The following is a 138,546-nucleotide window of genomic DNA, read 5'->3' as shown; positions in this document are numbered from 1 at the left end:
TCTTATGTCTGATTTTTCTTCATTTGGGAACTTCTTGTTGTATAAAGTTCTTACCTTTTTCCCAAACTAAAACTCTCCAAACCCACTCTAATCTCTTTGACTTGAAAACACCAAACTTTATATGAATTTTCCAGTTTTGTCTCATGTCTTTCTTACTAATATATCTTTTTTGCAGGTTTTTAATTAGATGGTACTCATCTTCCACTAATTTAAAGGTAGATCTATTATTTTTAGATATGTATTTTTGTGTGTTCTGTAAAGGTAGATTTATCTAATCTTTCACTCATTTTTTCTGTTTTTAAGCCATTTGAACGTTTTTGGATATGCAGGTTTTTCAGATCTGGATTTAATATGCAGGTTTTTCAGATCTGGAAGACTTCTGGGACGACTTACCTGTTAGTCGTCTGGAAGTCGTCTGGAAGTCGTCTGGACTTCTTCGAAGTCTTCTGACAAAGTCGTCTGGACTTCCTGTAAAGTCGTCTGGACTTCCTGTAAAGTCGTCTGGACTTCCTGTAAAGTCGTCTGGAAGTCGTCTGAACTTCCTAAAAGTCTTCTGACAAAGTCGTCTGAACTTCTTGGAAGTCGTCTGGACTTCTTAGAAGTCGTCTGGACTTCTTAAAAGTCGTGTGGTCTTGTCTACTCAAGTGGAATCCAAGCTTGTCTTTGTAGAGGAATGATCTATAATAGTTTTGTTTGTGATCTGTTTTGTGAATTGCATGTCTACTCTTTTAGTTGTGAATTTTTGGTAAAACCAGTAATAATGTTTTCCAAGATGTATTAAATGTGCTAACAATGTGTTTACACATTTACAAATCAATGAAATAATAGACTTCAGTAGCCTTTTTCTTATCTTTGGATCTCTCATATGCAATAATAAACTCCAATGGCCTTTTTCTCATCTTAATAAACAAGAATGTTGGTAGCTTTATATTGATACAACATTTTAAGAAGTATTTTAACCCTTCTTCCAACTCATAACAATAGTCATCATTATTGTCTATAACAATAATACTTAAGAGATGGAAACAAACAATAGTAACTAGTCAAAGCATATCATATTTTATTATAAGTTTGCGTTGAAAAACTTAGTCAAATTTAGTAAAACTAAGGGAGAGAACATATTTTGTAAATATGAGTTTTACATATCTTGAAGTTACTTATCACTCTTAAAAATACAAGTTATTCAAAAACTAACGTAGAAGACTTAAAAACTAGCGGAGAAGACGCGGACGACTTCAATCTAAGTTGTCCAGACGACTAAACTATACGTTGTCTGGTCAACACAGAGGTTATTTTTGCAATTGACTTTGAAATCTGTTATTTCGGACGACTGAAAAATAAGTCGTCTACTATTGTTTGGCTAAAAAAAACTCCAAAAAAGCTAGACGACTTACATTTCAGTCGTCATAGGTTAGTTTTGCATTTGACTGGATAATTTCAGAAGTTTGACTTTTCTGGACGACTTACATTTCAGTCGTCTAGTGAAAATTAAAATAATAATATTTTTTAAAAAGTAGACGACTTACAGTTAAGTCGTCATAGGTTAGTTTTGCAATTGAAAAAAAAAACTTCAAGATTTAATTATACACAGACGACTTATAATTCAGTCGTCCACGAGACGACTGAAATGTAAGTCGTCCAGGATTTACGAGGTTTGACCAGAATCTCAGAAAAAAATCCTGGACGACTTACAAGTAAGTCGTCTCATGGACGACTGAAGTATAAGTCGTCTGTGTATAATTAAATTTTGAAGTTTTTTTTTCAATTGCAAAACTAACCTATGACGACTTAACTGTAAGTCGTCTACTTTAAAAAAAAAATATTATTATTTTAATTTTCGCCAAACGACTGAAATGTAAGTCGTCTGGGGAAGTCAAACTTCTGAAATTATCCAGTCAAATGCAAAACTAACCTAAGACGACTGAAATGTAAGTCGTCTAGGTTCTTTGGAAATTTTTTTGAAACCAAACAAAAACAGACGACTTAACTTTCAGTCGTCTCAGGTTACAAATTTCAAAGTCAATTGCAAAAATAACCTCTGCGTTGACCAGACGACTTCCAGGTAAGTTGTCTACAGCCAGACGACTTCCCAAGTAAGTCGTCTGACGAACAGATCTGGAAAAAAACTCGATGTCATACCTTAAATTGGTGAGATAAGTTCCTTAGCATACATAAGGCTTCTCCAAGCACACAGAATCACAAACGAAAGTGACCCACCCAGAATCGTTAGCTTCTATGACTCTATGAACCATAAAAATATTAGAATCAAAATCTTGGGTTTTTTTAGCTCATTGTGGAGAGAAAGTGAAAGATATGTTGTGTTTAGTTCACAAGAATGGAAAAAGAAGAAGGGTAAATCGATTTTGGGAGCATTAAGAGCTTCAAATTGGTTGTTCATGGTGGTTGTGGTATTGATGACAATGACAATCTTGTAATTACTTGAAGATGATGAGGGTGAAAGAGTAAAAATGTCATTTTCAAAAAAAAAAAGGAAAAAAAAATTGATGGCATTTTCGTAAATTATATGAATTTGTGGGGTGAATAGGGCAAAACCAATTTTCAAAAAAAAAGGAGGTTAGTTTTGTGTTTGACTTTAAGTTATAGGTCAATTCTGCAAAAAGTCCTGTTTTTTTTGTTTAAATTTAGTTTTGATTATATATTATCAATGTTTATTTAGTATATAAATATCATAATATGTATAAAATATAAGTAGTTAGACAGTTATAAAATTAGATATTTCCTCTGTTTTGAATGTCCTACATCATTTTGGTGTAAGAATGTGTTATATTTCTCACATGTTCTTGGTCATACATGTCATTGTTGAGCATCAAGCTATGACTCCTTGTTTTTGGAAATAATGCCAACACTAACCGGATGCTCAACGACAGATATACCATCTGTGATTCCATTTATATACCTGGACCTTTTCATCTGAAATCTGAGTTTTATTATGTCAACTATTGTTGTGTTTGTGTAGGTCAGGAACTAAACTCAAATGTTGCTCTTTTAAAGGAGTACGTCATGCCATTTGCTCTTTTTATTGCTGTCCAAGATGTGTATACAATTGTTGGAAGTGTTGATTGATGATAATAAAAGGATGATTTTTTTACAGACATTGGTTCTTATAACATTCTTTTTCTTTTACATGGAAGAAAATGTCTTAAAAGCTTCTAGTAAGGCTTTTTATCTCGTCTTTGAAACAAACCAACAATGACACGCTGTTTATTCTCTTATTATATGAATACACTTACTTACCCAGAGTACTTACTGGGTCCTTATCACTTTCAGCCATTTCCAATCAAAAGCTTATTTATAAAGAAAACTCCATGGTGGATGACTTGTATTAAACACTTGAGAGGGGAAGAATGTCACTACTATACATGGAGTTATGCCAGCTGATAACTTCCGTCAACAGTATATTGACATCGCCACCTACTTATGGATATATTTCGAGAAATAGGGAGGAGAGATGGGCGAACCCGAGCACTTGTACCATCACCACCTGCTACCTATCATCATCATCATTGCTACAAACTCAACAAATTCAATTCACATTGGTAATGTTAAAGATGTATAAATATTACACACCATGATCTGCATCTTTTGTCTGCATTCTCTTGCGCAATCATCCCCTTTCGCTGCAAAGGTCCCAAAAACGCCAAACCTTAACATACAAAATCATGGTGTTTCACATCTGTAAGATCAAAAACCTGTAAATGTATAACTACTATGAGCTCACAAGGCATATACAATTAACATAAAAGCAAGCAACAACAATGCAAGTTATAAACAACAATGCAAGTTATAAATTTTATGTCTTTTCATGGTAAGAAAAGTTGTAATCTTGTCAAGTACCATGAAAATTTGACACAGGAATCTGAATTTTTAGAGCCAAAATAATGTTTTCCACCGCTTAGAATCAGAGAAAGATAGAACACTAAGAATCTCATAGCTCTCAAACCCAGATAGATTTTACTTGTACCATAAACTTTAGAACAGAGTGATTCCATTCACTATATAAACCCAAATCTAGTGAAGCAGACTAAAGACCCTGTTCATATAAGAAAAAAAGTAGCGACCCATAACTATAATTAAGTTCATTTGAACCAACATCAAATCTAACTGAATAGTTAAAAAAATGGTGAGCTCGAAAGTTTCGCTCTTTGATATATATCTGATACAAAAAAAATCAAAATCAAAACAAAAGACACTTGGAAATGAAGAAACTTTCTGAGAGAAAATAAGGATACATAGATTGTAGGCTCATTTGGAAGTCATGGAGGAAATGAAACTACGCTGAGATGAATCTGTCTCACAAGGCTCGGTTTTACGTTTTCCAGATTAGAGTTGGCGTTAGAAGGTACCAATCTCGTAGTTGTAGTCTCACCGGAGACGTTTCCGCCTTACTTCTTCTGCTCATCAACAATCACAGAAGCAAGCTGCTCGCTCCGAGAGGGCTGAATTAGAAGGAAGAGTCAATGCCCCCTAAGATTGAACCGGCGGTGGAGAGATATCTAGACCGACTCCGGTAACGGCCAGTGCTTGAAAATACGACGACAACAAATCAGTGAAATGGAGAAGGGAGAAATCTCACACATATTTATACTGTAAAATCACCGCATTTCAGATCGAATCAGAGCATTGAAGACGACGTAGTGGAGGAGCGAATTGATGGGATTAAACACGAGCTCTTAACTCGGACCTTTTTGGTGAGGTAAAGCGGAAACGACATCGACTCGCCGTCGAAGGATGGGGAGATGCGACCTTCGTTTCTTGTCTGAAGATGATTAAGGTTACAGAGGTGACTTCTGTGCTTTCGGGCCGGATATGGATAAGCCCAGACACAGAACACCCGAACGAAGCCCACTACGCCGAAGACTTAATGAAACAGAGCGTTTAGCGTGAGTGGACACGTGGCGGCTCCAGGACGTGCGACTTTCCTATGTGGACGATAACGTGGAAGCCTGTGAGAGAAGCAAACAGTTTTTTATATATATAGATTACACTAATGATACATCACATCATTCATTATATTACCATAATAATAATAATAATAATACAGATTTTTATTTATTAGTTAATCAATATTAACTTTGTACCAATTATAACAATCAAAATATAAAATAATTGGGTTTTGCATATGGTTACAAGTTCGGTTTAGTCTAATTTACTATTTATTATCTTAGTTTCAATCGGCGAAAAACTACGTAACCAATCCACATAATTCAAAGACATAGTTTATGTGAACAAAATAAAAACCTAAATCAAAATAATGAAAATGTATTACATATATTATCACTTAATTTTTCACACCATATAACTATTTTACTAGATAAAAACTATTTTTATTTCTCTTAATTTAGCCAAACACATATAAAGAGTTTTTTTATTTATTTACAAAATCAGTTAAGCATGGACATTTGGATACCCATTCAGGTATGAATTGTTTCTTTTGTGTATCAGATTTTTTTTAGGTTTTGAAATTAGGCATCGTTTGGATATTATAAATTTATGTGGATTTTAAATTGGGTCTTCCTGGGTTTAGATGGTTTGGTGCTGGTGTATATGAACCTAAAATATGCAAATAACAAATGTATCTGAAACGGGTTCGAAATATTTGTACCATAAATAACTATATTACATGATTCAATCCGTATCTTTTGAATACAAATAGTTATATGGCGACACATCTAAAATATATAACACTAATCATTAAAAATAAATATCAATTTATAAAACGTAAGAACCAATATTCTCGCGGATGCGCGGTTCAAACTCTAGTTAAAAATTAATTGTAAAACACAAATTCAACCAATCAATAATCTACAAATATCACATGGAGTTCGAGTAAAATTCTAAAAAGTCTTAGAACTCTTCTCTATTCTCTCTCTTATCTTTTGACTATTTTTGTTTTTTATTCTAAGAATTTCATTTTAGAACTTTTTGTTGGAAGTGCTCTAATAAATCTATTCTTCTCTATTCTTTTTTTTTTTTGAAACACATCTATTCTTCTCTATTCACGCATGAAAAACTCCATGTGGTATTAGACTACTACTATATTTGAGAATTAGCTCAGTCAGCTTTTTTTAGTGTCTCATTAAAGGACCAATTAACTGATACTCTCGCCAAGCTGGTCACTCGCTCCTTACTGAACATACATTCTTTCAAGATAGGACTTTTTTCTGTTCGTTCATCTCGAGGGGGCATATAGAGATACACTTGTATCTCTCATGATATCAATAAGATATTCTCTTATATTATGTAAATATTTTGTTAGGGCTTTCCTATTGTAATCACTACAAGAAAACATCGTAATTCTGACGGACATTCTGACGGAAAATGAGATCCTCGGAATATTCCGACGAATTTCCGAGGAAATTCCGAAAAAACCCAAAATTTGGGTTTCCTCAGAATTTCCTCGGAATATACCGATGAAATACCGAGGAAGTAATATTCCTCGGAAAACACCGACAAATATCCGAGGATATATTATAGCCGTAAGAGAGCCGTTGAGGATTTTAAAAATTCCGAGGAAATCCCGAGGAAAGAGCCGTTGCCGTCGGTCGGAATTTCCTCGGTACTGTCGGCAGCATTTCATCTATAAATACCCGCACCCCCCCCCCCTACCTCTTCATTCACTCCATTTCTTCATCCTCTCACATACTATATTTACACACGAATTTGATTGAAAAAAAGCATGTCTTCTTCAAATTATTATCGTTCTTGGATCGATCGACCTCATTTGGATCCGAACACGAGATTTCTTACGGAAGAATACCAACGAGGTATAACCGAATTCATGGGGTTAGTTCAACGACAACCGGAAGCAGAAACGAGTATGTTAAGATGTCCTTGTTCTAATTGTAAAAATAGAAAGGTTATTAAAGAGTGGGATGTTTGGACTCATCTATATTTGAATGGGTTTACACGAAGTTACAAAATTTGGTATCATCATGGAGAAACTGATTATGAATATGGTAGTACTAGCGAATCTCAGCCTGCGGTTAGTTTAGAAGAACCAATTAGAATGGATGTAGATTATGGTGTAGGTACTGAGCAGATGGTAAATGATCATTTTAGAGGGGAAGATTTACCCAATGCAGAAGCTATGAGATTTTATGATATGTTGGATGCTGGAAAGCAACCCTTGTACGAAGGTTGCAGAGATGGTCATTCAGCTTTATCATCTGCAACAAGACTGATGGGCATTAAAACATATTATAATTTGGCTGAAGACTGTGTGGATGCGATTGCTGATTTTGTAAAAGGTATTCTACCTGAGGATAATGTAGCCCCTGGTTCATACTACGAGGTTCAGAAACTGGTAGCTGGTCTTGGTTTATCGTATCAGGTAATAGATGTATGCAGCGATAACTGCATGATTTATTGGAGGGCGGATGAAGAGCGGGTTATATGCAAATTTTGTGGAAATGCTCGTTATAAAGATACGAGTGGAAGAGTTCCAGTGCCATTTAAAAGGATGTGGTATTTGCCTTTAACGGAAAGGTTGCAGAGGTTGTATCAGTCTGAACGCACAGCGCAACCAATGAGATGGCATGCGGAGTATTCAACAAATGGTGAGATTAGACATCCTTCAGATGCAAAAGCGTGGAAGCATTTAAAATATCCCGACTTTGCGTATGAGAGAAGAAATGTCTACCTTGGATTATGTACTGATGGTTTCAGCCCGTTTGGCAAGAGTGTAAGACAGTATTCTCTATGGCTAGTCATTCTTACACCATACAACTTACCGCCAAACTTGTGCTTGCGACGAGAGTTTTTGTTTCTCTCCATTCTCGTTCCCGGACCAGAGCATCCTAAGAGATCACTTGATGTGTTTCTTCAGCCACCAATATATGAGTTGCAACAACTATGGGCTCAAGGTGCTGAAACATGCGATGTTTCATGTAAAGAAAACTTTCAAATGCGGGCAGTACTTATGTGGACAGTAAGTGATTTTCCAGCATATGGTATGTTATCTGGATGGACAACGCATGGAAGGCTATCATGTCCATATTGTCAAGATAACACTGATGCTTTCCAACTAAAACACGGAAGGAAAACGTGTTGGTTTGACTGTCACAGGAGATTCCTACCACCTGATCATCCATATCGTAGGAGTAGGAATTAATTTACGAAGAACAAGAGGGTGTTTGACAGTCCACCTCCGGAAATTTGTGGGGTAGATTTGTCGACACAACTAAGAGATTTTGGTGCAGAAAGGACGCAATACCAAGGTGGACATGTGCATTATCCGGTAGATCCTGTTGGAAAACTACATAACTGGCACAAAAAAGAGTATTTTCTGGGATATGCCATACTGGAAGGATCATCTGCTGAGGCATAATTTAGATGTCATGCATATTGAGAAGACCTTTTTTGACAATCTCGTGAACACGATCCTTAAAGTTCAAGGTAAAACAAAGGATAATTTGAAGTCAAGACTGGATTTAGTCGATATATGTGCTCGTTCAGAACTTCATGTTGATGAGAATGGTAGGGCTCCTTTTCCCATATACTGACTTGATGCAGAGGAAAAAGATGCGTTCTTTGATTGGATTTTAAACGATGTGGAATTTTCAGACGGTTACGCATCTAATTTACGTAACTGTGTCAAAAGAAAGGAAGGAAAGTTTATCGGCTTGAAGAGTCACGATTGCCATGTAATGATGCAGCGCCTTCTTCCGTTTGCCTTCAAGGAACTATTACCACGGAATGTTCATGAAGCAATTGCAGGGATTAGTGCTTTCTTCCGCGATTTATGCACGAGATCAGTGACTCTTGAAGGTATTGAAAATTTGAAGACTAACATAGTCGTGATTCAGTGCAACCTTGAGAAGATATTTCCTCCATCATTTTTTGATATTATGGAGCATCTTGTTATTCACCTGGCAAGAGAATTGGAACTTGGTGGTCTTGTGCAGTATAGATGGATGTATTTGTATGAGCGGTATATGTACCATTTGAAGAAGATTGTGAAAAATTATAGTAGGGTGGAAAGTTCTATAATCGCACAAATGATAAATTCAGAAAATTCAAACTTTGCCGAGTTCTACTTTCTAGCAGAAGTGCAGACCAAAAACAAAAGACCTGCTCGGCATGATGATAGAGGCGAATGGGCAACATATCATGTTACGGTTCCAGACATCTTCACAGATGTTGGACGACTTAGCGGAAAACCAAAGGACCGTCGACTTACTGAGCAGGAGCGCAGTCATTTGCAAACATATTTGCTCACCAACTGCGAAGATGTTCTTCAATATGAGAGGTAAATAAATTAGCTTACAAATTTTTATTTTAACAAGTTGAAATTTAAATCTTAATTAATTATATTATTGTCAACATATGTACATGATTTTCATGGCAGAAAAGCGGTTCGAATATAGATACGCCACAGAGGAGGAACTTGAAGAACTGAAGCAGAGAGAATTTTCTGGATGGATGTTTACTTATGTGAGTGCTTTAAACAAATTAAAATATTATTTATCACATATTTATACAAATTCACATATATTGATATAACATATATATATGTGCTATTAATAGGTGTCTGCTGGTATGACCAGAGGTGAAACATTTGACGATTGGATACGCGAGATGGTGCGTGGAGCAGAGTATGTTGTGAAGTCATATCCGAGATTTTGTACTCGAGGATATGCATTCACAACTCAAAAGAGGAGACGTTCGAGTACGACTTATGATGTTGGCGTTTGTTCTGCATCTGGAGATGATGTATACTACGGAAACATACGGGAGATTATGGAAATCAATTATCCGGGCATGGTTTGATTTCGCTGTACTTTTTTTTTATTGTGATTGGTACGACAACACTCCAGATCGAGGTGTGAGAACAGATGCATTTGGTGTTACATCAGTACATTCGAGGCGAAAGTTGCAATATTATGATCCTTTCATTCTTGCTTCTCAGGCCGAGGTCGTAGTGGTACGGGGAGCCACTCTCAGGGTTCGTCTAGCCACTCTCGGGGTTCGTCCAGCCACTCTCGGGGGTCGAGCAGCCACTGTCGGGATTCTTCATTTCCCGCTCCGGTTTTTGCTCCCGCTGCTGCACCCCCTCCCGTTGCTGCACCCCCTCCTACTGCTGCACCCCCTCCTGCTCCTCCAGTCGTTCCGGGAGTGATGACTGTTGCCCAGTTGGTTCAACAGCCCAGTCGTGAGCATCTTCCCTATCTCACTCCGTGTCCAAAGGGACGACGTCAAACATGGTAATTAAAAGTCTTTTTTTTCTTTCATTAAAATTTGATTCATTATTAATAAATTGTTTCTTATATTAGGTTCAACCGATCCGGGAACGGGATCAGCGCATGGATCAACAATATGATGTACTCGAACCTCAGCAAGGGATATCCGACTTTCACTCACTTCCCTGCCGAGGACCAGGAGATGTGGTTTCGTCAGTTTGCGGTAAGTATTCTAATTTTTTAACTTATATTTTTAATCTTTAATATAAAATTTCTACAAATTGTGTTTTTTTTTTCAGCAAGAGTTCACCTGGAATCCCGATCACACGAACTTTATCCGTGATGCCTTCGTCCATAAAGTTATGTACAACTATGGAAAGTAGATCTACGAGTGGAAGCAGAAGTAGCTCATCAACCAGGTTTTTTTTAATTTATTAAACAATTTTTTGAATTTATTAAACTATTTTTGGATTTATTAAACTATTTTTTATTTTTTTTATTAAAAGGTCCCGAAGTCGATCAACAGCACGGTCTGGAAGGAGTTGCCACTCTGGGGGATCGCTTGGTAAGTTCAATCTTTTTTTTTTTAATTATTTAAGTATTTTTATTTTATTTTTTATGCATTTCTTCTAATTTCTAATGTTTGTTTAACTTTTGTTTTTTTCAAGGCGGATGAAAATGATGGCGAGCCGGTTGATGATTTCATCCTAATGAAGACGTCGCATACAAACAAGCACACCGGGGAGATTGATGATGGTGTTGTGAGGGATGTGCTCAGCGTGATCGAAACTCAGAAGGAAGACGAAGAGACCCGTCTATCTCAGCTTCAAACCGACCTGGACGCCACTTCGACGGCTTCGACCAACTTATCCCGGATTCGAATCAACGAAATCGTTGAATCGGTATTTTTTTTATAAAAAAGTTCAATTCATTTATTTCTTTATTTTCATTTTATCATCTTTTCTATTATTTAAATTTGTTTATTTTCTATTTCAGTCGGTTCCAAAGAAGAAGGGACGTTTGGTCGGTTTGGGTCGTAGAGCCCGGTCGGTTCCTCCTTCTGCACCACAGCCCTATGTTGATCCAGAAGTGCTTATGGACCTGTTGAAGGACAAAGATGACCGCATAGCTGCGTTGGAGCAAAAGATGGCGGATCAAGAGGCGGGATGGGAGGCAACGAGGAAGCAGAACGAGCAAATGATGGAGATGATGAAGAGGATGTACCCGAACGAGCAGTTCCCGTAGTTTCTTTCTTTTTTTTTTCAAAAACTCTGAATGTTTTATTTTGGTATGTACAACTTTGAATATTATCTAATATGTTTTCTATTTCAATTTTAATTTTATATTTTCGAATTTCAATTAAAAAAAATAAATTTTTAATTTTTTTTAAAAAATTATTTTTAATTTTTAAAAAAAAATTATTTTTAATTTTAAAAAAAAAATTATTTTTGGGAATATTCCGAGGAAGTGTATCCCTCGGGATATTCCGACGACAACTTCCTCGGAATATTCCGAGGGCATATCTCCTCGGAATATTCCGAGGAAGAATATCCCGACGGATACACTTCCTCGGAATATTCCGACGGCAAAGATTTCTCGGAATATTCCGATGGCCGAAGTTCGTCGGAATATTCCGATACCTCTTTTCTCTCAGAATGTTTCCGAGGACCGTTCCATCGGAAATATCCGAGGAGATACCGACGAACAGTCCTAGGAAATGTTTCTTCGGAATGTCCTCGGAATCTTTAATTCTCGGTATTCCCTCAGAATTTTCCGAGGAAATTTTACTGTTCGACGAGAAATTTCCAACGACCATTCTCGTCGGTATGTCGGTATTCCGAGTACATACCAACGATATTTGTCGTCGGAATACCGGTGTTTTCTTGTAGTGAATATATAAGTCTTAGTATGTTGTAACCCTCATTTTGTTTAAAATACAAGAATATATTTTACCTTAAACATATATCATCATCAGTTACGCTGGAGAACCTTCGTTGTCCATTGCATAATGATGCATTGTTTATCTATCAAATGAAGGTACGTGCTTATACGGTAGCGAAGATACTTCCCATTTGAGATTATGGGTTATAAATAGTGAAGAGATGTATGAAAGTGGAAGGTTATATATGGAACAACCACTGGGTTTGCAAGAAAATATTGATACTAGTTTCTCTCTTATGTCGTCTTTACCAAATCATGTTAAAGGGTCATTGCCACTACCAGCGGATTTTGGCACTAATTATCCGTTGACTAATTGTTGTGTGGTGTTTCTAGTCTCTGGACACAACCATGGAAGAGAAATCAAATAAGAATAATTAATTAGTGAATCGCTTTACAATATTGGTGTAATGAAAGCGGTTACCATATCAACTAATGGCAAACAAGATCATTTTTGCAATCAGGAAAGCTGAAGTCAATGCAAAATTCTGTTGGAAGGGTCTTATTATGAATTCTTGTATCTAAAAGTTGCTAGTAAAACACACACTTTGCATCAAGGAAATGTTAATACATGGAAAAAAATAACGGATTGAATATTCTATTAGCGAGTAAAGTTATTCTTCCGAAAGCATCGTTAAATTCATCTTTTATATTGTAATTTTTTTAATATATGATGCATATATATGATTTTCTATTAGCGAGTAAAGCTACTCTCCCTAAAGCATCGTTAAATTCATTTTTATATCATACTTTTTAATATATGGTGCATATATCTGTTTATTTAATAACTTTTCGGAATTCTGAATATTGACTTTGTAATCTTGTATTTACTAATAAAATTGAGAAAAAGACAAAAATAGCACTAAATCAAGTTTATGTTCCCAAACTAGCATTCAAGGTCAAAAGTTACAAAAATAGCACTTAATATTTTATCAAAAGTCACAAACTTAGGGTTTAGAGTTAAAGGGTGGGGTTTAGGATTTAGAGTTTAGGGTTTAGGGTTTAGGGTTTAGAGTTTAGGGTTTAAGGTTTAGATTTTAGGGTTTAGGGTTTAGAGTTTAGGGTTTAGGGTTTAGAGTTTAGGGTTTAGAGTTTAGGGTTTAGGGTTTAGAGTTGAGAAATGAGGTTTTGGGGATAAGATTTCAAATTTTGAAAAATAAAAAAAATTAAAATTTTCAAAGGATAAACTTAGAAAGGTGCTATTTTGGTCATTTTAGTTTTTGAGTGCTATTTTTGTGATATAAACTTAGAAATGTGCTATTTTAGAGATTTGCCCAATAAAATTTGTTCGTTTGTCGAATTTGTGTATTCTTTAGTAATAGGAGTAATTCAATACTAATGACTTTAGTTGGATGTGGAAATTCTACATAATATATGTATGTTATCTATATAACTAAAATGTTGACGAAGAAAAGCTAACGATAAAAACTAATGATTTGTAACTGTATAAAAATGATTTCAAAATAATGTAAACAGCGGAATTCTGGGGGAAAGCCCTGCTTCAGTTATTAGTATAGGATATAAACTACTTACAAACGACGCACAAAAAAAATAACAAGAGTGACTAACTAAGAATTAACGTTTTCAGATGGCAAAATCTGCTCGGGAGAGTTTCGACACACGGGACAAGTCCCATTTAGTTTCAGCCACTCATCGATGCAGTCGGCGTGAAAACAGTGTTGGCACAATGGTATTGTCCTAAGCGTCTCCTTGGGCTCATACTCTGAGAGACAAATGGCACATGTGACATCGTCTATTTTGGGTAACCTTTTGCTTTCACCTAACACTATTTTTGGATATGAATCTATAGTAGACCCATCTAAACCCTTTATGATGATACTGGACTGAGAAGAGTGGGCTTGAGTGTTGTTGATCTCTGGATGCGAGATAAGATGGCGTCGTTTGATGAAGGCGTTAATTTTGCTGTAAACGAAACAGAAAACACCGAAGAGGATTAAAGTTCCTGGGATCCCTGCACCGATGGCTATTGCATAACCGAGTTTTCTCGGAATAGCTGAAAAATTATAAAAAATGATTAAAGAAAGTAATCAAAGACAAAAAAAAAAATTGTGTTCTTTAAAATAAGTAGAATTGAAGATTATCCGAATTTTTAGTAGTGTTCGGCTGGCCCAGTGCTAAAGTTTATGTAAGTAGTAAGAAAATGTTTCTGGTGGAAACCAAAGACACGAAAATAGTAACTACATCATTTTTACACATCTTTTATTACTAGATGGATCTGAATCCTCTAGCTTTCGAAGGTTTCCCTATAATTATTCAATAAATCGTTAGATTCTAGAGAGAATCATGTTAATTCCTTCATTTGATTGAAATGTAGAACACAAGTGTGCTTAAATGCAAGTGAGATCATAAACCAAAGTAAACCAAGTACTAAACCAACATAGATCAGCTGAATAAACAAACTATATATTCTCTAATATGAATTGTTATAAGATTGCCATTGGCACTGGGTTAATTTGTTTGTTCTCCGATCGGCGGTTCTCTCTCAAAGTGAAACTACGTGTTATTTGCTACTAGATAAAAATGATTATGCATGCATGATCCTATTTATTCAGACCTAAGCAAAATGACTCATTTTCATTTGATGTTATGATATAAGGTTTTCAAAATTTTAGTCAAAAAAAAAAAGGTTTTCAAAATTTAGTTTTGAATATTTGTAACTGTTTTTTTTTTTAGAATACTATACATATATAGGGTTTGAAAAAAAACTCTAGCGCTGAGTACTACAAATTATCTCATAATTGAAAACAATTAAATGAGTTGACTAAAAAGAAAAGAAGGCCAAATAAAGGTGAAGATGTTATAAACCAAATGATGATCGACCATGGACCAGCCCGTACTGTAGGTCCAATCCGGGACATGATAAAGACAATCAGAGACTATGTGTTTATCTAGTATATATTCCATGTATATCTGTAACATAGTGTTTATCCTTATCTTTATCTTGTTAGGATAAACATGACCTTATGACGGTCTAATACCTTGTATATATATGGACCTTCTGGTCGACAGTAATGATAACAGAAGTATTTCCCCAACACTTCATTTACAACACGTTATCAGCACGACGTTGCTCTCATAAACCCTAACCCTAAAAACCAGAAATAAATCCGAGCAGTAAAAACCCTAATTCCCGACAAAGTTCAAACAGCTCTATCCCTCAACTCCGGTGGATCCAGACGACAAGCCAGATACCAAATTAAAGCTCTTGACGAGACGAAGCCAACGCCGCTAACCCCGCATCAATCGGAGTTCGGATGCGCCCCCACGCTCAGCTACTATACAGGCAGAAAATTTGTTCCAGAAACCAAAATCTCTCTCAACCATATACCAGTCTCCTATTCCAACAAGTAGCAACAAAAACAATAATTCCGAGCAATCCATCAGCTAACCAGGAAGATCTCTAACTGATAGACCGATCAACCCATCAAAAGTTTTCAGGTATCATCGAAAACTCATCTAAAACCCATAAAGTATTAAATACCCCCATCCGCAGCCATGTAGCTATATTTAGCAACATGTCTCTGCAAATAAAATAAAACCAGAAACCATAAACTCTTTAAAATCTTGAACCTGAACTTGTTTTGAACTTGTTCTTAATCTGAAACTGATTTTAAAATTGTTTAAAACTTTTCCTGATGATAGTTTCACATTAAAACTGTTTAGGATTGAAAGTTAAACAATTTTTTTTTTAAATCTGACTGCTATATGTTGAAAGAAACCGACTGTTACTTGCTTAAACTTATCATTATTGTCCTGTTTAATGTTCTTATCTGATCTGAATCAACTAGAACTGTTAACGACTGCATGTTACATAATTTTTTTTGAAAATCTGATCATGGTTTCATAAATTAATCCGAGGTTTTACCTCCTGTTCTTGTCTGAGAAATTTGTTTTCCTGATGATTGATAACGACTAGAACTTGAGTAGGAATGAAAAAAATATTTTTTTAATATTTAAAATCGAAATATCAGAGATATATCTGAGAAAATATATTTATTTTTAAATCGAAAAGTATATAATAAATTGCTTGAATAAATCAAATCTTCCTGATTTATTTTTTTTAAGTCACAATAATTTCTGATTTGATTATTTTTCGAAAAAAATAATAATAAATATATGGTATATTTTTCGAAAACCCTAACCTGATTTCATGATTGAATTGGTTTGCTTGATTGCATATTGTTTGCATACTAATATTGCATACTGAACATGAAATCTCGACTGTTAGGGATATAAATCATTCATAGTTTTCAAGCAATCTGATATGAACTGAAAAAAAAAATCATTATACTAAATGATCCGATCCAATGGGATGAAGAAAATATGGAACATTTTCCTGATCATCTAAGATAGAATCCCTAAAGGCCTTGAAACCTTGTGTTTGAAATAAGAGGACCTTAAATCTGAAAAATACATTGATCCACACTTTAAACCGTATGGTTTTAAGAAAATGTATCATTTAGAAAAAAAATTTCTTTTGGTCCGTGTGTGGCATTGATATGAAGCATGAAAAATTTCAAAAAGATTATTTGATTAAGACCTGTTTTGAATAATGATTTCAGATGTCGAGTTTCATACCCTCAGATTACAAAGCCCTTGATCTCTCTGGAGATAATTATCTTGATTGGGCTATAAACACTTCAGCCGTCTTGAAGTCTAGAGGACTTGGGAAGTGCATCAAGTATGGCAATGACACCCTTGCGTGTGAAAGACACAGAGCCATAATGATTATGCGACACCATCTCTGTGAGGACCTAAGAGACGAGTTTGGATATGTTAATGATCCTCATAATCTCTGGTCATTTTTGAATTCTAGATTCTGTGAGCCATTGTTGCACGAATCCAAGAAAAAATGGGAAGCTCTAAGGTTCCAGGATTATGAATCCGTGGACAATTATCGACAATTATCACTCTGATCTTATGAGAATCACCTATATTCTTAGACTATGTGGTGAATTGGTAACAAACGAGGATTTGTTAAACAAAACTCGTGACACATTCCATTCAGAGGAAGTGTTGTTATCACATCAGGCCAAAGGTTTCACCACCTATTATGACATGTTCTCATATTTATTAGACATTGAGCAAAAGAAGCAGAAAAGGATGGATAACATCAGACGGTTTAATGACATCATGGAGATATATTATGAAGTACTAGACAGTGAGATGAAAATCCCTGAAGCTAATAAAACCACATTTGATAAGAAGAGATCTGAGGAGGATTCCGAGTGGACACTCATGGACCATGAGGTCGGATTATACATTGAATAATTTTCCGACATTCTGATTTTATGTTTTCATATCTGATTTGATTTATTTGTTATTCATTTATGTTATTGAAATAATAAAAACGATTTTGTTTTTATATATTATCTTGCTTGGTCTTGCTTGATGATTCTTGATTAAATAACAAATAAAACCTTAATAAAAGGATAATCAGTCCACTGATAGTTGATTTCATGCATGGTTTAACTTTACCTTGATTGTATAGGTTTAACTTTACCTTCCTGCAATCACATAAAATCAATTGTTGGGTGTAGACTAATGAGTCAGTTCACTGATAGATTGATTTCTCGCATAGATTTAACTTCATCTTGATTGTATAGGTTCAACTTTACCTTCCTACAATCACTTGAAATCAATTAATTGGTACTGACAATGGCAAAAGACACGACATTATTCAGACCCATTGAGTTATAAAGATTTATAACATTCTACATTGAACCAGTGAGCAAAGAAAATACGATTCCTTTCAGATTTTTGAAAAATCGCCTAAAAGCATTATGAATGCCTATACTCATATTTTCTACAGATTTATTCTATGCTAAGGATCAGTATGAAAGAGGCATAAAGCCATGGTAACCAGTATGGTTCAACACGAAATAAACACTTATGGCATGACCAGATTAGCCATCTTGATCCAAAACATGATGAAAAATTAATTAAGGCACAAAAGTGATCCCATAAAATCTCACAATGCGTTATAAGTACACAAAAGGGAAAATCACTAAAATAATTAAGGCTCCACTGTCCTAAGCACTACGAAATTATGAGTATGTTCATGAGGGGGAGAGAGGACTAAAACCCACAGTCCATGATCATATCATAAATTCGGATTCCATGGTTTACAACCATAATATACATGGCTGGAAAGCTTTAAAGCCCTCACTAATGGTACATCACCCACGTCCAGCCTAAAGCTTAAGGCTTGATTTACATCAGGCCATACATGTAAGCATAGACATTCCCAACTCTGAATGATTAAGAGTCATAAACCAGACATATACACAAACCATCTTAAGAAAATACGAATATTCCACCACATATATGTGTGCCATTTAAGATGGAACCTCAGATAAGGATTGGGAATATATATTAGATAAATAAGACTTCCTCCACAAAACTATAATGTATCTTGTGCCAAACATGGATGATTTAATCAAGTGGCCAAGAACACAGATTACAAAAGATAGTAATCTGATTATCCAACTTTGAAAGGAGAAAGTTATCAGGCTGATAAAGAGTAAAGAGTAAAAGAGAAATATAATGGTATCAACCATAGTTGTCTTGGCAAGATCCTCAGACCAAAGATTATGATCTAGACGTTCTAAAAGAATATGATCAAAAGATATAAAAGCTAGCAGAAATATATGCCAGACACACTGACCCGAAAAGAAAAAATGACTATGTCATACCAGCTTAAGCACCACGAATTAGATGTCTAAGAGACACAATCAAGTTGCTACAATGTCTATTAGAGATAGACAAATAAGTTCCAAATAATAAGGAACCTCGGAAAGTAATGAAAGGTGCTCAGAATCGTACAAATCCGAGTTCATAAGAGAAACCAGTTCAGACAGAGAAATAAGGTTGCGCAACCACACATCTAAGGTACCAGACCATGTAGTTTGGGACGCCAAACTGCAAGGTATAAAGGTCTTGGATAATAAGATCTCAAAATCTAATTAGATCATGTCTGGAACAGTATGAAACTAAAGATAAAGAGTGTTAACACCAAAGATGTATTTACATACATAAGAGCTCATAAAAGATTGTAGTACTTGGGATTTGAAGGATATAACCTGAGGATCATGAACCCACGTAGAGTACTCATAAAACCTATATAGGGACGTGGGGTGTTCAAAGAATTCAAAGTAATTATAAGACAGATGGGCGTAGTAACCATGTACATACAGAAAAGCCATCTAAGAAAGAAACCAGTGAATGGATCTTGTGAGATAAGAAATTCCGTGAGATTAAAGGACATGACCACATGGTATAGTGTGTCCATGTTCCTTCTAAATAACGTTCAAGTATAGCTTGATTACACAAGGATACTCACAAGGACCAAGGAACAATTTATAAAGAGATATGCTCCTATATGGTGGATGCTACTACAGAAAATCAAGTTTGATTTTGTCTGGATATTTACTAAAGAAATAATGGTGTAGTAAGCAGCAAATGGATCACTGGATAAAGGTATCAACGTACCATAGAAATATGAGAAAGAAATTCTCATAGAACAAGCTTTGTTCCTAAGTTGTTTATGGATTGTAATATACAGCAGCTGTAAGTAATATGAAAGACTAAGTATTTACTTAGTGCAGTCAGTCCATACAGAAAATATTATAATTCCTTGTGATCATAATAAAGACCAACTGAGAGAAAAAGGTTTAATGGTTCAAAGGTTCAATAATACAAGTTATCGATTGATTAAACAGGCTATGTTTTACATATGGAAAGTCTGTAGAAAAATCATAGCCGTGTGTGTGTGTATGATTAAGTCAGCACGTCTAAGTGAGAACCATAAACCAGGATAGTGACCAGAAGGATGTCTGGTCGTGGCTTAATGATTATAAGCATTGCTAAAGCAAGAAAAGATCGATAACCATGTACAAAGGACATGAGTGTATGACTGCGAATTCATTGTGTGATGAGTTTCATTGCAGCAAATAATTATTGATGGTATGACCTTAGACACTCATGATTATGAACGAATATAGACAAGGTCTATAGCTCAACATGGATCGACAAAAGAAAATAAAGAATGATTGGTTACAATGGATAAAGCCATTGGCACATACGAAGAGATATAAGTCCGAATGAACGAAAGATATGAAGTAAAGTTGTTCGTATGTGTTCTGGGTCTATGACTCAATATATATTGAATGTCCACGTTTTGGGAAAGCCATATAACCAAAGAGAATCCGTGGGACATGAAAAAGGACCTGCAAGTAAAGTTTTATTGCAGATTATAAAGTCCATCCGAGCACCGTTTGAAGCACCATCAGTTCAACCAAGACATGGAGTGATCAGCAGCAAAGATGTACATCTTGACCACATCTTAATGGAGTTCCAAAAGACATACCAACGTCCAAGACTTACAAGTTCATTCAAGGAGAATCCAGCTGATCATCTTCACCAAGTCATAGGCAACTTCAACGTTCAAGAAGACTCGGATACCAGATGGGAATGTGTCTACTACAGTGATGCATTCATCTGGGGGAGTTCATGTGTTGTACTCTTTTTCCTGTCTTTGGTTTCCCATTTTGCCACATTGGTTTTGGGGTTTTTCAGGAGAGGTTTTAATGAGGCAACATTAAGCATGCAACGAACATGTACCGGATGTGTCGATCAAGGGGGAGTGTTATAAACCAAATGATGATCGACCATGGACCAGCCCGTACTGCAGGCCCAATCCGGGACATGATAAAGACAACCAGAGACTATGTGTTTATCTAGTATATATTCCATGTATATCTGTAACGTAGTGTTTATCCTTATCCTTATCTTGTAAGGATAAACATGACCTTATGACGGTCTAATACCTTGTATATATATAGACCTTATGGTCGACAGTAATGATAACAGATATATTTCCCCAACACTTCATTTACAACAGAAGAGAAGTCGAACTCATAAGAGCACTTCCAACCGGGTATTTTTCTCGTTAGAGTTCTTAAAATATATATTATGTATATAGGTATAAGTATTTGTGGGGTCCACAATTTTGTGGATCCCCATAGATAAAGGTTCTTAAAATGGGATTTTAAGAGTCTTTGCCTATGGGGTTCCACAAAAATTGTGGACCCTACAAATACTTATACCTATATAATATATACATATATATACATATATATATATACATATATATTTTAAGAATGAGAAGAACTTCCGTTGGAGTTGGTCTAAGAGCATCTTTATCCCATGAAATCCATTTGGGGTTCTTATTTTTTATTTTTTATTTTTTTTGTCTGATTAAAAAAAATTGAAAAATGAACTAATTACGGGCCACTACGTGTCAGTGGAACCCGCAAACAGTGCAAGAAATCCACTTAAATCGGTGCTTATTTGGAGGCTTTAAACAACGGTTTTTCTACTTTTTTTGTGGAGTCTACACTAAAAACTCCTCCTCAACCCCTGCGATGAAGATGCCCTAAGACCATGTCTATCGCAAGTCCTTAGCAAAGTTCTTAAAGCAATAAACTGATTTAATTAAATCTAAACAAAATAAAAACATATTATCGATCCTTAACTAAGGAATTTGGCAACCGGTTTTTAGATGAGTTTTATACTAAGTGTCGGCACAAGAATATCTCTGTTTTATTTTTTTTATGTGGTCAGTTCGTGTCTCGTTTTCTCTGAACGACTCTCGGCGTCTCTTCCTTCTTCGCTCTTCTTTGCCGTCAGAGGGACGATGGAGACTCACCACGGAGGACGATGCTCCCGGTCCTCACGGCGGCGACTGGGAGATTGACGACTCACATCATCCTTCAGAGCAAGGTCCTTCAATTGACGACTCATATCATCCTGATTTTGGTTTGTATAGATTTCGGATTACTTCATTGTCTTATTCATTGATAAACCCCAATTTATATGCGAGAATCTTACCCAAATTTGTGGGATACCCGATTTTTATTTTGATTGTGTGGATTTTGGTTAGGTAGAGATCAGAATGGGTTTTCCTAATAAGTTAGGGAAGTGGATAGCCGAGAAGGCCCAGAAGAATAAGATCAAAGTTCTTCAAGATGTAATAGACAAGCTAAACAAGCAGGGCCGGCCCTGAGAGTTTGGAGGCCCAAGACCATTTAGTAAAGACTTCAAAAATTTGGGGGCCTAAAAAATTTTTTTTTACAAATTGGGGGCCTATTTACATATAAAAATTTTCAATAATTTTGGGGCCCAAAGCGAATGTTTCATTGAGCTTGGCCCAGGGCCGGCCGTGTAAACAAGGTAAGTGTGTTGTTCATTTGAAAGTTAGAAATACTTTTTAATGTGGTTTGTGAAACTTATTTTTGTACAGGCGCTTGATTGCATTGCAGAGAACGCATTTCAAGAGAATTCGGGGGGAAGATTTGAATCGAGTAAGACCAATCTATTTTTTTTTAGCAAATTATGACCCGTAATGTTTGATTTTTTTTTTAAGTAACTCCACTAATTGTACATGCTTCAGCACATTTGGAAAGAAAGAAGATATACGAAGGACATGCTAAGGGCGTGGATATGCGGCCGCCTCTTGTTGCAGAAGTAAGAGGTTTTATATTCAATTTGGATTATTACATTGAAGGTTTTGACTTACCACCATTTGTTTTTGTGAAACAGTTGGTTTTGTTCCAAAAACTAAAGGTTTTGACTTACGGAGGCAAAACTGATGATCACACAGTAATAGCTCTGTTTTCAAATCTAAAGAACAGGGGACATGGCAGCAGACACGATCCCGAAGGACGTGAAGAATCTTTGGGAAGAATGGAACATTCGTGTTCTCATAATCTTCAGTCTCTCACTCCAAGTGATCCTTGTCGTCTTTTCACCCAGCAGAAAACGCACATCCGGGAAGCTCTTCGTCTTCCTCATATGGTTCGCTTACCTTCTCGCCGACTGGTCAGCAAACTACACCATCGGTCAAATCTCAGACACTCAAGACGAAGAAGACGGTGATCAAGGATGGACACTGTGTGCATTGCTCGCGCCGATGAATGATGTGAGGAGCAAAAGATCAGAATGAACAAAGTAGTGAGAACTTGAGGAGCCAAAGACATATTCCAGAACTTGAGACTCTCGGTTAAGTAATTTCACTTTCCTTGATATCATTTTCTTGCTTTTTTCTTAATTGCATTGTAGTTAGGTTAATAAATACTAGTTAGAGTTAGGTTATGGTTACTGAATAGGCTTGTACAAGTTAGGTTGCGGTTGTGATGAATGCTTCTGATCAATGCTTGTATTAGTGAATGTGCTTGTGATGAATGCGTGTTAGGACTGTGTGCTAGGTAATAAATTTTGTTAGATACAACTCAACTCAAAAAGTAATTTTTTTTTTTTTAAAAAACCCAAATTAAGAAACTACCATTGTACCTTAAAAAATTAAGTAATTCTTAACTAAGGTTCTTATCTACAATTTATTAATTTAATAGTTATTAAAGTGTACTAAGGTTTCTAGGGATAAACATGCTCTAAGAGCATCATTATCCTAACAACTCATAATGGGTTGCTTAATTATATTATAATAATATTTAATGAGATAATTTGGGTAAGAGACTTAGCTAAGCAACTTGATATTTTTTCTTCTCCATTGCAAGGGTGCTTATATTAGGGCGCTTAAAAATTTTAAACATTTTTTATTAAAATTAAAAAAATTTATTACATAAAAGATAACATTTTAAACAAACATTTTTAAACCAAAACAAAGAATCAAGAGACAGAACAAAACATAAAACAACAAACTTGCAACAAACATATCAAACTTGAACTATAAACTTGCAACAAACATATCGCAATTGAACCATAACTTATATTTATTACCTAACACAACCCTTATCTACCACTAACCACATCATTTATTACCGAGATTCAACCATAACCTCAATCAAGATACTTTAATCAATTGAACAGAACAAACAACAAATTTATTACCTGTATTAAGAGAGAAAGACAAGATTTTTGCAGATGACGAACTTTGCTCCTCGCTCCTGCGCCATCGTAATTAAGAGAAAAAAGACAGAAACATGTCAAATAGAATCACATGATTTATATTTTAAATTGATCAAATTCCCGAACCGTTTTCTCAAGAATCTAAATAATGACAACAACCTAACGAGAATCTACTAAACCAATAAGAACACAAAGTAATTGACAAGTTGATCAAACCTTCAGTTTGGAAAGAAGCTCGATTCTCTCTCAAGAGAATTTATGATTGTATCTTCTATGGAGTTCCATCTGCAATTGAACAACTCAGAATTAGCCAAAGCTTTTTGTCAAACTTTCAATTTAAAAAAACACATCAACGATATACGATTTACCTTTCGATTCGGTGGAGTGATTCTTCCTCGGGATGAGCCGTCGAGAGAGAGCTAGAGGTTTTTTACCCTCGACGAGGGCCAGAGAGAGAGACGCCGCATGGTTCATCGTCGAGGAGAGATCGAGAAACGCATGTGGAGTCGTCGAGGAGAGCTACAGAGTCGCGGAGTCGTCAAGGACAGCGAGAAAGACGACGAATCAACCGACAGAGACGACGAGACCACAGAGATGCCAACTGATTCATCTCGGCTGATTCATCCGATCGTTGAGAGATGAACAAAGGGAAGCGGAGTCCTCGAGGAGAAGAGAGAAAGAGAAGCGGTGTGGTCGACGAAAGGGAGAGAGAGAGACACGGAGTGGGAAGAGGGAAAGAGATGTAGCCCTTTTGTCCAACACGTGTCTCAAACTACGGTCTCTTCTTGCGCCTAATTAAGCAACGTTCCCTCTCATTTAACTTAATTTCCATTTTTTTTAATTGCTATTAAGACTAAGCTACCTAGCTTAGCAACTGGGATAATGATGCTCTAAGAGCTTTCATAATATTATGGCAGCGAACTTAATATTATCGCTCAACCTGTCAGTGTCATTCTTCTCAACTATAATGTCTACTTTATAGTGTTTATTTACGACAAACATGAAAGTAATGTTATAAAAATCATAATTACCATATTTAGTTCCTTTTTGTACGAATCGTGTTTTAGCTATCTAATAATTTTATTCATTGTTGTTTGTTTCAGATGTTAAAGAATCAAATCGTGTTTTAGCTATCTAATAATTTTATTCATTGTTGTTTGTTTCAGATGTTAAAGAATCAAATTTTATTTCTGCTAAAACTGATAATTTAAAACCAAATATAAATTTTGAATTAATTTCAGCATTATAAAGTGAAGATAGTAAGTATTGTTATATGATCTATATTTTTTTCTCTCAGTAGCATATATATACATCTATGATAATCAGTTAAAAAAAGTCTTATAACTTTTACTATACGTGTAACGTGAGGAACAAGGTTTGATGTGCCTTTAACGTTCATATATAAGCTGTTCTAAAAGAAACGTTCATATATAAGCTTGCCACTATGGGAATAAGACTCGTTAGTATATGTTTCGTGTGTGACTTTTAAAAATTTTCACGTCAACTTTTAAGTTTATGTCACAAAAACTAAAATGACCAAAATAGCATTTTATCTTTTGAAAAATTTAATTTTATTTTATTTTTCAAAATTTAAAATTTTATCCCAAAACCCCACTCCCCAACTCTAAACCTTAAAACCTAAACTCTAAACCCTAAGCCCTAAACTCTAAACTCTAAACCCTAAACCCTAAATCCTAAATTCTAAACCCCACCCCTTAACTCTAAACCCTAAACCCTAGACCCTAGATCCTAAACCCTAAAGCCTAAATCCTAAACTTCATCCCTTAACTTTAAACCCTAATGTCTAAATTAATTTACCATTGGAGTATAAGTGTATATTTATCTATTTTGATAAAACATTAAATGCTATTTTGGTCATTTTTATTCTTAAAAACTATATTTATGACAAAAAAAATTTTATTGTTATCCTAGTCATTTTCTCTTTTTTATACGGTAGGTAGGTTTACTATTTCTACTAGATTTGTTTCGTCCGTAGAAGAATTTGCATATGTGTACAATACGCATATCTACAATATTATATCGTCTTGAGCCGTCTCATGACGTTTTCATAGTTAGACAATTAAAACCGACAAACTATTTGGTTGTTAAACTTGCCATTTTTCCAAATTTGTTTATATTCATCATTCTATATATATAAACACTAACACGCAAATACGCATGACTCATTCAACACGAAATTTCGTCATGGTCTACGTCAACTTTAACTAATATACTCTAATCGTCGTATTAGTTGCATTTTTGACTTGATATATATTAAATTGTACTCTTGCCATCAAAATTTAAGATCAAAGACAATTTTAATCATTCTGTAATACTATTAAAAATGGAAGATAACGGTGATTATAAAATTAGTTACCTGGCTTAGGAGCATCAGAGCATATGATTTCACGAGAAGAATTACTCTTAATCCCACACTTACCACCTCTACTCTCACACCGGCGGCATCTCGGGACCCTCCAAGTGAGCCATAGGTTATCACTGAGTCCCCAATACGAAACGGCATGCTCATAAGCCGGCCAACGAACCGGAACGTTAACGGTTTTCATTAACCGGCACGACTGAGCGGACAGGTAGTTCACCGCTCTAGGAAAAGCAGTGGCAAACACGGTGCTGTTTTCATCGCTCAAACACGTTATCGGATTGAACCTCCCAAAACGAAGATATCCCGACGTCGGGAAGCTAAAAAACGTGAACCGACGTGTGTAAACGCCATCAAACGGCGTCGAAGTGAGGTTTAGCGTTAAGAGGCGTTTAGGAAGACAGTTATTTGGGTCGGCGAGTAAAATCTCTTGAGCTGCGTAATCGATCATCTCGATGGTGAAGTTACCAGAGAATGGTAGTCTTATGGTGGTTCTGTTAACGCCGTTATTATTACCGCAGGTTAGGTCGAACCCTTTGTCATAACCGCAAGATTGGGGTTGGTGGGATTTTAAACGGAAAGGGAAACGGATAATTGGATCGCCATTGCGACAAACGGCGGTACTGCATGTGGCAGTGGTCAAGGTCGGGTTTATGAGAGAGAGAAATAAGAGAGAGAATGATGTTATTTTTGTAGTAAACTCCATATTCCTTTTTGGTTTGGTGTCGGAAAACTAAAGCAGTGACCCAATCCTATTTGTAATTGAAAATGGACCCATAATGCACGTAATCATTTGTATTTTATTTTACGGCACTGACGTAATCATATGATATACTGTATAAGTTATTATGTCTTTTTTTGTCTGCACCTGTAGTATTCTGTCTATTTCGTTTATTTATTATATAAAATATGCATGGAATGGGTCAGAAAAGAGATTTCGAGTATATTCATGTACACGAAAGGAGAAAATTAATTGAGTTTTAAATTAAAGAAGGAAAACCATAAAATTAAAATCACCACTTTGTTGATTATCGGTTAAAATATATATTGAAGTGAGAAGATATACTCATATACTGTTACTTTTGTTCAATCCTTTCAAAATTCAACTCTTTCCATACAACTAAGAGCGTATGACTATGACCAAAATTCCAAATACTTTCTAATGGCCAGAGCATAATAGTTAGATAATGCTAAAACACGTTTCAGTAAGCCATAAAGAATGTTTCAACATTAATTAACGAAAAGTCTAATCACAGATTTATTTTTAATTAATCCAATAACGACGTTGGACCTCTTCACCTTCTATAAGCCTTTCCAGTGCATCAAGAAGAAGTGTCTTTTCCCAAATTTTGTTCAATGTTTTGAGCTTCTTCAGAAGAGTGTTTGAGTTGACAACTTTGAGATATGAATGCTCACACAGGTTTGTTATCGGTTTTAATTTAACTCTTCTCAATATATTGGAATTTGAGAACCTGTGTCGCTGTGAAAATACTTGTTAAAGCTAGCTTGGTCTACCAAGAAGAAAAATACCCTGGCACTCCCATCAATCTTGGGCCAGCTATGGCAAGCATATTCTAATTAATTTCTATAACTTTTCGTGGTTATTTTCCATTAAGAAAATCAACCTCGACATTCAAATGCCTTTGACAAAACGAAAACTATTTTGGATGGCCATTTGGGAATACCCTACCTTAGTGGCAGTATGCAGAAAAACATGGCAATATAAATGCCATTTGATTACGAAATTTTGTTTTTGAAAAATAAATTGGCATACATTCTTCCAAGTTCCAACTACACAATAAAATAATTTTGACTATAAAATCGCTCTATCCACTTCTACAATATTTTAAAAAAAAACTCAAAACGACATAATTTTGATAATTTATACAGAAGTATATACGGATCACGAAATTTATACAGTGGTGAGAACTATATTATGGACTATTTGGTAAATGATTGAGATGCATCTCAAACTGAAGGGTTAAACATATCTAAACCTGGGAACAGGTTAAATTGCAAAAAAAAAATTCTTTTAAAATAGTTTTCAAATATACATGACTTATCTGAAGATGATATCTTTAGTGGTAAAGCCTTTGATCATAAGGGTAGATATGTCAGGTTCAATACTCAGAAGCTACATAGAAGAGATTTAACAGCCGACTATTGTTCATGACCCAAAGAGATTACAAGCTTCGGCTCATGATTTCTTGAATTAAAAAAATAGAACTGCATTTTATTTTCGGTTTGGTTGTTTTTGTTTATAAATTAGATTTGGATCGGTCTGGTTCTATTTTGTTTTAATTAAGACTCTATTTTCAATATCTCTTCCCAAGTTTTGCAACCCATTCCATTCCCCTTTTCTAAACGGCTAGGCTAAACTATTAGAAAACCTCTTAAACAGTTATTTTAAATTAATAATACCTTGATTACCTATCTCGAAATAGTTTTACGTTTAAAATTTAATATGGGAAATCCAGTTCAATTATTTGATATCACATTTAGTAACCATGAATACCTAACTCGATTGCAGAGCCAGGTATATGGGGAGTGGACTGAAACATTTGAATGGGATCCCAACTTTTTTTTTAAACTGCTAGATGTGTTTATATATACTTTATATTTATGATTATACAAATGTTGAATGTAAAAATATGTATAGTTGATGAAAAATATTTTTGTTTATAGAAATACTATAAAAGATGAATTTTCTATCATAATATTTTAATAAAATTTAAATTATAAAAGAAATAACTATGAAAATAAAATTTTAGTTTATAAAATTTATAAAATACGAATTTAATTGTAAATATTTTTGTTTTGAATAGTATCCCTGATATCTCAAGGCCTGCCCGACTGTATGCTAAATTTGAAAAATTGCATAGATAAATTCAAAATATTGTTTCTATGAAATTTCTCCATGGAAAATTAAGTCCATGTGCAGTCCCTGGTTTACTCATCCACAAGAAATAAGACTTTTAGGACATGTATGTCGATAGAAGAATTATCAACAAACTCGCGAGTCACTATCGTTCTTCAACCCCACGAGTGGATGTCTTGTTAGACCAAGCCCATGGGACATCCCCTGTATATTAATTACGGAGAATTATTTTCGTAACCACGTGTCATCACGAAAATGATTCTTAGAATTGTTAGAAAAATAAGTTGGTCCATATAAACATATACTATGTTTTTTTATTTAACTAACTATCAAATTAATTAATAGTGTACAAAAGAAGATTTTTTCTTTCCTTAAATAAAAGTTACGGAATTACCTAATATGGTTAACATATATATGAATAATACATATTTGATAAAAAAAATTCTGACATCTCTCTTTTTTGTTTAATTTTATACTATTAAAAAAAATTAAACAATCACATTAAACATATAATAAAAACAATTATATTTTTTTTATATGTTATATTTTGAATTTTTAAAAACGACTATAAATTACTAAAAATAGTAAAAGTCCCACATTAAAAATTTTGTGACCAATGGTTTAACTTTTTTTGTTCAAGCAAGATACAAATGATCATATATTATAGGGGTGGGCGTTTGGATACATGTTCGGATCTGTATTGGATATTTCAGTATAAAGGTATAGAACCCGTTCGGGTATTTCTACACTTCGAGTTGGGTTCGGGTATTTTATGTTCGGGTTCGGATATTTTGGGTCGGGTTAGAATATTTAAATTTTGAAAAATAATAAATTATTCATTGTTTAAGTTTTTTGTAATTAAAATATATTTTAATTTAACTGTTTTTTTTAATTTTTAAAAGATTAAACTATTAATAGGTTTGGAGATAAAATTTTAAAAGTAGAAAGACACTAATTTAGTGGTTGTTTTGAAATTTTAGACGCAACTTTTGTTAATGCAAGAAACAAGAACTTGATATGTATTTTAAGTGAGTAGCAAATGATTTTGTACATAATTATATGTATATTATCTAATTTTGAGCAATAAGAATCATTAATATAAATATTTTGAATAAAATGAGAGAAATAAACTAGAAATATAGAGTTAAGTATACTTATGTTTGGTTATCTTCGGATATCCATTCGGGTTCGGATATTACACGTTCGGATTCAGATATTACCCGAACTGGTGAAATAAGTAATTTGTTTTGTTGTTCTAATTAGATGATTTTTAGACCGAGCTGCTGAATATATACTAGACAAACATTTATATTTCGAGTTTGCACTTATATTCTATAATAGCTTGATATAGTAGATTTAAACACTAACCTGTTAATATAGTTTGCCGGTGATTTTTTTTCAAAATTTTGATTCTTAGATATGTATATGGAGTGAAAGTAATTTTTACAGATATCCATTTTTTTTAATTGACACTTATGTAATTCACTGAATTCATAAAAGAAGTTAAAAAAGAAACTTAACTCATATCAATGAAACAAATACGAGAACGAAAGCAAAATTCTATAGAGCTAGAAAATGAAATCACTTATGGAGAGTTAATAGTAAACAAATCGAGAGCAGAAAACCTAATCCCCTTTCGTCGTTATACAATCGATGTTGCCTATTTGGTTTTGGTGATTTGTGTCAGCCGCAAAACTTAATTTCCTTTTGTGCATATGAAGTCTTAAAAATAATTAAAATGAGATGTAATATCTTAACTCTTCAACAACGATGATATATTTAAGATACCAATATGTGTATTCATCATTTTATAATCGGTAAAGATTGTTGTTGCAAAATGTTAAAATCATTTCATAAACAAACATTATTATAAATATGTAGTATATATATTATTAAGCAAAACAAAGGGGCATTACTAAAGTGTTTAAAGGTTTACATGAGATTTTGAAAAACTATTCGGGCATATTTGCCCCCCTCTTGGACAATGTAGACTGAGACCAACACACCTTGAAATTGGAGGTGAAAATTGTAATACGAGACATTGGACGTGACAATGTGAAAATTGTAAGGGACGACTTCCATCTGTTTCAAATTGGATATCATAGATTCTTATTAGTCCTTGAGATGAATGTAAGTCTATTTTTGTAATACGAGAGACTATTTGAATATATGGTTATTCCATTTGACATCTCTAATGTACGTTTCATTAGTGTAATAAATCAAACAGTATATAAATCTGTAACATTCTGATTTTGGTATATAATAATGTACGTAAATATGGTTAAAATAATTCATTTTGCATCACACATCGAAAAAGAAAGATGAAATTGTACGAATCTTGGAAAATATGGTGACCTATCTAGAAGCATAATAATATATATGAACCCTGAAAATTAAAAGGCTAATTTTTCACAAAAAAGAAAGTTCAACTTCAAAGCCAAGGCAGAGATAGAACGAATAGATTCGTAATGGATTTGTAGTGATACAGAAGCAAAAAGTTCCCTATCGGTTCAATAAATGATGTACTCACGGGAAAGAGCAGAGTGGCTAAAGGGAGAAGAGAAAGAGAGAGCACCCTTGTAGAAAGAGCAAGAGAAGGAGTGTGAAGCTATTCGTTTAAAGATTGTAAGTCGTAGATACGGCTCGTCTGAGTAGGCGAGTAGAAAAGTCGTTTATCTATCTCAATAATCCTAAGATGGCCCAAAATAATAGAATCTTACAAAATAGGCCAAAAGTTTTCTAAACAATGCTAAATAGTCACATTCGCAATCGCATCTGTGGACGTCCAATTAATTTCACAAAACCTAACTTATTAATGTCCCTTCAAATCATGGTTTAAACTGTAAACCGGATTATACCCGGTTTACATAACTACAAGTAAAAAGACAAGGGAATGAAAGAAAATGCAACTGATCTGGTGCCATCGAACTACAATGCTTTTCTCCAATTTCATGAAGCAGACGGAAGTAGAAAAATTATCAGAGAAGAGTTTCTAAAGGCAGAAGAAGATTTTCAATGGCCACGGACTTTGAGTTTGAGAATCCACTGAACAGTTCCTGGTGGCAAAGGAATAGTCTTTGGGAATTTCAAAGGAACCTCATACTCGCCAAAAGTTGTCAATGGCTCCGTAAGAACCACATTGTCCGGATCAATCTTCACACAGAGCTGCCTCGCCACCTTTAAAAATGATGATAAGAACGACTTACAAAAGTCTACATGTCACACAGTTTAAAAATGTAAGAAGGAAGGAAGGAAGAGTTTACCTCAGAGACTATCTCTTCCTTTGTCACAGGTGTTTGTACATCCGGTTTATCCTCCTTTGAGGAACGGTTTTTGAACTTTTCCTTGTCAATTAACTTCCTCAGTACCTGTAAATCAAAACAAATGGATCTCACACAAGAGAAAAGTTGAAGACTGAGAGTCTGTTAAGGTAAAAAATTACCAAGTTGGCATTGGCGAGGCGCTTAGCGGCCTTTTCAAACTCTTTGGTCTGAACTTCAGAAGTTTTATGAACCACTTTAACCTCTTCCTTTTCTTCAAAATTACGCATCTGAACAAGATTGACATCAAGAAATCAAATAACCAAAGGGGAAGCATCTAACACTTACACCGAGATAATCTTAGTACCATAACACTATCAAAGCATCAAAGAAACATAAAACATTCAGTAACAAATCAGATAACAACTAGCATCAGACACCATATCAAGCTTGCAAAGTTAAGAGAGGCAAAGCTGAGGTAAAAGTGTATACCTTGCGCTGCTCTCGGATGAGATGAGCATACTTGTCAATGTTGGGGACAGCAAGGAGCTTAGGCATAAGGTGATTCCTGAAGTAACCAGGAGCTACCTTCACCGTCTCACCCCCTTTCCCAAGCTTCTCTATGCCCTATCAAATCAAAAACAAACCCTCAGCATCTGATTCGATTCAAATCCGACGAAGAGAAGAGAAATGCATTCAAGAGTCAGCGAACCGAACCCACCGTGGTGAGAATCACTTCCAATTTTCTGTAACGAACTCCTTGACAGGCGAAAAGGAGAGGGTGATGGATCGCGTTTTCGGATTTATGGAAAGCTTTTCCTCTCGATACTACATGCCGGATCACGTTTCGGCTTTGCGCGACATGTGCCATTTTGGGATTCTCTGCGACGGGGTACGAGAGATTTAACAGTATAAACAAACATGAGAGAGAGAGAGAGAGAGAGATGGGGGAGTTAGTTACGGGAGAATCACCAGTGAGGCGGCGGCGACGGCGACGGCGGTTCGATACGATTCAACGTCTCCTTTTCACGAACTAGAAGGAAGGGGGAACCGCAGGCGAGGTTTTAGCTTAGGGATCTTTTTGTAAATTAAAACTTTACAAGTAATTGTTTTTGCTACCCAAAAAGATTATGGATTTGCAACTCTAGCCCCTATCCCTATGACAAGCGTTTACGTTTGTTTTAAACGACAAGCCGTGCAAGTTCCAGGGGTTTCAATAAAACTCCTTGCTGGTTTAATATAACCAAACCAAATAAACACCTCGCCGTAATTCCTAACAATCATTCTGTTGCCGAGACGTCACTTTTGTTTTATATGGAAAGTTTTTTTTCTATGTTTACCAACAAATAAAAACAGAATAAATTTCATTGATAATTTGTCTCCAAATAACACATAGCTGAAAAAAATACAAAATAAATTTCATTTAATAATAAAATATAAATTAATCTTCAGAAATAATAAAATTAAATAAATGGCAAATCTCCAAAATAGCACATTTCTAAGTTTATCTCACAAAAATAGCCTTCAAAAACTAAAATGACCAAAATATCATTTTATCTTTTGAAAAATTTAAATTTTTTTTATTTTTTTAAATTTGAAATCTTATCCCAAAACTCCACTCTCCAGCTCTAAACCCTAAACCCTAAATCATAAACCCTAAACCCTAAATCCTAAATCCCACCCCTTAACTCTAAACCCTAAACCCCACCCCTAAACCCTAAACTCTAAACCCTAAATCCTAAACCCCAACCATTAACTCTAAATCTAATGTCTAAATTAATTTACCATTGGGGTATAAGTGTATATTTATCTCTTTTGATAAAACATTAAGTGCTATTTTGGTCATTTTAATTTTTAGAGACTATATTTGTGACAAAAACTATTTTAGTGCTATCCTAGTCATTTTCTCTTAAATAAATCATTTTAAAAATTAACAAAAATCATAAATCTTAAATCAAAATTCTAAACTCTAAATATTGAATTCAAAGACGAGTCTTAACAGATTTAGAAATAATATTTGAATAATAAAAACTAAGACTAGAGAAAGAACAAAATGATTGGCATATGAATATCATTTTGTTTTAGTCTCTTATTTTGTACTCCCTCCGTTTTTTAAAAAAATAGATGTTTTAGAAAAAAATTGTTTCACAGAGATAGATATTTTGTGTTTTCTATGAAAAAATTGTAAACTTCAAAAAAATTAATTGATTATTTAATTACTATTGGTTAAAGGATATTGAAAATTGAAAATTACAGAAAATAATACATTATTATACTGAATTAATGTGTTATTTTAATATGTGTTAAAACGGTAGAAAGCATGTGAAACGGCTGGAGTATCTTCAAATGATGCACTTAAAAATAACACAAAAGATTCTGAAGAGAAATTAGGAATTTAATGTTGACTAAATTTATATTTAATTTGGCATGGTTAATATAAGTATATGCTTTGGATTATTGAAGTGTTTGTGTTTTTTGGTAAAAATGTATAAGTTTAGTATTTTATTGACCATTATATTTGTGTGTTTTTTTTCATATACTTTTAAAATCATGTTGTTAAGTTTCCGTCGAAATAAACAGTTGTTTAGCAAAGATTAATGTTTATACTCCTATGTTTTTAACTTTTATTAATTAAATATTGTTTTTTTTAGCTAACTGTTTCATGAGACTAGACGTTCTCCTTATGGAATGTTTATTGAGGATTGCTGAATGATATAGGACTAGGAGGTACTATTCGAGCTTTGTTTTTGCAGCTAGCATGTCGTTCAGATATTTAAGAAATTCAGTTTGGTTTCTCTGTTCCGGTAAATGTTTCCCAGGCCTAATGGATGCTATGGATAAATTTTGTTTATGTGACGGTTAACTCTTATTCTATCACTGCACAAGTATGCGTGAACACGTAGAGAAAAGGTCTTTTGAGATTTTAAGAGTACTTTGGAGGGATTAAACTATATGACTTTTATAGGTTATAGAAAGGGCAAGGAAACGACTAATAGACAACATAAAAACCAAAGCGTCAACTTCAAAATGTTCCTCTAAACCTCTACCCGTTACTTAAATCCTAATACTCAACAATTCATACAAACTCCATTTCGCAGTTTCTTGATTGAATCCTTCCCTCCGTTAACCCAATGCACATGTCTAAAGTTCACGGTCCATCGTCTTGTACTGAAACAAAGAAAAAGGAAAGATCAGTCCTATATGATACTTGGCAGTATTCAGTTTGAAAAGAGACGGACAAACTTACTGCTCAAGACGAAGCCTTGAAGCAAGCTCTGTGCTCTCTCTGCCTGCTCTGGCGTACCCGAAATACGAATGACATTCTGTGTTTCTTCCGGTCGGTCTTCAACTAATGTTACAGTAGCTCCAGACCACTGTGATCAAATGGGAAAGAGTGAAAGAAGATTAGATTTTCAAGACATGATTTGCAATGCAACCAATCTAGTTCCAGTTAATAGAGAGAGTTTCACCTCACTGACTTGTGCAAGCTTGTTTCTTGATTTCGTAACAAGCTTAGGAATAACCTCGTCTGGTAAGACAATTTCAAGAGTGCTCCTAGTAACAAGTGCCACCGGCATTCTAAATAACAACAGAAAGGAGATGTGTGAAACAAATAGTTCTAATATATTTTTTTTGTATATGGTTTCACAGATAGGAAATAATAATTCTAAGTTTGGGAGTCTCTCTACCTGCTAGCCGTGACAGGAACCTCATCCCGGTGTTCACTTTCACCCGCCTTTGCAACTGATCCACCACCTTCCTAGAAAAACTCAGGACAAAAAGTATATTTAAATACAAGAACATTAAACCATTTAGCTACCTTCAGATTGTGCATCGGTAGTGTTACGTTTAGCTAGCTGTCAATACGTGGGACCCTAACTGATTATGAACGCATTTGTACTGAAAAGATTGTTGATGAGACCAAAACCTTATATTGCGGCGCGATTGCGAGTCCTTCACGGGATTGAGTTGTGTTATTCGATGAAGCTACCTCCATTACTCCTGCAACACCTTCAAGAGGGCCAGTTGTGGAAGTGGAACCCGGTGGTGTCTCCTTCTGAGAGAGCTCCTTGCACATATGACTCCTCAATCGTAAGGTTAATTCAACAAGTGCATCCCGAGCTGCTTTGATCTCGCCAGCAATCTACATACGCATGAAAATTCTCTTCTAAGACCAAAAGTACTTTATAATAATATATGCACAAGTCCTCGAAATTAGACAAACAAACCTGTACAACAACATCATTGATGGAAACACATTGGGGCATTTCGTCCCTAGCGAGAATCTGTACGCTTGCTCCAGTTAATCGTGATATCTCAGATACTGATCCTGCTTTCCCTTCCAAACATCCTGAGTCTCTAGATGAGACGAGCAATTTCGTCGTTATAAGGTTATCTTTATCCGGAATCAGGTCTACGATCTGAGTTTGAATGTGCAACAAAGCTTCTTGAGCAGGGAAAAGCGGATCATCAGGTGCCTAGGCAAAGTAAAGAACCCAGAAATTCAAGTTCATAGTTGATATGTAACAGATACTGCTGCAGAAGATGTAAGGATGTTAAAGAGTACCTCTTCTGAAGAAATGGTAATTATCTGTTCATCAGATCCAGCAACAGGGTCAGATACACTCATGTCCACGCCCACATCGTTCTGAAGCAAATCTACTATTCCTTGTGATTCTCCAACAACCTTAACAATCTTATCAACAGGGCATAGAATCTTGAACACGAGGTCTTCAGTGTAGAAAGGCTGCTGCACATTCTCACCACCTGAAGCTGCTGGAGCTTCATCTGCGTAGTTAGATTGGCGTGAGCTGAAACTGTTATTCCTGTAATTGCCATGGTTAAACCTATCTGATGATTGTCTTCTCTGCTGTGGGATGTAGTCATCAGCTGGTAGCCGTTCTGGTGAATGTACACGCCCCTGGAAATGAGTGCGATCACGATGCTGACTCTCTCTTAGACGCGACGCTACAATACCTAAAGCGTTTCTCACTGCAGCAGGTTCACCTACAATCTGAAAGAAGCAACACACATTCATATGAAGTCTTAAAAAAAACAATATTCACCATTTCATATTTCATATATGTTTTGAAGCAATATTCAGACCTGGACAATCTCATCAGACTGAGAGACACAACGAGGTAAGTTAGTCTCTCGAGGAAGAATCCTAATATGAGTCTTGGTTTCAATCCTCATCTGCTCGATAATCTTGCCACCTCTACCAAGCAAGCAACCAACATTAACCTTGGAAACCACAAGCCTCGTCACCACTTTCCCTCCTCCAGGCCTCACACCACCGTAATCCTCCTCATCCTCCGGCGGCGGAGCTACGCCGTACCCGTACTGAGCTTCGCTCTCCAAAATCCGGTCGTGGACACTGAACAAAGCCTCCTGAGCGGGAGAGAACGCCGGCATTCTCCCGTCGGGGTCACGCCGACGGTTATCGGAAATCTCGATGATACGCTCGACGTCTCCGGGAACTAGCTCGTGGACGTTGATCCACGCGCCGGTGTGCTGTCGAATGGACTTGATGATGGATCCGGATTTGCCGATAACGCCTCCCGCTTTGGCGTCGTGGCAGAGGACACGGTAAGTGGTCGTCGCCATCGTGTCCGAGTGAGACTTCGACGGCCGTCCGTTTCCGCCGCCGCGGTATCTGTTATTTCCGCCGCCAAAGTTGTGGCTGTAGCGAGGTTTAGACCTTCCGATGGAATCTCCGTCATAGTCTTGGTCATAGTGATAGTTCCTCTTCGATCTAGATCTCTCCATTACACACACAGTCGCTAATCGCAAAAAAAAAAATCAAAAAGTCCAATCAACTAGTCATTACATCGATCTCGCCCCCAAATTTCAAGTCAAGATAACCTACAAGTTCGGCAGTTAATTACTTTTCTTTCCTTTTTCTCGGGAAAATGGAGTGAAACTTTCCGTCAATTTGTCTGGGTAATAATCGGAGACGGAGCAATGCAAATAGGTTTTCAGATTATCGTGAGGGTTCTTGAGAATCGCGAAGGGAGTTGTTAAAGTTGGGAGAGTGGAAGGACGCCGTGCGAAGTTAGTGGTGTGCGCTCATTACGGTCTTCGCTTTTTGGCTTATAGGCTAAACGTACTCGTTTGAGACTTTGGGAATGCTTCATAATTTATTTATTTTTTCTTAACTTTTTTGGTAAAATGTTAGAACTAATTTGGGAAAACGGTATATTTCAACTTGAAACTTTATACTAGTGCGTTGTTCATACTAAACTAACCAAAAATTCAAAAATACCAGATGAAAATCGTATATATATATATATATATTTATATTTATATTAACCGTAAAAAATGTTAGTCAACCGTTAATTTATTAAAACTACGTCATTTGGGATAAATTCTGTAAAATAATTTTTTTTAAATACTAGAAGAACTTTCATAGTTATGCTTATTTATATATATATATATATATATATTGATCGTCAAAGGTGTAAGTCATCTGTTAATTTATCAAAACAACTTCATTTTGGATAAATTTCTGTAAAACTAAAAATTAACTTTTGAGAGGTTCTAACTCTCACACTGGTGGACAAATAAGGACATATTAATTGCTAGACCAAATAACTTTCTTGTATACATTGTGTAAACATTAGCTTAAATATCAGTTTTAACTTAATCAAATAAATGTTATAAATTTTTTTATTGTTTTAGTTTTATCAAATAAATCTATAATTATTATTTTTTAATTTAACTTTAAAGATCATTATTATACAAGTTTAAATTATTTATTATCAATTCAAATATTTAGTTTATACTTGTCCACTAGTGTGAGAGTTCGAATCTCCCAAAAATTAATTTTTCATCTTATAGAATTTATCCCAAAATGATACATTTTGATAAACTAACGGATGACTAACATCTTTGACAATCAATATATATAAGCACGATTTTTAGAGTTCATGTAGTATTTTTGAATTTTTTATTTTGCAAAATTTATCTAAAATGATGTCGTTTGATAAATTAACGGATGACTAGTACCTTTGACGGTCAATATATATAAGCACGATTTTGAGAGTTCAAGTAGTATTTTTAAATTTTTGCTTAGTTCAATATGGAATATTCACTACTATAAAGTTCAGGAATGAAAAGGTACGACGTGTAAAGTTCATGTAGTATTTTTGGATATTTGGTTAGTTCAATATGAAATACGCATTAATACAAAATTCAGAAAGGAATAGGCACGATCGGAAACTGAGTATGCCGAACGGAACTATATGAAAGAATAGAAGTAATATTTTTTTAAAAACAATATGAAGCATATACATCTTGGAATCATATATCCACATATATATAAGAAAATTTGATAAAATTTATGGCTAAAAAATATTATTCAAATTGAAAGAAAAAAATTATTCATTTATTATAATTTTAAATGATTTCAGATTATAACTGTGAAAATATAAATAAATTAAATCTATAAAAAATATTAAAAATTAATTATTTTAAATATTTCATAAATAATTGACACAATATATTTTAAATATATATGCTATATCTCTAATAAAAATTAAGGGCATAAAGATAATTTATAGTTTTAGTTTTATATTTTCATATTTCTGTTCTCTATATTTTAATTTTATTAAATTTTAAATTTTATTCAAAAAGATAAAAACATGATTTTATATTTATTTATTTATGACAATGTGTTTTTTAAATGGAATTATGATTCAAAATGGAATCGTAAGTTTCCAACATGTTTTTAAACAAGATATTTTGAAGCATTTTGGAAGCGAATTTCCATAAGCTTCCAAAATTTTCTGATTCCAATTCCAGTTCCATATGGAAGCCTTGGCGAGGTAATACGGTGTGGAAAAGCACCATACATTATTTTACTGTGGCTACTAACTTTTAGGCAGTAAGATTTTTGATGGAGATTAAACTTAGTTATATGAAGTTGAATCGACGTGGACTCAAAAGAATTGGTAGGAGCAGTTACAAGAACTTAAGCTTGGCCATCCTATAAATGGATTTCTTCTTCCATTAGGCCCTTTCTTCAATTATATTCTTGAGTGAAAATTGGAGAAGGCTAGTTGTCATTGAATTTTTGGAGTTTTTTGCATTTTGCAAAGCATGATATTGTCGGATTTTGCTCAACCACGGATCCCCTTTTTGGTTGTCTGATCTTTTTGTGTAAGGGCATGTGGGTTTATCTCCTGGTGTTGCCCTTGATTGAGCTCGATCTTAGGTTGATGATTAGTTGGATTAGTAGATGTTTAGCATCGTACCATGCTACTTTGTATAGTTGTTCCTTTGAAATAAAATGGTATTATTCAATGAAGAAAAATGGAGTTGAATTGCTCAGTTTTAATGTGAGACGCTTTTGTGGAGATTGGTCAAAATGATATGTATGCTGGCTTAAGTATTGATGTAATTGTAATTTGTCTTGTGATTCGCACAGAATTTTTATTTATTTATTTAGTTTTAAAAATAATTTGTTTACGTTTTACATGTTTTATGTTAGTTTTAATACTAATTATTTAACTTATTTTAATAAAATAATTTGATATATGATTTAGTTGTTACGATATAATTTAAATCAATTCTATAAATGTAACACTAATTCTTTCATGGCATATAAGGAAAAATATTCATCAATTATTTTGGGAAAATTCTATAAAAAATCTTCAACTAAATTTTGTTAAACTTTTTAATACAATGTTGTTTTTTGAACATGCTCATTATATTCAAACTATGTTTATTTTAATCAAAAATATTGATAAGTTTCAAATATTTTAAAAAAAATTCTCAAATTCAAAAACAATATTTAAATATAATAATTTAGTTTTAAATTTTATAAATAAAATAAATAAATTTTGAATTGAATTTTAAATTATAGAAAAACGTAAAACGTAATATTGAATGAAAAATTAAATAAATTATTATTAAGTTTAAGAAAATAAAATAAAATTGATTGTGAAAAAATAAAATTAAAATTAAAAGGTTTAACTTTATCCACAATTTAATTTATTTTATTCCTAGAACTTCAAATAAAATTAGAAAAGTTTAATATTTATTTTTGAATTTGAGAGGTTTTTAATTTATTTTGAAACTTATCAATGTTTATTGATTAAAATAAATATAGTTGGAGTATTAAAATGAGCATAATTTTAGTGTTCAAATGAACAAAATAACTAATTGAGATATTAAACTTGGTAACAAAAAAATGGATATTAAAGAACTTAACAAAACTTAATCGGGGTATTTCTATGGAATTTTCTCAAATTATGATTGTCCTATCCTCAAAGCCATCAAGAATTGTACTACAATGCCATGGGAAGATACAGAGTGAGTCTGTGGTCAAATGTTTTGGTTTTGTTTGCAGTAAATTATTGAGCCATAGAATCATCGGTTCTCAATGCATTGGTGGGAGTGAAAGATAATATACATTCCATTGACAGACATAATGGTTTCTTTGATTACATGCTTAGAGTGATTGTGTGATAACCTATTTAGTAATGGATACCAACAATATTTTTTTTTTGGATAACTTTGGTATGATCCCAAAGGCTTTCTAGGTCCAAGGACTAATCACCAAGAAGCCCATAGAAATCCGGGTTTTCTTGCCACTTAAGGTGTCTATGAGTGGTCAAGGAGAATCGAATCCAGGGCAAAAGCTCCAGCTAGAGCTCCTTTACCACTAGGGCAAGACCACTTGGTAATGGATACCAACAATACCAAACTGAAGTTTAATCATTTGAAGATCAAGGATTTTATGATAATAATCATTTGAAGATCAAGGATTTTATGACAATAATTTCTTTTCAATTCCCAATTTATGATTTTTTTTAGTTTTCTTCATGTTAATTGGGTATTGAGTTTACGCAGCAAGTATTAAATATCTAAGATGTGTCTTTTGTTTTTTTACAATCTTTAAAACTATCGTAACAGTAAGCAACTGCAATTTACTCTATATAAAGCTTTGGTTAGTGGTGTTATGGTTTTTCTTTTGTGTTTATATCTGAAACTAAAATGAATAAACGATAGATATCAATAGACCCCTGAATCATGTTTGACTTTGGAAAGAAAGACCGCAATCAGTAAGCATGTGTTTTTTCACAGGTGCAAAAGTGTTTAACCGAAACAACTCTTAAAATACAAACCTTTCCATTTACGAAAATCAGATCAACACTCAGCAGCTCTCCTCTTTTTTTAACATTTCGAGTTTACCAGAGAAATTTTTTTATAAGAAAGTGTATAAAATATGTTACATCTCACACATTTTCTTCTCATACGTGTGGGAGTGACAGCTTGTTTCTCAATGACCAAGACCATGCTCCACAACCTGAAATAAAGACCGATATAAGAAGAATGAGTATATCCAACATGCTGAGCTGCTATGGCGACCCAAACAAGGTATTTTAAAGATTAACTTAAGAATGTTAATTGGTGGTCGCATATATCTCAAACCCGTAGTCCACTAAACATGTGGATCTCTAACTCGATACATAGTGTACGTAAATAGTGAAGTAGTGAGGGAAGTAGGAAGGATGAATAAGTCGTGGAGTGCTAAGATAAAGTTCCATTATTAACCTCTAACAATACAAAGGCATATATACATATGGCCGGGGGACCGAACATACTGAAGTCTTAACTACCAAAAAGAAAGTACTCAAAATAGAATAACCTCTGATTACTAAATTATTATGCTATAATATTATATCAAATTATTTACTGATTCAGCTATACACCAAGTTTGTTGCCAACACTACATCAATTTGCAATGACTTTTAAATGAATTCATTTCATATCATGTTAAAGAGTTTTGAGTAAAGGTGAAATGAAGAAGATGAAGCTTTGTTTTACTGAAAATTCATAACACTCATTCTTAGGTTTCAGCAATCACAAAGAGATGAAATTTATAGAACACAATCGAAACCTAGTGTTCTAGACTGATGGAGAGATCCTAGTTCTTCAATGAATCAAGGGCTGAGAGCTTGTTGTACAGCTTCACTCCATTAACAACTCTCCATCCTTGCTTTATCAGTCCTTTGCTTTTGTCTTTGACCTCAGCTTTTGAATATGACCGTTGTGCGGATGAAACACAAGCGAGTGGGCTCTCTTCTCGTTTGGAGTTCGGTTCCTCTTGGCCGCTTTCCCTTTCCGGTCCAATGCCAAAACTGCATCGTTTTGATCACTCTGTTTAATACATGTGTTACTAAGCACATAAATTACCGTTTCTAATATATTAATCTACAGATTATAACCTAGAACCTATGTTCAAGTTAAAACATGGTGCTCATTTATAGATGAGATAGAAGTGTATTATAGGTGTATTGTAAGCCATTTCTAGACCTGAAAGTAGTTCAATGGCTTGAATTTTGATTGAACATCTTTTGTTTGGTTATATACATATAACTTACTTATGGTTTTCTTTTTTTAACATTTTTTTATTGAAACTTATTTGGAAAAATTTAACATCATAGAAGAATATGACAAATAATGAGAAACTAATGGACTTTCCACACCAGAAAATAAAAACATGGTTGATGACACATTAGCAATACCAAACTAGTCTTGTTTCGAAAGTAAGGTGAATTAGGTGTTCTCGTTCCAGAAATAGCAGATCGACTTCTGATACTTTCAACGAAATCACGACAATAATTCTCATAGTTTAGATACATCTCATTCTTCAGTTACCTTGATCAATTTTGTCTGGAGATAACTTAAGTTAAGCTATCGTTGAACAAGCTTGAACTACAAAGTACAAATCAGGTATATAGTCGGGATTGACGATTCACGTCCCAAAACCAACACGAAAAAAACATATACCACACAAAAGGGACAATAGAACCATAAGCAGATCCAAAACGAAGCAAGATCTCGAAGAAGGTTCACCTTAATATCGAGAGAAACTAATATCTCTCACCTCAAAAGCACCGCAAAAAGATGGAAAATTAATAGAAACATAGGTATCCAACCATGGCAATAGAACTTAGAGAAGAGACACCAAAACAAAGTTCTCAGTGTTCCTACAGGCATCCGCTCCGTTGGACCTCTCACCACCAAGAAGATTATATCCGTGACGAAGACCGGTACCAGTGCTAGAAAAAACATCGACCGGCCTCAGATCTAGAAAAAACACCGACCGGCCTCAGATCTAGATTTGTCAAAAGACGGCTGCTACTTACTTATGGTTTTCTGTTCACTGTTTGCTACAACATTGATTTGTGATAATCCTATATACAATAATAATTTATGGACACTTCTACCAATAATTTATCGTTGGATACCTATGTTTCTCTTATTTCTGCATCTTTTTGCGGTGCTTTTGTGGTGAGAGATATCAATTTATCTTGATATTGAGGTGGAACCTTTTTCTAGAAACGGATCTTGCTTCGTTTTGGATCTAATTATGGTTTTATTGTCCATTTTGTGTGGTTTGTGTTTTTGTCGTGTTGGTTTTGGGACGTGAATCGTCAATCCCGACTATCTACATGATTTGTACTTTGTAGTTCAAGCTTGTTCAACGGTATCTAAACTGAAGCTAACTCGGGACAAAATTGATCAAAGCAACTGAAGAAGAAGAAGAAGACATATCTAAACTATGAGAATTATTGTCGTCATTTGTTGAAGGTATTAGAAGTATGTCTGCTATTTGTTAGAACGGAAACATCTAATTCACCTTGCTTTCAAAACAAGACTAGTTTGGTATTGCTAATATGTCATCAATCATGTTTATCTTTTATATTTTCCGGTGTGGAAAGACCATTAGTTTCTCATTATTTGTCATATTCTTCGATGTAATATGTTCCAAATCAGTTTTAATAAAACAGTGTCAAAAAAAAGATTAACCAGTTCGAGTTAAATCACTTGAGAATAAATAAGCATTTTCAAATTATTTATATGCACCTAATCCATATGGGACTATGTCAAAAAAATAATTCCTAGCGCAACCTTTCAAAAAGTTAGAAAGAAGTTCCTTATTAATACCACAAAAGCAATGTTTCTGAATAAATCTCAAGTGTTCCATGTCAAATTTGACCATTGACTTTTTTACCGTTGACTTTTTTAGATATTAGTATTACTCGCCATCCAACCGACCAGTCCCACGTGGCAGTCTTTTCCTCCACCCACAACCAAACCGAACCAAACCACCAAACCAATCGCCATCCAATCTCTCTCTCCCTTTATAGAGAGAAAAGAAAAAGTCATTTATGTTCTTCATTTTGTTTTAGTCATATACATATAAATTTACTTATGGTTTGCTACAAGATTGATTTGAGATAATTCTATATACACTAATAATTTATGGACACTTTGAACAATATTAACCAGTTTGGGTTAAATCACATGAGAATAAATAAGCATATTCAAATCTTTTATATGCACCTAATCCATATGGGATTATGTCGACAAAATAATTCCTAAACCTTTCAAAATGTTAGAAAGAAAGAAGTTCCTGTTGTATAATAAGAGGTGAGACTTATATATATGTATTAATAATTACAATATTATATTCTTTTGTGTTTTGGGTGGAATCACGTGAGAAAGAGAGAGATGAGTTGAGAGTGATGTTGACTCAAGAGAGAGGGAATAAATTTTGTACTCAGATATACATTTGTTACAAAGGGAGAGTACATGTATTTATAGTGAAACAAAGTTGGTGTATCAACCGACTATGAGCAACAAGACAAAATTACAAATGGACATCTGTAGTGGTGATGATGCAAGGACCACTTGGGGAGAAGAGGAGAAGTGTCCTTTTGGATAATCATCTTTTTATAATTATTTCTATAACACCCCCCCCCTGATTATCCAAACTTGTGTTACGTAGTGTCTCGTTAAAAACCTAGTCATGGAAAAGCTCATTGGGACAAAAACCATGACAAGGAAAAAAGAGTACACTGCCGTAATCTCCCCCTGATAATAGTAGACATAACTTTCTTGTCACATGTCACGCAAATGCCGCATTCCGATACCGTAGACGTGTTTTCGGAATGTTGTAGTCGGAAAAGCTTTTGTAAACAAATCAGCTGGATTGTCGCATGACCGTACATATTCGATGTCCACTTCTTTATTTTTCTCGAACTCCCTTATGTACGAGAAAAATCTTGGAGGAATGTGCTTTGTTCTGTCACTCTTAATGTAGCCTTCTTTAAGTTGAGCGACACACGCCGAATTGTCTTCAAATATTTTCGTCGGCTCTTTCTCGTTGACTATTCCACTTGATTCTTGTATGTGGTGACTCATTGACCGAAGCCACACACATTCTCGACATGCTTCTTGAAGTGCAATAGTTTATGCATGATTCGAAGATGTCGCAACCATAGTTTGTTTCTGGGGCCGCCAAGAGATCGCGGTTCCACCAATCGTAAAAACATAGCCGGTTTGCGATCGAGCCTTATGAGGATCTGATAAGTATCCTGCATCTGCAAAACCAACCATATCAAACTCGGGTTTTCTAAAATATATCAACCCTAAATCAACTGTACCTTGGAGGCAACGTAATACATGCTTTATTCCGTCCCAATGCCTGCGAGTAGGAGCAGAGCTATATCTTGCTAGTAGATTAGTAGCAAAAGCAATATCAGGCCTAGTACAGTTTGCAAGATACAAAAGCCCACCGATAGCACTCATATAAGGTACTTCAGGACCTAATATCTTCTCGCTATCTTCACAGGGCCTAAAAGGGTCTCTTTCAACATCGAGAGTTCTACCAACCGTTGGAGTACTCAAAGGAGTCGCTTTATCCATATAAAAGCGTTTCAATAACATTTTCGTATAGTTTGATTGATGCACAAATATTCTTTCTCGGAGATGCTCTATCTGGAGCCCAAGACAAAACTTTGTCTTCCCGAGATCTTTCATTTCGAACTCCTCTTTCAAATGAGTTCGAGCATCATCAACCTCCTTTTGAGTTTCAATTATGTTCGGGTCATCTACATATACAGCTATGATCACAAAGCCAGATGACGATTTCTTTATAAAAACACATGGACATATCGCATTATTCACATATCCTTTACTCAAAAGATATTCACTTAATCGATTGTACCACATGCGACCGGATTGCTTTAATCCGTAAAGTGATCGCTGTAACTTGACCGAACAAATCTCCCTGGATTTTTCTTTCAATGCCCCTGGCATTTTCAATCCCTCAGGGAGTTTCATATATATATCGTTATCCAACGATCCATACAAATATGCAGTCACAACATCCATCAGATGCATTTCAAGATTTTAGACGCCGTTAGGCTCATCAAAAATTTAAATGTAGTTGCATTCATTACCGGCGAATACGTTTCCTCAAAATCAATTCCCGGTCTCTGAGAAAAACCTTGGGCAACTAATCGGGCTTTATATCGTGTTACTTCATTCTTTTCATTTATTTTTTTCACGAATACCCACTTATACCCAACAAGATATATATTCTCAGGCGTTATGACTATAGGTCCAAAGACATTCCTTTTATTTAGGGAGAGTAATTCAATTTGAATTGCCTTCTTCCACTCCTCCCAATCATGTCTTTTTTGACATTCTAAAATGGACCTTGGATCGGGATCATCATTTTCATGATCAATCTCTTTGGACACAGAAAAAAAAAAACATTCCATCAACATCTTTTATCTTATTTTTGATCCATAACTTTTCATCTCGGACGTAGTTAATGGAAATCTCATACTTTTCTGTTCCATTCTCGTCATCTGGATCATCTTTATCTATGCCTTCTTTCAGACATTTTTCACTAACAGGCTCTTTTGGAATCTTTCCATTTATGTCTTCTTTCAGACATCTTTCAATATCAGGTTCTTCTGGAACCTTACTATTTTGCTCATCCAATTTCTTTTTCTTCCGGGGATTTTTATCTTTAGAACCCGCTGGCCTCCCCCTCTTTAACTGAACCTTAGGTTCATTCATTTTATTTCCGTCAGTTTGTTCTTTAGGAACATCAACTCTTGATGGAACATTTTCAGCGGGTATACAAGATTTCGTCACCCTTCTTGTATATGTGAACGCATCTGGTAACTGGTTTGCCAAATTATGCAAATGCACAATTTTCTGAACCTCCAGCTCTCTTTGATTTGTAGGGAGATCAAGGTGTAACAACGACGGTGTACACCAAGTAATCTCTTTAGGAATTTCTCTAATTCCTCCCCCTAACGCTGGAAATTCATCCTCATTAAAATGGAAATCTGCAAACCTTGCCGTAAACATATCACCAGTTACTGGTTCCAGATATCTTATTATACTTGGTGACGTATAACCCACATATATTCCCAAACTTTTTTGTGGGCCCATTTTTGTTCTTTGTGGTGGTGCTATCGGAACATAGACCGCACACCCAAAGATACGGAGATGGGATACATCTGGCTCTTGCTCAGATGCCAATTGTAATGGGGAGTACTTATGATATGCACTCGGTCTTAACCGAACCAGTGCAGCCGCATGCAATATAGCATGTCCCCATAGATAAATTGAGAGCTTTGTTCTCCAGACTAACGGTCTTGCAATCAACTGCAACCGTTTTATCAATGACTCGGCCATGCCATTTTGTGTATGCACATGGAGAACTGGATGCTCCACATCAATCCCCATTGACATACAATAATCATCAAAGGCTTGCGATGTAAATTCACCAGCATTATCAAGCCTTACTTTCTTAATGGCATACTCTGAGAACTGCGTTCTCAGCTTTATTATCTGGGCAATGAATTTTGCGAAAACCGTATTTCGTGTCGTCAAAAGAGACACATTTGACCATCTACTAGATGCGTCAATCAATACCATGAAATACTTAAATGGTCCGCACGGTGGGTGGATCGGCCCACATATATCACCATGTATTCTTTTCAAAAATATTGGTGATTCATTGCCTACTTTTACTGGTGATGCCCGAGTTATAAGTTTTCCTTGAGAACATGCATTACATGTAAACTCGCCCATTTGCAAAAAAATTCCGTTTTTCAACGGATGGCCATTCGAATTTTGCACTATCTTTCTCATCATAACTGAACCAGGATGTCCTAGCCTCTCATGCCAGATTTTAAAAGTATCAGTAAACTTCATGTTTACCACGGCATAGGACTCAGTCATGGTTATTTTCGTACAATATATTCCAGAGGATAATATTCTTAACTCTTCCAATATATGTTTCCTCTCGGACTTATCGCGAAGAAATTCAATGCCATCTTTACTCATAGTCTCAATATGATATCCATTTCTTCGGATATCCTTAAAACTTAACAAGTTTCTATGAGACTCAGGGGAGTACAATGCATCACTTATTTCAAATATCGTTCCCCCTGGCATTGAAAATTTTACTCTTCCAGAGCCCATAATAATCTTTGCATTACCATATATTGTACTTACGCTTCCAGCGTAATCTCTTATTTTGAGACTAGAGAAATATTTCTTATCTTTAATTATCGTGTGCGTTGACGCACTATCTGCCAAATACAAATCTCCATCCATGGTCTCAAAGTTTGGCATTCTTTCTGAATTTAAAATATTCATAAACATATATTATTAAACATGAAACATAACAAACATAACATATATCTTACAACAAAAGATATAGATAATATATACAGTAAACTTATATCACATTGATTCTATCACTCATCGATACTCTTTGGCTCAACCAGAAAGTCTGATACGTCGAGATGAGTATCATCATTTAACCCATGAAAGGATGGCACGGGTTCATCAGAGATGAAGTTAGTTTCACCTCTTCCTTTCTCTTTTCCCTTTTGGGATTCTCTATACAGATCGGCTAAATGTTTTGGCGTACGACAGTTACGTACCCAATGACCTTTCATGCCGCATCTGTAGCAAACCTTTCCCGTTTGCCATTTATCATCCCGGTCTTTTTCAGACTTTTCATTTTCGTGGAAGTCTTTATTATTTCTTTCATCATAGGGACGAAATCTTCTTCCACGACCATGATAACGGTTTCCACCACGTCCACGACCTCGTCCTCTCCTATTATCATAACTGGATGATGCAACATTCGCTTCCGGGAATGAAGCAGATCCAGTGGGACGAGCTTGATGGTTTAAAGTCAGGAGTTGATTATTCTGCTCCACTACAAGGAGGACTTGCATCAACTCCAAATAACGGGTATATCCATTCACTCGGTATTGTTGCTGCATGATTACATCTTCAGGATGGAACATGGAGAGAGTTTTCTCGATCATATCATAATCACTTATTTTCTCTCCACATAACATCTTCCTCGAAGTAATTCCGAACATCGCAGAATTAAACTCACTAACACTTTTGTAATCCTAGAACCGGAGATGGATCCACTCGTGTTTAGCTTTCAGTAAGATCACATATTTCTGGTGACCAAACCTCTCTTTGAAAGATTTCCAGAGATCACAAGGATCCTCTTTCGTAATATATTCATCCTTTAAACTATCATGGATGTGGTGTCGTAAAAATATCATGGCTTTTGCCTTTTTCTCATCCGACACCGTTTTTGAACTATCGATGGTTTCCAAAAACTAGTTTCCTCTCAGGTGCATCTTTGCACCCACTGCCCAGGTCATATAATTATTTCCCGTAATATCCATGGCATTAATTTTGAGCTTTGTCAAATTCGACATGATAACTATATTCATAGAATAATATATAAATATAGTAAAGGCGGGAATTTAAATGCATAATTTAAATGCATAAATTAAAGGCATAAAATAAAAGCATAAACTTAAATTGCATAAATTTAAATTGCAGGAATTTAAATAGCATAAATAAAATTAGGAGGCTTAGCCTACCACATGATCCGAGGAGTCATAGAGTACCATATTGATCATTTTTCAAAATCTGAGGAGACATGGTTTACCATTTTGACTTTTACTTTTTTCAAGGTCCGAGGAGACTTAGTCTACCATTTTTGACATTTTCTTTTATTCACGGAGGCAAAGCCTACCACGCGTTTCTCTGATCGTGAAGACATAGCCTACCATAACGATCAGTCAGGGAAGGCAGCGCCTATCATCCCGAAAAATAAACGGAGAAGGCCTAGCCTCTCACTCTAGAACAATAATAAAATTTAAATAAATTAAGTATATGGAAATACATAAATTAAACATTACCTCAGCTGGTTTTCGATTGGTCAGAGCTTCCGGATTGATAGAATTCACCGATATATGAGAGCTCGTGCTTATAACGTGTTGTATAATAAGAGGTGAGACATATATATATATATATATGTATTAATAATTACAATATTATATTCTTTTGTGTTTTGGATGGAATCACGTGAAAAAGAGAGAGATAAGTTGAGAGTGATGTTGACTCAAAAGAGAGAATAACTTTTGTACTCAGATTTATATTTGTTACAATAGGAGAGTATATGTATTTCTAGTGAAACAAAGTCGGTGTATCAACCGACTATGAGCAACAAAACAAAATTACAAATGGACATCTGTAGTGGTGATGATTTAAAGACCACTTGGGGGATAAGAGGACAATCTTTTTATAATTATTTCTTAAACAGTTGCGTATTAATACCAAAACCAATGTTTTTGAATAGTCTCAACTGTTTTATGTCAAATTTGACCGTTGACTTTTTTCAGGTATTACCAAGCCATCATCCCGACCAGTCCCACGTGGCAGTCGCTTACCCCACCCGCAACTAAACCGAACCAAACCACCAAACCAATCGCCGTCCATTTATAGAGAAAAAAAGAAAAAGTCATATCTGTTCTTCATTTTCTTATTCCGGTTGCTGAATCCGCCGAATCCCACCCAATTTTCCAAGAGGAAGATAATCGTTAAACGATGCCGTATTGCGAGGTTGTGAAAGAACACGTAGACGCAGAAACGACGCTTAACAATGCCGGCGTCAAGATATTCTACAGAACCTACGGTCATGGTCCTTCCAGAGCTCTTCTCATCATAGGTCTCTCTCTCTCGATCTCCGAGCTTGATTTCAATTGGGTTTCCGATGAAATTCTCAAAGGTTTCCTCTTTTTGTGCAGGTTTAGCCGGAACCCATGAATCGTGGGGACCTCAAATCAAGGGCTTGACGGGAACGGATCAACCCAACGACGACGACGGAATCGTTTCCGATGATGATTCAGGAAGCGGCCAAGGCATGGAGGTCTGCGCCTTCGACAATCGTGGTATGGGTCGAAGCTCCGTGCCCACCCACAAATCTGACTACACGTGAGGACTCTCCATAGTGAATAACCTATGCTTTGTGCTTTATGTTCCTTTACTTCTTCGATTCATCCATCAGTTGTGAAGTTGGTTTTGTTTGCTTTGATTTGTGCTTTGCAGAACAACTATAATGGCCAAGGATTCGATTAGTTTGTTGGATCATTTGGGATGGGAGAAGGCTCACGTAATTGGCCACTCTATGGGTAACTCCTTTGATCATTCAAGTGACGTTTTGACTGATACGTTTTATGTCTTCCTTCTTATTGTTGTGTTTGTGGATTCAACAGGAGCTATGGTAGCTTGCAAGTTAGCTGCAATGGTTCCTGAACGGGTTCTTTCTCTTGCGTTGCTTAACGTTACAGGTGGAGGTTTCGAGTGCTTCCCCAAGGTAATACTTGGATGAAACACACGGCTCTATTTCTTCAATCTTCTTCTTTGATAGCAATGACTTTTGTTCATACGTGTTGTTGAATCTGTTGATTTCTTTGTGTAAAGATAAGTAGTTGTTCTTTTGTAATTGGTTTCTGTGACAGACATATACTGTTTCATTTGGATACAAATCTGATTTTAGCCTTTTTTGTTTCTCTGTGTTCAGCTTGACCGGCTAACTCTTTCCATTGCGATACGTTTCTGGATGGCAAAGACCCCTCAACAAAGAGCTAAAGTTGATTTGGATACACATTATTCACAGGTGGAGAGATCTTCTTTTGATGTGCTGAAAATTTTATAAGAACAAAGTTTTTTTTGACATAGAGCGGTTGTAAATAAATCTGATGATTGGAGTTTGGAAAATGTTTTACTGCAATTTTCTTTCTATGCAAAGTCCGATGCTGTTTTTTCTCTGTTGTGGTTGTTATGAGCGATGCATAGATTGAGAAATTGAATCATATTATTATTGGTCTTGGAGATGCTAGCAGAATGATTTGGCTATAAAACTCTCTGTGATGTACTACTCTCTAGAGGAAAATTGTGAGGAGGTTAAGTTCTTATGCTGTTTATATATATATATATGCAGGATTACCTAAAAGAACGCATAGGCACCAACACAAGGAAGGATGTCCTATATGAGGTGAGCACACTGGTTTGATAATGCAGACATATAAATCATTCATTTGACTAATGATGTTGTGATCTAAGGGAACTAATGTTTGAAGAGATGCAAATTTGCAGCAATATGTAAAAGGAATATCAGAAACTGGAATGCAGTCAAAGGACGGGCTTGACGGCCAACTTAACGCTTGTTGGTTACACAAGATCACAACACCAGAGACTGAACGGATCCGCTCTGCTGGATTTCTTGTCTCAGTCATTCATGGAAGGTATGTGGACACAGATGAAGTTAGAATTAAAGAAAGAATCTTCTACCTATACGAACAATTAAATTGAGCGTGTGTGGTGGGTTTATATGCAGACATGATGTCATTGCTCAGATATGTCACGCGAGAAGACTGGCACAGAGGCTATACCCTGTCGCTAGAATGGTTGATCTTCATGGAGGCCATCTTGTAAGCCACGAGAGAACAGAGGAGGTACTGTTCTGTCCTATTTACTAGTGTCTTAACGTCTCTGTCTCTCTTGCATCTCTGATGTATTGCAAAGACTTGGTCGCTAATGCGTCTTTGTTGTCCCTTATCTCCTTTAATCTGCAGTTAATGTTTATGCTTATCATACCACAACTTAACAGAAAAGATATAAAAGACTGAAATAGAATCATACTAATCTGAAAATAAGAGTGAGTTGACTATGAATTTGATAAACTGATTTAATCATATTATATGGAGAAAGTCTCAGTGAGCATATTAGGAAGAACTCTCGACTGCTGTAGTAACTGATCAACCATTGCAAGCAATCATAATGATACCTAACTTGTCAGCTATAATAAGTATAAAGACTTACCAGGCTCTTGTGCTATAATATGGTGGTAGAGAGAGAGAAAAAATGTCTTGCTCTTAGCCGTATCTCTATCCCCCCAAAACCTGTGAGAAATGATTAACATACCTCACTGATCAATTTACAGGTTAATAAATCTCTTCTTGAGTTAATCAAAGCGTCAGGAGTGAAAAAAACAGCAACTGATTGGACTAACCTCGCCATGGAAGATCCCGGTATAGAAATACACAATTCATCCATTGTTTAAGACCATAGGTCTTCTTCTTTGAATGTTGTTCTGAGACTGACATCAGTATTTGCTTGCTCTCTTTTGTTCTCTTTCAGGTTATTTCCAGAGGAGAATATCACTTATTAGAAGCTCATCAGAAGGCAAGAGTGCCGCTTCTCCTTCACATTTCATAGTGGAAAAGTTTCATCGCTGTCTACTTTTCCTCTTCGGGCTTCTGGTGTTGGTTTATGAGTATGCAAGAAGAGCTTTGAGGGTGGTGAAACCCATCAAAGTTGGTCCTTCTCTTACATAACCAACAAACCTCTCACACTTCAATTCATACACGGGTAAGCTCCTGACTGCTTAACAATGCCAAGATAGAACTTTAGCAACTACACTCATTGTAATCTGCCTTCTCTTTCAGCTTTTGACAGAGTTTTGGTACAGACCAACTATGCAGTGCTTCAGTGATCAAGCTGGTGAAACGTACAGACGCTAGAGAAGGAGATGCTGCTATTACAAGGAAGAGAGATTAATACAAACTGTTGATATGTACTTGTGTAGAGAGAGAAACATTTTGTTATATTCTATTTACCTCGGATCGAAATGTACTATTGTAAAGACAAGACTTAACCTCAACTGAGACTTTAAATGTTGTCTGTGTACCTCCCCTCCTATATAACATACACAAGTTTCTGATTAAGTTTCTGCAGACTATGGTTATATATCTCTGTATAAAGAGGGTTAAACGCCAAGATCTTTTGATACGAGGATAAGATTAACCACTAACTGGAAAACAATTTAATGCTAAAATATTCTAGGTTTCATGAAAACAATATATATGTTGAGTATATGAAGCTAAGCTTCTAGTACTTGAACAATTTTTTTGTTATGAGATTACGAACAAAGACGAGCTAGTTAATATGTACAAAAGAAACAAAACAAAGAGGTGAGAAGAGAACATGCCTGGTGGTATACTGCTTTTGTCTGAAACCAAAGCTGGAAAGCATTATCTCTCGTGATCGTGAACGATGATGTCTAGCTGAACTGTTTTAATCTTCATAACAATAGAAAAAGCTTTGAGAGAGATGGAGAGAGAACGAAGAGATAGCAAAAATGAGTAAGACCGTAGACGAGATTCTGGTAATATTCCTTCATGCAAAAATATTCCCATGGCATATACTTTTCATGACACCATTGTTTACGGGTAAAGGGTATTTCGGCCAAGTTATATTGCAGTGAGAATTTTTGGGCCGAAAGCCCATTAAACCTTTTTTTTGTAGCCCACTCGAACCCTCAGCTTCTCTGTTATTTTTTGTCGAAACAAAGCTTTCAATTTTTTCTTGGCTAAAACCTCTATTGGCGACGAAAGGAAGAAAGCTGCAAAAAAAAAAAAAAAAAAAAAAACGAATGGCTGCGACTGTCCCTGCAACTGCAAGTGCTCCTTCTAACCAAGGTTGGGATTTTAGCTGGTAACTTCTCTTACTTAAATCTTATGAATCATCTTCTCTGATTTGGGTTCTTAGCTTTCTGGGTTGCTCTGTATCTGATGTTAGAACATACTGATTCGATTATTGAAATCTTTGGTTTGCCACAACTGAAAGGAGTTTCTTTGATCTAAACTTCAAAGTTCCCATCTTTACTCATAGACGGCAATACGACCTTGTCTCCGCTCAATTAGGTTAATTATAGCTTTCTAAACTTCCTTCTTAGAGATTGGTTTAGCTTAGAGATTGGTTTAGGATTGCACCATAATATCTACGTTTACATTGTAATGACACGAACAAAATTGGATTTTTATTCAATAAGAGATTGACTGAAGCTAGGGATTGTATGTGACAGAGTTTGTTTTCCCCCAAATTTGCAGTAAATTGGATGTGAATTTCGAATCAGAAGAACATGCTTTGATTGTATACACAACGTTAGACGTTGATAAAGAGGTTTGACATTTTTCTACCAATATAAGAATAAGAAGTTCGATTTCCCTACACACGTTACATGTTTTTTTTCATTTCACTGAATTGTTTTTGTGTTGCAACCAATATTTTGCAGTTGCAGCCTGATAAAGTGAGAAGAGTTATGTCGGTATCAGACAACAAGCTTTCTGTGTGAGTTTCTCAGAGTCCTTTCATCATCATACTTCTTTACTAGTTTTTAATTATTTTTCTTCACCGGATAACTGTACAGGCACTTTGAGGCATTAGAGGCGAGGTTTCTCCGAGCATCGTTCTCTGCGTTTGTAGACGTTCTTTCTCTCGCCACAAGAACCATTCAAGAATTTGGGCAAAAGTAAAACACCAGTGTGAAACAAGAAGTTTGATTCTTTCTTATTTCCCTGCTGCAATTCGGTTATTGAAGCGTTAATCAAACATTGGACTATTATGGTGGTGACTAATTAATCTGAGAAGTGAGAAAAATATATATATATATATATATATTTTTTTTAGAACAACATTTCATTGATATGTAAATTTTACACGGCCAATACAAGTAATCAAGCAATTATATAGGAGAAATTGAAAAACTAATTACATCTTGAGGATCATCTAATATTTGTTTTGATAATACATCAGCTGCTCATTTTTTTTCTCGGTTTCTTTCTCGGTTGACCGGACTTAAAGAACACTCCGATAATAAAGACATCCAATGCCGTATATCATGGAGCATATTTCCAAGTTGAACATGTTGAAGTACCACACGATTGACTATGCGATCGATTTCAAGACTATCTCCTCCAGACTTGTTGCATTGCAAATAGAAAACCCAAAGCTTCTCCTTGTAATGCAGATAGTACATTATGAATCCTAACCATACCAGCACACATAAACAATCTATTCTCATTTCTAACAATCCATCCAACACCAGCAATACCAATTTCTTTTCTGAAACTACAATCAAAATTACACTTAAACCATCCCAGGGAAGGAGTTTCCCAAGTATAACGCTTTATGGCATTTCCCAATTTTGATTTAGTACTGACATAAAATGAGATCCACTCATCATTGGTTTCAACTGCTATAAAGATATCCTCCATTAGATGAACATTTCTTTTAGCAAAAAGAAGTTCATTCATAGATTTCCAAATATACCATAACACCCAAGAGATAGTTGGAATGTTTGTACTATTCATAAGAGCAAATAGAGATGATATATTTTCTTCTAGGTCCTGGGATTGAAAATTCAAGAATGGTAAACCTGAACATCTCCAAGTGGCTTGCGCTTGAGGGCAAATAAAGAGAACATGATTAATAGTCTCCTCTTCCACACAACATCTCTGACAAGTAGGATCAGTATCGATTCCTCTTAAGCAAAGTTGCACATATGTAGGCATGGCACCATAAATAGCTTTCAATAGGAAATGTTGAATCTTAGGAAGGATTTCTACTTCCAAATATGTGCTTTAGTACTAAGGATCCATCTGGAGCTATAATTTCTTCTTCTATAAAGTCATAAGTAGCTGTCCAGTATCCTGATTTAACTGTATATTTCAAATCTGTAGTGTAAGGCCAAATATACTAATCACATTGATTTTGTTTTGATAACCTGATAGCTTTTATTAGCTCAACCTCTTCAGGTAGCAGGAACGCATTCAACTTATCCCCTTTCCAAGTTGCATTAGCACTATCAATGAACTCTGACACCTTCATGTTTGGATAAGTACACGGGGACACCAATCTCTTAGGAGGAGTAACTGAAATCCAACAATCCTCCCAAACTCGTATATTACACCCATCCCCTACTTGCATAAGTAAACTTTTCTTTAAAAGATTTTTACACTCTTGAATGGATTTTCATCCATACGAAGAACTAGTTGAACTTGTTGACTGTAAACATGTCGACGAGTTATAGTATCTTCCTTTATATACTCTTGCAAGCAATGAATCAGGATTCTGCATAATCTTTCAGGCCTGCTTAGCTAGAATAGCCACATTAAACGCTCTCAAATCACGAAAATCCATACCTCCTTTTTTAAGTAGACACATTTTATTTCATGATATCCAAGATATTTTCCTTTTGACTTCATTCTGACCCCACCAGAATCCAGATAAGAGAGAGTTGACTTCATCACACACTGTTTTTGGAAGTAGAGAACAGCTCATAGGATAAACTGGATTTGCTTGAAGAACAGATTTTATCAATATATCCTTGCCAGGAGATAACTATTGATTATACCATAGTTGTATTTGATTCTTTACACTCTGAACAACTCCCTAGAAATCAGAAACCTTACTACGACTAAACTATTCTGGTAAACCCAAATATCTTCCACCTCCCCCAATTGTTTATATCTTCAAAATTTGATGGATCTGAGAACGAACATCTTGCTGAATCTGTTTACCAAATATGATCGATGACTTATCATAGTTCACCTTCTGTCTTGATATCTTTTCATATTGATCAAATATTGACGCCAAACAATTGACATCCTCCAACATTGCATGACAGAAGAATAATGAATCATCAGCAAAAAAAGATGTAAAACTCTTGGACACCTTCTTGCCAATCTCATACCTTGCATCTTATTAGTAATCTGAGCCCAATCAAGCATTTGACTAAGCACTTCCACATAGAAAAAATAGATATGGAGACATAGAATCACCCTGACGCAGACCTCGTGAAGGTTTAATGTTTCCATACGGTAGACCGTCAATTAAAACTGAATTAGAAACAGGCCAAACACATTCCATTGTTAACGCCACCCATCGAGAATCAAATCCTAGCTGAGTCATTGTAGCTTCCAAAAAAGACCATTCTTGCTTATATCAGCTTTGCTTATATCAGCTTTGACTGCTACATATTGGTAAGAGCAATCAATTTTAGAATACAAAGCTGACACTAATTCATGGGCCACCAAAATGTTATCAGATATTTTTCGTCGAGGAACGAAAGCAGCTTGAGATTCTGAAATAATACTAGCTAAACATTGCTGAAGACGTTGGCACATAATCTTTGAGATCAACTTGTATGCCACTGAACATAGACTAATAGGACGGTAATTGCTCATATCTGACGCCCCCGGAAATTTGGAATCAAACAAATATGAGTATGATTGATACCTTCTTCCATAATTCATGTTGCAAAAAAACTTCTAACCATCCAACAAACATCAGATGCAATAGTATCCCAAAACTAATGATAAATGGAAGTTGTAAACCCATCTGGACCCGGCACTCGTTCAGATCCAATCATGAAATTGTATTCTTTATCTCATCATCAGTCACTTCTTTCAGTAAGATTATGTTCATCTCAGAAGTAACATTTCGTTGAATATGAGGAAGAACATCATTACCCTGCATCACATTGAAGTACAATACATAGTAACAAAATAATCTTCAGCTATTTGAGCTATCGCTTCATATTTAGTATGCATAATCCCATTGATTCATGCATTCCTTTGATATTATTCCTACTTCTTCTGGCTTTAGTAACCCCATGATAGAACCGAGAGTTACGATCTCCCAAATTGAGCCACTTATTACGACTCTTCAATCTCCAAAATTTCTCCTCATCACGATAAGCTTTATTCAAATCTCTATGGTACTCATTAACCACCTCTATAAATACAGCACAGTCTCTCGAGGCGTGATCAATCTTATCTCTAATTTCTTGAATCTGAACTGAAGATTTGGCGTGATTCCTTCATTTCCATATAACCATTTCACCACAACAATAATCAAGTTTTTTTATTCCAGTCTTCCATAATCTGAGTCTGATTCCAGGCCGATGAAATAGTATCAACAAAATCTATTTTCTCAACTAAATGTTTATCATACCGAAACCATCCCTTATGTTCTCTCTGCACATAATCAATAGTAATGATCATAGGTCTGTGATCCGATTCATCCATCTCTAAGAACTCAGTCTCACTAACCAGAAATTGTCTTCGCCATTCTGAATTGACCATAACCCGATCTAAACAACACTCCGCAATCTCCCTTCTCTTTCTTCTTACCCATATGAATGTGTTACCTATAAAAGGAACATCTTTCATATCCCAGGCTTTTAGCATATTATTGAAGTCTATACAACTACTAACTTGCCTTATACGACCACATTTCTTCTCCGCAGGATCAACTATTTCATTACAATCACCACAAATCATCTAAGGTCCTGATCTGTTGACGGTTATACGTTGAAGCCTTTCCCACAACTGATTCCTAAACTTAGGAACGGGATGACCATATACACATGAGAGGTAATACTTAAAGGATTTATATTGAACAGCCAAATCAACAAGTCTGGAATTACTGGAAATACATGAAACAAAAACATAAGATTTCCAAAATACAGCTAAACCACCACTAAGACCATCTGATGGAACTAAAACCATCTGCTCAAACTCCAAATATACACCAATATCGCGAACTTAATCATTTTTCAGCTTGGTTTCAATGAGGAACAACAAGTCAGGGACATACAACCTTTGCATTTCTTTAAGACGTCGAACTGTGAGGTGTTGTCCTAAGCCCCGACAGTTCCAAACCTTGACTCTCATTGAACGGGTGGTAGAACCAGGCCCACCGCTCCTCTGTCTATTGGGTTAGTAGCTCCCGAAATAAGCTCTTCCTCACCATAATCCTCACTGATCTTATGAAGATCGTAAAACTCTAACGAGATGATCTCCTTCCCAACTTGATACTTATCCACCACCATATATTCTGGTCTTGACCGCTTCAGAGCAGAGGAGTTACCAGGATACTCAATCTGAGACACATCAAGTTCTTCAGCTAGGGATAGAAAAGGATTATTAACGCGTATGAAGGAACCATACTGGCCAAAAATTGAACCAGCACCACAACGTTCCTTTATTTCCAAGATAATATGATCGTCATCATCATCATCATCCTCATCCTCGTCAACCTGACCTTCCATATCCAAAGGAGCAACTTGAGAGGAAGATCCAGCCAGGAGATTCTCAATGAAATTATACTTTCGCGGCGTTCGCTCTGGTCTCATTCTTCTATCAAATTCCACATGTATTTCAGCCATCGGAGCGAGACGCTAGAACTGTTCTTCCGAGGAGAAATCACCAAGCACCCGAGGAGTAAAAGGAGCATCAGAAGCCTCACCCATGACTGACTCTTGATGATCTATTTCAGAGGATCCTACACGCTTTCTCTTTAAACCTTTCTCAATTTGTTCCTGAGAATTATCATCACCAGGAGCCTCACCCAAATAGCCTTCAGTGTTAGCAGCACCAGCATTTCATGAGGATCCGACCCATCATCATCATCGCAATCTGTATCATCACCGTCATCATCATTGTCATCATCTGATGCCGCCGGAGGCTGATCATCATCAAATCCTAAGGGACAATCATGTCGCTCATGTGATAGGTGACCACACATTTGACAGAAACTTCGAAGCCTCTCATGCTTGAAGGAGAGTAGGGTATTGACATCTGCAGAGAACTGGAAATTGCACTGGAATCAATGAGGATTATCAACATTCCAGAACAACTGGACCCGCACAAAATCATATCTTGTAGAGTTTTCATCAAAATCCACATCAAATACCAGAGCCAAAATTCCTCCTACATCTCAATCATCGGACGAGTAAGAAATTGAAGAGGAATACCACAAATTTGAACACAGAACGGAATGATCCTGAGTTCTTCACTATCAATATTTGGATACCAACGATGAACAGAGATCATCCATTCCGCAAACGACCAAGGGGAACGATGAAGGACAGAAAGCATCGCCTCCTCAGATTGGAATATAAATTGGACACGATTTGCTGCGATGATACGACCGACGACTGAATCCACGCCCCCAAACACAAGGATATTGATTGATCATAGCACGAAGATTCTGTTTTCTTCGGTTAATGGGAACAACCACCAACGAGAATCGATTGATAGCCGCTGCTTGAACGCACACATAAGGATGAAGAGCCACCGGTTCATCTTCAATGCTAAGAGTGATCCTTAAATACCGACGTACTGAAACCACCAAAGATCTTGCTTAGTGGAGAAAAACCGACGCATCGTGCCCTAGAAACAGGAAAAACGGCCGGACAATCACTCGTAGAGAGAAAAAAGAAACTGTCGCAGAAAATCGCCCAAATTGTCGTCATTTCGCTATAGATATTATTTTCTTTTCCACCTGGTATAAAATACATTCAACCGCAGTTTGAATTTTTCAAATCGCCCTACAATTAAACAGGGCGGCGTCTGCGGATAATGATTATTTTTCCCAAAGTCTTATTGTATATGGCACCGGTGGACCTAAAGATATCAATACAGGCCGTGGTCTGCGGGTTGAGCCCATAAAGATCCGCAAAGGAGTAGGCTTGGACATATAAATCCATAAACTGGCGGGTCTGACCCATGAGGTTTGTGGGTGGGCGGTTCAAACCCGGTCAGGGGTTAGTGGGTTGACCGCAAAACATAGAGTTTCTTCATCGCTGTTGAGATTAGAATCTTACGATCCCATGAAGATGTGGCTGTTCAATTTCACTATGGTTTTCTATTTGAATCTTGATCTGAATCTTTCTATGGTTCCGCCGTTATTGTTCACTACATTTTTTTGTCACCTCTCATCAGTGGTACCGGCCCAGAATTTTGTTGGACTGGAAGCACAACCAAAATTTTTTTTTGCCAGTATAAATGAAAATAGAAAATGTACAACCTGGATATTGAAACACATAACCTCTTATGTGAAGAAGATTAGCGTTTTGCCGCTAGACTAAGTGAAAATTGAGTTATAAATTGGCCGAAAATATTTGTAAGCTTCCAACAGTCGGAAGCCCATGTTTCCTTCGCTTTCTTCCGTGGTCGGCACTGTCATCAGTTTTTATCTACGAATTATTTGCATTATAGTAACGGTAAATCTCCAAAATAGCACATTTCTAAGTTTATGTAACAAAAATAGCCCTCAAAAACTAAATTGACCAAAATAGCAATTTATCTTTTGAAAAATTTAAATTTTTTTTATTATTCAAAATTTGAAATCTTATCCCAAAACCCTACTCCCCGACTCTAAACCCTAAAACCTAAACTCTAAACCCTAAACCCTAAATCCTAAACCCTAAACCCTAAATCCTAAACACCACCCATTAACTCTAAACCCTAAACCCTAAACCCCACCCCTAAACTCTAAACCCTAAGCCCTAAACCCTAAACTCTAAACACTAAACCCTAAACTCTAAATCCTAAATCCTAAATCATAAACCCCACCCCTTAACTCTAAACCTTAAAGTCTAAATTAATTTATCATTAGAGTATAAGTGTATATTTATCTCTTTTGATAAAATATTAAGTGTTATTTTGATCATTTTTATTCTTATAAGCTATATTTATGACAAAAACTTTTGTAGTGTTATCCTATTCATTTTCTCTTATAGTAACTGTGGATTGTAATACTTGTCACTCCGATAAAATTAAAAGATTAACATGTCAAAAACCAAAAAAAAAAACGATTCATAGAAAATCAAATCCCCTATATATTAATTGAGAAGCATTTGAAAAATTAGAACCTTAATTTTGTATTAATTAAAAAAACCCTCAAATCCTAGGTGACACTCTAAATGCCTTCTAAATTCCATTTCAAAGAATTCTAGAGCATCTAATATAAAGTATAGTTTAATCTAATGGTGTCACATTATTCCATAATTATATAACACTAGAGAACATTATATTAACCTAAAATATAGGAAGTGTGTATTCTTTCCTTAAATAAAAGCTACGAAATTACCTAATATGATTTACATATATACGACAATTAATGATTATGAATAATAAAGATTTGATAACAATTGTTGCATCCTTCTTCATTTTTGTTTAAATTTATATTATTAAAAAAAATAAACAATCACATTAACAATATAATAAAAAAATTAGATTTTTTTCTTATATGTTATATTTTGAATTTTTTAAAATTATTTTAAATTACAAAAGTGAGGAAACCTTATATGTTATATAAATTTTCTTAAAACGACTTTAAAATACAAAAATGAGGACACCTTATATGTTATATTTTTCTTATATGTTAGAATTTTCTTATATGTTATATTTTGATTTTTTTAAAACGACTTTAAACTACAAAAATTTAAGTTTTTCTTAAGTATACGACTAAAAACATTAAAATGACATGTATCAATTCGATGGTTGATTTGAAAGCTTTCAAAACCATATGGAAGAGAAAAGTCAAAATAATTTAACTGTGAAAATAATTCTGTTCACTTTTTTCAAGAATGTGTTCGATGGAAAAAATAAGGTTTTTATGTCATTATTTGTTTAATGTCCACTATAGTACATTATATTAACCTAAAATATAAGAAGTATGTATTCTTTCCTTAAATAAAAGCTACAGAATTACCTAATATGATTTACATATATATGACAATTAATGATTATGAATAAAAAAGATTTGATAACAATTTTCGCATCCTTCTTCATTTTTGTTTAATTTTATATTATTAAAAAAAATAAACAATCACATCAATCATATAATAAAAAATTAGATTTTTCTTACATGTTATATTTTGAATTTTTTAAAATGACTTTAAAGTACAAAAATGAGGAAACCTTATATGTTATATATATATTTTTTAAACGACTTTAAAATACAAAAATGAGAACACCTTATATGTTATATTTTTCTTATATGTTAGATTTTTTCTTATATGTTATATTTTGAATTTTTTAAAACGACTTTAAATTACAAATATGTAAGTTTTCCTTAAGTATACGACTAAAAACATTAAAATGACATGTATCAGTTCGATGGTTGATTTGAAAGCTTTCAAAACCATATGTAAGAGAAAAGTCAAAATAATTCAACTGTGAAAACAATACTGTTCATTTTTTCAATAATGTGTTCGAGGGAAAATATAAGGTTTTTATGTCATAATTTGTTTAATGTCTACTAGAGAACATTATATTAACCTAAAATATAAAAAATGTGTATTATTTCCCTAAATAAAAGGTACAAAATTACCTAATTTGATTTACATATATATGACAATTAATGATTATGAATAATAAAGATATGATAACATTTTTTGCATCCTTCTTCATTTTGTTTAATTTTATATTATTAAAAAAATAAAAAATCACCTTAACCATATAATAAAAAAATTAGATTTTTTCTTATATGTTATATTTTGAATTTTTTTAAATGACTTTAAATTACAAAAATGAAGAAACCTTATATGTTATATTTTTTTTAAAACAGCTTTTAAATACAAAAATGAGGACACCTTATATGTTATATTTTTCTTATATGTTAGATATTTTCTAATATGTTATATTTTGGATTTTTTAAAATGACTTTAAATTACAAAAACGTATGTTTTCCTTAAGTATACGAATAACAACATTAAAATGACATGTATCAATTCGATGGTTGATTTGAAAGCTTTCAAAACCATATGGACGATAAAAGTCAAAATAATTCAACTGTGAAAACAATACTGATCACTTTTTTCAAGAATGTGTTCGATGGAAAAAATAAGGTTTTTATGTCATAATTTGTTTAATGTCCAATCCGATCAACCCATGATGTATTAATTATAGTTTTGTTCCATTATTTTTAATAAAAATTGATCTGATCCATCGGAAAGAAATTATATAATAACAACAAAAAAATATTTTATATATATAAATAAAATGATCAAATATATAAAAGAAACTATCGATAATATATACAAATATACTCTTATCCTAGTGGTTAGTATTTTCAACTCGCAACTTACAGACTTTAATCCTTGGTGGTTAGTATTTTCATTTCTTTAATGTTTAGAAACTTTCTTATAGTCATCTTCATTTACCTTATAGTTTGTAGGTTTTAATTTTCATTAAGAGTATAAAAAATATTACTCTCTCTAATTTTTAACGTGAAAGCTTGAATGCAAAAAATCATTTCGAAAATAATAGTATAATAAATGAAATTTTTTTACTTCGTTTAGTATTAATTTATTTTTCTACCGTATCTATAACACTTATTTTCTTAGAATTTTTTTTGATAAAGAATGGTAAAATAAAAAAGTGTTTTCACCTTTATGCCAGAAAACTTTTGCATTTGTTAAATAGTTCCTCCCAACATATCGAACCCGAGGAACGGAAGGCTACAAGCACTTTTTTTACCACTGGATCATCTCGACATTATTTATATTATTTTCTTAAATGTTTATATATTTATTTATTTATTCATTAATTTCTCAATTTTCTTCAAATTTATACTATATGACAATATTAAATGTATTTTCAATTATATTTTGAAAATGTTTATAAACTTTTATTGAATGCAAACTAAACCAACTAACTCTGTTTAAATTTAGTTAAAGTTTTATCAAAACTGAGTTAATCTAACCAAACTAAATCGGAACCTAACCCAAAGTTGAAAGGTAATGCACACTATAACCATAACATATAATCACAGGCATAATCTAATACGGAAAAGAAAGTTCGTTCATTAATTATAGATCACGAATTTTCGGAAATTTAGATGTTATCTACTTCATGCATTGACTTTGACTGGAGGAATAAAAAGAAAATAAGTTACATCCTTAGCATCATTGAAGAATTGACTAACCAACAATTCAGTCCCCATGATCACACAATTAATTCAAGTCACACGGTAATCTCTTTCAATTAATGATTGTACCCTTTGGAACTCGCAACTCCCATTACATTGCACACAATTCCCTGTGGACATTAATTTTTCTTTCCAGAGACTATATATGCCTTCGTCAACACAGTCTCCTTTGTGTACTTTCTTCTAAACTAATCTGCTCTGTTTCTGCTAGTTATTATCTTGAAATGGATCCTAAATTTCTTCAACCACTCGATTCTATGAAAATCGAAAACCAGTATGAAACGGATTCGTTGTTCGACATGCTAGAAAAGTAAGTTCGAAACCCTTGACTCGTTTCTTGCTATACAAGTAACCTCGTTTCTGAGTTTTTTTAATTGGATTTAAATCATTTTTCCCATCTGAAGGTTGCCTCCGCTAGAGTCTCTGTTAGATACCGAGTATCTAAGACCAGATCCAGGGTTGCATTTTGAGTATCAATACAATAGCTTTGAAGATTTCTTCGAGAACATTGAAGTGAATAACAACACAATATCATCTGATATTCTCATGTTAACTCAAGAACCTTACTTCTCAAGTGACTCCTCTTCACCATTGGTTGTCCAAAACAACCACTGTCCAAGTACCAACGAGAGACGTGAAAAGAAAGCCTCAAAGAAGAAGAACACTAGGGCAAAGAGACAGGACAAGTTGGAGTTGTCCGAGATCAGAAAGTACTTTGATAGACCAATAATGAAAGCGGCAAAAGAACTTAACGTTGGTCTTACGGTATTGAAGAAGCGTTGCAGAGAACTTGAAATCTTCCGGTGGCCTCACCGGAAGCTCAAGAGTCTTAACTCTCTCATTAGTAATCTCAAGGTAATAACGTTTGCTTATATGATTTCAATTGCATTTTAGGGTTTAATGCTTTCTTGATATTGAGATTTAATAGTTTTCATATTAAATAAGAACAACATCTAATACGTTTTTGGTGATAGTGTGTTGGAATGGATCAAGAAGTGAAGAATTTGGAGGAACATAGGGTTCTTATAGAGCAAGAACCTGATGCCGAGCTGACTGATGGGACAAAGAAGTTGAGGCAAGCTTGTTTCAAAGCCAAATACAAGAGAAAGAAATCACTTGCCAACGATGGTTACTATTGAATCTGTTTTCGAGTTTAATTTCTCCACAATTCTAATTCATGTTTTCATTTTATTTAGACTGGTGTTTTTTTTTTCTAGTGACCCAATTGGTCAAATCTAGGAAATCTAGAGTTTTTTCGGGTCAGAAGAATATCTAGGGATCATTCTTTTGGTATTTAGAGCCATTTACATGATGAACTAAAACGCGTTTATCAATTATTTTGTTGAATGAAATCAAGTTTGGTGAGTTGAATAAATTACGATCAAATTTAAAAATGAAGTAATATAATGAATGTGTTGAAATTTGTGCTCCTTAATTAAACTGCCATTTCTAAACAACTTTGACAAAGATGTCGAAATACATTTTACCCAAACTGTCCATTATAAACAAAGATATCGAAATACATTTTACCCAAAAAAAGATATAGAAATAAACTTCTTTATAAATATATCAATATATAAAATAAAACTTCATTACACCTTTTTCAGAGGTGATATGCTGCTCTTTCACCGTTGGGTGAAAATTTTACTCTTTTATAAGAAAATGGTTGAATAATATATACAGTAGTATTTTAAAGCAAGAATGTAGCTCTTTTATAATTTTATTGGTCAAGAATTCTTTGCCATTATCCCTACAATTTATTTATTTTTTAATTCAAAATTTTGATAATTCGATCATTTCACATTTTTTCCTTACTGCAAAAAATACATATTCCCCTAATTTTCATTGTGATTTATAATATAAGTTTTTTCATTAGCAGATTGTACATATTATTAAAGTAGTATATATATATAAACAAGAGACGACTAATTAATTAGTAGATCAACTATAAAGTTCGAAGAAATTTAAGAGAAATTCGATTTAAATAGTGGAATAATTAAATCCTTTACAGATTCTCTTGCTTACGCCTCCATGGAATCGCTTGCTTAAACCCTTCGTAAACCCTTTCCTGCATTTTTAAATATCGAATAATTGGGTTACTCGATTACTTCCTCCTCATACCAAAAACAAATCTTTTATAATTATTTATACGATTTTGACAATGAAAGATATTTTTTTGGTCGCAAGAATATAAATTATAATTAAAACTAATCTTTATAGCTGAGCTTACATCAAAACTGAAAAAGGTTATTAATTTTGTGAAAAAGTATGTAACTTTTGAATATTTAATCAGCTGAAAAAAGCAAAACTTACCCAGAACTCTGACTTTGTTGCATGAGAGAGGTTAAAAAGGTTTCCTTTCCTTTTTAGTCTAAAAAGTTTCACTTTTGTGCCGCCGTCGCCGGAGAAGTCACTTCCTCCTCCGGTCCAATCCCTCCGGCAATCACAGCCGCCGTCTCTAAAACGTGGAAAGTCAAATATACCCTCAGAGACATCTTTACATTTCCCGAAACTTCCCCATCTACTCGACCCAAACAATCTCTTCTCCTTCGCCGGCGCCGGTGCCGGAACACCTCTCAGCTTCCTGACTACATACGCCGATCTCGGAAGCGACAGCGAACGTCGACGCAAATCGTACGGACCGTCGAGAACAGTTGTCGGAGAAGGCTCGTTTGCCGCAAACGATTTACAAGACTCCCCGGGCAAAAGCAGTCTCGGAGGAAGGTCCAAGCTTCTCACGACTCCTCTTTTTTCTCCGGTATGTTTCGACCTCGGCGGTTTTCTAACGGAAGAACGAGCCTTTGGCTTTCCCGGAGCTTCTTCCCAAAGAAAAGGAACAGATCCGCCGATGTTAACGGGCGGTGTAGCTAGTCCCGGAGTTTCATATGGCATGTTCATTGGATATGAAAACAGAGGAAGCTTAGGCGTGGAACGGAACCGATCTTGATCTTTAGTGAAACCCATGTTTTGTGTTGTTGTAATGAAACCCAATAATGTTTTTTTTTACGTTATATGAAATGGGTTGGGATTATATAGGTGAAAGAGAAAACCTTTTTTTGGAATTGGATTCATTTGAACATGAAAAAGGAAAAGTTAAGGAGGATGTATAGTGGTAGAGAAGACACGAAGGAGAAGAAAAGAAAAATATATAAATGAACTGAATTTAGGAATAAATAAATGAAACGCTCCTCTCTTGTGCTTCTTCTTGTTCACGAGAGATGGGATGATATTTTTTGTTTGGTTTATTATTGAAAACGACTTGTTAATTAAGTACCTTCACAATCACCAATATGATAATTTTGAAACTAAGAGTATAATTGATGATTAGGTTACACATTTTTTGGGCATTTCATCATAATCACTACACATACTTTGTGTTTAGGCAATGTAGTCTTTTGTAACTTGTAATAAGAGAAAAAACATAGAAGATAATATTGTTGGGTGAGAATTAATAAAGGTAATCCTTGATGGACGTTGACGAGGACGTGTTGATGGACAAACGGTCAATTTGGTTTAGGGATTGAAAAAGTCAAAGGGAGCTCTTTGTTTGTTCAATCACTCTCTCTGTTTGTCGTTGCATCAGTTATGTTTGTGGTGACTTTTGTGAAGAAATGAGTGCTAAGAGCAGTATTAACCAGAGCAGCCCTAATGGGGTGCTTAATCACTTTTTTATTATTAAGTAGAATTTAAGCATTTCATTAAGAAAGTTGTATATATTGATCTTCCAATGCAAGGTGTTTATTATGAGATGTTTAAAAAAATAATTTTTTTTTTTTGATAAAATTTATTTATTACATCAAACATATTAAAAGATAATATTTTAAACATAGATTTAAAAAAAAACATTAAAATAAAGATTAGATCAGTAAAGGAGATTAATTTGAAAAAAACATGTGAACTCATTGGTTGTCTTCATCACCTCCAAATCTATGCCACACATGTTCAACCAAATCACCTTTCAGTTGTTCATGCATTTGTTGATCACGAATTCAAGTTTGAACACCCATCATATTAGCGATATTTGTAGGGATATCTGTAGAATACGTGAGATCGACATGTGAACTTCCATTGTCTTCTCCTTGTTGGAAATCGGAAAGATCAAATTGAGTGTATCCATCTCGTTCGTCTTCTACTATCATATTATGGAGTATGATACATGCCCTCATAATCTTACTAATTTTGACTTTATCCAAAAAAAGTGCTGGATTTTTAACGATGGCAAAGCGAGCTTGCAAGACTCCAAAAGCACGCTCGACATCTTTTCGGACAGCTTCTTGATGTTGAGCAAATAAAACCGCTTTCGGTCCTTGTGGTATTGGAATAGATTGGATAAAAGTTGCCCATTTCGGATAAATACCATCGGTGAGATAGTAAGCCATATGATACTCTCTTCCATTAACCGAGAAGGTAACTTGCGGAGCTTGACCCTTTATTATGTCATCAAAAACAGGGGAGCGATCAAGAACATTGATATCATTTAAGGTACTTGGAGGTCCGAAAAACGCATGCCATATCCAGAGATCATATGAAGCAACTGCCTCTAATACGATTGTTGGTTTGCCCGAACCACGAGAATATTGTCCTTTCCAAGCGGTGGGACAATTCTTCCACTCCCAATGCATACAATCGATGCTTCCTATCATCCCGGGAAATCCACGATACTCTCCTATATCAAGTAGACGTCGAAGATCATCCGGTGTTGGTCTTCGTAGGTATTCATATCCGAACAAATAAATTATTCCCTCCACAAAATTCTCCACACATGACCGAGTTGTCGTTTCACCGAGCCGGAGGTATTCGTCGACCGCATCCGCCGCAGTACCATATGCCAAGACACGGATAGCTGCTGTACACTTTTGGAGTGCTGAGAGGCCAAGCCTTCCAAGACCATCTCTCTTTTGGCGAAAGAAGTCAACTTCGTTCGAAAGTCGATCAACAATGTGTATGAACAATGGCTTGTTCATTCGAAAACGTCGTCGAAAATAATTTTCAGGATACGTTGGCGTTTCACTGAAATAATTATTCCATAAACGTTCATTGCCTTTTTCCATTTTTCTTTCGATATAAAGTCGTTTTTTTCTTTTTCTACCTCGTACATCTTCATCACCACCAATGACAAGTTTTTCAAAGGCTTGATCAAAACGTTGATCAAATATTTCATCAAATCTATCATCAAAAGCTTCATCTAAAAGGTTTTGAGAAGAAGATGAAGCCATATGATTAGTGATTTTGGTTTGTGAGAACCAGATAAAGAGACACTTCGTTTGGTTTGGTGAGAATGAGAGAGGAGATGGTTTGGTGAGAATGAGAGAGGAGATGGTCTTGTGTTTGTATAACAATGAGAAGAGAGGAGATGGTCTTGTGTTTGTTATAACAATGAGAAGCGTGTCTAATTTATACAAGTGAGTTACAAAATAGATAAACAATGAGAAGTGTGTCCGTGACATATGCATACAAACAAGACACTACACATGCCTTAAACACTAGACATTTCACTTTTGCAGGTCCGTGACTTCACAAGAAGCCTCCTCCACTCGTTATTGTCCGTGACTTCACAACTACACAAGAAGCCTCCTCCGTGACTTCACAAGACTGTCCGTGACTTCACAAGACTACAAGACTAGACAAGTCACCTGCAGTAGGACACAAGTTCATTACAGCAATCAGTAAACATTCTATAGAACATTTTACTCATTAAATAGAAACAGAGGCATAGATGATTAAAATCACTAAGAGAACATTTTACTCATTAAATAGAAACAGAGGCATACATGATTTATTTTAATTAAGCAACACAAGCAAGAAAAGCAACACAAGCAAGACAAACAGTGACTTATTTTAATTATACCCTAACTCATTAATGAGTTTCTTCTTCAAAGTTTCTTCATAATCCGCGAGTGGTCCTTCTTTACCAATGAGAGTCTCCAGAAGCTTGATCTTAGACAGCTCCTTCTTTATAGTCAAATCCTCCTTCTTCATAGACCACATTGACTGAAACTCTTCGTAGTCCTTTGCATCACCAATTGGCTTCTTAGAACGAGCTTTTGATGCCTTAACTCCAGGGGGACGAGTTGTTGCTTCATCACCAGAGTCTACATCAATTGCTTTAGAGCTTGCAGAGTGAGAAACGTCCATACTCTTCCTCTTTTTAGAGCTTCCCTCAGCTTTAGCCGTAGACAACTCAGTCCACTTTTGGTCATTACGCAACTCTTTCCAAGCATGCTCAAGCGTGAATTTTTTTTTATAATTGGTGAAGAAGATTTCGTGGGCCAGTTTGAGAACATCAGTTTTATTTTGCCCACTGGTTCTCTCTCTGGTCGCAGCTTCAAAAGCTCCACAAAACTTGCAAACAAGGTCATTTATCTTCTGCCAACGATTCTTACAGTGAGCTGCCTCTCGCTTTTCACACCCAACAAGCTTGGGACTAGCGTTGTAGTACACATCAATTCGCTTCCAGAATGCAATAGACCTCTGTTCATTCCCCACTACTGCATCTTTGCTCGTGTTTAACCACGAGCTGATGAGCACAATGTCGTCAGTTGGAGACCACGTCCTCCTCTCCTTACGGCTGCCTTGAGTCTCTTCACCAATGTTCGAATCGTGCGTGGCTTGACTAGCAAAGAAGGGAAGCTGTGACTCGGGTACATTACCAAAGACCACATTCTGTTGACTGCTAAGCAGGTCAACAAAGTTTGAAGGCTCAGTAAACGGATTAAATTCCATTTCCGAGGTTAAAGAATAGAGAAAAAACAGATAGGAATCTGTTTTAGATAGATGAGAAGGAAGAAGTTTTAAGGAGAGTCTACGAGTTGACATTTATCTAACTCCCATTTATTACAGTTTCACAACCATAATCAACCACAAATTTAGACAATTCAAACTAAAGCAAACAATTTATTATCGGCAATTCAAACCAAAGAAAGTCATTTAACTACAACAAGTTTTAAATAACCTAACTAACAACATCAATGCAAACACACCAAACACATTAACTACCTAACCATAAAGCTTTCAATGGCAGTAAAAGTTTTAAACATTTACCTGTTTTGCGCAGGGGAATACACTCCTCTGGTTGCAGACGATCCTTCCTGTTTTGCTTCAGTGATGGAGCTCAAGACACAGACAGACAAGCAAAAACAAAACAACAATGAGAAACTGAGGTAGAGAGACAAACAAACAGAAACAAATCAAATTTAGGACACTCGATTCAATTCAGATAAAAGCTATTTCAATATAATATAACTCTTAAACAATAAAGACAAGAACCATTCATGAAACAATTGAGAACTCTTAAACAATTAGGACATGAAACCATTCAGTTCATACTATCTCAACTCAGTTACAATATAAACCAAGTCTTTTTTATCAAAAGTTCAATCAAATCATGTTGAAGTTTTACCTGAATCACAGACGCTTCATTGTTGTTGTCTCGTTTGGCCAACCTCCGTCTCTTGGTTCGTCCATCTGAAGAAACAAACACAGAGACATATCATTAGACAGAGACAGAAACAAAAACAGAGACATATCCGTCTGTCTCTTTACCTTTCTTTTTGATTTCGTAGAAGAGATTCATCGCGGATTCGTCGAGGAGAGAGAGAGAGACGAGGAGATATCATCGTAGATTTCGTCCAGGAGGCGTCGAGGAGATCGACATAGACCAGGAGAGATCATCGTCGCGGAGTCGTCGAGGAGACCGAGAGACACGAGGAGACATCAGCGCCGATTGATCAAGGAGCCGTCGGGGAGATCGAGAGACACGAGGCGACATCAGCCGCGATTGATCACTCCGCCATCATGGTGGAGTCGACGGAGAGATTGGTTTCGTCTAGAGAGAAGATGGCGGAGTCGTCGAGAGAGAAACACAAACGACCTGTGTTTCGTGTTTCGTGAGAGAGAGAGAAAGAAATGCGGAGTTCTAAGAGAGTGACACGTGTTGGCAAGCACCGCTGTTTTGTGACCTTAATTAAGCGTCGACGTTTGGTTAATAACAACATTTTCTTTTTTTTTAAAACCAAAAATTACCTAAGCATCTCCCTAACAACTCGCGTTAATGCTGCTCTAAGATTAGGAGAATCATGCGAATCTCCTGCTCCTTCGCCTTCTCTTGCTTTCATCTTCCATGCACATACATATATATTGATGTACATTTACTTTATATATTATATTTATAAACCGCAAGTTATATGTCTGTTGGAATCTATCAAATGATATCTCACTTCTTCAAGTATTTCATTAGGAATTTAGGTCAAATTCAAATAGTAGGCACTATTTCGGTGAACAAAAAAACAGGCACTATTTCAAGAAATTAAACGGCAGTAACTTTTAAGCTACCGTAAACGACATTTAAGTTTTGAAATATATTTTTTTGTTTACAAAACATACGATCTTGTATATTTTTTTTATCACACTTGCATTATTAGTCTCAATAAGCACAAGCAAGAACAAAATACCTTATAAACTAGAGGTTGAACCAATACCACAACTTAAATGATTAATGATCAATATCACACTTGCATTTTAGTTCAAAAAAAAATTATATATCACACTTGCATTTTCACAAGAAAAAAAAGTAGAGACAATACAATAATTTAGACTTTACAAATGATTTTTTTATTTATTTTTACAAATGAATTTACATTGTGTGTTTTACCATAAATTGTATACATTATTTTGTATAAAATAATCTCATGTACTATGTGCTATGAGTTTTGCTTTTCAATATCTAAATTAAAAGACGGATATGTTTATTTTTCTTCTTTAAACCAAATAAAAATTGGTTGGTTTCTTTTCAATAGCTAACTGGTTTGCTTCTTAACAAAGATGACTCAATGAAGGTCAAAACTCATTTGTGTGAATTAAATTTAAGGTCAAATCTTATAGTTTTCACGGAATTTGCGATGCTTACACATTATTATCAAGATTACAAGTCAAATATATACTACAACTATATAATTAATAGGTATAATCATTATATATGTATATGAATATTCTGGAAGTAAAAATGACAGGAGTCTCATGTGTTAATTAGTGGAATATCTTTTTTTTTGCATTTCAAGTTTTATTTGGACACGGGATTATATTTTTAGATCGGGTGTATGTCAAAACTTTTAGTGAAAACAATAAAACAAAGTGGGTTGCGTATAATATAGCTAAAACATTTTAATTAGTTTTTTTAATTAGTTAGTATCAGAAAGTATTTAGTGACATATAAAGAGAATTAGATCACGATGACCAGAGAATAGACTCAGCCCAGAGAGTTGATTATTGTAGTATAAGTGGCAAGTTCTATCCAACGTTGTGCATGACCGAAATTAGTAGTTCTGCTTCGGATTTTCCGTTGTAAACAGAAAAATAATCAGAAGCAAGTCATGTTGATAAATGGTATAAGTTGAGGATAACTGCTCTGTATTAAACATGTTTAGGTTATGAGAATTGAGAGTCCACTCACGTTAGTCAAATGTTACTTTCTTCTCTCAAACTTTTATACAAGGTAATACGAAACAGAACATGGAATTATAGAGATAACCATAAGGAAGACCTTTTTATCTTTTGTCACTTGGGGCCTATTTCATTTTTATCATAAAGCAATTTGGTTGCGTTTACGAAACGTGCAGTGTTCAAATAAATAAAGTCTGGAGAAAATATGTATTGCTATCCGAACCAAAAGTACAACTTTTAAAAGTCATTTTGATTTTTCTTTTGATAAACTAGGATACCTGAACCTAAAGCAAACAATTTTTTTTTTAATTGTAAATTTGGACACAAATATTTATATATATAGTTCTCCTTTGTTATATGTTACCTCAACGTTTATGAGTTCTTAATAAATTTAATTGAAAACAAAACAAAATGATTGACTGTTATCTCAATATTGCTAGAATAAGAGTTCCACTATGGCACCTTATTGGATACAAATGATGCTATTGTTCTTCCGTTGATCAAGGATTTGGATTTTTGAAATGTATTGTGTCGATCTGATCAAAGAGGTTTAATTTCCTTTTAAATGAACGATTTGGAGTTCTATATATCTCCTATATATTAATCATGAAGCATTACAACTGTTTTTGTAGCAATGTGTCATCATTAGAATGATTCTTAGAATCTTCATCAAAATAAATCGGTCCATATAAATATATTATATTTTTATTAAATTAACTATCAAATTGATTAGTAGTGTACAAAAAAATATTCTCAATTCTTTCCTTAAATAAAAACTACGGAATTACCTAACATGATTAACATATATATGACAGTTAATAATTATGAATAATACATATTTGATAGCATTTTTTGTATCCTCTATCTTTTTGTTCAATTTTATATTATTAAAAGAAATTAAACAATCACATTAAGCATATAATAAAATAATTTTGATTTTTTCTTACATGTTATATTTTGAATTTTTTAAAACGACTATAAATTACTAAAATAGTAAAAGTCTCACATTGAAAATTTTGTGATCAATGGTTTAATTTTTTTTGTGCAATCAAGATACAAATTATCATAAATCGTATGAACATGAAGTCTCATTAATAAATATTCATATTATATATATTAATATCATTTATATTAAACTATATATTATATAAAAATATTTTAATTTCAAAATTTTCAATGAAAAATTATTGAGATCTTAGTATTTTAATTTTGAAATTTCTATTGAAAATCTCACATTAAAGTTTTTGTGATTATCAGTTAAAATTTTGTTATAGCAAATATACATATATTAATAAAATCATATGAGTATGAAGTATCAATAGTAAATATTTATATTGAAATATACTATATATATCTATGTCAATGTCACTAAAATTTAATTATATACCATATAAAGTAAATAAAATTATTATTTTTATATATTTACCAAAAACATGATTGTAAACAAACAAAAGATATTGGTTTTGATTTATGTGTTTACTCTAATGTATATACTTTTATGTATACAAATTATTTTTTAATAGGTGTTTTCTAATATGCTATTTGAGCCTGACAATCCCATAAATACACTTCTTCAAATCGAAGTGATTTTTAATTTTGGAAGCACTATATACAGTAAAATCTCTATAAATTAATAATGTTGGGACTGTAGTATTTTATTAATTTATGGAGTTATTAATTTAAAAAAATTTATTTTTACATTTTTTTTTATTTTAAGATATATATTTATCTAAAATTAGAGAAATATTTGATATTATTATATATACATTAATTTTTTTTTGAATTTCGACATTTTAATTGGTTTTATTATACTATTTGGTGTATGTAAAATATGTTTCATAGAATTTAAATACGGTTTTAGATATAATTTTACTAGATATCATTAAAATATATTTTGTGTTAAGAAAATATATAAATAATTCCGTTGTGAATATAAAACAAACATTATAATAGTTGATTCATACTTATATAAAATGTGTATAGATATAAATTATTAATTTATACTTTTAATGGGACCAAATCTTTGCATAGGATTTTCTAAAAAATTATTATCTTATTATTTTATCGATTTGTGTCATATTTTGAACCGGCCCAATTTGGGACTGAAGAAATTTATTAATTTATAGTGTTTATTAATTTATCGAGTATTAATTTATAGAGTTTCTACTGTGTATATATATATATATATTATTTCATTTAGAATAAATAATTTAGTTTTTTTATTCCTTACAATATTTTAATGAAATATTCCAATCACCTCCTTTTGAGTTTGTTTGAAGAATGCGAGATTTGGTCATTCGTCTAATATTTGTTTCTCCCTAATACCCGATCTAGCTATTATAATGAGAGATTTGAACTATTTATTATATGTTTTTTTCTGGTTTATCATTTAATAAATCAAACAGTTCTTATTTTATACATAGTTTACATATAATAGAATGATAAAGTATTATATTTTTTTTATCGATATACTCTTAAGTAACTAAACCTCAAATGCGTAGGTTAATAAAATAAATAATTTGTTTTGTTGTTCTAGAATTAAATGATTTTTAGACCAAACATGTGAATATATACTAGATAGACATTTATATTTCGAGTCTGTACTTATATTATATAGCAGCTTCATATATAATATTTGAACACTAACATGTGAATAGAGTTTGCCGCTGATTTTCTTCAAAAATTTGATTCTTAGATATGTATCTGGAGTGGAATTAATTTTTACAGATGTTCATTTTTTAAATTGACACTTATGTAATTTACCGATTCACATAAGAAGTTAAAAAATAAAAAAAACTCATATCATTGAAATATAAACTAGAACAAAAGCACAATTTTATAGATGTAGAAATGAAATCACTTATGGAGAGTCAATAGTAAACAAATCGAGAATAGAAAACCTAATCCCCTTTTGTAATTTTACAATCAATGTTGCGTTTTGGTGATTTGTATCAGCCTCAAAATTAAATTTCCTTTAGTGCATTCGAAGTCTTAAAAATAATTAAAATGAGTTGTAATATGTTAACTCTTCAACAACGATGATACATTTAAGATACCATTTAAGACATTTGTATACGTCATTTTACAATCGATAAATATTGTAGTGTTAAAACCATTTAATAAACATACATTAGTATTAAAAACTCACTTCACGTATGCGCACGGGTTATCATCTAGATTTTTTATAGTATATAGTATTATTGGATTTTTGTTAATCTTTTTTTTTTCGTTAAAGGGTTTGATTTTTGTTAATCTCAAGACTCAAGTACCAAACATTGTTGATAGAATGTTTGAAGCTTTTACAAAATAACAAGAGGGCAAAGCAAAAACAACAGATGCAAATACTTTTCATTATCACTTCCAAAAGTGAATACATCCAATTTAAGCCCCATCCTCTCCTTAGCCCACTCTCTAATCCTTTTAATCTTTCTCTCTTTATAATTTTATCTTGTGCTACTTTTTTTTTTTATATAGTTTGCTTTTCAATTAGCTAACCGATACCAAGCCGAACCGGAGTGAACATCTCTCCTTTTGTTGTAGTAGAACCTACATTTTGAGTAATGCATGATTTAGACAAGTAAGGAACTAAGAGAAACCTTTATTATATGAAGCAAACCATTGCAAGAGATTAAATAATTCATTTCTTTGAAGATTTTTTTTTTTTAATTCATATAACATAGATTTTCTTTAAAAAAAACTCAGTAATAATGATTTTACTATATGATGTAAAGAACATACAAGTTTATCGAAATGGAGAATGTTTCTTCCTACATCTTTACGGAGACTAAAGCTAAAAAACGATTAAAAATAAGTGAATTTCTATATACAAACAAAACCTAAAAGGCTTCTCACTAACCGTAAGAAGAGCTGAAGTGGAATTGTAAAAAAGATTTACATGTAGTGTAGTAGCTACTCATAGTCGTTGAACGCCGTCTTCCCGTCGCTTCAAATGTATCATTCCCTCACGAGCTAGTGTCCCTCCAAGATCACCTATGATTCGAGATATCCTAACCTCAAGCCCTCTCTGCACTTCCTGAAACAGACTTCTAATGCTTTCTGCAAAACGTTCTGGATCAAAGCTGCTACTGGCAGAGGATGATTCAGTAGCGATGAAGCTTACTAGAACCTCTACAAACCCGGAAGTGATCTTGGACTGGATCTCCATTAGTTTCTGTCCTGTTGCCACTATGTATCTTTGCAGCTGAAATGTCTCATCTAAGAAATGCTCTAGTGATGTCTTTCCTGTGTCGTTCACATGCTAAATATAATGAAAAGAATCAGTTAATGTTAACAGAGGCACTAATGTAATTGATATGAGGAAAAATGATTTGCTTACCATTTTTTTGCAGATACCATCAATCTTCTCTTGAAGTGATTGATACCTAGTGACTTGTTTGTTGAGCAGTGTAATGAGCAATAACAAAGCCCTTTTCCCGGTATCACTGCTGCTGATCTTGTCAATCTCTTGGCTCTCTTGTTTGCCGATGTATCTTTCAAGCATCATCAGCTGTTGTCTCAGCCTTTTGATCTTGAACGAGACTCCAAGAGCATGAAGATCCATTCTCCAAGGTGGATTGTTTGTGCTTGATGGCTGGCTCTCACTCTCCTCCTTACCATTTGCTTTTCCATTCTCTGTTAAGAGAGTGTCCTTTTCAGATTCTTCTTCAGCATCAGATTGAGCAGCTTTCAAAGTTAAATGTCTCAGTTCATCAGGAGAATATGATTCCCTTCCTTTCTCCGTCGCATGTTCCTTAGAACCTTCCTTTGGTCCAAATACTCTTTCTTGCACTTGTAGTTCTTCTGCTTTTGTGTTCTTTCTTCTATAACTCGTGTTGTTCTTGTGGGACATGAAGCTTTTTAGCTGTGTCTTGAAATGTTGTTTCCTCATAGCAACAGATTCTTCCACTTTTGTGTTGTTGTGTCTCGACTGTGACATTTCTTGGCTCTGTCCTTCTATACAAGATCTCAACCGGTTTGATTCTAACTCAGAGTTCATCAGATGCAAACACAAAGCTTCAATCTTTTCATGCTCTGGCAAAACCCCTATCTCTATCTCTTGCTTCTTCCCTATCACTCTTATACAAAAATCTTCTTCACCAAAACTCATGTTCTCACGCTTCCTTGCAACTCCATTGGCTCCTTCAAAATGCACCACTCCATTACCAAGTTCACTGAAATCATCATTAGAGTAGGAACCCATGATCTCTGGGACGACATTAGGATCTTTATTCCATTCCACATGTTCATCAATGTGAGTAATGGAACCAACACTGTTGGTTTTAGTAGGCTTACTTGTGGTTTCGAAAGCAAACATGCTTCTTAGTGACCGTCTTGACTTTGAGTTTGATCTCCAACTCTTTGCTTCATCTTCATCTTGCTTTATTTTTGCCTCCATAAGCAATGTATGCATCTCGGCTATATCCAGTTTTGACTTCTTCAACAACACCGCCAATATTCGATCTTTTGCTTCCAAATCTTTTCTCATCTTGACCATTTCTAAAGACAAGTCTTCAATTTCATGTCTTTTAGCATCGATTTGCTTATTCGCACGACTCAGTTCAGCTTCAAGTTGTCTCTGGCTAGAAGCAAGCTCGAGGAATGTCTTCTTTTGCCTCCATAGCTCAGAGGAATGTTCTTTCACATCTCTCTCTTTCATTTCCCTCATATCTTGAACTTCTTTCTCTGACTTGACCAGCTTCTCCTCTACCTCTTGGCGTTTAAGCTTCTCTTCTTCAATTTCTTTATCTTTGGATTGCACTAAACCATCCTTTTCTTTTAGTCTTTCTTGCAACTCAGATAAGCTTGTTCTCTTCCTCTTCTCCATGTTCCTTAGCTCCCTCATCAGAGCTTCAACCTGCAGCCTTAGTCTGTATTTCTCCTTTAACCAGTTCTGTTTTTGAGACGCGATTATGCTAACTACCTTCTCGTTAGCTTTTGCATCTTGGTTTCTCAGTTTCTTCAGCTCTGTAATCTCACTGTTGGCATCCTCTAGCCTCTGAAGAAGATTACCCTTCTCTTCATCAAAGATTCTCCTAATCAGCAAAGCGAATAGCATCATTTTGTTCTTCATCTCACAACACTGTTTCTCATCTCCCATGGACATGGTTGTTGCTCTTTAATAAAAAAACAAAAGAGCAACAACACAAAACCAAGCTCTCTAATCTCTGTAGATATGACTAAATCTGAATCTCAAGATGCATTTTCCTTTTTATCATCCATCTGTCAGGATAAGAAAACAGAAAAAAAAAACTCCTATCAGAGCAACTTTTGATAAAAATGAATGTGAAAATTAGATTCAAAAGCAAAGAATCAGAAGAACATCAAATGCAAGAACCAAAAAGGATTCAAAATGAAACCAAAAGAAAGAAGAACATAACCATAGAAGAAGATGACCGAGATCTTAAGCAAAGGTTGAGTGAAACTGCAAAGTCTTAGCACAAGGAAAAACAGGGAAGAACATGTGGTAAGGCATGTTCTATTGTTGGGGTGGGAGTTACATAAGCTTTTTATTCTTCTTTTTCAGATAGTAATGGCAGAGGAATAAAGTTAGGTAAATAAAATAAAATATCTGACACACATGTAAAAGAAACACTGTCAAAAGAATCATGTAATGTAAGATCATCCTTACAGATAGATAAAGGCAAGAAAAATGTATGCTTCTCCTGGTTTTCTGTTAACACAAGGTCCCTAGATGTGTCCCCACCTGCTCTTTATAATTTTTGTTTTTGACATTTCATTTCAATAACGATTGGTTGGTATGGAAAGCAAAACCAAACTACATATTCATTCGTCTTCAATAGTCACCATTAATAACTGAGATTACTTAACTAGGTTTTTGTAGTAAGATCCATCTCATTAGAAATTATTTCCAAAGGTTCACCCTATTTTTTACTCTAAAATAGAATAACTCTATAACAGAGTTGTGATATATTCCAAAAGTACTTTATTTTAGAATGAAAAAGAGAATGATGAACAAAAAACAACAACTTATTCTATATATAAAATAAACCTATTTTTTATTATATTATAGAGTAAAAAATAGAGTACCATTACACATTTGTGCTCTAAATTCTATTTTAAAATAAAAAATAGAGTGAAGTTAGAAATCCCTGAACCTAAAAAATCGGAGTCTTAACAGTGAAAAACTTTTTAATCTTAAAAGTTACAAAGGGTGCAGAGATAGAAAAGTCTGTTGTATATTTTGTTTATGTAAATACTGTTTCTCAGACATAAATACTCATCACCATCATCAACAAAGCTGGTATGAATTGATGGATGATTTAGAACTAAAAAGACTTTTACACCACAAATGTTTTTAGAGATATCTAAAAGTGGACCAAGTAAATGCAATCATTCCATTTCACTATCAATAATAACACTTTTTAGAGTTTTTGTAATTTACATAAGAAATAAATCCTTAATTTTCCAGCTTTTTCTTATAATGGGCCTTTGTTGACGCATTATTGCAAACACTTGAGAACTATATCATATCATACACAGCACATGTAAAAGAAACCATCAATTTTTTTTTAATGTATCCTAACACTTACTATTTTCATCCCAATGAAATAGTGAAATACAAAGGAATTTCCAGATACAGACATACATCAAAATCCAAATGCATTATTTTCCAAAATGAAATCGAGATTGAGAATCTCCAATAGAGATGTGACAGAGACAAATCAACTAGTTAAGATTGATATTCAGACAGAGAAAGAGATTTAAAGTAGTGTAAGGATTAAGATTGAAGTACCTGTAAATTAAAGTGTTGAATCAGAGAAGAAGGTTTCGTGAGAAAGAAAGGCATTGTTTAGATAGGCTTCTCTCTTGGGATCTTTCTTCGAGAATCAATCAAGCTTTTTCCCCCTTTTGATGAAATCTGTAAAGCTGGGAACTTTGTTTGCTGGAAAAAAAAAGATGGTATCGAATTTGAAGTAAACCATTTTATAGCCAAAAAATAAATAAAAGTAAAACCAAACATATATATATATATATATATATATACATTAATTTTATTGGCCGTCGATGTTTTAGATCGTGCGGCAAGAAACCAATTACTTACGGGTTTACGCTACACCCACTCGCACTAGATATTGGAGGTAGAGGCCCTGTTCGTTTGCTCACAGATGATCCATTTGGATAAAGAGGCAAATCGATGTTCGTTTTGTGCATTATAATGCTACATCCAGATGGATCAACCAGCCGAATTTTTAAAAACTCATCTCAAATTCTCACCCAAATGAAGGTTAGTCTTGATGGTGCATCCGGATGCAGATGCATCTAGTTCAGTCCAAAATGATAAATGACAAAAATGGCCTTTTAAGATTCAAATATTATTTTCAAACCCTAAATTCTATTTTTTTGCATATACATTTTTCTGCTATAACCAAAAAATACATTTTCTCGCAAAAACTGAAAAAACACACTTTCCCGCCAAAACCGCAAGATGCGTTTTTCCGCAAAAAAATGTAAAACACACATTTCCATAAAAAGACATTTTTCGGCCAAACCAGTAAAACCGCACTTTTCGACCAAAACCGAAAAATCGCATTTTCCCGTCAAAACAAAAAAAAAACGTATTTTCCCGCGAAAACCCAAAAAACGCATTTTCCCGCCAAACTCCAAAAAGCATTTTCCGGCCAAAACCGGAAAAATGCATTTTCTCGCCAAAACCGGAAAAATGCATTTTCTCGTCAAAAACGGAAAACACAATTTTCCTGCTAAAACCGGAAAGCAAAATTTTTCCGCCAAAACCGGAAAAACGCATTTTCCCGCCAAAACCGGAAAACAGAATTTTCCCGCCAAAACCGGAAAATGGAATTTTCCCGCCAAAACTGGAAAACAGAATTTTCCCGCCAAAACTGGAAAACACACATTTTCTCGGCAAAACTGGAAAACGCATTTTTTCGCCAAAATCGGAAAAATGTATTTTCCCACCCAAAACCGGAAAAAATGTATTTTCTCGTCGAAACCGCAAAAATGCTTTTCCCGCCAAAATCGCGAAAATGTTTTTTCCACCAAAATCGCGAAATAACTTTTCCCGTCAAAAACATTTTTCCCGCCAAAACCGTAAAGCACAATTTTCCCGTCCAAACCGCAAAACGTATTTTTCCGCCAAACCCACAAAAAACGTATTTTTCCGCCAAAACAACAAAAATGCACTTTTTCGCCAAAAACACATTTTTCCTCAAAAACCGCAAAAATATTTTCTGTCAAAACCGTAAAAATGCTATTTTTTCGCCGAAACGTAAAAAAAGTTATATTTTAATCATTTTATTAACAAGTCCACTGGATGCAGATGAAAGTTAAAAAATGAAAAGCAAACGAACGTAGTTACATTCAGATGATTCATCTGGATGCATGGACAAAATGAAGAAACGAACAACACCTAGATAGAGCATCTGGATAAAATATCTAGATGGACCATGTGGATGCATCTTCTGGATGTACAAACGAACAGGGCCGGAATGTTTACAACTGAGTCGGTTAAAGAATTGTCCACAGATCTAACGGCTGAAACTAACTCTGACTATCGTCATTTGACTTGACGTGGGAAAATCTCATCCGTCCTTTTAAAATAATTAGTTCAGATTATTTTAAGTTGAACCCTAAACAACATTTTTTCTCAGATTTCACCGATCCACTTTCTCGAAGAAACTCGAATCATTTTTTCTCGTATTGTAAGTTTCGTCAGTGATGGGTGGTCTAGCTATGGAGGAGATGCCATTATCGGCGTTGTTCGAGGAAGCAAGGAAGATTCATCTCGGGGCTTCAGAATCCCGCGCCGATCAGGTTGGAAAGCTTCTACCTATTATACGAATTCGATTAGGGTTTTATTTATTTATTGATTATATGTGAAACGGATTCTTCGGAATCAAGAGTTTTACTGAATCGGAGGAGGTTTGTGTGTTAGGATGTTGTGAAGAAAGGATGTGAGATGTTACAGAAATGCGAAGACATGGTTGGGAAGCTGGGGCTCTTCTCTTCTAACGAGACTAAGGAAGATATCAGCACCAACAATCTCAAGTATCTTTTGGTATGATCTTCTATTGTTTCTCTTGTTTGGCTTTATGTTTCTGTGAGAGGACGTGTCTATAGTTGCTTTCTCTAGCTACTAAAGCTCCGATTGTGTAGAGATCATAAGATTTTGTGTGTGTTTGTATCGACATTTTCTTGAAGTGACGAAGGCTGTGATTGTAGGTACCTTTCTATCTTGCGGAGTTGACAGAGAAAATCAAACAGGAGGACCGGATTCCGATTGTCAAGGCTTCGTATGCTAAGTTGAAGGTATGCTTAGTGTCTGCAGCTTGTTGCATCACTTTGATGTTAGTGCTAGTGGGTATTCTTGAACATTGAGTCTTTATTATGTGTGTAGGAGTTCTTTTCCTTCTGTGAGGCAATGGAACTTGTTCCGGAAGAGGAGTTGGAGGCTTCTTCACGAGGAGGTTCTGCTCCACCTGCTGATCGGAGAGCTCTCAAGGTAGATTATTCATCCACCGCCGTTCTTTGTGTTTGCATTCTAATGAGAAGAATATGTTATGTTTTTCGGATTTTCATAATCTTCCATGTTTTATAGATAGCTCGGTTCAAACGTCAGAAGGCTGCAGAGGCGAAGCTCCTTGAGATTAAAGAGAGGAAGGAGCGACGCTGGCGTTCAAAAAGGGCTGCTGCCTTGTCAACTCCGGTTGAATCTGGAGAAGAAGACATTCCAGATGATGACAGCGAAGAAGAAAGAGATGTACGTCCACAGTTTTGTTTTTGTGCTCTGTGTTATTATTATTTTTTTTGGTAAATCAGATTACTGCTAACCTTTTTCTTGAACGTCTTTTCTTTGCAGGCGTGGCTCGCCACAATAAACTTGGCTATTTGCAAGGTTTGTCTAAACATCATTAGTGGAATCCTCTATGGTTTGTCACCAGATGTGGCCTTTATCTGATGGTTAAGCTTCGTTGCAGGCTATTGATCTGTTGGAAATGCTAAAGAGAGAAGAGGAAATGCTCTCTGCAATCAAGGAAAAACAGTTGAAGGTAAGTTTGCTTTCTTTCTTTACATGGTACTATGACTCTTTGATAATCTAAGAAAATGGTGTTATGATGATCAGGATGGAGAGGATGTGTTTTCTCGGGATGCACTTGATGATCGCACAAAGAAGGCTGAAACTTGGCACAAAGATGCTGCTGCGAGGGTACAGTACTCTAGACCGGCGCAACCAATCACTTGTGCTACATTTGCACAAGATGTGTTAGAAGGGAGAGCCTCAGTATCACAGGGTCACGAGCACAAGCACCAACCTCTTATATTCGGTCCAGCAAGCATTGTGAATGGATCTCTTTCTACGGAGAGAGAGAGGATGATAGCCCAAGTTTTCCAACCAAGTCACAGGTAAACACAGAGTCACAACTCATCGCAAATACCTTTAAAAAGGTGCTTAAACTTGGGGGGGCTTTGTAGGATGCCGACGATGAGCATAGAGGATGCTGGGTTAACAGAGATGAATATAATGAATGATTGGCAAGAACAGACCAAAAAAGCCATTGAAGAAGCAACCACCTCATGGCACAATGATAGGCCTCTGAGAAGAAAGGAAGAGGATGAAGAAGATGAAGACGAAGATGAAGAAGCTGTGATGAAAGCTAGGGCTTTCGATGATTGGAAGGACGATAATCCTCGTGGTGCAGGTAACAAGAAACTCACTCCTTGTGGCTGAACATGAGATTGAGAAGATACAACACTTTCTCCCTCCTTCTTTCGTTACTTATTTCCGAATCCTCCTCTTCTTTCAATTATGTCTTGTAATGTAAACCTTAGACTGAGTTAGGTACTGGAGTTACCTTACTTTTGGAATATTTCTGTTTTCTTTTAAATCCGCCGACCATAGAAGCAGTGTAACGTGCGACTGGATCTGAAACCATCTTTCTTCGTCATCTATTATTGTGCGACCCATGTTCAATAATCACAGCACACAAGTTATGGGAGTATACATCAAAAGAGAAAAAAAGAGATATACAATAATACAACACACATGTTGCTTGTGAATGATAACTTTCAAAGTACAATGAACATATCACTAACATGTAAAGCCAGGACTCAACTTACCTAAGTTTCATCCTGGAAACAACACTTTGTTGTGATTTTAAAAAATAACAAAACAAAAAAATGACAAAGGAGAGGGAAAAAAAAGATCAGACTTTTTGATCCAGAAAAACGAATACCTATATGCACTTAGGCTCAGGAGGAAAAAAGAAGAAGAATGAACTGATAGTGATCAAATGCTGAAGCAGCTTGAGAACAAAATGAATATGAAGAAGTACAGACCGAGACTGGTTGATTACTTTACCCATTGACGCATTGGAACCCTTCACAAACCCAAAGCCAGATTCCGAAGAGAAGAGCACAGATGCAGAAATCGAAGATCAACACAAACCACACATGTTTCTTCCACATCTGTTTCGCCTTTTGCCTGTGATGATGATGATCTGTTAACAAACCATTTCTCAGTTCCTTGCGTGACACTCCACCGTTCCCGTTCCCACACAAATCCACCTTCCTCTCCGACGTCTCCTTGATCATGCCAACGTCACCGGAATCTTCCGTATGCAATCTCTTATTCTTCTTCTTCAAGGCCTTCAATTGCTTCCCCAGAAGCGGCATCAGCGACGCTCTCCTCCCTTTAGATGAATCAATGCTAGGGTTACGACTATCCCTGGCCACGCTCCTCGGAGATCCAACCAAATCCATGTCCAGCTCCAAATCCACATCAACACCACCAACGATCTCCGCGAAAACTGGATCCATCTTAGCTTGGAGACAACGAGGAGAAGGATTGGTCAACGTCTCCCCTCCTCTGACCAGATCTTCGACAGCTGATCTCAACCGGTTCAATAACCAGAAGGATTCCGGTTTCTCCATCGCTTCGTCGAGGATCGCGAAATACACGAAGGATTCTTCGTCGATTGAGAATGTGTAGGTCTTCTTGCCAACGGTGTGAGAGAAGATTGAATGGTGCGGAGGCGTGTTCTCGATGCATCGCAAAGCTACGTCTTCGATTCCTGCCTCTTCCTCTGACGCGAACTCGGCGAGGACGACGGTTCCTTTTGCGATGCAAGTATAGGATAATAGGCTTGGATTCGAAATCATCCTCGATGGAATCGCAACAAAAGGATAATTAATGTTGCGAGATATCGATCGAATATGAGAGATTAGATGATTTTGGTTTTCTGCTGATTCTCTCTCTATCAACTGTTTTTGGAGAAAGACGAAGCAGCGACAACGATAGGTTCTGAATAGAATATACAGTGTGACTCACTCATCTCACTTCGTCTTCGTGAAAGTGAAACCACCATTTGATATTTACAAGAACACCCTCAACTTTTCACGGCTCTGTTTCTACGTGGATTGTCACGTGATAAAATTACTTACTATTTTTGGATCGGGTTACTTGACCCTGCTCATATCCGACGATCCAAGAGACTCTTTAAAGGCCGGCCGAAACGAAGCCCATTTCTTGCATGCTACTACTGTTCGCGCGTGATTTTCACTCCGAGATCTTGTAGAGCGCGTGAGAAACGAATACCATCTCGATCAAAAAGATGGATCAACCCGACCCGGGAAATGCGTCTGGCCTGATTCTCTCCGTCACCGAACCGCTGCGATCTTTTCTCGCGTCGGCCTGCGATGATCGTCGTCTCTCCGACGAACTCAGAGATATCGCTTCGGATCTGCGGTCGAGGAACACCGTCCCTTACAAATTGCTGCGCGCTATATGGACCGGATCCGATCCCTCGACCAGACCGGATTTGTTGGGACTTTTCTCCGGCTCCGGTTTCGTATTCACCAGTCCCAAACCCAGGGAAAAGGTATGTGAAGTTCGAATGTTACGTGGAATCCGATTTCGATTGATCTTTCTGGGGATTTCGTATTCCCATCCGTGTTCGATTGTAGAATCAGGCTCATTCATATTAAATTTTAGGGGCCAACAACGCGAATGATTCATGGAACATTTCTAGTTATCATTTGTGAAGATGGGCACGATTGTGTTTTTGCTTGAATCCATTTTTGTTTTGGTTAATGGGAATAATCGAGGCGAGGAAGTAATTCATTATATATATATATATATATATATATATATATCTTCTGCACGTCTTACCATTTCTTTGTGAATTTGATGTTTAATTTGATTTGATTCGTTGCTCCTGGTAGAGTGAAGAACTGAAACTGAGACTGCTTAAGCTGAGGGAAATAGCAGAGAGGAAGGAATACGCTGAGCTTGTTAAAGATATAACACCTAGGAAACAAGTTGAAGAGCCTTTCTCTTCTTACAAAGACCAGCTCGGTTTTGGTAAACCCATTTCACTCCCTTCTCCTTGATAACTTTTCTTTGGAATAGTATTTACACATTACGTCACTGATGAATTTCGTTTTTGATAGGTTTACACGTTGGTCTTACAATGTTCACTGGGTATTTGGTTGGATACGCTTCCTTCAGAGCTTTATTCAACCGCAACCCCGCTCTCGTAATTGTTTTCTTTGTGCTCTCTTTTTCTTTCTTGAAACCTATCATATGGTTAAAGTGTGATTTTTGAATCATTGCGTGTTTCGGGTTTCAGAGTGCTGCTGGTGGGATACTTGGGTTAGTTTTGGCGATGCTTGTGGAAACACTTCTGTTTATAATCAAAACATCTAAAGATGATCAGATTCAGAGCTCTAACTCATCATCATCATCATCCTCATCCTCAAATTCGTCATTCACTCCCACTATTAAGAAGAATCAATAGAACTTTTTGATTTTTGCCTTCTCGTTTCAGTTCTACTGAGAAAGATATTTGTAGAGGTTTAAGCTTCGAATCCACATAGTAACCCAATTTTGGGAAATTTTAGTCCAAAACACACGATTTTAAAGTTGTCAAAATACATATGAAGTTTTTTTTTTATCTTATGAAATTTTATATCTTTTATATGTTTAAACAATTGAAGCAAAGCTTTTGTGAAATTTAGTTGTACTTTCTCAGCTTCACAAAGGGTATCTTTACAAGTCAAAATGGTTCTCTACGGTCTCTGATAATTGCTTAGAAGCGGTCTGTATGGACATATGTACATACACATTCTGGAGGAGACTCTTTGCTCAAAAATGATTATATATACACATTGTAGAGGAGCTCCTCGCTCAGAAATGATAATACGGATCAACAGATATTCTTTTAAGGTGTGCACATTGGTTCTCCAAATGCAAATGCATACGAACTTTTACATTCACATGTCAAGTTATGAATCGTGAATAAAAAAAAGTTTTAATTTTATTTCTTTTATTTATCAAAGAAGCAAATTCATCAGCATAAAAACTAATGGAGTAACATAAGTATAGGTTTAAGAAGAAAGATGTTCAACGAACTCTTTATTCGTCAAGGTCCTCCGAGTATGGCGTTCTCAGTATCTTCTCTGCTCAATGCATAGCTAAACCTTCTTTCCATGTCTCTCTCTAGATTTCCCGGCCCGCTTTTCAAGTACCTGTGTTACAAATCAATCTGCGTAACTCCCAACTTGGTGGATTAAACACACACTCTCAAAGGGAATGTCAATGTCTAGACTTATTTGGTTTGATCAATTGAGTTGCACACGTTCATATTTAGCTTTCCAAATCTCAATTCCAGTAAACGAAAACATTCAAAGCTCGTGCTAAGATATAGCCTAGATCGAACCAACAGCATATTACTGATACTCACAAGCAAGAACCATGGCTTCCACAGTACTAGCACCGAACAAGGATTCAATACATGCACTTGCGAAGTACTAAACTTGACAACATTATCCAGAGTCAGTATCCTCCTCGTCTTTTAAAGACACTACTTTAATGTCAAAACAACACATTCACATTCACATTCACATTCACATTCACATTCACATTCACATTCACATTCACATTCACAGACTATTAAAAAAAAATAGAAATTTTTACGAACTCAATAAGACTCTGTACCTTATGCAGAGATCAGTGACGTCAAGAGATAACTGAGCGTGCCAATCAGGTTTCTGAATCAACCAAACAGCTCTATCGTCTTTGCTCTGGTAAAACCCTAACTTCCTCAGCCACGCCTCGATGCACGGCAAGCTATGCGAATACAGTGGCTTGTTCTTCTCCGGTAGCTTCTTCAGCCACTCGTCCTCCGTATCGGATATCTCCTCCGCTTCCGAAGATTTCGCAGAAACTAGGGTTAGGGTCTTCCTTCGAATTGGGGAAGAAGAAGCGAAACTACGCCATCTGTGCGTAAACGAGGCATTCGAGCTCGAAATGTGAAGGTTTGCTTGTGCACATGGTAATAGAACACCGGATGGTACGAACTTGAACGCAGAGACGCAGTTCATGATAAGAAAATTCACCGAGAAAACTGCTATTTTCCCGGACAATCAATCGAGAAGAATCTGAAAATTTGAAGCAAGTCGATGAACTTGTTCTCGTTCTATCTTTGGGGACGGACGATAGTGTTGTATAGAACTTGCCACGTCAGCAGATTGAATTTTCCCTTTACTGGTGGGCTTAATAAAATTAAGGCCCAACAATTCTGTCAATTTTGGCAACATGATTTTCCCGCCAAAACGATAAACCTCTCTCCTCTCTTCTTCAACCCCAAATCTAAAATCCGATCTCTCTGTTTCAATTTCAATGGCTGGAGATCTGTTATACGCCAAAACGCAGCGTATCATCCTCCTCATAGATCTCAATCCGCTTCTACTCTCACCCGATTCGAATCAATACCTAGCCGTCGTAATCTCCGCTGCCGAGAAGCTCCTCTCGTTTCCTCCTCTCTCCGCTTCTCTCTTCTCTTTCAAGTTCTTCATCTCTTCTTTATCTTCTCTCTTATCCTCCTCGAAGCTCTCTGCACTCTCAATTCCATCTTCCAAACTCTCGTTTGACCTCCCTACCCCTACACTCGTCTCTCTCAGACGCGCCATCGACGCCGTTAAGCGATGCGAACTCCGATCGCCTTCCACGTCAACATCGCCTCGTGGGGTCAATGTCGCGGCGTCTTTGCGACAGATCGTTTACGATTACGCTTGGGAGCCTGTGGTTCGAGGTTTGATTCCTGGATTTACGGATGGTGGAGGAGTCGATGTCGTTAGGTCGAATCTAGTCGTGATGTTTTCCCCAATTTCTAGGGATTTGAAATGGGTTTCTGAGTTTCTTGATGTTAAGAGTAACGATGAGTGTTTGCACGAGTTGAGTTTGTTCAAGTCAAAGTTTGGGGAGGTTTTTGATTGTGTGAACGACTTGTTTGACGATAGAGATATTCACTTGAGCTGGATTGATGTTAGCTTTGGTGAAAGACGCGAACTAGGATTGAAGTCTGAGTTTTTCGATAGTGGAGTTAGAGGATTTGGTTGGGGACATTGCTCTACGGATTCGTTGGTTTATGGTTCTTTAATCGTTCCCTTTGGACTGATATACCCAACACTCGGTGTTTCGCCAATGCTATCTACTAGCCACAAGTTTACTGTTCAGGCCAGTCTCGAGATTGCTGATATTGATGGTAAGCCAATGGAATGCAAGTGCGGCGAGCTAGAGTTTTCTTCTTCTGAAATATCTAGTGGGAAGAGGTGTGATGAGTTCATCAACTTGGGTAGTGCATCTGAGGAACCTTGTTCAGAATCTCTAATTGGAGAGTTCTGCAATGGAGTCACCAAAGTCAGTATTAAAGCCTTGAGGATGTGTGATGATTTTGTCGAACTTGAGGGCTATACTTGTGATTCTTTTGTTGTTCATCAAGTCTCCCAGGAATCAGACAAAAAGCAGGAGCAGGAGAGTGGATTCTGGGCTGATCGGGTTCTTCAGATACTAGAGAAGGAGACGGGTGAGAAAGTAGCGAAGAAGTCATCGCCCATTTGGCAGATCTTATTAAGTTATCTCTACAGGGAAGGTTACTCAGCTTTGGTATCTCTTACGAATAGAAAAGGTGGTTCTCGGACAGGAATCCTCAAGCCCTTCACTTTCTCCTCGGCTTTAATCTGTGTTTTTGACAGTGAAGTCTCTCCTCAAACTGTGGATCATGAAGATAGCAGTAAGAAAGTTAGTTGTAGCGAAAATAAAAGAAAACCAAGCAAAAAGATTCTGAATTCATTTCATGACATTTGCTGGGAGGAGTTCTGCAGATCAGTGAAAGGTTATGGTCAAATAGATATAGAGGATGCATATTTTTCCAAGTTAAGCAACTCGAAGAAATTTAAGTTTCTGAAATGTTGGATGAAACAGACTAGGAAACCCAGAGGTTGCAGTTTGTCGATGGGTAGTAATTGCGATGCACAGGAGGATGTGCAAGCAGATCCAGATGACAAAAATCATAACTCATCCGAAGGGATAGAAAAGACTACCTCCTTACCTGTATCTGAGGAGGACATTGCTTTAAGTGGAAATCGTATATCCGTAAGGCAGGAGAATGATATATCTGTTATAGCATCAGAGTCATCGGATATTTTCTTTGCTAGTCTTCCTAGTAAAATTAAGCAAGGGATCGAGTCTGAGGAAATAGACTTGGCAGCTCTGGCCGAGCGCCTGGTCAAGTCCTGTCTCCTCCATTCTTCCCAAAGACTTGAGAAGGATTTTAGCTGTGAGAGTGGAAGCCTCTTGTTGGTGACTGAGGAGCTAACCAAGATGTTACTGAAAGAACCGAAAGATTTAGTTGCCAAGTTTAAGAAGAAACATTTATCATCCACGGCAAGCGAGCAAAAGTCTGATGAAGCTTCACCCAGTAGCATCATTAGAGAGTATCCTTTTTGCTTTGTTTGGTTATACTACGCACTAATTCTTATGCTTTAATCTTGTGCCATTTACTGATGCTTTCTTTATGTTATCTATTCTGTTGGCACTATTGTTTTGTTTTCTTTGATTTGCTATAAGATACGAGCTGCAGATTCTATTCCGAATGGAGATTTTAAAATCAGAGATAGGTTTGGGAAGTGAGGAGTCTGTGACTCAGAAGTTTGCAAAACAGATTTGCATGCTTCTTGAGGCCATCCAGTGCAAGTTAGACGGTGGATTCTTTAGTGATTGGAGCCTTGATAAGTATGTGGACAAAATTATTAAAGATAGGTATGTACAATCCCATTCTCAGAAAGTATAGAAGTTTTTGAATGTTTATTTATGCTAATGCCATTGACTTGCCCTTCTCAGGTATCAACATATTCTTGGAGAAGCTGTCAGCATAATTTATACAGAGATGGATCTGCTTATGTTCAGTGACGAGGATCTTGAAGATAGTTTCATGAACAATGAAGACAGTAGTCAATCAGGGAGAGATAACATTCATAGCAATATCAAGAGTCATCATCGTGGCCAGAGACGTAAAGATGTTCCCGGTTCGAGTAAGAAGAACTATTTGAAGAAAGAGACCAGGGAGTGCAGAGAAGCTAAGAAAGTGGTTGAAGCACAAGAAAGGAGGGAGAGGGCAAGAAGATTCTCGAGTTTCACAAGTTGGATGCCTGATCTTTGTAGAGTTTGGGCACCGAAACAAGCGAAGAACTCTAGAGACAAAGCGGATCAGCAAAAGAGAATGGCCAAAAGGAAGAAAGAAGAAAGGTCAGTGGAATATGACAGAGTCTGTGAGACACCAGTGACGACAACAGATAACAAACGAACACGAACTGATGAGAAAGATGAACACGAGGGTGGGTCTTTGCCTCGTAGTTCAGTACCAAAGGCTTTGTTTCAAGATGATTCTTAGGTAAACTCTTTCCCCTTTGTAATCTTAAAGACTTTAAACTGGAAGTAAGGACTACATTGAAGTTCCACTGATAATGAAATGGAAGCTTGAATTAAAAGGGGAAATGGGAATATGGAATGATGATCATTAAGAAATGGGATTGAGCAGAGTTGTTGTATATGTTAGAAATTTGTGTAGTAAACAGGACCAAATAATCCAAATCTGTAATATAGATAGAATCATTGTAATTGAATTAAAGAAATCTTGTCAATGTAGTAGACTGTTGTTAGCAGAAGTTTGCATAATTTGTGTTTCTATATTTTTTCTTAACAAAATAATTTTGAGATTAAAAAGCTTCTGATAGACCTTGATTTTCAGTCATAGAAGATGGAGCTAGAATACTTTGATTTTTTTTTATATTAAATCTCCAGTTAATCGTATTAATTGATTTAAATTGCCAAGACCAGAAGTTTGCATATCAAGAATTTTACATGGCAAATTTCCATCCCAAAAACCGTTTGCCTATTTTTAATTTCATCCTTATACTTATTTTGTCTTCATTTTCGGGAAAATTGACTTTTTAACCCTGAACTTTCAAAAATAAGCCAAAAAATCTTGAACTCTGAAATAGGCCATTTAAATTATGAACTCTTAGTCAAACGCAAAAAAACCATAAACTATCGTTGACCAAGCCTTTTAACTCCATAATTAACCATCCGTTAATTAATAGCTACCAGACGTTAAGTGTTTAAATTTCGTCGTTTTGACAAAGCCCTTTTGAGTGTTTATGAGTTTATTTCTATATGAACTTGGGCTTCTTCCTCAGCATTTCCCCCTCATAATTTGTTTGGTGTTTATCAGGTGGTCTATTTCCGATTCGGGTGTATGTTATTTTGTTCTTCTTCCACTGCGCTCAACAATATTCAATTGATTTTCATTGTCTGTATGATAGTGTGTATGTGTGTGTTCCATGGATATGTTCCACGGTTCATGATGCTAGAGAAAGATATGAAGAAGTAGATGAGTTAGAGAGATGTTTGAGATTGAGCTCTGTGTTTTGTGAAGAGAGAAATAGATGAAAAATTAGAGATTTGAGGGAGATGAATTAGGGATTTTTGGGTCTAGAGTAGGGTTATTTCGTTTTGTCAAAATGACAACGGTTAGACATTTAACGTCTGTTAGCTATTAATTAACGGCTGATTAATTATGGAGTTAAATGGGCTTGGTCAACGATAGTTCATGTTTTTTTCGTGTTTGACTAAGAGTTCATGATTTAAATGACGTATTTTGGAGTTCATGGTTTTTTTTGGCTTATTTTTTAAAGTTTAGGATTAAAAAGTCAATTTTCCCCTAATTTTCTGATCTTTAATAGTCCTTACACACTTGGTTGCATCTTCAAATTTACAATAAAACAATATAGGTTTGTATTTAGACGTTTCTAAAACATTTATTACTCATCTAAATTAAAATCTTCCCATAAATGTCTGCCAGAAACACAATCATGGTAAAGCAAACTGAATAAGAAACAGTAAACAGAAAGTTTTAGAGTACACAATACAAGGACGTGCAAAGAAAATTAACCGCAAACCAGTTTCACAGAAAAATTAAAAGAACACTCTGACCAGGTGAAACATTGAGACGCCTTAAGAGGCTTTTACACCTTGCGGACTTGAATGTTATGAGTCGATTGAGATCTCCAGATTGGTTGTGACCCGCTCTGCACAATCGCTATTTCCTCTCCCTTCTTCACCATTCCTTGTTTCTGTTTATCCACAGGTTACCAAACTTTTATACCCACAACCACACAACGTCTACCGAGTTTAATCTAGTTATTTAACACTGAGTTTCTTTCTAAGGGACTCTTTTGAATTTACCAGTAGTGTAGCCAAAGCATTAGCGAAAGTCTCTTCTGCATCATCTGAGAACTCCATATATATGGGACATACACCTTGATACAACGCTAATCTTTGCTGTATTTTTTTCCTGCGGAAGCAAAAACCTCTCTAACCATGAGTTCTTAAATTTACCAGATGCCACAGTCATTTGATCTGGAAGAATAAACATGGAATACTCACTCGTTCGTGAAAGCATAGATAGTGCCGGAAGGGCGATAGTGACTTAGTAGTATGGCCATGAAACCACTTCTTGTGAAGACAACAGTTGAAGTTCCAAGTGTGTTTGACATCATGGTTGCATGGTATGCAAACATCTCACTCATATGGTTCTGTTAACATTTTTCTTGTGAGTAAAGCAAGACTCACCCCTAGATATAAATACTCAAATGGTGCGGCTTACCTTAAAGGCTTGGCCAAGATTAGCTGGCATTTCACTACTAGTAGTAATGGTGGCTTCTGTTCGCAGTGCAACAGTGTGCATCACTCCAGCAGCTTTCAACGGGAATCTAGTACCAAGCAAAGTTCAGTTTCGTGTATATAATAAACCTTCAATACTTACCAAAAAGAATCAGCAGCTTACTTTCCGTGGGCAGTTTCTCCTGAAAGCATGACTGCATCAGCACCTTCTCTAACAGCAATAGCAATGTCAGAAACCTCCGCCCGGGTTGGAGTTGGATGAACTATCATACTCTCAAGCATGTTAGTCGCAACGATAACAGCTTTTCCCATGCTACGGCATAGGTTAATGATCTTTCCCTGTAATACCAACACCATAATTTTTAAACGCAAGAAAAAGTTTGTCCGTTTTCTGGTTTATCTGAAATGAGAAGCAAGAGCTAACCTGAAGAATGGGTACTTCTTCAATAGGAAGCTCTGCACCAAGATCACCTCTTGCAACCATTGCCTGTGGAAGAAGAAGAACACAAATCCCATTAAGCAGCACATTCTATATATTCAGTTTCATATTACAATCTCTAATCTGTTGTTGTTAAAAGAGGAAGAACAAACAAGGTTGATGCGAAAGATTACCCCATCTGATGCGGTGATAATGGAATTCAAGTTAGGGATGGAGTCTGCGCTCTCAATTTTTACTATCACGTGAATATCAGCACCACAACCTGCCAAATATTTGTAACCAAAAAGATCAAAAAAAAAAAAAAGAGAAGTATCATAGGCAAAGTATTCAGTTAAGACATGATCAGTACCTTTAAGGTAATTCTTGAGTTCATGTACCACTTGTGCATCTTTGACAAAAGAAACTGCATAAAAGTCAACTTTGTTCTCCACTCCGAACTTAATATCCTCCCAATCCTTCTCTGAAGTTGAAAATAATTACAACAAAGGAAGCATCAGAGTAACATCATTCATACTTAAATAAGAGGGTGTGACAGAAGGTCGAACCAGTGATTGAAGGTAAGGTTGCACTCTTCCCTCGGACATTCAAGTGTCTCCTTGACTTAAGTTCTCCACCATCAACAACTTCACATTTGACAGAGTCTTTAGTCTTAGACTTCACCGTAAACGACATCATACCACCTATAAAACAGCGGAACAAAACCCATCATTAAAAATAACTGAAACAAAGCAATATTCATTTTCACCAACCAAGTAATGAGATGAACATACCATCAACAAGGAGCATGTCTCCCGCTTCAACATCGTTGACAAAATCATCATAGTTAACACTCACACAAGTTGGTGTGCTGACTCCTCTCTCAATTGTAAAAGTAAACTCTTGACCGGGGTCTAACATAATCGGTTGTGGTAAATCTCCACTCCTAACTTCTGGACCCTAATAACACATAAAAAGAACCTGTCAAAGTAAACAGAGAAATGACTGCAAAGACAAAACTCTTGAAACAAAAGAAAAAAAAACGAACCTTGGTATCAAGCATGATAGCAATAGTGTTGTCCTTAGACTGTGCGTTGTACTCTTTCACCAAATCAATAACCTTCTTATGAGAAGCATGATCCCCATGAGACATGTTCATCCGTGCAACATTCATCCCTGCTTCCGCCAGTTTCCATATCATTTCTCTTGTGTTTGTTGAAGGACCAACTGTGCAGACAATCTTTGTCTTCCTCCTCGCTGTCGGCTTGGACCAGATCCCTACAGATGTGTCACTGAACTTCTGCATTTCCATCAACCGCTCAAATTGCTCCTCCCTCTAAAAATCCACAAAAATACAAGAAAAAGAGATCAACTTTATAGATTGAAACTTCTCATTAAACCCTAAAACATAGATTATATAAGGTTACATACGTTAGGCACGTCTTCGGGAGACACTGGAACCACTTCAGTCTCCACACGAGCGGAGGATCTCACACTAGTATCAACCACTCTTCTGCTTTTCAGAGAGACTCTTCCGCTCCTCTTCGCTTCGTTTCCCAGAACCTTCACCGCGAAACTTGCCGGCTTCAAGAACTTGTCGGATCTCGTAGACAGAGATCCACCGTTGGGGGCCAACATTGAGCCTTGAATCGACCTAGTAGCAACCACCTGAGCCATTACCGAAGGATCAAGGAACTCTAAGACGTTGCAGGAGAAGGAAGGAGGGAGAGAGGTCGAAAAGCTTAGATTTATCGGCGGAACTTACAAAGTGGAAAAGCTTAGAGAGTGTCGGAAGAGTGACAAATCATATAAAGTAGGTTTGAAAAATCAAACAAGGAAACGACACGAACGGATTTAAAACGACGACGTACTGGTTCGATTACATTTCGGCCGTTTAAGTCCATGGGCTTATATTTGTAGCCCATTAACTTTCATACAGCCCGTTCAAACATGTGGGCTTCGGTGTGTTGATGATAGGAAAATGGCGGGAAAATGTGTGAAACAATACGCGCCACCACAAGAGCCCTAAATCACTGAGACTAGTCAGAAGCTGCTCGGTGTTTGTGTGTTCGCTATAGTCTCTGGTTGATTCCATAGAGCGATTTGATTTCTGTCGGGAGAAAATGGATACGGAGGAGAGAACCTCTACCAAAACGAAGAAGAAGATGGATCTGGAGGGTTTATCAGTCATCTGCAGCGATCTCGGCGAACCCGAGGAAGACGGAGAGGGAAGAAGAATCGGGTACTCCAAAAGCGACTACTGTCTCGGTAACCCACTCTTACTTTTCTTTCCTCGCCAATGAATCTGATTTGAGCTCTATGAGTTTTAATTTTGAATAATGTTCTACTGGCGCTAGATAATCTGAAAGACTTGCTGAGGTTTCTGCGACGGGACGATCCTCAGAGCAGGGACGTTTTCAAGCAGGTCTGTGCGTGGAATATAGTCTCCAAAGATTTGATTCCGATCATAGAGCATTACCAAGACGAACATAGCTTAGTTCTAAACGCAGGTACTGTTCTTCTTCTGCTTCGTTTTGATTTAATTTTCTTAAATGGTTATTGTAATTTGATTGTTCAGTTAAGGTGTTGGTGTTTCTCACAATGCCGGTAGAGTCTGATTCAGATGATGTTCCTCAGCAAATTGAGTATCTATGGGGTTTGAAGTCTGCCTTTACTGTAAGCAACAACATCGTTGCAGTGGTTGTGTCTTTGTTAGAAACTCCTTTAGAGAACTTAGAATTGTAAGTGTTCTTGTTACTAATCCAACTTATTGCGTTGACTACTTGCTGTGTGGTGCTCATCTTTATGCTCTTCCAGAGACGATTTCAACGAGGAAGATTGGAAATTGGTTCAGCTTGTGCTCACTCTGTTCAGGAATCTACTGGCTATCCATGATATTTCGCCGCTTCAGAAGGCTGGAGAATCCACTTGTTACTTTTTGTCGCTAAGGGATCAGTTTCTTGAGCTCCTGTCCCGTGAGAACGTCATGGATATATTTATTGTACTCACTCAGACTATCGAGTGCAACAACTTGTTGAGACATGACAACCTGCTTCTGTTGGAGATCTATCACTATATTCTCTTGGGTCAAGATATGGAGCTCATTGCACTGGCTCCTGAGAAGGTCGGTCTTTCAACTGGATCTATATGGTTCCCAGGATTGAAACGAGTTTCTTTTGGTATTGATGCTGTCGTCGATCATTTTGTTTTGACAGTTGGATCAAGGGAAAAAGGCTGCTGTGGAAAGTTTGAAGAAGTTAATGGAGGCGGAGGAAGCCAAAAGAAAGCTTGCAAGACTCAACAATGCAAATCAGCGTCATTCACAATTTGGTGGGACATTCACCCGAGTTACCATGGTATTGTTCCTCGCGATGGTTCTTAAAAGTTTGCTGTAAGTTGTGTGTTATCTGAATAATATTTTTTTTTTGGTAGGGTGGTACTAAAGCTGTACTGACGGGAATACCTTCTAATGAGGAAAGCACATTACTAAAGCCTCACATAAGTGGTGGAGCCAGAGAGAAGATTGTCTGGGAACATGGATCAATTCCCGTGACAAATGACAATGTTTTGAAGTTGCTGCATGATTTCATCAACCAGTTTATGTCAGGAGGATATAATGGTATGTGACACAATAGAGAAACAACCTTTGTGTTTATACTTGGTTTTAAGTACCTTCATACTGATGCCAGTGTACCATCTCTTAGTTTTGATGCAGTCGGTATGTGAAGATATAGAAAAGGAGCATCCTTCCGTTCAGAATAGCGACATCGTTACATTCTTCCAGGTTGCTCAGGCAGTCACTTCTTTTCAGTTTCACAAGTCTCTGGCTTCCACTGTGAGTAATTGAACTACGTTGGTTTTGTCTCACTTTGATTTGTCTAAGTTTTCCGCATTTAATTTTCCCTGATAGTTGTTTATAAAATGCTTATTATCTTTTTCAGCCAGCAAGGGATACCGAAGAAACTCCTGAACTTTTTACCAATCAGAATACCGGAGGAAACTTTTCTAAGAGTGACATTTGCGCGCCGATTGCAGCAACAATCAATGACAGAATGTTTTCGCTTGTCATTTCAAAATGGCGCACTGCATTTGATGGTCTGAAGGAAACTAAAGATTTTAAGTTTCTATCTGCAGCAGGCTCTCTAGTAAAAATTATGGTATGAAAATATGCATGATCTCTTTCTGGTTAAAACCATAATGTTGCTTCTGGATGTCTATTTATTTTCCTAAACGGTTTCTGTAGCTCAATGTTTTTGTAGATATATGCATATGTATGAGCGGTTTACCAATAGGAGACGTTAAAAGTTATTGTTGACTTTTTCTGCATTTTATTCAGCAATTAGCAGCAGAGACTCATGTTCTTCATTGTTTACTTGTCTTTTTTGCAGCTTTGCTTGTTAGATCTGGTTATTAAATTGCGACCTGAAGACTCTAGAGAAGCTTTTACTGTTCGCATCTTGCTTTATAAGTTGTTTTACGACCAAACTGATCAAGGGATGTGTCAGTTCATCCTGAATCTGGTGAGAAGTTTTGACACGCACAAGCAACCTAAAAGGTTTGGCCTCAGCTTCTGTTTCTTCTTATTCCAGAATCTTGAGGGCATGCTTTATCTTGCACCATCAGTGATTTGTCAATTCTTGTAGTGTGATTTATACAATCGGTGAATCTGGGAACATATACATCTTCGTGACAGCATGCATGCTTTCTTGTTTGACTTGTTAAATGTTTTGATAGAAAAGTTCATTTTTATATTTTGCCTTGTGTGATGGTCCCTGACGATTACCTAACTTGTAAAATTAACTTGCTTGACATCACCGTTGTTTTTTTGCCAGTGAACTTGGAGATCTGGTGGAAAGCATCCATATAATAGTAGGCCTTATGGAAAACCTTCAAGGGCGTGGAACTTTGAGGGTATGTTACTGATTGGATATAGAACTCTGATTAGATGATATACAAAGCTTAATTACAAGGTGTATTTATGCAAAGTTTCAACCAAATGTCTGTTTTTAATGCCCCAGGTTTCTAAAAAATCAAGAAAGGCAAGAAAGAAGAAACCCATGGGAAATAAGGAGGCCACATTGCATGAACCGTCTGAAAATCATCCAAGTACATCAAACCAAGATAGCACCGCCAAAACCATACCGGTAGTTGATTCTACAGTTCCTATTGAGGATGGACCTCCCAACAATCCAGGGGATTCAAACCTAGGGACTGAAGCTGATGAAACTCCACAAACGCACGGCCCTAAATCAAATCATGTGGTCGATGATATGTCTTGCGGTACTGACGATTCTTCTGATGGAGAAGACCAAACTGCAACAGATGAAGTCGATTTTAAGGTTTCCACATTTATTTCTGCTTTTGCAAACAACAGCATCATTCAAAACATATGCTGGTTGCTTAAGTTTTACAGAAGCAACACAAAACAGACGAATCACCACGTAATAAGCATTTTGCGGAGGATTACAGAAGACCTGGAACTGTCTCCCATGTTGTATCAGGTTAGTGTATTAAATCACACCCCAAATTGTAAGTTTCTTTTTATTACTTTGCAGCTTCCTCACTGTTTTATTGTGTTATTTTTTTCAGCTGTCACTGCTTATAACGTTCCATAAGATCCTTGATGAGCAGAAAGCTTGTCCTAGTAAAGACTATGAAAACATAGTTACCTTCCTGACAGATCTGGTTAGAAATATGTTGAAGAAAATGAAGTCACAGCCTCTTCTTTTTGTGGAAATTCTCTTCCCAAAGAGTCGCAAAGAATGCCATTACATAAATGCCGAATATATGTTGCATGAACTTGGCCATCTAAGAAAACAAATGGGAAATCAAGAAAAGGCCTCAGGAACTCAAGAAAATGTTTCGTCATCGGACAAAGGGTGGGCCCGCAGAAACATAGCAGATGCTCTTGGGGATGATGAAGCTGACGTTGTGATATCTTATGATCAAGGGTTTCAAAAGTAAGAAAACTTCCCCTTGGGATACTACTTTATATACCTCTTGTTAGCTGAAGAAACTGTTCATTTCTATTTGTCAAAGTTTGCGATTTTTGCTTGCTGCAGTGAGGACGATCACATTGTCGAAAATGAATCTGCAGGACCATCTAAAAGAAAGAGAAGACTTGTTCTTGATGCTGACATGGAGACAAAAATTAGAGATCTATACGAAAGGTATGTTTTGTTCGATGTGTAGAGTTAGTTACTGAAGCAAATAACACAAATCACTGTGTGGAGTTTCTGCTATTTCGCGCTTTGAAATATAAGTATTGATCCATGGGATTTCATAAGGGGACTGGAAGTAGTAAAACTCAAAATTTTACATGTGAGCCATGGTAGTTCAGAGTTTATTCAATTGGTTGATTAAAATAAAAGTCTTTGCAGGTTCAAAGATGATAAAGATTGCAGCAGGCTTATTGCCGAAACTTTGGATCCTGATGGTGGAATATCTGCTGCGCAAGTAACCAACAAGCTTAAACAGCTAGGTCTAGAAACAAGGAAAAGACTTCGGCGTGGTACGAACTCTATGGAAGCAAGTAAAGGCAGTAATGGAAATGATGATCCAGATCACGTAGAGGCAGCATCAGATCAGAAACCTTCGTGAGTATCTCCTAAAAGTTAACAGAATTTCCAAACCCTAATACATTATTTTTCTCTTTAATGACTTTTATCTTCTGTTTTTGAAACAGAGACAGCAGAAAAAGAGTGAGTTCCTTTAGCAAAGAACAAGAAACACTTATTAAGGAATTATACGAGAAGTGAGTGGTCAAACTTCGCCTCCTCTGCATAAACTCTCTATGTGCAACAGGTTTATTGACTCCTTTTTTTTCCCAAATATTTGTCTATGTGCAGATTTAAGAACGAAAGGCGCTGCTGTTATTTAATTGCCAATGAATTGGGGTCTGAGAACACATATACCACTGGCCAAGTTTCACGTAAATTAAAGCAACTTGGGCTGCGTCTCCCTCGTGGTAAGAAGTCAGAAGCTGGCATGAAGCTGCAAGATGACCATGATGACTCTTCAGCTGATGAATCCGATAACGAAACCTTACTAGCATTCAAGAAAAGGTAACTATATGTTATAACAAGATGACTCTCATGAAGATTGAACTTGGGTCTTTTGAACGATGCAAATTAACACTTGTGAGTTGTCTTTTGTAGGAAGAGCATGACAAGACGAAAACTTGAGAAGCACACAAGACCAAGCAATGAGATTTCTCCAGAAGGTTCTGAAGACAAAACAGAGAGGTAACAGTACCCACTTGTTTTGTCTGTTATCTGGTTTATTGACAAAATTAACGTCTGAGATTGATTGATCTCGAGAGATGTCTCATAATTAAACTCGAGTCTTTTTGTGAATAGGAATGAAACAAGTCCAGATGTGATTGCCACTAGCAAAGAAGAGGACAGTGGTCACGACTATATCACCGGGAAAAGTAGAGAATCAGATACATATGTTCACATCAGCGAGAATGGTCCATCTGCTTCATCTCCAGAAGATCAAAATCTTTTTTCAGATCATGAGCTGGAGGATGATGAGTTAGCAGATTCCGGTGATGACTCTGAAGCTGGTGGTGCTTCACTGACTCAAAGTCCGCTTAGCAGAAGGAAATTGAAGATGGTACTTGATCTGGACGACGAGGATGATTGAAGATGACAAGGCTCATCCATATCCTTGTTATTTTGATCGACTCCATCTCAAAAATACGAGAGAGAGAGAGAGGAGGGGGACAATTTCCATTTTGTTTACGGAATATTTCAAAGCCATGTATATGCTATACATGATCACCTTATTATTAAAAGAGAAGCATTTTAAAAAAAGCCTTGATTTTATGTATCATTAACAAGTTTGTAGTTATGTTTATGTGTCAACACCAAGACATTTCACACTACATTTTAAACAGCCTTTTATTTATTAGAAAAATTACAACATATGCCATCATCCATCTATTCAATATATCATTTATCAAAATATATTAGTTTAAATGTATTCCCATATTAGATTCCTAACTGGTAATACATATAGAAACCAACTAATAAATCGTGTATGAAATTTCTCATTTTTTAAATAACATGTGTGTAAGTTTCGTTTGCAAAATGCAATAATTTTGTAAGTATAAAATTACACAAATTATATAAGTTTCATTTTTTGCATTTTATTCACTGTTTTCCTGTAAAAAACATTTTGTATATATATTTCATCCCGAGCATGTCTCGGGTCACTACCTAATTTTTATTATTAGGGACACGAGCATTCTTCTACTTTGGCAAGAAAAGATCTTATGGATTTCTCTTGATTTGAAAGTATGATGTGATCCCTGTCGAAAGCTATTAGAACATAACAATGACACGAGATTTTCTTTGAGTGGTTATGTCTACCTCTTCTTCTTGTTTTCAGTACTTTAAATAGGAAAACTTGCAAGAACTAATTTGAGATGATGGATCCCTTAATAGTAAGGACATGAAAGAACATCTTTATTGGTGGGATGAAGAGAGAGGGAGAAAGAGTCCCTTGTCTTGCTTTTTTTTTTTTTTTTTGGTCATTGAAGAGTAAGGGACAGCCTTTAATTAAGGGCTTTTCCCTTCTCTTTCTTCCTCGGTTCCCACCCTTTCTCCTAAAGGATGCCTTAAGGGACTGCCAATACAGATGCCCTGAAAGAACATGAGTTACTATGTCCTTTCTAGGAAACAAAGCATGACTCGACTCATTTCTCGAAATAACGATAGATAAAAGCGGATCAAATGCTAGCATGGGACCACATGGACTCCAAAAAATCTAATATGAATTCATTGTTTTATGATATTTTTTTTTAATTATAGGAAAACTTGCAAGAACTAATTTGAGATGATGGATCCCTTAATAGTAAGGACATGAAAGAACATGAGTTACTATGTCCTTTCTAGGAAACAAAGCATGACTCGACTCATTTCTCGAAATAACGATAGATAAAAGCGGATCAAATGCTAGCATGGGACCACATGGACTCCAAAAAATCTAATATGAATTCATTGTTTTATGATATTTTTTTTTAATTAAATCTAATACAAAAATTGGTAAAATGTTTTTTATACTTAACATTTTTAACTTATTTATCAACCCAACCACCTAAATTCGGATCCAAAGCCATATACCCAAAATCCGGCCCAAATCCATTTAATCTTTTAAATATTTAAACTTTTTTAGTAATTATACTAGTTGTACAGTTGTACTACTTGTACCGTTGTACTAGTTGTACCGTTGTACTAGTTATGCAACTTTATTACTTATACAAGTAATACTAGTTGTACAGTTGACATGTGAAGTAGAACTTCACAGTCCGGTGGACAAAAGTGGCAGAAAAAATCTGAACGAGACTTCACCAAAGTTGGCGTGTCTAAGACTAGACTGTAGAGCTGCCGCCTTCGAGACCACCAATGGAGGTATCCCAGAGTCACAAAATGCAAGCTTTGAAAAGAAGGTTCGGCTCTGAAACCTCAGCCACCACAATTATTATTCGTTGTGTAGTATGTGAAACTTATCTACCACAACTATTATTCATTGTACTAGTTGTAAAATTTAGTATGGAATTATTTGTTTTAGTAGTTGTACTAGTTACATTAGTTATACTATTTTCAAAAAAATGCATTAACTTATGTTCTCTCGAAACTTTAAGAACAGCTACGGAGCCGGAAAATGTTCCAGTAAAGGAGGATTCAAAAGAGCATATTGTAAATGATGATATAAAAGCCATGACAATGTTGTATTTTCTCTGCAAATGAGTGGTATAAGTAGTATTACTAGTTTAATTATATTAATATTAGTTTCACTGGTACAACTGGTTTAACTATGATAATATATAGTAGTATAACAGTCTAAGTACGACAATACTTGAGTTGTTTTAATATTAGACGGTAGACTTCTCGCTTCCATAGCACGAGAATAATTTTTGTTTCTTGTACCATGCCGAGAAGGAGGTCGAGAATAATAAATGAATGATACAGTTATCATGTTTAAAACATAATACACAACTAAAACGTGATAAACAATTCAAACGTAATAACACATAGTTGTATCAATTTTTAAATTAAATTGTACAATTGTGTATAAATTTATACCATGTTTGGGTTGTACAATTTTGCACGTAGTTGTATTTAGGCAGTGAAACTGTCGAATATAGTTGTACCCCACTAGAAATAATATGTATGAGTTGTACCTATCTGATATTACATATTATGGAATCATTGATTTTGTTAAAATGCATTCAATGTATGTTTTTCTAAAACATATTGGACAAGTAACAAACCTTTAAATTATAAGGGATAACATGAAGACTTATGTGATAGTGTAATAATTGTCAAAAAAATATTTTTTAAAATATAAAATAGTTAGAAGAGACCATTTTAAACACCTACCAATTTGGCCACCGAATCATTAATTTGGTTAAAATTCATTCGGTGTATGTTTTTAAAAAATATAGTGGACAAACAAGTAAACAAACCTTTAAAGTATAAAGTAAACATTAATTGCCAAAAAAAAAAAACAAAACAAAAATTAAAATAGTTATAAACACACACCAATTTGGTCAATTGATTGTTTTCTTTGTATGGAAAATCAAATGGAAATTTAAAATTTCTATAAAGAAGAAATCGAACCAGTAGTACTAGTATTACATGTATGGTATATAATATGAAGTTGTACTAGTTAAACCAATATTACATGTCTAGTATATGAGTTATATGTTTAATTATATGAGTTGTACTAGTTGTACCATCTTCTATAACCCACTACTTTAGCAATTTCATGATTTAACTTATATTAGCATCATATTAAACTCTTAAAAACTTTCATTACACTAACATTAATTTAAAACGTGATGCACATTTAAAACAATAATGATTAAATAACAACATAGTTATACTAGTTTTTGAGTTGTACCAGTTTGTGCATAGCTGTACGTTGGCAATCAAATCGTAAAATATTGATTGTACCACATAATAAATATAGTTACCTCACTATTACCACTTATTTATGTTTATATGCATGTGCCCGATTACAATGAAATCATCAATTTCGTAAAAATACATATTTTATGTATGTTTTCCAAAAATTATGTGGACAAACAAGTTAACAAACCTTAAGAGTATTAAGATAAATGATGGAAACTTATGTGATGGTGTAATAATGTAAAAACAAACAAAACAAAAAATCATGAAAAATAATAAGAAACATATCTTAGCACTTACCAATTTGGGCATTTGATTATTTTTTCATATGGAATACCTAATGGAATATATATAAGTTTCAGAAACTGAATAATTATACCAGTAATACAAGTATCACTTTTCTGGTACATAAAACATAGTTGTACCAGTTATACAAGTATAACATGTATGGTTTGATATATAGTTCGACCCGTTGTTTATATGTTTAGCTTAACGAGTTGTATCAATCTATGTCTAACATACTTTAGAATCATCAAATTTGTAAAAAATACGATGTATGTTTTCCAAAATAATGTGGCTAGCAAAATAAGAGAAACCTTAAAATTATAAGATATATTATGTAAACTTATAAGGTAGTGTAATAATTGCAAAAAAAAATTATGAAACCTTAATAAAATTAGGACTTATAGAACTTTAACCAAATTAATGGAAAACTGTAGTGACTGTTATAAACCAAGTGGTGATCGACCCATATCAGACCCAAACCGTCCGGCCCATCAGCTATCCATCCGGCCCATTCGCTAATGACTTAGGCGAATGAGAGTTTACATTTATCTATACTTGATGTTTATCCTTTTCCATATGTATTTAGGATAAGTACTATTTCCTATTCCTATTAGGAATAGGATTTCCTTTTCTCTTATGACAGTCTAAATAAGACGGTCTAATACTTGTATAAATATAGACCTCTGGTCATGAGTAATAATAAGCTTACATAGCATCTCTTTTATAACACGTTATCAGCACGATAACCTCTAACCCTAAGCCCCCACGAAATTCCTTAAACTCAGCCGAATATCACAAAACCCTAATTCCGGCGGAACTTCAAAGAGATCGTTCTCCCAAACCGCGAGGACCCAGACGACAAGCAATATATCAAATTGAAGCTCTCGCCGAGACGAATCAGATGCTGCAAACCGCTTGTCGATCCGATCACTGACGCGCCGTCATGCTCTGCTACAGTACGCGTCGCCGATTTGCTTTGGAACCCTAATCGTTTTCCTAACCCAAATCCGAGCACTCTCTCTCTTGAAGTTAGCTCTTTCTAGACGTGATCAAGTAAACCAGACGTTCTCCTTCTTCCCTGTTCGTGATCCGACCAAGCAAGCAGCCCGTCTGTGACCCGACTCGAAGAACGATCAGCTCGCGGCCTCCTTCTCTCTTTGGTGGTCCAAATCTACACTCCATAAGTTTCTAAAGGTAAAACTCGAAACTTAAAAGAACCTACACTGAATTTGGTTGATTGATAAAGATCTGAACCATTAAAATTTGAAGAACCCTAATCTAGGATAATAGAAACCCTAACATATAGAACTAAGTTTTGGTTAGATTGTTTTCCTGTTAAGTTGATAGATCAATGGCTGTTAGGGTTGCTAGAACATTGATTGATCAGTAAGGGCATTGAAACCCTAAATCTAAATTATATGATCCGTTTCCTTTATGATGTTTTGAAAATCTGAAATATCAAAAACCTAAATTGATCAGACTGTTTTGATTGATTGATTTTGATGTATCTGAGGTTTAGGTTGCTAGATTAAAACCTTGAATTATCTTTGATGATTGTTTGAGTAAATAGAACTGTTTAGAATCGAATTTGATCTTAAAATTGTTAAATTGCTGAAAACCCTAATTTTCCTTTTTGCATAAATCGATTGATAAACAAGTTTTCATATTGTGATTAATTGTTTGAATATCGAATGAACTGATTAGGAAAATTGCTAGTTTTGATTAAAACCATAATCTGTCCAGAATTGTGAATTTCCTTTTAGCTAAAAGTAGAAAATTTCCCTTTTCCTGAAATTTCATTTTCTACTTGCTGGAAATTTTCTTTTTACTGTTAGGATTGCTAGAGAATTGCTAAAATTGACTGATTGATCTGATTTAATTCTTTTGTAAAGCTTGATATTGATAAAATCAAACCGAAAAATGGGCCTTGAAACCCTAATATGATCTGATGATACTTGCATTATTATTCTAATTGCTTGATCATACTAAATGTTTTAAGAAAAGTAAAACATAAGAATTATTGACCTGGTCTAACATTGATTAAAAATCAGCCTGAATATGATTGTTGTTATGATTGATGCTTTGATTGCATTCAGATATAAAATCCGACCTCTAGGGTTGTTGCATCACAGTTTTGTAAGGCCGTGTGGCCTAAAGCATCATATAGACCTTGCATACTTGTTTTTCTCGCATCATGGTCGAGTAGTTAATTGTTTGGTCGAGAGACTTGTGAAACTGTATGCATTGATTTTATTGACTCGGTTGCATCTTGAACTGATTAATAATATGTTTCAGATGTCGAAATTTGAGCCTTCGGATTATGCTGCCCTAAATCTCTCTGGAGATAATTATCTAGAATGGGTAATGAACACTTCAGTTGCCCTGAAGTCTAGAGGACTCGGGAAATGTATCATTGATGGCAATAATGCAATTGAAAGTGAAAAGCATAGAGCCATAACAATTATGCGCTATCATCTCACTGAGGATCTGAGAGATCAGTACTTAAATATTGAGGATCCTTGTGACCTTTGGACAAAACTAAATTCCAGATACTCAATGGCATTATGGCGAAAAGCCATGAATGAATGGAAGATTCTCAGGTTCCAGGATTTTGAATCCGTGGACGAATATAATTCTGCTCTGATGAAAATCGCCTATAGTCTTGAACTATGTGGTGAAGTGGTAACAAATGAGGATTTACTATATAAAACCTATTCCACATTCCATCCAAAGGATCTGTTGTTATCACATAAGGCTAAGGGTTTCACCACCTATAATGACCTATTGTCATGCCTATTGGCAACTGAGCAAAGAGAGCAGAAAGTTATAGATACCATTAGCAGATTTGAAAAACTTCAGAAAAGATACATTGAGCAACGAAACAGTGAGATGAGACCTCCTGAAGCCAATGAGGCTAAAAATGATAAGGAGGAATCCAAGGAAGCCGTGTGGAAATATATGGATTGTGAGGCCGGCTTATACATTGACTAAAGAAACGAGATTTCGACATTCTGATTTTATGTTTTATGTTTTGCTTTGATTTGCTTGTCATTTACAATTTTATAGCAATAATAAGAGTTGTTTTTAGTTATCATGTTTGATTTGCTTGATGATTTCTTGATTGATAAATGACAATGAAAACTTAATAAAAGGATAGTCAGTCTATTATAGACCACGGCATTGCCTAAAGGGGCACAAATTTATTCACCCAATAAAAGACCCATTGAGTTATAAAGACTTGAGCATGAATGGTTTCCACATTGAACCAATGGGCAAAGGAAACAAAAGTTCCTTTCAGATTATAAGAAAATCGCCTAAGGCCTTATAAGAAAGTGGTCAAGACTATACCTACATACTCTACTGATCTAGACTATGCCAAGGATCAGTATGATAAAGGCAAAAGCCATGGTAACCTGTATACCCACGAAATTTTATACACTTTATGGCATGACTGGATTAGCCATCCAGGTCTTTAAAAATTGATGCACATATTGCAAAAGGCACAAAGAGTTATCCCATAAAATCTCACGTTGTGTAACATGTACACAAGGGAAACTCATTAGGCTCTATTGTCCCAAGTACCACGTGATTATAGTATGTCCATGAGGGGGAGTGAGGACAAACTGTGATCCATGAACATACTACAAATCCGTGTGACATGGTCTATGACCATAGTAAGACTTGGCCGAATTCTTTATACTACAAAGGCCACTACCTAATGCTTGGGGACACAAGGATTTACATGTGTAAGGTTAATATGCATCAGGCCATATAAGTGAGCATAGATAATCCCATCTCAGAATGAATACGGGTCATAAACCAGACATATACCATCCTAAGAGATTTTGAATAAACCACCACATACATATGTGCCGTCTAGGATGGAACCTCAGAAGAGGATGAGAAAAAGATTGGGAATATATGTTGGATAGGAACATGTCTTTCTCCCACGTTTTTTAAGAGACCTTGTGCCAAATATGGGTGATCAAATTATGGCCAGGTACACGGATCGCATGACTGATGAATCCGACTATCCAACATCAGGGGGAGAAAGAAATAAGCTGGTAAAAGAGAATAAGAGAAATAGAATGGTATTTACCATCATTGTCTTGGCAAGATCCTCGGACTAGAAAATATGATTTAAGACGTCCAAAGAATGTGATCAAATGATACAAAAGCTAGCAGAACTAGATGCCAGACACATTGACCCGAAAAGAAAAGAATGACTAAGTCATACCAGCTTAGCACCACGAATTTGATGTCCTAAGAGACACAATCAAGTTGCTACAGTGTCTATACAAGATAGACCAATAAGTTCCAAAAGATAAGAAACCTCGGAAAGAAATGAAAGGTGCATAGAATGATACAAATCCGAGTTCAAAGGAAACCAGTCCAGATAGAGAGATAAGGCTGGCCAGCTAAACATCTAAGGTACCAAACCATGTAGTTTGGGACGCCAAACTGCAAGGTAGTAAAGGTCCTGGATAATAAGATCTCAAATCTATTAGATCATGTCTGGAACACTATGGAACTACATAAGAGTGTTAACACCAATGATGTATTTACATATAAGAGAGCTCATAAAAGAAAGTAGCACTTGAGTTTAAAGATATAAAGCGAGGATCATGAACCCACGTAAGAGTACTCATAAAGAATAAAGATCAGATTAAAAGAAAACGTGAGGTTTAAAGAGTTTAAAGAAGAGATGGGCGTATTGGCCAAATATATAGAAACGCCATCTGATGATATAGACCAGTGGATAAATGGGTCTTGTGAGGGAAAGAAAATCGTGAGATGTGGAACGTGACCAAGTAGTCAAGAGGTCGTTCACATTACTACTTACAGCATTCAAAGAATGGCTTGTTACACAAGGATACTCATAGAGACCAAAGGAACATATTATAAGGAAATATGCTCCTATGTGGTGGATGCTACTACACAAACTCGAAATTGATGAAGTCTGGAAACAAAAGAAATAATGATGTAGTAAGCAGTATATTGATCACTGGATAAAGAAAATAAAGGTACCAGAAAGATGAGAAAAGAAGTTCTCAAAGAACAGCATTGTTCCTAAGCTGTTCATGGACTGAAGCAAAAGCAGCTGCATTGAATATGATAAGACTAAGTAAAACTTAGTGAAGGAGTTCGATAAAGAACAATCCAAATCAGTCCATATATTCTTATAAAAGAAATCCCTTGTGTTTATAATAAATCAGCACTGCAAGTAGGTCATGAGATGCCATCAAAGAAAGTGTGGACTGCGATGTTTTTCAAGTAATAAGATTATAGTATGGGACTGCAATGTAAGCACAAGCCATTATGTTTATATCAGTGGATAAAAGGAAACCATAATGGTCCAAGAGAGTGACCAGAAGTATGTCTGGTCGAGGTCAAATGGATATGGCATTGCTGAAGGCAAGAAAGATCGATAACCATGTATAAAGGTCCTTGAGTGTATTTGACTGCAGATCCATAGTTTGATGAGATTATAAAACTCATTGCAGCAATGATTATTAATGATATGACCTTAGACACTCATGGGGTATGGACGAGTATAGACAAGGTCTATAACTCAACATGGATCGACCAATGAAGAAAGATCGGCTATAATGGATAAGCCATTAGCACATACGGGTGATGTATGTCCGAATGGACGAAGGCATGTCCGTGAGAAGCCAAGTGATTCGTATGTGTTTGGGTCGATGACTCAATATATATTAAAGTGTCCACGGTATGGCAAAGCCATGTGACTAGAGGATCCGTGGGACATGAGAGGACTTGCGAGTAAAGTTTGATCGCAGATTAGAGGTCCATCCGAGTACTGGTCGAGTGCCATCCGTCCGACCAGGACATAGAGTGGTCAGCTGCCAAGTTGCACATCTTGACCATGTCTTAATGAAGTTCCAGAAGATATGAGAGTTACAAGATAACTCAAGTTACAATTCGGCAAGAGCTATCCCTACATCAACGTTCAAGAAGCTCAAAGGACTACAAGTTCAGTCATATGATATGTCAGCCGACTTCTTCACCATGTCTACACCAACCACACGTCCATGAAATTTATCTATCAATTTGGGACGTGCCAATTAAAGGACCAGTTCAAGACTTGGCGCCCATGAAGCTAAACTATCAAATTGTCCATGCGCCAACTTGAAGAACATACACGGGGGTACAAGTCAGGGGGAGTTCATGTGTTGTACTCTTTTTCCTTATCCATGGTTTTGTCCCACTGGGTTTTCCTGGAAAAGTTTTAATGAGGCAACATTATGCATGTTACAAGCCCTGAACCGGATGTGTCGATCAAGGGGGAGTGTTATAAACCAAGTGGTGATCGACCCATATCAGGCCCAAACTCCGGCCCATCAGCTATCCATCCGGCCCATTCGCTAATGACTTAGGCGAATGAGAGTTTACATTTATCTATACTTGATGTTTATCCTTTTCCATATGTATTTAGGATAAGTACTATTTCCTATTCTTATTAGGAATAGAATTTCATTTTCTCTTATGACGGTCTAAATAAGACGGTCTAAATAAGACGGTCTAATACTTGTATATATATAGACCCCTGGTCATGAGTAATAATAAGCTTACATAGCATCTCTTTTATAACAGTGACCGATTTTTTCTTTTCTAATTCATGGTTGAGTTTATTCAATTTTGTTGAGCCAAACTAGTTTGGTTTTATTTATTTACAATAAATTAAAAACCTCGTCTTTTCTTTTGGTCAAACTGTGCAACATTTATACATATAAACATCTCCCTCACTACGCTAACCTAGCCGCATCACTTTTGTCAAGGGTGATTAGATGGTTTTGGTGTTGTACTTCTCCTCCTTCCTTTCTTTCCGCTTGATCTCATTCTTCTTTTCTTTCGTTCCTCCTTTCTTTTTACATAATTTTAATACGTTAGTGCATGGAGGAAGAGACGACTCGGAGATGCTGCATCTTATCACCACGGTCACCGTTCTTCACTACCGGAGAGCCAGACCATCAAACCGGACTGGAGTCGTAATACATCACCATAGGAGGAGTCTTGCCATCAGAAGCCATCATTGATATTAACTATATTAATTGTACATGTTACATTATATCCTATAATAATATCCATTGTATTAGGTTACACGGCCAACTTCTGTTTTTTTTTTGTTGTGTTCTCTTGTTCATTTAAGGGCATTAGCAATGGTGATACTCAAGGCACAAATTCTTAGAAATAGTAGTTATGAATATTTTTTTTTTTTTGTGGATTTAAAAAAAAAAACTAACCAATCGCGGGCCGCCACGTGTCAGTGGGGTCCGTAAATAGTTAAGAGGCTCAGCAAATCGAATCCTTAGCTAGGGAGTTTAAGAGCTTTTGTTGGCACAAAAACATAGATGAAATGGGGTCCACATAATTTTATAATAATTTGTTTCTTAAGGATTTGTGCTAAGGATCATTGTTGCAGATGGTCTAACATTCTTTTTCCGCACTCTCTCTGATTTTGTATTTATATTTCAACTTACAAAAACTTACTCTCTCTGTTTACTCTCGCACGTTTTTTTTTCTGGTAGAGATAAAAGAGATCACTTTATTTTTCATGTAAGAAAGTAACAATGTAGACATCTAACACGGGAAAACGGCTTATTCATGCCCGCACTATGAAGCCAGGGTAAATACATACCCAAACAATATTAACGTGCCAAAACATTCATAAACTAAATAAGAATTTGAATTGCATACCTAAACTCATAATAAATAGCTAAAACATGCCTATAGCCGGTTATATGATGATTTGGACTATTTTTTAATTTTTTTTTGTAGTTTAGTCTCTATAATTCTATTTTTTGTTAATATGCCTTAAATAACTTAAATAATCAAATTTATTGTATTTATAATTTTAATTTGAAAAGTACAATTTTATTTTTTTTACCAGATTTTAATTAAATTTAAATAATAAATTTAATTATTTATCAGAAATTTAGATAGTTATCATATACAATATATTAATTAATTTAGTTATCAAAGTATGTTATCTACCTTATTAAAACATGAGAATTAATTATAAATAATCTTACTCATATGTAATATTTACAAGAAATACCACTCGATTTATATTTATATAAAATTTTCTTTGCAAATATAGTCATTCAAATTTTAATCAACATAACTAAAAATACTCTTTAGAAATTTTATTTTACAGTAGAGATCTTTAATAATATTACCCTTATTTAATAAAAAGAAAAGAATGGCTAGTTAACCAAAAATAGATTCGAACGCAGCATCTCAAGAAAATAAATATCGCACAAAACCACTAGGCCATATTACATTATTTTTATTTTGCTACAAAACTAGTATGTAATATTAATAATACACAAAAAGTTTACAAAACCATTTTCCGATTAATTCTCGTATAATTACCAAATAATTGATTCGGCGCTAGGTTAGGGTCAAGCGCACACATTATGCCTAGTGTAATTAACATTGGTTTTAATAACTACAAACAAAAATTACAAATTTTTAATTTTATTTATATTATATATATCACACAAGCACATAATAAGATTTGCAACTAAAATAACCTAAGAAAATATAAAAAATATTTTATAAACTTTAAGAACTAGTGAGATTAAATCAGGCTTTAAATTATGATACTGTTTTTATGTTGTTTTCTATTTATTTAAATTTTTTGTATCAAATATTACAATATGAAATAATAATAAAATAATATATTTATAATATTAAATCTATTTTATTTGATAAAAAATATTTCTATTTTATATATCACCATATATTAAAATTTATTTCCAATTTTGAAATTATAAATAAGGCCAATTTGATGATTTTAATTATTTGTGGCACTTTACAAATAAATAAAATGCTAAAAACTAAAAGATAATAATTTAAAAAAATAAATCAATATATTTTAAAATTGACTGACACGTGTCAGTTACGAGACATGTTTTAGCTATTTATTATGAGTTTAGGTATGCATTTCAAATTTCTATTTAGTTTAAAAATATTTTGGCACGTTAATATTGTTTGGGTATGTATTTTCCCTGGTTTCATAGTGCGGGCATGAATAAGCCCTTTTCCCCATCTAACACTAACAAGTTCTCTCTTTTCTCTTCAAAAGCGTTTATGTCTTTAAATTACAACAAAGGCAAGAGAATAAACCAAAGCTCGTGTTTTCTTTTTCTAAAACAAACTAAAGCTTGTGTTAAGACAAACACCACAAGTAAAGAGAAAAACAGAGAGTAAGGAGAACAAAACAGAGGGGAAACAAAACAGAACAAGAGATGGAGCTAGCTGAAGCCAAGAATGTCAACAAAAACTGGGAGGAGGATTTTGAAAATGATCGGAAAAATGCACCTCACCGGAGGTCGCGAAGGAGAGATGAAGGCACATCGACAGAAGGAGAAATTGGAGAGGACATGTCGCGGTGGTGAATAGGTGTTCGGTAGAGGCGCAGTGGTTCAATTAAAAATTGGAGCTCCGATCATAGAAGAGAGATGCCCACGGTGGATAAAGATATTCATCGACGACGCAGACGTTGTGGAGTCGAGTTCATGCCAAGTACAAAGCATTGTGACCGGAGGCTCTGCGTGTGTCGAGGTTGAACACGTGAAGAAGAAAACGAAAAGAAGAAGACGACGTCGAGGTTGCAGGGGAAGTGGACATTTTTTTTTTAACTTTGTTTTACTTTTATTAATTTCATTAAGGGTATAAAAGTATTATTGCAGATCATAGGTCCATATAGAATAATTGATATACTATGGATTTTACCCATTTTTATCCATGGTATATAGGTGTTTTTAAATACATTTGTTTTGTAGTTTTTAGTATGTTTTCAGGTTTTGAAGTGATTTGGAAGAAAGTGGTGATTTTGGGTATTTTGGAGAGCAAACGACAAAGGCCCGAAGTTGACCATCGACCACGACTATCGATCGTTGGGCGAAGGAAACAATCGATCGACACACACCCTGTGGTGTCGATCGACGGCGAAGCGCGCGGAAGCCAGATTGGGTTCCAAGCGACTTAAAGCCCAAGTCCCACAAGAATTACCAGATTACCCCTGACGAGTTTTAACCTAATATTTATGTGCTCTGCTATTGTTCTAGGCAACACACGCTTTCATACTTTCTACTTTTCATACGGCAAAATACTTAGAGTCCTAGGTTTGGAGAGAAGATCCAAGAACTCCTTCAGAGATTTGTGATTGGAACTCCATTTTCTATACTCTATTCTATTTTATGCAGTTTTCTTATCTTGTTGTTATGAATTGTTTAGCCATGTCTGACTAGTTCATCTTGTTAGATTTAGGGTTCAGATATTCATGAGGGATTAGCCTAAAGTATAGAATTGCTAAGTGTCAGGATATTAATCAACTAAACTGTTCTTAATGCATGTGTTCTAGAGTAGCTAAGTAGGACCTTCCCTATAGACATTAGGGCGCATTCGGAAGTCTGGTTCTTTGTCTGAAATCGTTTAGGTTTTGGTAGGATTGCTAGAAACAAGCGGAAGCTGATTTAGTTTAACCTAGTGAACACGTCAAACCCGTGCGTAACGCTCCCTGGAAGGAACGTCGATCGATAACTCATTAGTTGCATCGATCGATGAGCTGAAAGGTGTATCGATCGACACCCCGTTGTTGGAATCGATCGACATTTTCTCAGGACCAACAAGAAACATCTGAGGTCCTAGATCCGGCGATAGATAGTCTAAATATACGGAAGTTGATCGACTATTCTTATTTGTTTGAGATCTAGAATATCCATATTTGCTTAGTAGTTTATATCTCTATAATCCTGATTGTCTGAATAGAAACCCTAAGTCTAACGTTTCTCATATCTGTCTTAAAACCCAATCAATCAATCGAACAATTACTTGTTCACCCCTTGCTAATTTACATTTAAATCATTCAACCTAGCTGAACTACATAACTAGATAGATCTATTGTGTGTCTTAGCTCCCTGTGAATTTTGATATCACTCAAATTACCCTAAGGAGTGATTTTACTCTCTCAAATAAGATGTTCAATTGTAGTACTTAGGGATCGAATCCACAAGGAGCTAGGAACCTAATAAATCTAATCATAATTGTTAAGCTAAATGGTTTAATTGTTTAAATGTAATGTTGCAGTTGTTGAGCAAGTAATTACTTGATTGATTGGTTGAGGTTTTGGTGCTTAAAAGGAAATAGCTAGACTTAGGGTTTTTATTCAGGAAGTTCAGAATTATAATCCTATAGATGCCTAACAAGTTGCATGCATGATATTGTAGAGCTCAACACTTATAAACGAACCACTAGGCTCTCGCTTTCTAGGTTTGTCTATTGGCCAGTGTCGATCGATGATTATATATGAATATCGATCGATGCACTATTAGAAACGTCGACCGATTAATCTATTTGAATATCGATCGACGCTGTTGGTCAAACATTAATGCGCGGGTTGAATGTGCTCACTAAGCTTACTAGATCAGCTCTCGCCTTACTCTTAGCAATAATCTTAGCTCAATTAGAATGGTTTCAGGATGAGATGAAAGCTATCGCTTATATCTAACAATCCTAGGGCAAGTTCTAGGTAGCTAATCTAGAATCAGACATTAATGACAATCCTAATTGTTAATATCATAACTTAGCAATCTATAGTTGGGGCTAATCCCTCATAACCCATTTAAACCCTAAAATCTAACAAGAGAACTACTCAGACATGGCCAAGCAATTCATAACAGCAATAAAGTATGAAAACTGCATTAGAATAATAAATAGATATCAATGGAGTTCCAATCACAAATAACTTTGGACTTTCTCTCCAATCTACTAAAAATCCTAGAAAATCTTTGCTGTGAAAATAGTAAAATAAGAAAGCACACTTTGCCTCTAACATGTTGGCAAAACTTATATAATTAGGTTAAAACTCGTCAGGGGTAATCTCGTAAATCGATGAAGACTTGGGCTCTAAGTCGGCTATGACCAAACGAGCTTTCTGCGCGCTTCGCTGTTGATCGATGTCAAGATGTGAACATCGATCGATTATTCCTCTTCAATATCGACCGATGGTCGAGCTCGATGGTCATCTCGGGTGCTTACTCCAAATATATCCAAAATGCTCCAAAATCATCAATTTCCTCCAAATCACTCCTGATCCTATAAATACTCTAAATAGACTCTATAATATAATAATTAGTAATTAAAACACTTATAAACCATGAGTAAAAGTAGGTCAAATCCATGGTCTATCAACTCCCCCAGACTTACCCTTTTGCTTGTCCTCAAGCAAAACAAACAGGTAGTCTCTCTGAAAGAGGTTTGAAAACAGCAGGGACTCACATGATTTAAAACTTAGAATCATCACATCTACAATATTGCAATCCATATCTAAGAAGTCCTAATCACAAAAGCACATTATACCATATCTTAGCTTAGCAATCAAACTCACCTAGCCAACAACTTAGCAAATCTTGTCTGACATTCCCCTCTACCAACCTCATTTCTTAGCATAAATAAAAGTGCATGCTTTACTTTGGGAGTATCGATCACAGGATGCAAGGATTTTCAAACAAGTATCCGGACCTGCATGTAAACATTAGTTCATATCCTCTCTCTCTACTAATTTTCCCTCTTAGTCAAAGTCTGCTTATATTTGCAAGATCATTGACCAAAATTGGACAGGCCACTACAGGAAATGTGGTTAGTAATAGCGGACAAAAAGCGCTATCATTTTGGTTTAATAGCGTTTCCTTGGACGCTCTGACATCACCCGTTATAAAAAGTCCAACCCTTTTAATAGCGATTTTCCTCTGTGCTATTACTAAGTGTATAACAATAGCGCTTTTGTGTTCGTAATTGTTAGTATTTATAATAACGTTTAATAAATGTTATTAGAACCAAATAATTTGATTTTTCCTAGTAGCAAAGATAGCAAATGTTTCGTGTTATTAATTAGTTTTATAATTATGCCAAAATTAATTAATAATAATTATTGAATTGATTTTTAAATAATTAATTCGAAAATATGAAATAAAAACAATATAAATTATTAAAATTCCAAAAATCAATATAATTATTCAAATCCCATAACACAACATTATCACATTCATACAAACCATCACACAAGCATACAACATATCATCAATCTACCACTAATAAACCTTCACAATCATCCCTAACATATACACTATCATCATCCATATCATCACCCATATCATCAACTTCTTGGACAGGTAAAGGAGCACCACCTAAATCCTCTTCTGTTTCCAACTCATGATAACCTCTAGGTGGTGCTCTCATAACAACATACCAATTTGAAGCATCATCCTCCCTAGAGTAGAAAACCTGTTTCGCTTGAGAAGGTAGAATGAATGGATCTTTCAAATAGGCTGCTTGGTTCATATGAAGGTTAACAAGAGTGAAGCCATCTTCTTCCTTCACACCATTCGCTGTGTTTGCCCAGTTGCATCTAAAGAGTGGCACTTTGAACATGTGATAGTCGATGACCAAAATCTCCTTTATCACTCCATAGTATGTAATCATATCCGCGACCTGTCTCATATCTCTTGCACTTGATCTACACATGCTAAAGGCTTCATAAGTTACTCCACTGTTTTGTGTCTTCAGCTTGACCGCATCAGTATGAAACCGTTGGCCATTGATGATGAATCCTTTATGTGCTAAAGCAACATTTCTTGGTCCAAATGCCAACCACCTTATCTCCTTAGAATGACTATCTTTTGAGTCTAAATGAATCTGCCGCAGGAAATCAGAGGATTATCATCAAGCCGAGGTACTTAAATTATAATCAAAACATGATAATATGTACCACGAAACCAATCATCAATCTACAAGCTAACCAGTCATAAAAATACTAAAAATCCAGACAGTTTCATCAAGCTATAAGCTACTCAGACATCAATTCGCTAAAATATGGACATGTTCTTCAAGATACAAACCAGGCATCATGATACAAGCTAACTAGTCATCACCAAACAAGCTAACCAGTATTTACAATAATAATCAAGAAAAGAATTTGGAGTTTGTAACCTTATTTTTAAGCCATTCTGTAAAGTGTTCAGTATGGTTTTTCCATAACAAAGTTTCATTTTTAGCCAATCGAGCATCCTTAGCTTGCAACTCTTCCAAATGCATCCTGATTTTAAATTAAACAACAGTATATGAAAATGAAATTATGAGTAAAACAAGTAGAAGAAACATAGAGAATTACTTACTCAAGAAAGGGATCCAAAGATGCCATGTTCATTAGCACATATCGATGTGCAATGTCTCTATCTTTATCTGACAGGGTAACCTCTATACCCTTCTGCAGAGGTCGGCCTTCAACCACCATTCTATCAGCCTCAACATCTTCATTACGATTAACTGCTTCTTGAACTGGTACTGATTCTTTAAGGAACTCTAAACAAAATGCAACACATTCTCCAGCTAAATACGCCTCAGCCATACATGCTTCTGGCCTTGCATAATTCTTAACAAAAGCCTTTAGTGTTTTCATGTACCTATAACTCAGGAAATATGAATATTAGTCAAACATCATTGTGGGAAGTGGATATATTGAAGAGAGATGTTGATCAAACCTTTCGAAGGGATACATCCATCGGAAGTGAACTGGTCCTCCCAACCGTGCCTCTCTTGATAAATGTAGTGGAAGGTGAAACATGATATCAAAAAGGGCTGGAGGGAAGAAGCGCTCCAGCTGACACATTGTCTCCACAAACTCTGTCTCCATGGATATAAGTTTCTCTGGGTCAATGATGCGCTGACACAACCTGTTGAAGTAACTGCATAATCTATTTATGGCTATCCTAGGACCCCTATGTAACAACCCTCTTAATGCAGCTGGTAACAAGTTCTGTACTAAGACATGATGATCATGCGACTTTAAACTACCAATATTTGGAGGGTTAACTGAAACACTATTCGCAATATTACCACAATAACCATCAGGGCCTCTAAACTTAGCTAACCTTTGGCAGAAAATGGTCTTCTCTCTCTTCGATAACCAGTAGGCAGCAGGAGGTAAGTATGTTTTCTTTCCCCTCACCTCTGTGTGCAAGTGCTTTCTGATTCCAATATCTTCTAAGTCTTTTCTTGCTTTCAACCCATCTTTTGACTTCGCACTTTGCATCAACAGAGACAATATAGCATCGGACACATTCTTTTCTACGTGCATAACATCAATATTGTGACGAACAGGCAACTCCTAACACATTAAACAAGAAACTGTTAGACATATTGATCTCTTCTTCCAGTAATCAGATAATATAGGTCAGTTACTATAGTTTACCTTCCAGTAAGGTAGATCAAAGAATATTGATCTCTTCTTCCACCGCCATAGTTCATTTGATTCTTCACACTCTTCTTCTTGTAACCTCTCATCATCTTCCAACTCTAGTCTTTTCCTTTTTTTTCCTTCTCTAGAGGTCTACCAAAATCATTCGTAAAAGCTTGTAGTGTCTCATATATCTCAGCGCCTGTTTGTATCCTATTAGCATTCCCTTCCTCCACAGTGTTGTCAAACCAAGCTTTTTTATATCTGTAACGATGGCCAGGCGGTAGTCTCCTTCTGTTACTCATGTAGACAAACTTGCGGCTAAACTTAAGCCACCTTGCAGGTGTATCCTTTCCACATACATTGCAGGCTTGTTTCCCCTTTACTTTACATCCAGACAGTGTTCCTAAGGCTGGATAGTCACTGATACTCCAAAGCAGCAAGGCTCTGAGATTAAAGTTCTCCTTCGCAAATGAGTCATACACTTCAATACCCTCAGCCCACAAATCCTTTAGATCGTCTATCAGTGGTGCTAGGTAAACATCAATGTTGTTACCAGGAGCAGTAGGACCAGGGATCAACAAAGTCAGCATTATATTCTCAGCCTTCATACACATGGTTGGAGGCGTGTTATAGTTCACTAACAACACTGGCCATGTGCTGTGATTGGTGCTTTGCATGGAGAAAGGGTTCATCCCATCTGTAGAAATCCCAAGTCGAAGATTCCGTGGATCAGCAGCAAAGTCTGGCCATTTAGCATTCACTTGTGCCCAAGAGATAGAATCAACAGGGTGCCGCATTGTACCATCTTCAGTGGCATTGGTATAGTGCCAACGCAGATCTTCAGCCATCCTTTGTGATCTAAACATCCTCCTAAACCTGTCCTTGATTGGAAAATATCTAAGGACCTTTGCCGGAATCCCCACCTTTAACTCATTACTGTGCTTATCCATTTCCCATCTTGAAACTTTGCATCTTGGACAGCTTTCTAGGTTCTCATACTCCTTCCTATACAATATGCAATCATTCTTGCAAGCATGAATACTGTCGTAGCCGAACCCAAAGATCTTCAGAATTTTTTTGATTGCAGCTAAACTCTTGGGAAGAACATTGTCTTCAGGTAGCAAATCCTCAAGTAAAACCAACAGCTGATCAAAGTAGTTCTCCGACACACCACTTTTAACCTTGAATCTGTAAAGTCCCATGATAGCTGAAACCTTTGTGTGCTTGAGACAATCCGAGTATAATGGCGTTTGAGCGTCTCTGAGCTTTTTCTTAAACTCAATTTCCTCTGGTGCTTCATCGTCTTCGTTGTCAGTTGTCGGGTTTGGACCACCTTCGTCCATGGAGAATATTGTCTTAAACAAATCAAACGCCTCTGTTTCATATTGAAGAACACTGTCTTCTGCAGAATCTCTTTTTTCTCCATGAATACTCCAACGAGAACTCTTATACTTCTTATCCATACCCCTAATCACCAAATGCTCCACAATTTTATCCAGTGACTGATGGCTCAGATTGCGGCAGTCTCTACAAGGGCATAGCATTTCAGACAGACTTCCCAATCTTTTTGCGGACGAATTCACAAAATTAGTTGCTCCTTCTGAATACTCGTGGCTATTCCTACAAGAATCAGACAAAAGAAGTTAGCTTTATTTCAATCGGCGAGTAGAAATGAGATCGAGGGATTTTAGGTTATACCTTGGAAGCCAAATCCACGACTTATCCATTTGCTTACTTTCAATCGGCGAATACAGGAACAGCTGGTTTGATTTTAGCTCGAGAGATACATGTGCTTTCTTTAGGGTTTTTTTGATTTTAGATCGCGAGACAGAAAGGAGTTTCGACAGAAAGAGAGATGTTGTGTTCTGAAATTTTCCGAGTGCAAACAGAGACAGAAAAAAATGAACGGTTGTGATCAAAGATTTGGAGAGAAATCGGACGGTCTATGATTAATCCGAGTGCAATCTTAGTAGTTGCTCCTCATTGGCTCAAAAAATAAAAAGAATGGCTAAGATTGAAGTTGGGAAGACACATCCATCGGCATATGGTTTGCCACGTCTGCAATCTTGGAGGTTACTCCTTATTGGCTCAAGGTATTAATTTCGTTTGAAATCTGGAAATTAATATATAAATATGATTTTGAAGCAAAAAAAAATTAAATTAAATCTTAAAAATCAAATATTCAGTTTTCCAATTTTACAAAAAAAAAATTGTATGAATATAAATTTTTTATGTGAGCTTTTATAAGATTGATCAATCTAGCTCATATGTTCATAAACACTACTACTTATTTGTATGTACAAAGGCTTTAGGGTATAGGGTTTGAACAAATGAGTGTTTATAAAATTTATAACTAATCAGTTTTGTGAAATTAAGATTACAATATCCTTTTAAGAATGAACAAAATTGTGAAATCAAGTACAATTAGGGTATAGGGTATAGGTTTGTACTTTAGGGTTTAGGGATTTCACTTTAGGGTATAGGATTTTAATTGTGAAATCAAGTAAATTAGGGTATAGGGTATAGGTTTGTACAAGCTAAACATTTTCACACATAACCTTATATCATAATATAACACATAATTTTTGTTTTTTTGTCTGCTAACTGTTACATAATATCATACATGATTTCAACCGAGTAAAAAAGTACCTAAACATTCGATCACACACTAGAAATACATAGCCGATGAGAACCAACTTGAAAAATGTTTCAGACGACAATTTTAGACAAACTTGATTTTGTCATTTGGCCATGCCACAACCGAACCCATTGCATCAGATATGTATTCAATCTCTGAATTTGGCCTCCAGACTTTTGCATCACCGATCTTAGCCACATCAATCCACACCTTGCTTGCATTTGGACCTAGGGGTACAAAGTGGCACAACTCATTCGGATCCGTTGAAGCTACCCTTCCTTCAGCTACCTTACGTCCAGAGTTGTTGCAATCCAAGAGAGTGCACTTCTGCTTCGGACTTCTGGTCGAACTAGTGCTGCCTGGACTCTACAACTCAAACAAGATGACAGAAGCAAGTTCCAACATCAATCAAGGACGCAACATCAATCATCAGGCAAATAAAAAAATTTAACTTCATGTCAATTACATACCACTGCTTTTTTCTTGGCTGGCTTCGAAGGTGATGCTATTTTCTTCCCTGCACATTTAGTTGGTGTTACTTCTGTAGCAGGTGTAGGCATGACTTCAACCTTTAGGACTGGCCATGCTATTTTCTCGCTAAGTGCATCACCAATCAAGAACATATCAGCGGTTGGCCTCCACAAATATGCTTGATCATTGAACACCTTCACTACTTCGACACTAACAGCATTGGGACCCAGAGGTATGTTGTTAACCATGTCTTTGGATTTTGAAGAGCACACGAGACCTTCAGCAATGACCTCGTCCTCATCATTGGTCCAATCATATATCTTGCATCTTCGATATTCACCTTCCTTGCTTTGCTAAAACAAGATTTGAAATTAGAAATTTTAGTAATGATTAGAGATGACTCAATTGTTGTAAGAAGAAAACAAGATTTGAAAATTTACCATAGATAAATCTTCAGAACAGTTTGGATCCTTATCCAAAATCACTTTATCCATTGGCCAAGATATCTTGTATCCCACAGCTTCATCAAGAGTTAACACATCCGTAGTAGGCCTCCAGAGTGAAGCTGATGCGCTTAGTGCATACTTAACTACGATAGCCACTGCATTAGGACCAATTGGTATACGACCAATTTTGTACTTCGGTTCAGCAGAGCAGAATTCTCCTTCACCAACAACAACATCCTCTGATTCAATCCAATCCAGTATTTGTACTCTGACTCCTTCTTTGAATCCACCACTACTCTCAGATGTTTCAGCATCAACATTACTTTTCTGAGAAAAGGCAACGGAAATCGTAAATGTCTTAAAACTAATTGACCAAAGGTAATGAAAAGGATTACCTTCTTCTCAGCTAATTCTCGCACCATCCCCTTTAACTCTTCAATCTCACTTTTCATTTCTGCAATCTTAGCGTCTCTAAATTGCAGATATGCTAGCTTATTAGCTGTAATCCCTCTACCAAAGCCCCTTACTCGTCCAGGTTTGTCTTTTCCCAAAACCTTGCTCACAGCATCTTCCCTTATGTTATCAGCAGCTGATGTGGAGTCCATCCGACTGTCAAGTGACTGTATTTGTTCCTGATACAATCATTTAAACACAAAATCATTCATTGCCATAGTCTATTAACTATACACAATATACAACTTCCATAATGCTTACAATAGTCTCAGCAAACTGGGGCTTCACAGGTCTGCCATCAGCATGAGTGTGTCCCGCAATCCAAACCTTGGATCTACTCACCTTACTTGGGTCTTTACTCTTTTTTTTCTATATGAAAACAAACATATCTCACTACCATTTTAATCTAACAAGCTGATCTACAATATGTAGATGTTTGACTACTCTTTTACCATATCATCAGCTAAACGAAGCATTCCTTTGCGGCTGGTGGTGTGAGGAATCTGATTTCTTCTCATCGCTCTGTACTTGTTACTCGTTTCCTACAATATAAATATGACATTGATTATATCCATCAGACATGACCTTTAAGGATGAAACTTACTTAGTTGTAGATAACTCACTGTGAAAGATTTGGTAGTCTTACTCTTAACCCAAGTGTTCCACAGTTGAAGGGATGGGATGTTGCTCGGTTTTAAAGCTATTCTCTCAGCTGCAGTCTTCGCCACACGTACTTGTGACACCAGCCTTGACTTCCCAGCCCTCCACACATTTCCCAGCTGCTTGAAAATAACAGCTTTCTGCCACTCTTCTTGCAAGTTAAACCTCCCCTGCATCACAATAATCAAGTTAAACATGTTTATAATTTCATCTTGCGGTTAAACAAAACATACTAATATATATACAAACCTGAATTTCTTCCCACATTGTTGCTTTAGTCGCTGCATCAAGTTTTCTCCAATCGGCAAGTGTAACCGGAACATGTTCCCTCACAAGAGGACCAAGAAACGACGATAGGGTTACTGAACCAGGTCCAACATGCTCACCAATGTCATTGAATGTGACCATAATCTTATCATTGGGATTTTCAGCCACTCTACGCAACTTTGTAGGTCCTCTTTTTTTTTTTTTTGAAACTTCCTCCCCTGCTAGCTTAACTCCTTCAGTACTAGGAATCTCATCATCTTGCGCAGTGCCATCTTCTTCCATATCGCGAGCTTCTTCTTCGCAAGCTTCCTCTTCGTTCCCTTTCTCATTAAGAACTCCATCATCTTCCATATTGGCCGGTTCTTCTTCATTCTCTTTCCCATTGAGATCTCCATCTTCTTCATTCTCTTTCCCATTGACATCGCCATCTTCTTCATCCTCTTTCCCATTGACATCCTCTTCATCGTCTTTATCTTCTTCAGACATTGACTTCTCAGCCTGATCATCCTTATCTTCGGGTGTTACATCTTCTACTTCATCATCCTGAGCAGGTGTTACATCTTGTACTTCATTATCCTTAGGAGGTGTAACATCTTCTACCTCATCATCGTCAGATGGTGTTACATCTTCTATGTAATCATCTTCAGCAGCCACTTTCTTGATTCTACTACTTCTTCTCGTTGGCGTTAAAACTAAATTCTTTTTAGGGGAAGCCGTTTTCTTTGCTGTTCTTTTCTTCACTTTTAGTTGCGGTGCCTTGTCCTCTTGATCTACTACCTCCAAGCCTTGATTACGTTTACTCCGACGAGAACCAACTTGTCCTCTTGTCTTTGCCATTTCTGAAACTGATAAACAAATCCAAAATCAAATCAAGCCATTCGATCAAAAAATCTAAACCCAAAATCAAATCGAAACCTTCAATCATATTCAAAATCAAACTGAAACCCACAATCATATTCAAAACCTAATCGAAACCCACAATCATATTCAAAACCTAATCGAAACCCACAATCAAAATCGAATCATGTGTTAACGCGGACATGCATGTGAAAAGAGATTTGAATCAAAGAGAAACCCAAAATCAAAGAGATTCGACTCGAGAGAACCAGTCTCTATTCTAAACTCAGAATCAAATCGAAACTCATACCAATTGAAGCTTCGACTCGAGAGAACTCTGAAGAACTTCGATGAGTCGGTTTTGATTTTGAGGAATGTGAAGAGAGTGAAGTGAAGAGAATGAAGTCTCGGTTTCGATTAATACTTAAGTTATTTTTAATATATTTTTTCATATACGATAGCATTTAGTTTTTGATTTGCAATGGTAAGGCGCCTCCACTTACCAAATTAACGCGTCTGAATTATTTTATTTTCCCGCGACTACAAAGATAGCTTATACATTTCAAAAACGCTATTATAAAGGCCCGTGTTTATATACAATAGCAGAGAAGCAAAAAACGCTATGCTACAACGCTATTAATACCCACATTTCCTGTAGTGCTAGGCTTCCATGAATCAAGACTTAATGGTGGTTGCCACCAAATCATGTTCACTTCTTTTTGACCTATATCTTAGGATTATTTGTGAAGCAAGCCTTAATGGTTGTAGCCACCAAATCTTGTTCGAATCCTTTTCTAATAATTCTCTAATAGATATATATATATTTTAAATCTACATTTCGAAAATAGAGAGAAAGAGGGTGATAAATCTATCTACACAAGGCTTTACCTTCTAGGCTTGTTTGAAGAATCTGATCTCATGTATACCAAGCCCCAAGACAAGCAGTTGTGTCAAGTTTAGTGTTGGAGGTCAGCTTTGGTTCCTTCATACAATCTCAGCAAGTGTGAATAGTTGACAGGTTGATCCACTTTAGTATCTTTAGTACTATCTGCAATCAGTAATAAGTTTAGAAGGGTGCTAAAGAGTGGTTAGATAACAAGCAAAAATCTAATGAGTTCATTATCCCCTTCTTGACTCAATAAAAACTTTTTGAAAACATTTTAACAAGACTCATAAATAAACTACTATCAGTAACCTCCCCCCAGACTTAAACGACACTGTCCCAAGTGTATATTCAGTCGGAGTTACGGTGATAACTAAATCATAAGGACTAAATGTAACAAGTTAGAACGATATACCAGACCGGAATGGATGTCGACCGATGTAAAGATGTTGATATCGGTCGTGGCAGGTGATTCTCTGTCGATCGATGTCGGCAGTGTTTCGTCGGTCGATACTCACGACAATCGTCTACTCGGATCATTCTTTTTTTTATTAAATAAAAACCAACATAAATACTAGATTAATAAAACCAATTAAGTATTACCTAATAGTGAGTTGCATCCCACTCAACGCTTTGTTATAGTCATTTAGCTTGACTTTGGAGGTGATTTGGTTAGTAGTGTTGAAAGCTGTAACTTGTTGGAAAACAAGTGTCCATCTCTTCTCTGCGCTTGTTGAACCATGTACCAGTGAAGTCTCACATAGCTTCAACTCCTCTGCAACATCTTTCCTTTATTGTTGCAGTTGTGTTTTCCATCTTCTGCAATCTATCTCTAAGACTCTCAAGGTTGAACTGATGTCTTCTGAGTCTGGCGTTAGTGTCAGCTGAGATCTCCTCTCCTTGGTTATGTGTATCAGACATATCTGATGTCACCTTTGGTACTAGCCGGCCTCGGTTTGTAGCGTCGTCGACCGATGTCTGTCTAAGAATGTCGGTCGATTTGTTGTTGCGTCTGTTGATCGATGCGAATGCTTCTTGTCGACGGGAAATGTAACTCTGAATCTCCACTAATTCCCTTTGTATTGCTTCTATATGAGAAGTCAAAGCATTCACGCTAAGGTCCATTGGAAAATAGATGTCATCACATCTCCTGTCAAGCCTCTCTTATGTAGTTTCCAGAGTTCTGTAGATCTTTTCTACCAACTGATCAATCTCTGCTCTGGTGTGAAAATCTGGTTGAGACTTCATCGGATGTGAGTTCTTTGGGTCGTTATCGATCGATGTTGAGTGGTGTCTGTCGATCGATGCTGGTCGATGTTTGTCGGCCGAATGCTGAATTTTGGCTATGTCTTGCCTCATCTCCTCCATGCATGTAGTCAACCAACTGATGCTATCATTCAGTTGATAGTAGACACCATCAAGCTTCATCTGGAAATCACCTTCATTCTTTTCTTGGGCTCCACAGACTCCATAGAACATCTCATTGATCTCATCCTTGGTGTAGATCTCTGGTACCAGCTTGGTTTGTGTGAATGAGCTAGCATGTTCTGGAAGACATATGTAGCTGTGCTCATCTCTCGAAGCTCTTTCCATTAGCTTTCTGATATCCTCCTTGGACACATTGATGATGTGTCCATCCACATCTCTTGCACATCCTTGATCATCTCTGTAGACTCCATACTCATCCTTCTCTTCCCAGTAGTATTTTCTGATTCCAAAAGGGTCAAAGGCTCTTCTGCCGAATTCTAGACGTCTGTCAATCAATGGTGGGACGTTAACGTCGATCGACGGTTGAGTAGGGGGTCTATACTTCTTCTTGAAGTGATTGTCTATGCCACCAGCTGTGTCATAGAACTCTTTTTGTAAACCTCTGTTGATGTGTTGGGATGGTGCGTTGTTGCATGAAGAGATTATCTGCTCCATTAGCCATCTGAAGAATGTCTGCAATGTCCTCTCTGGATACTTTCAGTGCATATACACCAATTGGTCTTGCGCAACCATCTGGGTCCCTGAAAATACCAAATTCGTCTGGTGTTAGATACTGGTTATCAAAATTAGGATTTTCGCTTACGGTGGATTTTGGTTTTGGACGGATGTCGATCGATGATGGATGCCTTTAGTCAATCGATGGGCGGATAGCTCTGTCGATAGAATGGCTGAAACGTGTTCTTTCCCCAGTAGCTTCTGCTTGATGTTGATCTGCTTCATCACGTCTTTGCATGTTGAGAAGTTTCTCATATGTGAAACCTTCATGAAGTTCATCTACTCCTGGCTCGTGAATTGCCGTTTCTACTGCATAACTTTCATGATGGTGATCATCTTCCAAATTGCCAATCGAGTAGTCTCCTTCTCGTACACGGTCGACTCCAGTGTCGATCGATGGGTAGTAGGCGATGTAGGTCGATTCTCATTTTTGGTTTCTCTAATGAGGTTGAGTATCGATCGATGTCGAGATTGTTCTGTCGATCGATGGTGCATTCCTCTTCCAAGAGGAATGATGTAGAAGTTTGTCTTCCTCATCAAGAATGGCTCTGTACTCTGTAGCTCGTTCCTCCTCATAATCTTCATCATACTCCTTCGTATGCATGTTGTGTCTGGTGTATGCTGCCATAGTAGGGTTGTAGTAGTCGTTCTCCCAATCTTCTGGACTACTGTCGACCGATTCTTCTCTTGGTGTGTCGGTCGATTTCTGGTGGGCACTGTCGATCGATTTCTGGTGGGCACTGTCGATCGATGTTGCTGTGTGAGTTTCGATCGACGCTGAGTATTCTGTCTCGTACTCAGCTCCACAGTGGCATGCTGCAATGATTACTGGATCATTAATTTTTCTGGAGGACGTCTGTGGCTTCTTGACTGGAATAGGGTTGTAGTGGGTATGAGGGTCAATGAGTGTCAGGCACAACTGGTTGGTTTGTAGGTTGCACACTGCTCCTACTGTTGACAAGAAAGCTCTCCCAAGTAATAGAGAAGAGTTCCAGTTTAGCTTGATATCCAAGACATGTAAATCAACTGGAACTAGAGCATTACCAATCTGCACCTCTAGGTCTCTCACAATCCCTCTTGAGCTTCTCTGAGAACAATCCACGAAATTGAATAATTCCTTGGAAAGCTCCACCTGCAGACCCAGATGGTCTGCCATAACCCTAAGTAGGATGCTGTCTGATGCTCCTGTGTCGCACAAAGCATGTGGGAACTCAATACCCTTCACCGTACATGGTATTGCAAATTGCCCAGGATCACTCTTCTTCTTCAGTGTAATCCTCTTCCTCATCTTTTCTCTAGCTTCACAAAACATTCTCCTAATGTCTTCTTCAATCTCCCTTGTTTCTCTGAAGAACATCCACAATCTGTGGGTAAAATAGGTCTTCTCGAATGGCTTTTCTAAAGGAATCCTGAAAACTCTGTTTTGGAAACTTTCCATTTCCTTTTCATTAGCTCCCCTCTTCAGATGTTTCGCCACTTTTTCCTTTCTTTTCCTCAGGGTTCTTCCCATAGGAACCCTATCAACTTCCACAGGATCTGCTGCATCATTTGAAGGTATCCTGATGGTTTCTGGTGGGTTATCTGAAGGTTTGGGTTTGGGCCTGAGTGCATTTAGACAAGCAACATCTATCTTTGGTATCTGCACTCGGTACGTAAGAAGTGCTCGTCGATCGATGGGCGCTGGAGGTTGTCGATCGATGGTGGTCTCTTGTTGTCGATTGACGGGAGTATCTGAATGTCGATCAATTTTGACGTAAACAGGGCTGGGCGGATGTGGGTGTCGTGTTGCGAACTCCAAGTGAGTCAGAATCCTCACGGCATTGCAAGATGCGGTTGACTCCGTAGGTGTCATCGATCGATGCTCTGGAGAGCTTGTCGATCGATTTGGATTGAAATCCGTCGATCGATGTTTGAAGTCCGGCGTCGATCGACACCAGTGCGATCCGTCGAAGGTCATCGAACTTTCTACTTTGAAATCTCCTTCTTACAGCTTCTTTTGCTTTACTACTTGCAAGAAATCATCTCCTATGATGGCATTCATGTGGTGTTTCATCACATCATCTCCTACCCCTCTTGTTAAGGCTTCCTGCCTCTTAACAACTTCTCCTGTCTGAACAACTTGCATCTCCAGCTTCTTCACATGAGTACTTAAAGTTTCAAACTTTGTGTTCAGGTTGGTGTAGACATAATCAATCTTCCCATTGAAGTCCACCGTCATGCGCTGCTGTCCCTCAAGAACTCTGTCAAACATCTCTTCAATCTTGCTCTCTTGAGTAGGTGGTGGTGGATTCTGGTAGTAGGAATTTTCATAACCTCTATTGTTGCTGTAGGGTTTCTGGTGCTGCGAACTCTGGTTTAAATTACCCCTATTTCCATAAGAGTTTTTGTTTCCACCCTGGTTTCCAGATCCTTGGAATCCAGTTCCACCAATGAAGTTCACCTCTTCTTCTTCCTCTGCTCTACCCTCTATGTCTACAGCCTCTGCATCTTCAACCAAGCAGACCTGCTTCCTGAGAAGCTTGTGAACACTGTCCAGCTTTGCCTTCACTTCATCCATCTGATCATAACCAAGGATGGTGGCAGATCTCTTCCTCTCAAAGTCAGTGTTCTTGGTGCTGCTGCTGGATACTAAGTTCTCACTGACTTTCACAGCCTCCTCTGGATTCCTTGTGTTGAAGTTCTCATTGCTGGAAGCATCAAGAGCCATCTGGTACTGCACCGCGATGCCTCTGTAGAAAGTACTGAGCAGTTGTACTTCATTGAATCCATGGTGTGGACAATCTCTCTGATAATACTTGAATCTGATCCAGGAGCTTCTGAATGACTCTGCAGGATCTTGAGTGAAAGTAGCAATCTTGCTCCTCAATTCTTCAGCACGCGCTTCATCAAAGAAGTTGCATAAGAATGCATTCTTGATGTCGCTCTAGGATGTAAGAGATCCTGGTGGTAACTGCTTAAGCCAATGCGAAGCATCTCCAACAAGTGAGTACTTGAAGAGCTTGCATAGGAGGTAGTCTTCAGAGACTCCCTCGACTTTATTAGCAGATATAAGATCCTCGAACCTCTCCAGATGATCCATAGGATGCTCGTGAGATAACCCATAATAGGGTGTCTGTCCCACGAGTGTGTAGTACTGCGGCTTCAACTCGAAATTCCCCCTCTGAATAGTTGGAGGACGAATCTGTTGGTGTAGATCTGATCTGGACGGTTGTAGTCAGCCAATTTTCTGGGTCGAGCAGCCTCATCTTCAGGTAGAGTAGTTCCTGTAGAATCAGTATCAGACTCAGGGATTGCAGCCCCCTGAGCATCTATCCTCTGACCAACTGCATTACGCAGATGACCTTCCTGGTCATGCAGGTCTCCTCTCTCATCACGTACAAGAATCAAAGTCGCAACCATGTCTCGCGGCTCAGTATCGATCGATGTCAGGACTGAAGTATCGATCGATGTCGGATGGAAGATGTCGGTCGACGGAAGATGAGTGTCTTCGGTCGATGGTAGTGAGCGAGTGTCGGTCGTCGAGACTAGTGTCTGGGTCGACGGTGGCTTACGAAAATCGAGCGACGAACAAGTGTTGTTGTCGATCGATGAGGAACATACTTCCTTGCGGATTGAACGCTCCAAGCTTGCAAGATCTGCTGAGTATAGCAGTTGAGTTTCCTTGTTGCTTCTGGTACTGCTGGGCATGTACCTGAAAAGGCAAAAAAAAAAATTTGTGTCAGAAATTGATTTTAAACTTAACAAGGTCAAATCTAATAGGCGATCAAAGCTCTCCGGCAACGGCGCCAAATTTGATATCACTCAAATTACCCTAAGGAGTGATTTTACGCTCTCAAATAAGAGGTTTAATTATAGTACTTAGTGATCGAATCCACAAGGAGCTAAGGAACCAGCCATAAAAACTAAAATAAGAAACAAAATAGCTTTGGAAATCAAATTTTCTAGAGCTTTATATTTATTGCTCTTGAAATAATTAACCCACAGCTACATGAATAAAATCTACGGCTATTATTTTAAAGCCAAAAAATAAAAGCCAAAACACTTACCAATCATCCCGTTCATTACCCCGTTCAAAAATAAGTTGCATCTTATAACCAAACATGGTCAATGGTATTTTCCATCTTACTTATGTAGTATTTATGCATATGAATTGATGTTGATACTTGTTTTCAACAGTTTGGGAGACAAGTCTTGGGACTGGAA

The 138,546-nt window shown here is 36.0% G+C and overlaps 20 protein-coding genes and 1 long non-coding RNA gene across 32 annotated transcripts; 6 read left to right on the top strand and 15 right to left on the bottom strand.

Annotated features, from left to right (window-relative positions):
• Positions 1-3,080: 3,080 nt before the first annotated feature.
• LOC106414062 lies at positions 3,081-6,341 on the bottom strand. 2 transcript variants are annotated; one of them, XR_002660978.2, is made up of 3 exons: positions 4,618-4,865; positions 3,589-4,541; positions 3,081-3,509 (listed from the first exon to the last, which is right to left on the bottom strand). It is a non-coding gene; the product is annotated as an uncharacterized LOC106414062 (long non-coding RNA). The 2 variants fall into 2 exon arrangements; XR_002660977.2 differs by having other exon boundaries at positions 3,589-6,341.
• Positions 6,342-13,557: 7,216 nt separating this feature from the next.
• LOC106413901 (RING-H2 finger protein ATL20) lies at positions 13,558-27,485 on the bottom strand. Of its 4 annotated transcripts, none has more exons than XR_007328779.1 (4): positions 24,455-27,197; positions 24,303-24,371; positions 24,069-24,124; positions 13,917-14,060 (listed from the first exon to the last, which is right to left on the bottom strand). XR_007328779.1 is itself a non-coding variant. In XM_013854662.3 (2 exons), the coding sequence occupies exons 1-2, from the start codon at positions 27,170-27,172 to the stop codon at positions 13,706-13,708; spliced, it is 1,155 nt and encodes a 384-aa protein (XP_013710116.1). In that variant the 5' UTR covers positions 27,173-27,485; the 3' UTR covers positions 13,558-13,705. The 4 variants fall into 4 exon arrangements, 1 of the variants encoding a protein (XP_013710116.1); XR_007328778.1 differs by having other exon boundaries at positions 13,917-14,151; positions 24,455-27,196; XR_007328780.1 differs by lacking the exon at positions 13,917-14,060 and adding an exon at positions 22,675-23,109.
• Positions 27,486-32,133: 4,648 nt separating this feature from the next.
• LOC106413744 (50S ribosomal protein L9) lies at positions 32,134-33,766 on the bottom strand. 2 transcript variants are annotated; one of them, XM_013854518.3, is made up of 6 exons: positions 33,566-33,766; positions 33,326-33,486; positions 33,097-33,231; positions 32,787-32,894; positions 32,608-32,712; positions 32,134-32,521 (listed from the first exon to the last, which is right to left on the bottom strand). In XM_013854518.3, exons 2-6 carry the CDS (start codon positions 33,473-33,475, stop codon positions 32,357-32,359), a joined length of 663 nt encoding a protein of 220 aa, XP_013709972.1. In that variant the 5' UTR covers positions 33,476-33,486; positions 33,566-33,766; the 3' UTR covers positions 32,134-32,356. The 2 variants fall into 2 exon arrangements, with proteins under 2 accessions (XP_013709972.1, XP_013710029.1); XM_013854575.3 differs by having other exon boundaries at positions 33,577-33,752.
• Positions 33,767-35,504: 1,738 nt separating this feature from the next.
• Positions 35,505-38,726, bottom strand: LOC106413591 (RNA-binding KH domain-containing protein RCF3-like). Of its 2 annotated transcripts, none has more exons than XM_013854358.3 (9): positions 38,474-38,726; positions 37,711-38,387; positions 37,172-37,618; positions 36,834-37,082; positions 36,533-36,748; positions 36,294-36,364; positions 36,075-36,183; positions 35,852-35,978; positions 35,505-35,772 (listed from the first exon to the last, which is right to left on the bottom strand). In XM_013854358.3, exons 2-9 carry the CDS (start codon positions 38,371-38,373, stop codon positions 35,753-35,755), a joined length of 1,902 nt encoding a protein of 633 aa, XP_013709812.1. In that variant the 5' UTR covers positions 38,374-38,387; positions 38,474-38,726; the 3' UTR covers positions 35,505-35,752. The 2 variants fall into 2 exon arrangements, with proteins under 2 accessions (XP_013709812.1, XP_013709875.1); XM_013854421.3 differs by having other exon boundaries at positions 38,493-38,719.
• An 11,463-nt stretch (positions 38,727-50,189) lies between these two features.
• On the bottom strand, positions 50,190-50,828 carry LOC106357017. Its single transcript, XM_013796713.1, has one exon. The coding sequence runs from the start codon at positions 50,826-50,828 to the stop codon at positions 50,190-50,192; it is 639 nt and encodes a 212-aa protein (XP_013652167.1).
• Positions 50,829-51,804: 976 nt separating this feature from the next.
• Positions 51,805-55,477, top strand: LOC106372930 (putative carbamate hydrolase RutD). The gene is made up of 11 exons (XM_013813188.3): positions 51,805-52,480; positions 52,560-52,746; positions 52,861-52,943; positions 53,028-53,128; positions 53,336-53,431; positions 53,756-53,809; positions 53,911-54,059; positions 54,152-54,269; positions 54,758-54,845; positions 54,955-55,185; positions 55,263-55,477. The coding sequence occupies exons 1-10, from the start codon at positions 52,360-52,362 to the stop codon at positions 55,149-55,151; spliced, it is 1,194 nt and encodes a 397-aa protein (XP_013668642.1). The 5' UTR covers positions 51,805-52,359; the 3' UTR covers positions 55,152-55,185; positions 55,263-55,477.
• Positions 55,478-67,604: 12,127 nt separating this feature from the next.
• On the top strand, positions 67,605-68,519 carry LOC106372922 (protein RKD4). The gene is made up of 3 exons (XM_013813182.3): positions 67,605-67,690; positions 67,785-68,235; positions 68,355-68,519. The coding sequence occupies exons 1-3, from the start codon at positions 67,605-67,607 to the stop codon at positions 68,517-68,519; spliced, it is 702 nt and encodes a 233-aa protein (XP_013668636.1).
• Positions 68,520-69,219: 700 nt separating this feature from the next.
• BNAC09G29070D (uncharacterized protein At4g00950) lies at positions 69,220-70,572 on the bottom strand. Its single transcript, XM_013813174.3, has 2 exons — positions 69,694-70,572; positions 69,220-69,448 (listed from the first exon to the last, which is right to left on the bottom strand). Exons 1-2 carry the CDS (start codon positions 70,342-70,344, stop codon positions 69,386-69,388), a joined length of 714 nt encoding a protein of 237 aa, XP_013668628.1. The 5' UTR covers positions 70,345-70,572; the 3' UTR covers positions 69,220-69,385.
• A 2,646-nt stretch (positions 70,573-73,218) lies between these two features.
• LOC125592666 (glutathione S-transferase T3-like) lies at positions 73,219-74,103 on the bottom strand. Its single transcript, XM_048768002.1, has one exon. It carries the CDS (start codon positions 74,101-74,103, stop codon positions 73,219-73,221), a length of 885 nt encoding a protein of 294 aa, XP_048623959.1.
• Positions 74,104-80,079: 5,976 nt separating this feature from the next.
• Positions 80,080-84,755, bottom strand: LOC106413392 (golgin subfamily A member 6-like protein 22). Of its 4 annotated transcripts, none has more exons than XR_002661427.2 (4): positions 83,196-83,657; positions 81,155-83,037; positions 80,675-81,076; positions 80,080-80,364 (listed from the first exon to the last, which is right to left on the bottom strand). XR_002661427.2 is itself a non-coding variant. In XM_013854294.3 (4 exons), the coding sequence occupies exons 2-3, from the start codon at positions 82,919-82,921 to the stop codon at positions 80,732-80,734; spliced, it is 2,112 nt and encodes a 703-aa protein (XP_013709748.1). In that variant the 5' UTR covers positions 82,922-83,037; positions 83,196-83,657; the 3' UTR covers positions 80,080-80,364; positions 80,714-80,731. The 4 variants fall into 4 exon arrangements, 3 of the variants coding, with proteins under 3 accessions (XP_013709748.1, XP_013709700.1, XP_013709657.1); XM_013854294.3 differs by having other exon boundaries at positions 80,714-81,076; XM_013854246.3 differs by lacking the exons at positions 80,080-80,364; positions 83,196-83,657 and adding an exon at positions 84,572-84,755 and having other exon boundaries at positions 80,514-81,076.
• A 1,645-nt stretch (positions 84,756-86,400) lies between these two features.
• Positions 86,401-88,744, top strand: LOC106413072 (PP2A regulatory subunit TAP46). The gene is made up of 9 exons (XM_013853933.3): positions 86,401-86,610; positions 86,732-86,854; positions 87,019-87,105; positions 87,194-87,298; positions 87,395-87,556; positions 87,656-87,691; positions 87,774-87,845; positions 87,920-88,200; positions 88,270-88,744. The coding sequence occupies exons 1-9, from the start codon at positions 86,515-86,517 to the stop codon at positions 88,523-88,525; spliced, it is 1,218 nt and encodes a 405-aa protein (XP_013709387.1). The 5' UTR covers positions 86,401-86,514; the 3' UTR covers positions 88,526-88,744.
• Positions 88,745-88,822: 78 nt separating this feature from the next.
• On the bottom strand, positions 88,823-90,148 carry LOC106413157 (phytolongin Phyl2.2). The gene has a single exon (XM_013854006.3). It carries the CDS (start codon positions 89,953-89,955, stop codon positions 89,152-89,154), a length of 804 nt encoding a protein of 267 aa, XP_013709460.1. The 5' UTR covers positions 89,956-90,148; the 3' UTR covers positions 88,823-89,151.
• Positions 90,149-90,313: 165 nt separating this feature from the next.
• Positions 90,314-91,767, top strand: BNAC09G29040D. The gene is made up of 4 exons (XM_013854065.3): positions 90,314-90,674; positions 91,018-91,156; positions 91,246-91,331; positions 91,425-91,767. The coding sequence occupies exons 1-4, from the start codon at positions 90,408-90,410 to the stop codon at positions 91,590-91,592; spliced, it is 660 nt and encodes a 219-aa protein (XP_013709519.1). The 5' UTR covers positions 90,314-90,407; the 3' UTR covers positions 91,593-91,767.
• A 326-nt stretch (positions 91,768-92,093) lies between these two features.
• On the bottom strand, positions 92,094-93,286 carry BNAC09G29030D. 2 transcript variants are annotated; one of them, XM_048768678.1, is made up of 2 exons: positions 92,792-93,286; positions 92,094-92,339 (listed from the first exon to the last, which is right to left on the bottom strand). In XM_048768678.1, exons 1-2 carry the CDS (start codon positions 93,175-93,177, stop codon positions 92,315-92,317), a joined length of 411 nt encoding a protein of 136 aa, XP_048624635.1. In that variant the 5' UTR covers positions 93,178-93,286; the 3' UTR covers positions 92,094-92,314. The 2 variants fall into 2 exon arrangements, with proteins under 2 accessions (XP_048624635.1, XP_013709592.1); XM_013854138.3 differs by having other exon boundaries at positions 92,094-92,322; positions 92,792-93,283.
• BNAC09G29020D lies at positions 93,269-96,801 on the top strand. The gene is made up of 3 exons (XM_013853866.3): positions 93,269-95,571; positions 95,705-95,896; positions 95,978-96,801. The coding sequence occupies exons 1-3, from the start codon at positions 93,476-93,478 to the stop codon at positions 96,525-96,527; spliced, it is 2,838 nt and encodes a 945-aa protein (XP_013709320.1). The 5' UTR covers positions 93,269-93,475; the 3' UTR covers positions 96,528-96,801.
• Positions 96,802-98,005: 1,204 nt separating this feature from the next.
• On the bottom strand, positions 98,006-101,049 carry LOC106412919 (plastidial pyruvate kinase 2). 2 transcript variants are annotated; one of them, XM_013853812.3, is made up of 12 exons: positions 100,665-101,049; positions 100,282-100,569; positions 100,028-100,193; positions 99,803-99,937; positions 99,607-99,717; positions 99,431-99,519; positions 99,243-99,305; positions 98,982-99,157; positions 98,802-98,907; positions 98,582-98,730; positions 98,381-98,489; positions 98,006-98,268 (listed from the first exon to the last, which is right to left on the bottom strand). In XM_013853812.3, the coding sequence occupies exons 1-12, from the start codon at positions 100,908-100,910 to the stop codon at positions 98,161-98,163; spliced, it is 1,746 nt and encodes a 581-aa protein (XP_013709266.1). In that variant the 5' UTR covers positions 100,911-101,049; the 3' UTR covers positions 98,006-98,160. The 2 variants fall into 2 exon arrangements, with proteins under 2 accessions (XP_013709266.1, XP_048624634.1); XM_048768677.1 differs by lacking the exon at positions 100,282-100,569 and having other exon boundaries at positions 100,665-101,036.
• A 194-nt stretch (positions 101,050-101,243) lies between these two features.
• On the top strand, positions 101,244-107,121 carry LOC106412787 (protein timeless homolog). The gene is made up of 18 exons (XM_013853701.3): positions 101,244-101,501; positions 101,591-101,743; positions 101,812-101,974; positions 102,051-102,357; positions 102,449-102,589; positions 102,666-102,852; positions 102,938-103,068; positions 103,175-103,390; positions 103,622-103,788; positions 104,066-104,144; positions 104,252-104,734; positions 104,823-105,193; positions 105,296-105,403; positions 105,614-105,829; positions 105,919-105,987; positions 106,082-106,297; positions 106,391-106,477; positions 106,592-107,121. Exons 1-18 carry the CDS (start codon positions 101,357-101,359, stop codon positions 106,878-106,880), a joined length of 3,528 nt encoding a protein of 1,175 aa, XP_013709155.1. The 5' UTR covers positions 101,244-101,356; the 3' UTR covers positions 106,881-107,121.
• A 16,316-nt stretch (positions 107,122-123,437) lies between these two features.
• On the bottom strand, positions 123,438-124,888 carry LOC125592954. Its single transcript, XM_048768676.1, has 2 exons — positions 124,457-124,888; positions 123,438-124,162 (listed from the first exon to the last, which is right to left on the bottom strand). The coding sequence occupies exons 1-2, from the start codon at positions 124,559-124,561 to the stop codon at positions 123,548-123,550; spliced, it is 720 nt and encodes a 239-aa protein (XP_048624633.1). The 5' UTR covers positions 124,562-124,888; the 3' UTR covers positions 123,438-123,547.
• LOC125592665 lies at positions 124,638-127,432 on the bottom strand. The gene is made up of 5 exons (XM_048768001.1): positions 127,404-127,432; positions 125,939-127,325; positions 125,718-125,855; positions 125,008-125,633; positions 124,638-124,929 (listed from the first exon to the last, which is right to left on the bottom strand). The coding sequence occupies exons 1-5, from the start codon at positions 127,430-127,432 to the stop codon at positions 124,638-124,640; spliced, it is 2,472 nt and encodes an 823-aa protein (XP_048623958.1).
• Positions 127,433-128,244: 812 nt separating this feature from the next.
• LOC106356985 lies at positions 128,245-129,867 on the bottom strand. Its single transcript, XM_013796686.3, has 4 exons — positions 129,656-129,867; positions 129,255-129,587; positions 128,814-129,167; positions 128,245-128,709 (listed from the first exon to the last, which is right to left on the bottom strand). The coding sequence occupies exons 1-4, from the start codon at positions 129,863-129,865 to the stop codon at positions 128,428-128,430; spliced, it is 1,179 nt and encodes a 392-aa protein (XP_013652140.3). The 5' UTR covers positions 129,866-129,867; the 3' UTR covers positions 128,245-128,427.
• Positions 129,868-130,083: 216 nt separating this feature from the next.
• LOC111209986 (high mobility group nucleosome-binding domain-containing protein 5-like) lies at positions 130,084-132,374 on the bottom strand. The gene is made up of 3 exons (XM_048768675.1): positions 130,623-132,374; positions 130,337-130,543; positions 130,084-130,255 (listed from the first exon to the last, which is right to left on the bottom strand). The coding sequence occupies exons 1-3, from the start codon at positions 131,475-131,477 to the stop codon at positions 130,154-130,156; spliced, it is 1,164 nt and encodes a 387-aa protein (XP_048624632.1). The 5' UTR covers positions 131,478-132,374; the 3' UTR covers positions 130,084-130,153.
• Positions 132,375-138,546: the final 6,172 nt, after the last annotated feature.

The sequence above is a fragment of the Brassica napus genome, chromosome C9, assembly GCF_020379485.1.
Source record: "Brassica napus cultivar Da-Ae chromosome C9, Da-Ae, whole genome shotgun sequence".
In the NCBI taxonomy this organism is placed as follows: domain Eukaryota; kingdom Viridiplantae; phylum Streptophyta; class Magnoliopsida; order Brassicales; family Brassicaceae; genus Brassica; species Brassica napus.
The sequence above is the reverse complement of the archived record's forward strand: the minus strand, read 5'-3'. Positions and strand labels throughout refer to the sequence as shown.

What these genes read in the sequence shown, in the direction of transcription:
- LOC106413901 (XM_013854662.3), bottom strand. Translation starts at nt 27,172, where the DNA reads ATGGAGTTTACTACAAAAATAACATCATTCTCTCTCTTATTTCTCTCT. An exon ending in CTCTGATGCTCCTAAGCCAG is followed by an intron (nt 14,152 to 26,463) that starts GTAACTAATTTT and finishes ATAATTTTTCAG; the next exon opens with CTATTCCGAGAAAACTCGGT.
- LOC106413744 (XM_013854518.3), bottom strand. Translation starts at nt 33,475, where the DNA reads ATGGCACATGTCGCGCAAAGCCGAAACGTGATCCGGCATGTAGTATCG. An exon ending in GCCTCGCCAATGCCAACTTG is followed by an intron (nt 32,713 to 32,786) that starts GTAATTTTTTAC and finishes TTTGATTTACAG; the next exon opens with GTACTGAGGAAGTTAATTGA. An exon ending in AGGAAGAGATAGTCTCTGAG is followed by an intron (nt 32,522 to 32,607) that starts GTAAACTCTTCC and finishes TCATTTTTAAAG; the next exon opens with GTGGCGAGGCAGCTCTGTGT.
- LOC106413591 (XM_013854358.3), bottom strand. Translation starts at nt 38,373, where the DNA reads ATGGAGAGATCTAGATCGAAGAGGAACTATCACTATGACCAAGACTAT. An exon ending in AGTCTGATGAGATTGTCCAG is followed by an intron (nt 37,619 to 37,710) that starts GTCTGAATATTG and finishes TGCTTCTTTCAG; the next exon opens with ATTGTAGGTGAACCTGCTGC. An exon ending in GTTCCTGTCACGGCTAGCAG is followed by an intron (nt 36,184 to 36,293) that starts GTAGAGAGACTC and finishes GTTGTTATTTAG; the next exon opens with AATGCCGGTGGCACTTGTTA.
- LOC106357017 (XM_013796713.1), bottom strand. Translation starts at nt 50,828, where the DNA reads ATGTTCGGAATTACTTCGAGGAAGATGTTATGTGGAGAGAAAATAAGT.
- LOC106372930 (XM_013813188.3), top strand. Translation starts at nt 52,360, where the DNA reads ATGCCGTATTGCGAGGTTGTGAAAGAACACGTAGACGCAGAAACGACG. An exon ending in CGTAATTGGCCACTCTATGG is followed by an intron (nt 52,944 to 53,027) that starts GTAACTCCTTTG and finishes TGGATTCAACAG; the next exon opens with GAGCTATGGTAGCTTGCAAG. An exon ending in GTTTCGAGTGCTTCCCCAAG is followed by an intron (nt 53,129 to 53,335) that starts GTAATACTTGGA and finishes CTCTGTGTTCAG; the next exon opens with CTTGACCGGCTAACTCTTTC.
- LOC106372922 (XM_013813182.3), top strand. Translation starts at nt 67,605, where the DNA reads ATGGATCCTAAATTTCTTCAACCACTCGATTCTATGAAAATCGAAAAC. An exon ending in TTGTTCGACATGCTAGAAAA is followed by an intron (nt 67,691 to 67,784) that starts GTAAGTTCGAAA and finishes TCCCATCTGAAG; the next exon opens with GTTGCCTCCGCTAGAGTCTC. An exon ending in CTCTCATTAGTAATCTCAAG is followed by an intron (nt 68,236 to 68,354) that starts GTAATAACGTTT and finishes TTTTGGTGATAG; the next exon opens with TGTGTTGGAATGGATCAAGA.
- BNAC09G29070D (XM_013813174.3), bottom strand. Translation starts at nt 70,344, where the DNA reads ATGGGTTTCACTAAAGATCAAGATCGGTTCCGTTCCACGCCTAAGCTT. An exon ending in CAACAAAGTCAGAGTTCTGG is followed by an intron (nt 69,449 to 69,693) that starts GTAAGTTTTGCT and finishes TTAAAAATGCAG; the next exon opens with GAAAGGGTTTACGAAGGGTT.
- LOC125592666 (XM_048768002.1), bottom strand. Translation starts at nt 74,103, where the DNA reads ATGGAATTTAATCCGTTTACTGAGCCTTCAAACTTTGTTGACCTGCTT.
- LOC106413392 (XM_013854246.3), bottom strand. Translation starts at nt 82,921, where the DNA reads ATGTCCATGGGAGATGAGAAACAGTGTTGTGAGATGAAGAACAAAATG. An exon ending in ATGGTATCTGCAAAAAAATG is followed by an intron (nt 81,077 to 81,154) that starts GTAAGCAAATCA and finishes CATTATATTTAG; the next exon opens with CATGTGAACGACACAGGAAA.
- LOC106413072 (XM_013853933.3), top strand. Translation starts at nt 86,515, where the DNA reads ATGGGTGGTCTAGCTATGGAGGAGATGCCATTATCGGCGTTGTTCGAG. An exon ending in CAGAATCCCGCGCCGATCAG is followed by an intron (nt 86,611 to 86,731) that starts GTTGGAAAGCTT and finishes TTTGTGTGTTAG; the next exon opens with GATGTTGTGAAGAAAGGATG. An exon ending in ACAGCGAAGAAGAAAGAGAT is followed by an intron (nt 87,557 to 87,655) that starts GTACGTCCACAG and finishes TTTTCTTTGCAG; the next exon opens with GCGTGGCTCGCCACAATAAA.
- LOC106413157 (XM_013854006.3), bottom strand. Translation starts at nt 89,955, where the DNA reads ATGATTTCGAATCCAAGCCTATTATCCTATACTTGCATCGCAAAAGGA.
- BNAC09G29040D (XM_013854065.3), top strand. Translation starts at nt 90,408, where the DNA reads ATGGATCAACCCGACCCGGGAAATGCGTCTGGCCTGATTCTCTCCGTC. An exon ending in CAAAGACCAGCTCGGTTTTG is followed by an intron (nt 91,157 to 91,245) that starts GTAAACCCATTT and finishes CGTTTTTGATAG; the next exon opens with GTTTACACGTTGGTCTTACA. An exon ending in TCAACCGCAACCCCGCTCTC is followed by an intron (nt 91,332 to 91,424) that starts GTAATTGTTTTC and finishes TTCGGGTTTCAG; the next exon opens with AGTGCTGCTGGTGGGATACT.
- BNAC09G29030D (XM_013854138.3), bottom strand. Translation starts at nt 93,177, where the DNA reads ATGAACTGCGTCTCTGCGTTCAAGTTCGTACCATCCGGTGTTCTATTA. An exon ending in GTCACTGATCTCTGCATAAG is followed by an intron (nt 92,323 to 92,791) that starts GTACAGAGTCTT and finishes TTTGTAACACAG; the next exon opens with GTACTTGAAAAGCGGGCCGG.
- BNAC09G29020D (XM_013853866.3), top strand. Translation starts at nt 93,476, where the DNA reads ATGGCTGGAGATCTGTTATACGCCAAAACGCAGCGTATCATCCTCCTC. An exon ending in CCCAGTAGCATCATTAGAGA is followed by an intron (nt 95,572 to 95,704) that starts GTATCCTTTTTG and finishes ATTTGCTATAAG; the next exon opens with ATACGAGCTGCAGATTCTAT. An exon ending in GACAAAATTATTAAAGATAG is followed by an intron (nt 95,897 to 95,977) that starts GTATGTACAATC and finishes TGCCCTTCTCAG; the next exon opens with GTATCAACATATTCTTGGAG.
- LOC106412919 (XM_013853812.3), bottom strand. Translation starts at nt 100,910, where the DNA reads ATGGCTCAGGTGGTTGCTACTAGGTCGATTCAAGGCTCAATGTTGGCC. An exon ending in AAGAAGTACCCATTCTTCAG is followed by an intron (nt 99,158 to 99,242) that starts GTTAGCTCTTGC and finishes TTGGTATTACAG; the next exon opens with GGAAAGATCATTAACCTATG. An exon ending in ATCTTGGCCAAGCCTTTAAG is followed by an intron (nt 98,731 to 98,801) that starts GTAAGCCGCACC and finishes AAATGTTAACAG; the next exon opens with AACCATATGAGTGAGATGTT.
- LOC106412787 (XM_013853701.3), top strand. Translation starts at nt 101,357, where the DNA reads ATGGATACGGAGGAGAGAACCTCTACCAAAACGAAGAAGAAGATGGAT. An exon ending in ATTAGAGATCTATACGAAAG is followed by an intron (nt 105,404 to 105,613) that starts GTATGTTTTGTT and finishes AAGTCTTTGCAG; the next exon opens with GTTCAAAGATGATAAAGATT. An exon ending in ATTAAGGAATTATACGAGAA is followed by an intron (nt 105,988 to 106,081) that starts GTGAGTGGTCAA and finishes GTCTATGTGCAG; the next exon opens with ATTTAAGAACGAAAGGCGCT.
- LOC125592954 (XM_048768676.1), bottom strand. Translation starts at nt 124,561, where the DNA reads ATGCATTTGGAAGAGTTGCAAGCTAAGGATGCTCGATTGGCTAAAAAT. An exon ending in CAGAATGGCTTAAAAATAAG is followed by an intron (nt 124,163 to 124,456) that starts GTTACAAACTCC and finishes TTCCTGCGGCAG; the next exon opens with ATTCATTTAGACTCAAAAGA.
- LOC125592665 (XM_048768001.1), bottom strand. Translation starts at nt 127,432, where the DNA reads ATGGATAAGTCGTGGATTTGGCTTCCAAG. An exon ending in AAGCTTGGTTTGACAACACT is followed by an intron (nt 125,856 to 125,938) that starts GTGGAGGAAGGG and finishes TGATTTTGGTAG; the next exon opens with ACCTCTAGAGAAGGAAAAAA. An exon ending in TGGATGTATCCCTTCGAAAG is followed by an intron (nt 124,930 to 125,007) that starts GTTTGATCAACA and finishes CCTGAGTTATAG; the next exon opens with GTACATGAAAACACTAAAGG.
- LOC106356985 (XM_013796686.3), bottom strand. Translation starts at nt 129,865, where the DNA reads ATGGACTCCACATCAGCTGCTGATAACATAAGGGAAGATGCTGTGAGC. An exon ending in GTTCTGAAGATTTATCTATG is followed by an intron (nt 129,168 to 129,254) that starts GTAAATTTTCAA and finishes ATCTTGTTTTAG; the next exon opens with CAAAGCAAGGAAGGTGAATA. An exon ending in CAGCCAAGAAAAAAGCAGTG is followed by an intron (nt 128,710 to 128,813) that starts GTATGTAATTGA and finishes TTTGAGTTGTAG; the next exon opens with AGTCCAGGCAGCACTAGTTC.
- LOC111209986 (XM_048768675.1), bottom strand. Translation starts at nt 131,477, where the DNA reads ATGGCAAAGACAAGAGGACAAGTTGGTTCTCGTCGGAGTAAACGTAAT. An exon ending in CAATGTGGGAAGAAATTCAG is followed by an intron (nt 130,544 to 130,622) that starts GTTTGTATATAT and finishes ATTGTGATGCAG; the next exon opens with GGGAGGTTTAACTTGCAAGA. An exon ending in AGACTACCAAATCTTTCACA is followed by an intron (nt 130,256 to 130,336) that starts GTGAGTTATCTA and finishes TTTATATTGTAG; the next exon opens with GAAACGAGTAACAAGTACAG.